Raw genomic sequence first — 102,054 nt, forward strand, 5'->3', positions numbered from 1 at the left:
TCCAAGCCCATCCCCATGGCCTTCAGGTCTTTCCATCTCTGTGCAGGTCCTCTTGCCCACAGACATCCCAGAGAACTTCCAGGCCCTCCACGGGGATCATTTCTTTAGGATGTGCTGCCGTTTTAGAGATGCACTGGAGGCAGGGTCGCACCTGGACTGGAAGGGGGACATTGGTCCAACATCTGCAACAACAAGAGGAAACAGGCGGGTCCTCATGCTGCCCCATGTGCTAACATGGCCCCTCCTGGGAAAGGTTAACCCGCTGCTAGTGTTGGAGAGGGTATTTTAGATCCAACTCATCAGGGATTAGCCAAACATTTATTTCTCCAGTCTCCTTTTTCTCATAATAAGTAGATCTACTTACCCAACACTAAGTCCAGATTGAATAAAAACTGGCTTTGGACTACAGAGGCCCATCTGAATATGGAAGAAGCCTTGAAAAGCAGTTTTTCCCCCCCATGTTTCCCACTCAAACTTCAACAGATGAAGAGCTAAATGGAGATTCTTATTAAACTTGGCTTTCCTGCACAAACGTGCCCCAGTGGAGAGGAAGATAAACTGGGTGCTGTAATCCAAATGACACATGCCATAAATACAGTATTCTGCATAGTTCACTCAGATTCTTTAATCCAACTTCACCTATGAAGCGGTTTGCAGCAGCTCCTCCTGTGGCTTCCGCAAAGGGGCCCCAGGTGAAATCCCACATCCCTGGCACAGGGAGGCTGTTCAGCCTTGAAACACAATTTAAAGTTTCTTCTTAATGGGCCACCCTTGAATTTCAGCATTAGTGCGGGACTCCCATCCCCGCGCGAGATGCTTCTCCCGCGTGGAGCTGGTGTCTCCAAGCAGCCAAGGCCCAGCCCTTCCCGCGGCTCCGAGGAAAGCAGCCCCAGCAAGCCCCGGCCCCGTCCTGCACAGAAAGCCAACCAGAGGAAAGGTGGCAATAAAAACTTGTGACTAACGATTCAGGAAGGATCCCATCCTTCCACAACATGCGATGCTTAGAAAACTTTCAGTTCTCCCTCCTTTTTTTTGGCTTTAAAACCAATTCAGACCTTTAATTGTGCCATCAGATGAGGCAGGAGTCATTTATAGAAAAAAGCCCTAAGTGGCCTTGACACACAAATGGAGTCAATTAACCTACAAGTCAGGGAAAGAGGTTGATGAAAAAGGAGCAGTTATATAATTTGTTCTGGGCTTGTTCTGCCTTTTCTCAAAGTCAAGGGCTTGTCCTACTAAGGGCGATGGGGAAGAGCTGCATCTGCAAAGCCTCCTTGCCGCACCACTCCTGGCGTCGAGCTGTGCTAGCGGACCTGCATCCCCTGAAATACTTCAATTTTAGAACTCCTAATTCCCCCCCCGGGGTCAGATTCTCAAACTCTTTTGGGCAAACATCCGATGATCCCTCTTGTGCTGTGCTCCTCTCCTGCGTGTGGGCATCAAACCCCTCGTTGCACCATCTGGGCTCACCCTTGGTGTCCCGTGTGGCAGCAGCCTGGGTGCTGAGGCCAGATCACCATGCAGATGTCGGCAGAGTTAAGTTACTCGCATCTTCAGGGGCTTCCCGACGTTGTGTTCTGCTGCCCGCGAGATGAGCGCCGCTGCAGCCCAGCATGGCCACACTGCCCGTCCTGCGAAAACCAGGCTCCCCATCTTGGTGCCTCCAGCCGGACCCAGCATGTGTGGAGACCAGCCAGCACAAGCTAAAGCTTTCAGGGAGCACGCGCTGATCTCAAGCCAGTTTAGGGGTAAAAGCCTCCTTTTACGGCAAAGCTGTTGGTGTGCAGGCAGTGACCAACGCGGCATCGCTACTGAGCAATTTTCTTACTTTTAGATCTATCCAACATTAAAGAAAGGACAAATAAGCTCAGCAAGAAGCAATTTTCTCTGGCAGAAGCCTAGACCAAGCTTAGCTGTGGTTGCTCTGGGCTGCGGTGAGAGGCGTCCCCAGCAAAGCAGCCCAGGGATGAGCTGGGCTTGGAGAGCTGGGGAATCCGGGCGCTGCCACAGGAGCTGACTGGTGTATTACTGCACCGGGAGCTTCAAAACAGTATCTGACACAAATGCTGAAAGAGAAAAATTAACACACACATCACTGTGCTACAAAAGCTGCAGGCCTTTGAACGATATTCAATTTATTCTTCATGGTTATCTGCAAATGCACAGCTCTGATCTCCTCTCTAATCACATCACAGACAGGGTCAGAAAGGAGGCATGGAAAAATACAAACCAAGCAAACCACATCACGTGTGTCTCCGAAGGTCTAAGGCACAAGAGAGACCAAAAGGCAGCATCTGGAAAGTTTTACTTTTTATTTTTCTAAAATACAAATGTCTTTCTTGTGTTAGTAACTTTAATATGATAGGCCAAATGCATCCAATAAAAAGGAAGCACTGGCTACAGAATTCAAAATACTGAAGGTACTTTCTGGAAAGAAATTTATTCTGTTGTTCTACACTTTAGATATAACACGGAATCAAATTCATTAGTTATTATTTTTTACATCAGAACCTTTAAAGATCAGGACTAATGAACTGGAACTTGAAAAGTTTTGAAAGTAAACTCCTATTAATGTGTAGATATGGATCCATAAAAAACATAACCAAGAATTTTATACACTTTATTAAAAGATCAAAAAATAAACAATAACAATATAGAAGTAACATACTAAAATGAGTCGCATTATGCACATTTCTAAAGCACGTACAAGCACTACAGCAATATAACGTGGCAAAAAGAAAAATAAATTCAAAGCGTACACCCTGTTGGTAGCAGTTGAGGGAATGAACTATCGTGTTATGGAACTGAAATATTGCATGAGCCTACGCCTGTCTGGATCCAATGGTATTTTAATTTCGTACAATTCCACAGGGCTAACAGTAATTGTTTGTATTTATTTTCTAAACTAAACCATTAAATCGATATCTAATGTTTCCCTTACTTTGTTTTACCAGAGATGCCTATGAAAAGAATGTGCTTCAAAAATCTACTTTACACAGTACAGTATATATGTTTTTAGATATTTAAATTAAAAATTAACAATTTAGGAGAACATTCTCTCTTTGATTTTAGTGATTGACTAAAATACAATTCTCTATTCATTTAAAAAAAATAGTGATCTGTTGTCAGGTGATATAATAAGGAGTGTGGGGAGTGTCGGTTTGTGTTCATGATTCAAAATAAAAATACAATTAAAACAAAGTTAATTGAAAAGAAAAAAAAAACCCAAACATAATCCGATCTAAGAATGGTCTTATCATCCCCTCATCTGCTAGGATACAAAAGCCATGGCAACAAAATCATTTGGCTTCCACCACTATCAAATAGCATCTGTGTACAGTAATAAAGAACTGGAACCTTGTAATTCGGTGTCAGGTAATTCTCTCTGTTGTGTGTTTGGAAAAAATAACTGAATTTTATTTAATAGTTGTGTTATTTTTGCATGTTTAAATATCTCATTTGAGAGCCATCTAGAGTTATTTTTCATGATAGAGGATGTCAGTAAAGATCACTAGCAAAGATTTTAGCAGTGTTGTCATGACCGTGCTCAGAACCCAACAAAAAGAAGTTTGACCGGCTACAATTCATTTCACATAGTGCAAAGTATTTTCTCCCATAATCCTATAAATGAGAAAGAGCTTGATTGCAAAAACTGATTAGGGCCCAGGGAAGCCTTAATAGCACGGTGGCTAGAATTAACTGATCATTTTGGATTAAAATCCAGGTTGTTGTCACAGAGACAGGGAGCATCTTATTTTTCCCAGTTTTTAAAGATACTGGGACCACATGATTCAGCAAAGCACCTGCTTAAACAAAGCCCGTGGTGCACCAAGGGCTGGCGGGGCACTTGGTGGCACCGCGAGGAGATGGAACCCTGCGAGGTGCCAGCAGCGCTTCAGCCACCAACCCCAGAGCGGGCAGGAGAGGGAGACGGTGACATCAGGTGCCACCACCCACCGCTTCTGCTCGGGGGTGCAGCTGGGACCGGCCTTGCAAAATCAGCGATCTTTCCAAACTAAATCCGGGTCTTAGGTTTTGAAAAACAAAACAAGCAGCAAAAAACCAAAACACCACCACAAAAACTTGTTCCAATCAAAAATAAATAGGCCAGCACAGGCACTTCAGCTTCTCCAAACTCGCTGGTACTGCTGAGCCCTGGCGGTGTCACCAGTGCTGTGGGGAGGGACGTGAGAGGCTGGGGGACCACGGCTGTGCTCTCCTTTGATGGCAGCTCCATGGGGCTTGTCAACCCCAACAACCCCACACCAACCCCATCCATCCACTGCTTGCCAGCCCCTTCCATTTTCCTGCCTTGCCCCAAAAGCGTAAACCAAAAATTTACAAAATCAGCAAGATGTGACATTTCAAATTCCCTCTGGGATTTCACACACTCGCTGCAGTGACAGTCACCTCCAACAGATAAACACTTCCAGCTAGAAATAGGATTAGGTGCTATGAAAAATGTGTGTACGTTGCCATGGACCTCTGGGTCCTAATAGGATTCACCGAGAACACAACCTATCAGAAACGTGACCTAGGGCATGTTTGAAAATGTAGGCCGATTAAAACAAGAAAAAAAAGCGATTCAAATCTTTGCTAGTGACCTTACTAATTAATTAAGCACTGTTTCCCATTTCTCCGTGCTGCAGGTTGGAGCTGACCTGTTCTCAGTCTGCTGTATAAGAAGCTATGGCAAACTACAAAGCTTTTACAACAGCAAAGCAACATCATGCTTTCAGATAAGTTTTATAGCAAAAAACTCCTCCTTTTCAAAGCCTTAGTAATACCTATCTCTTTTACAAACTTTTCCTGTATTATTACAGACTTTTTATATTCAAAATAAGTTCCAAGGATTTCTTTCGTGGACTATGTACATAAGTGCAAAAAAGGTGTGTCTCACACATTCGTACACTAACTGAATCAGTTTAACTGCAGCATATTTGTATCTTCAACACTGTTACAGGGTCATTCCACAATATTTTTTTTTCTTATGTACAGTTTTTGCTAATATAAATTAGTATTAAAATAGTTCTATGCTTAATTATTTAGCCCTGATCAAAATGTAACTGCGTGAGTGCTCGATTTCTGGAGAAAATTGCAGGCAGAGCTACAGTACTGAAACGGCTTAATTCTGGATTCCCACCGCGTGAATAAATGTGAAATGAAAGCAAGACCGGTCGCTATGTCGTAAATACAGGCTGTCGTGTTTTCGGAGTGAAAATACTGTGGAATAACCCTTGCCACACAACAATTTCTACAAGCTATAAAACCTGACTCTAAATCCATGTGTTGTAAACTTCTTGACTGAAAAAGTGACGTTAAAGACACAAATTCAGCGTTCACATGGGACTTTGGGATTTTAAAAATATTCAATCATATCTTTATCTGACAGTATCGAACTGTACCTTTAACAAGCTCATACTGTTACACATCACTTTTAATTTACATGTGAAAATTTCACAAATAATGTATACAAAGGTAGCCATGTTGTAGTTTTGTTGCCATAGCAACAACAACTTAATATAATTAGTTAACAATGAATCTATCATTGTAGGAGTTACAAAGTTAATTTGTTCTTAAACTGTAAACTATACAAACTAGTTATGGACTGTATTCTATACCTTACCATGCTTCAGTGTTGGCTGAGAATATAACTAAATGGGCTGAATACATGTATTAAAAACTTTAAACTTTCTCTAACTCTCCTTCAAAATTAAATTCATTAGTTACTAAAGATATCAAAAAAAGCAATAATGAAAACCTTAAAAACTAATGGTAGAGAAATGAAAATATATGACATGAATTAATGTGTTGTAGCCTAGGAACAATGCGTTGTAGCTATATTTACATTTGGATTAGGCTATCAACTTTTTTCTTTAAAAGTTATTACAGTCTTTAACATACAGTATATACTCTAAGGCCTTCAACAGGCACATGGTAAAATCAGGTCAATATCAAACTAAATCCATTCAACAGGAATGGGAAATTAAGATTTTCCTCATAAATTTCACCTTTTGTTTGTTTTTCCTCCTCAATTGTCACGTCTGTGAAATGTACAAGGGATAAACAAAACGAGGACTCCAGTTTCTCAATCCGTCTGTACCGCCCGTCCTAGAGCTCGTCCGCTCGTCCCCTCCTGTCCGGCCGCATCCACTGGCCGCGTCCCCGTCTCCATCGTCACCTCCAGCGCGGGTCCGGTCCAGCGCGGGCGGGATGCGGCAGGATCCCCGTGGGATGCCGGTGCGGTTGGGGACCAGCCCGGCGATGCCGGGTTCGGGGACACTCCAAGCGCAGCGCGAGATGGACGGGGGTGGCAGAGAGCAAAAAACAACCCAAAACAACCAAAACAAAAAAGCGCTTTGGGGTGTTGGGGAAGGGGCCGGCGTGGGCTGCCCAGGGAGGTAACGGTTTCCAGAACATCGCGATGCAAAAATACACAGTCAAAAAAAATTCATCGGCTAGAAATCTCCAACTAAAAAACACGGCTGATTGCGAAATCATGTTCCAAATTACTAAAACCACTGTATTTAACAAAAATAATCTTAATAGTTTTACGAATCCATTTTATTTTAAATCCCTCTTTTATTGTCTGCTTATGTTACAGTTTAGTAGTAGTACTTTTTATTGAAACTACTAGCAACCTTTTTTTTTGTGAAAATGATCAATCTCAGCTTTCATTTTCCCTCTGCATGACCCGTTTTATCCAAGTTTCAGCATTTCTTGCATATTGTTTGCATAAGGCTGAGAGAAATGGACAAAGAGAAATAACTTTGGATAAATAAAAAATATAGGTTCATGGAAAGTCGGAAGCTTATAAAAATGTCACTAAAATTATATTGATTTAAACAAACTTACATACATCTCTTGTCAAATAAAGGATGATATTCATGCTTTTATGACATTTGTTTAGAGTCACTAACTAGCTTGGTGACTTTGTAATATTCTATTTAGGAAATTTATAGTCTGGCGACTGTTTTTTTTTTTTCTTTCTTGAACAAAGAAAATTAGAGCAAGTCATTGCACAACTAGTTTAAATAGTGCTACCTCAAAATGGCATTTTTGCCAAGATTGTTTTGAATTTGGTGAAGTTTAGTGCTTCAAGCTTTTCTTTCCTTAAACGCATTTACAAATTAACTCTAAATTTGCCAGCAATATAAAAACTGTTGTGGCACCTAATATAACTACCCTGAACATCCCTCATTGGACCTCTTTAATAAAAAATAATCCTTAAATGCTTTGTATTTTTTCAGTGCTTTAAATGTGACATGAAAACAGCTGTATTCTAGGTTTACATTCTATGCACATCTATGCCAGATGTTTAAGTCGATAAATAAAATAGGAGGTTACATCAAAGTGTCAAGATATACAAAAATCCATTTAGCACTGAAAAAATTCCAACCTCCTTGAACTCATAAAGCCATACAAGCTTGAATGCATCCTTTCTGGCTTAAGAAGATCAGCTCTGTTCTTTGTTGAGGCACTGGCACAGGTTGTGCAAAACCCATTTTTTGATACACAAATAATTTCAAACAGGAAGTACTCAAATCCACTTTTTCCACTAACAACGTTATGGTTTTGGGAAACAGAAACTCAGTGGTGAAAAAAAAAACAGGTATGCGGTTGCCAATATAAATGAGAGACACTGATTACAGGCAACGCTGCTGCTTGTGAACACCGACGGCTGGGAAACATCTATGGATGCGACTGGGGGCTCACAAAGGAGGGTCTTTGGGTGGAGATGTTTTTTCCCCCTCTTTCAGGGTTTGGTTCAAAGCCTGCTGAAATGAATGGAGAGATTCCTTCGGGCTCAAGGTCTTTTTAAGCTGGGCTCTACAAAGGTTCTTGTTAGGAATGAGTCTCCACGGGCAGACGGTCAGAGCGTGCGCTGGGACACACCAGTTGTGCCCTAACATGCCCCTCCATCACTTTTGGTCCATGGAGAAACACATCTAGCAAACTATCTGTGCTCACACTACAGGAGTTGGGGCAAGGAGAGCCTTGAACCAAGATAAGGGACTTGGAAAAGAAAATACAATCTGGTTATCAAAATTTGGCACCCTACAGGAACACCGTGAGCTCGGGGCAGCCAGCCCTCCCGACACCGGGCGCTGGCCTCTTGCTCTCTTCCATAACGCCAGTGACATTGTAAAGCTATGACAGGGATGAATTTGGTTGTATCCTCAACCAAAATGCATTCTGCAGCCAGATTGTTCAGCAATGCAGCGTAACGACAGGCTGGGCTCTCCAGGGTGCACAGGCTGGAAATTGTTTTATTCGTGCGTATGAAAAGGAGGTATTGAGAACTAGCCCTTGTTGTGTGGCAAACATTACTCTTGATCAAGTAGAAGGTGCCAAAATATATCCACTGACCTACAGGAGCTCCGTTAAAATGAATGTTTATCTATGGTAGAAAGCTTATGCTGAGCTTTCTCCTGCTGTGTTACTGCTATGTTTGCTTTAAAGGGCCAGAGATCACAGGGGAAAAAAGATCATCCACTTCTGGAAAATGGTAATTAAATAATCAGTGCACACTGACAAAATCTCAAGAAGAGCCACATAACATTTCAAGCCGAAATGTTTCAGTGTGCTTAGTGGGGACAAGCCCCCAGACACGGTGTTACCCAACCTGGGCTAAGTCACACTATGGGCCCCCTCCGGCTAACGGTGCCATTTGCTCCTCTCCAACGCAGGGACTCTTTGCCCAGCTGAAGCTGTCTCACTTTACCACCTTTCTTCTCTCTGTTTGACCGCACCATGAGAACAGCCAGAGATTGTGCGCCGTTTGCAGCTGAAAATGCACTTCAATGGCCAACAGAACTGCAGAAATCCCTTGATGCTTACTGCTATCTGAGCAAAGCGTTCCTGCCCCTGACTGAGCGCGGGCTTTTGTGGTATTGTGGTGTTTTTTCCAAAAATTTCCAGAATTGAAAGAAATACCCTGAACTGGACTAAAATGACGGCTGTCCTTTCATAGCACACTATAGGAGATGCTATCTGAAGGCAAACTTTAAATGATAAAAGGAGCATTTAACACAAGCAACTTTAGCTGACATTAACAGCAAAATCCAGCAAAGGGCAGAACATTCCTGTGTCGTGTTTTTCAAGCACATAATTCCTGTTTCCCACAATAACATTTTTAGTAAAAAACAAACAAAACCCCATAAAACCTACAGTATATGAAAACTTAAGACATAACAATAATGAAAAAATGGTATTGAGTATACTTGATAATGATGTACACTTTAAAATCAATAGACTATGATGTAAACAAAACAGTAAGATAACACTTTAAAAACAAGACAAACATTTATCCATCGATAGTATACAGTAAACCAACAGTCCGCTGTGCAGATGCACTTATCAGGATGGTAGTCATAAAATGATTAAGTGTGTTAAAGTAAGGTGTTATAAAAGTCTATTATAATTTTCTACTTGTATATCTCATATAACAGAGCGCTGTTTGTTAATTGTTTCTATAGTGCTTTTTTTCTTTTTTTCCTTTTTTTTTTTCTTTTTTTTTTTTTTTTGACATTCCCATTGATCAGTTTTTGGTTAACATGTAGGCTGCAACAGGCTTACTGTAGAGGTGGTAGAGAACAATAGAGGGAAGAGGGGATATATACAGAAAGGCCATGCGCAGCTTCCCACCAAGAAGTCCTGGTGCTCCATGATTTTACTGTTCAGAATTTCAACATAGTCTGCTGCAGGCAAAAGAAAAAACAAACAAACAAAGTGAGACGTTCAAGAAATATCTATATCCCAATAAACGTCATTACAATAAGATAAATCTGCATCCTCACTGCGTTGGCCAAGAGGTTGACATTAGTATGTTGCAAAGAGAACACATTTTATTCCCTTAATTTTCTGATGTAGGGTAAAATTGCTAATAACACATGTGGCATCCTGTTTAATCTGCACTTAGGGCTTTCCACTTCCAATGTGCTTCACACACAATGACAAGACAACTAGTGAACGAGGGAGGTGGGCAAAAATCACTCATTTTTGAAACAGGACAGCAGGTGGAGTGACTAAGCAGAGGGTCAAAGAAATATCTGACCACGATGGTTAGCTCATGTTTCCTTTGGAGAGAGGCACACATAGTCACTTTAAAATCTGATCCTAAAGGAGCCACGAGCCAAAGACAAAGCAGGTGCAGAGACAGAGCACAGAGGCAGAAATCCTGCGCTCAGGCAACCCTCTCTTGGAGCAAACTGCCTCTCTTGGGATATACTTGTGAAAATCCTCCCCTGAAGGACCAAAGACTTGTCTCCTGCAGAGCCAGCCTGGCTACCAGGACCTCATCAACCGTGGAGGAAAAGAAAAACATCTGCCAGAGCAGCAAGGGTTTCAGTTACCCAGGTCCCACTCAGGGCATCTTTGGGAATCGTCCCTCAGGTCCCCCAAGGACCTTGTTGGGCAGAGCACCTGAGCACACGCACAATTTCATGTGCTTGAGCAGCAGCATGAAACGATGTGTCCTCAAGAGATTTGCTGGCCTTAAGTTCATGCGCGGCCACAGAGCGTAACAACCCAGGAATGGGATCAAAACACGTGCTGCTACATGGAAATGGTCACTGGTCTGTGAGCACTGGGGACGCTGGGGGACAACGTTGCCCTTTTCTGCCAGTCTCCAGAGGTGGTTTATGTCCTGCAGTTGTGAGGTGTTCAGAGGACAAGCGGCAGAGAGGTGGCTCGCACACGGGCTCAAGCTGCCCTCATGAAGAACAGGCTTTGTGTCTGACCCAGACCCCTTCCATGCCCAACAACCTGATCCCCAGGAAATCCCATCAAGTTCAACATGCTGACCTTCTTTCAAGCACAGTTTTTCATGGTCCTTAACAGCAAGGCCAGTGCTTTATTTGGACAGATTGTACTGTGCTCCCTACTTGCTAAATAAATATATTGCATGGAAGTTACCTGCTTAGTCTTAATCAATAGCTATATCAGTGTGAGTTTAAGTACGTGCACATTTAAGTAAAAATAATTCAGAAACAAAATAAGTTTCCTGAAAGAAATGCTGGAAACAATCGCAAAGAGGTCAAGATTGAGGCTCTTCCCATACAAATAATCTCCTTATCAGAAGGAACAGACTGTTCCAAAAGTGTTCTGAAAACGGGTTAACATGTCAGGTGTCACGTCTGTCTGTTGTTTGAGAGAGCAGTACGCTGTGTAACACACATTTTCACTAACAGGGAGAGCTCAGTGTTCACCCCTGGACTAACAGGGGCCCACAGCCACAGTCAGCAGGACATTTATATATACACTAGTTCATTTAGGTGAGCAGAGATAAGGGCCACCACCAATATGAACGGCTTCTGTTGGTTGCTAAAGATGTAATTAGAGAATTGCTTGCCAAATTAATTTCAAGCATTTAAGTACTTGCCTGTCATACATGACCAAAGGGAGAAACAGGTTGCATGTCTCTGTATGCTAAGTGGCCTGTACTGGGAAAATCTAGTGACCTCATGTTAAATTGGCTGAACAGCTCTTTGTTCTCTTGGGGTACATAATACACTAATGAACTGACACCCTCAAGGGATTTTCTCTCATGAACATCAGCTAACATTCACAAATAAAAGCAATAGGAAAATGACACTGCTGCTATAGCTGTGAAATAACACTCTAAGTCAAAGAAAAGGACAAACTCCTCCATCATTCCCACTGAGAGAAACCCAGCAGCCTAGGGAAGTCCAGGATCTGCAGGCAGGGTGAAGGATATGTTGTTTGTGGTGTTAATCCTGGTCCCAAACACATACAAGGACCTCTGAAGAAACCCACCATGAGCCAAGCCCCCGCTGCAGCTGAACAGCAGATCTCTGCTCAGACTGCAGCAGCCTTGCAGATGCACAGCAGCTGACAACAACCCAATCCTGCTTACTCCAGAAAGGAAATAATGCCACTAACAGCAAAAGAGAAGTTGCACCTTTCCAGCTGACTCGCTACCAGAGCGGTCTTTGCCATCGATAGCGCAAATCCCTGAGGCATCTGCAGGCAGCTGGGAACCGTGCAGAGCAAGAGTAACCTGTAAACAGACTCAGGGGAATGCAAGAAGGGAGGCTACGAACATTGTAAACCAGATTTTTTTAGACGCAAGGGAACATTTGTTATATGCCAGAGGGTTGGTCCATATCTGTGCTGAATTTCTTTTGAGCTGGCAGAGCATAAAGCCACTGGGGTGCTGCAGGCTTGGGCCCTCTGCCCAAGCCAGCCCCCCTTTTGAGGGACACAGTGCACTTGTACAAAGCAATCCGCTGTAAAGAGAAATACCGAAAATGAACTTACTGTTCTATCGGGAACTTCTACATCTGTGAAACAAACATGCTGCTACTCAGTTCATCTACTGATAACTGGGATATCTACAGAGAGAAAAAATAAAAATAAAAAAAAAAAAAGAACACAACACATTAAAACATTGTCTTGAGATCAGGCTGCTCATTCTGTCTTCAGTATCAGTGTCTTATAAAACAGGAGCCATTCCCAAGAGGTCTTATTTTGCCACACATGGAGTACAACATAGCTGCATCAATACTGATGCCTTGTGGAGTACATGGTGATAGTACTGGGATTTTAACTCCATAGACTACAAGTAAGACAGAAATGCCCTGACACTATCTGGCTGAAACAGGACTCATACAGCCACAGAGCAACGCTGCACAGGAATTGCTGCTTTTTTCTCCTGATCAATACGAGTATGAGTAAGACCTGCTCTACCTGAAAATAACAACAAAGCACAGAAAAAGACTAGCAATCCCTACTGGGAGCAGTAAAACTCTGCCTACGACTTATGCAGGCAAAACTTCTACTGAAAGCCTCATGACCTCATACTACATAAGACCAGAGGATGCCCCCCTGAGATACTACTGACATTTGGCATGGCTCGCAGCCTCCTAAAGAACAAAGTGACAACCCATTTTCTTCCCGATAGCTCTAAATCTGAGAGCATGACAAGTAAAAATGCTAAAATTAGTACTAGGGGAAAAAAAAAAAAAAAGTGTTTGAAATATCTCTGGTCTAACTGGGAAAAGTTGTGGCACACCAAATTATCAGGAAGCATCACTAGGACAGGTTGTGCATATACAGTTCAGGACTGGTGCGGAAGCAGCCATCACAACTCAGTATTTTCAGAGGAAAGTTTTGAAGAGAATTATGGCTCGGCAGACATGCATGAAATCCTGTACGCTTATGGCAGTGCTACAACGGCACGTACTGCACATCCAGAGTCATTTCTGTAGGGATGGGTGACATGCTACTCATGTAAATAAGCTTCAGACTTCATAATGTTGCCCCCCGATTTTCTGGGTTTCGATTGGTTTTTGGGGTTTTGTTTTTTAGAGTCCAATCTTGCAACGAGGGGAGGCTGCTGTTTTCACTTCCACTTTCCAGCCCAGAGAGGACATGCCAAAATACCACAGGGAAGGATGCTCAGGGTGGTATTTCTGCTTGAGACTGAAAGCAGAAGTGCTGCAGTCTTGCGCAACGGTGTGGTTGGGAGTTTTACAGCCCGGTTTTTCAGGATCTTGGGGGATGTAATTTTTGGAGAAGCACCTGCACCCCTGCTAATCGCCCATCCCTACGCTCCGGCCAGGCTCGCTGCCCATCCCGCACACGGCAGGACCAGCCGGTGCCCCCTCACCGATCCCCAGACACACACACACACACACACACACACGCTGCCTCCTGCACCGAGCCGAGCGGGTCAGGAAGGCGCTCGGCCCCGTGCAGGATCCGGCCCTTGCCCGGTCCTCGAGATCGGAACACGTGAAAGAAAGCCATTGAAAGGGCCAAACCTGATTGGCGGTAGCTGTTGCAGCGAAGGGGACGCTGGTGGCAGGAGTTGTTGCTGCAGACACAGTGGTGGGCGTAGCACCGTGCATCATGGGCACTTTCGGAAGGGAGCCATGGAAGCGACATACGGGAGGGTGGAGCGTATATATATATTTTGTTTGTTTGTTTGTTTGTATTTTTAATGTAACCATGGCAACATGTGGTGGATTTGGGGGCGTGGCAGGAATCACAGCAACAAGCCATGTGACATCATCATGAAGGACACATCGGGGCGCAGCATGCAATCACAGTGCAAAGCAAGACAGCGTTGGGAAAAAAATAAACAAGAGAGAAGGGGAAAAGCCAATTACAATTATAATTAAGGAAAAAACCAAAACATTCTCAACACTTAGTACATTTATAAGCAGAACAATGATGTATTAGACTCTGAGGGCCAAATTTCCAAAGGGGGGAGAGGGTGGGTGTGCTAGCAAAAGCCCACGTCAGCTCGCACCCATGGGGAGTTAGACACAGCCAGTGCACGTTCCTTTGGGTGGGGACATTTTGGCAAGCGCACCCTCCCACCCGCCTGGGAAAGCTTGTCCCCTTCCCTCCCCACCCCGTCCCCGCCAGCAACCAGAGGTACACAATGCACTTTGCAGTGGCCACTGTGGCCCTTTCACTGGGTTTTTTCGCCTCTCTCTAGAGGGGACGATGTTTTGGCATGGGACAGAGCTGGAGGCATGGCAAACAAGCGGCTGGCAGCCCGAGCTCTCTACGTACAAATTCAGCGTGCTTCCTTTCCACCCTAATTCTAGAGGATTTGGCAAAATTCCCCCACTGTGGGGTGGTGTGGGGATGGAGAGTGGAGGGGGCTGAGAGGGAAAAATACATGAATGCATCCAAACAGGTACAATTTGCAGGAAGAGCATCCGAAAGGACAACACGGCAGCAGGGAGCTCGGCAGCCTCCTGAAGCTGCGCGTTCCGCAGAGCACAGCGCTGGAGGGGATGCTCTGTGGCGCACATGGGCATCCCTCAAACCCAGGGGGTTTGCAGGACCAGGAAGCGATGGAAAGGCCTGGCTGTCCCTGCACACATGCGGTGGGGAAGCAGACTTGCCTTGCCCTCCACCGCAGCAAACAGGCAGCCCCAGCGGGGAGCACACGTCCCTGCAGGCTGAGCACGCTCCAGGACACTGGAGCATGTGGGTTGGGGTTTCCTACAGGCAGACGTGTGTTTGAAGGGCTAAGCTCCCTATCAAGCAAGCAGCGTGTCCTCCCTGCACTACAGGGATGGGGAGGTTCGAGAGCAGACTGCTTAGCCACTCCTGCCAAAGCTTTCAGATCCGCTCTCCAAAAGCCTTGCACCCTCCCCGGGGCTCCTGCCTCTCTCCCTCTGGTTGAAGCAGGCACCCACCTGAATGCTGGCAGTCTCGTCTAACCTTGGTTGGAGGATGAAAGCTCAGTTTTCAGCCACCCTGCTGTGCTCAAAGACCTGCACAGGTGCCCAGTAAGACCCAGACTCTGAGCCTGAACGTACTGGATGCCTGCAGCAGCAGTGAGCGGGTACTCAGCCCTGTCCCCTCACCGTACCCCAGGTACACCAGCAGCAGCATCTCCCTACAGTTCTGGTACCTGCACAGCTGACACTCCACTAAAGAGATCTTCAGCCTGCCCACAGTTTCAGCCCTGCTTCTCTCGCTGTACAAGAACCGGCCTGCTCTGGCAGAAGGGCTGACCCCACCTGCATCCCTCCTTAGTGTCTTTATTCAACCAGTCTCCTAAAAATATCCTCAGAAGAAAAACGAAAAATCCAAACTCTAATCCACCTGATGCCTGACACAAAAAAAAAAATCAATCAACAGGATCTTCCCCTTGGTATTTCCTTTTGTTGTATGACTTTAATGGCTTGTAAAAACATTTAAAGTGACAAATCTTTGTCTCTGCAGCGGAACTAAATAGGGGTGGGAACACATCACATTGGATTCTCTTATTAGTCACATGAAACACTGCACAGAAATTAAAAGGGATGCAACCATTTAAGCCTCAGAGAAGACAGCGAATAGACAGTCACAACACTCAGCCACCCAGGTTCTCACTGACACATACTAACTTGCTGTCTCTTTCAGATTTGGAAAAGTTGAGAAGTTGTGTAGAAAAACCTACCAACGCTTGCAGTGGGTGTCATGCACAGAACTGACCCTGCACACCATGCATTGAAGCGTGGAAAGATGAACAAAAGGGATATTTCATTAGTGAAGCTTCAGTGTTAGAAATCACTTTAACTAAAAAGCAGGTATTCTCTTTGCAGCATTTAGTATTTAAGCAGATGCAAACAGATTCTGAGTACTGGTGCATAAATTGTTTAAAATCAGTTTTAAGAGATCATAGCAAACCAAATTAATTCTTGAATTCTTGGGTAGTAGAGAATATATTTCTTCGCCCACCCTGGCATTGAATTATATGATCTATCCTTGAAATCAAGGTTGTTAGGGGTTTGTTTTTTTTTTTTTTTGGTATCAGTTGTGTTGATTTCTTTCTGATCATGTCAGCAGAAAACAAATTGCCCTTAGAGAAACATCAAACTCATGTTAAAACCGACTTTCCAAAAGCAATTTACTCCTGCAAGCAGGGACTGGGATTCAAAGTCTCTAGTTTAAGCTGAAAGAGGCAGGTTTTTTTCCTGGACTTTAAACAATTGCAGTGATGATGCTGTTTTCAGTAGCCACCCTGACTTTCCCCGCCACGGCAACCCACAATGCTGATCTCTCAATAACTGAACGGGAGAAACTAAGAACAGCAGCAGGTCGCTTTCCCTCCCCACGGTGAGAGCTGCTCTGTGCCACTTCTCCGCTTGGGCTGCCAGAGCGCTGCGAAGCCCCAGACCAGACCTGCAGTCTGGCGCATAAGGGAAAATGAGGATGCGTAAAGTAAATTAATCAGAGATCTGTCCTCTGACTGGAAGTTCGCTGCTCTGCCCAGCATTAATGTCCTCAGATGAGAGCAGCTGCCAGCAAATAGACCTGTTACGCATCATCTCTGCACGTAATTTCATTGCCACGAGACAGGGCACAGCAGCCCAGTGAGAGTGTTGGGTAAAAGCTAATTTATGGTGCTGACATCAGAAATGCGTGTCCTTATGTCAACTGTGGCAACCTCGACCTCGAGGAAGAAGAGCATGAAGCCAGCTCAGGGCCTTGGCATTGACAAAGGTGTCAGCGTTTCCTGCAGAAGCATTTCGCTTGGCACCGAACAGAGAGCCTAAGTTCTGCTCAGCCCGTCCCCTCCAGGAGCACTTTGCAGAGCACACAGGGGGAGGCTCCTACCCGAGTCCCTCCCTGCGTCTCTCCAAGCAAGACTCCACTTCCCTGGAAGAACATCTTGGCAGCTGCTGAGCTCCGAGTGTCTCCAAGTGCTCTCAGAGCAGGAAAGCCAAAGGAGCACAGGGTTTGGGCCTCAGCTCTCTGGAGCTCACACCTGAGAGTTTGGTTTCAGTATGGGACACTCCCTAAATCTTTTCCCCTGACCCCAAGGGATGGCGAGACCAAGGTGCACGTCCACTACGTGTTCACCTGGCAGCGCCAGCCCAGAGGAACACCGTCTATATTTTTGCAAATATCATCTGGCAAGTGAACACAGCATTAAACATTAAAAACATTGGGCATTCACTTTCTTTTAACGCTACGCAATGATAATAATGACACTAAAAAACAAGCTATCAACTTTGGAATATTTCTAATTCAGCCACTTGCAACACTAAGCAGGTTTTGTTTTTCATTTGGCTGCAGTGAATAGAAGTTAATTGGCTAGTCAGCAGCCACATCTGCCACGTCAATATTTTGAGTCCTATATGAATTACTGAACTGCATCTTTCAATTTTACTCTGAGACCTTAAAGGTACAATAAAAGCTGTGAGCTAAATTGCTTTTAAAAAGCTTAGGCTATCATCCTGCTCAAAAGACAAGCAAGAGGGAAATATATGCCTTTAAAGAGGATTATGTAATTTGTATTTACTAAATATGAACCATTCCCTCTATCAACATCATGGCTGCTGGAATATGTAGGTCACTGACCTAGAAGCTCAGAAAGATACCTGCAGCTTCAAGTGAGCACGCACAGAGGTCCGTAAGACATTTTAACATGAGTCCATAAGAGTGCTACGCAAGAGTCAAAGAATTAATTTGGGATTAACCAGTTGAAACATAAGGAGAAGAAAGTATGAATTCAAGAAACATGCAGACATTTTTCTTAGTTCAACCGCTTAAAAAAAAAAAAACCAAACCAAAAAGGCTAAGAAGGGATCTTTACAAGTGAAAACCTCTGAACTATAGTAGGTGAAGGAAAAAAAAAGTCAAATAACAAAATGTTAACTTTTCATCCATTTTTAACATGAAACTACACACTGATACTCTTTGCTAAGGACTTGTACAAATCTGCTCATTAGCTCAATGCCTAGGTCACAAAAACAGACAACTACGATGGTGGGAAAAGCAAGGAGACACTTACCTGTAGGGATGAATGTAGGCTGTTGCAACTGCATGTTGGCTAGAGCCTGTTGGTAGTGGAAAACGCTTGGGTTAAAGACTGTGGTGGCACCATTGTTTTTTTCAAGTGCTGGCCTCTTTGGTAAAGGTTGAAGTGCACCAGGCGGCAGGGCCTGTGGATAAGGGAGTCATTAAAGACAAGTGGAGTGAAAAAAAATAGGGGCCCAGATGTAGATCAAGCATGCAATAAATAATATGGGGTCTTGGCTGCAAATCACCTGCCACTGTGTCAACTGAGTGTGATAGGAAAGGGAGGAGCAGCTAAATCACAGTAGTAGATGAAACCACAACATCACCAGGTAAGCTGTTAGTAAATGCACCAGGAGAAGGGGCAGAGCAGAGCAGGAGGAGGGATGCTACGGGAGCTTTTCAGCAGGACTGACTTGGACACATAGGAAAAAAAAAGTATGAGAGGGAAGAAGGGGAGAAGCGATCACCTGGAGAGCAGATTATGAAGAGCAGCTGCAGGCAACACACATTTAAAAAAAATACAAGCTAAGAGAAACATAGTAGATGCCTATTTAAAAACAAGAAAATTAGCAGAAGCAACAAATGCCATGGGAAAAAAAGGAAAGGGATGCTTGCCTCTGGCTGTTTCAACACCTGCCTACATGTATGTGCGGAAGCGCGGACGCGTGCTGACCCATGTGTCTAGGTGCTAAAGCAGTAGCTGTTGCCAGTTACACGCGTAATGTTACGTTCACAGAAAAGCGCATTTCCATTTGATTGTAGAGAGGCTGAGAAACATGGTGAAAGACAGGCCTGATTCTCACAGCTCACCACCCGCAGATGTGGACCTGCTCCCAAGCTCTAGACGGCCTCCAACAGTTAAATATTGCTTGCTTATTATTAACAGTGGAAAAAGCCATTGACAAATCTGGTGTTCGAAGATTTGGGTGGGCCCTGCGATCAGGCAAATCCTCTCTTTTTGTTTTATCACACCACCGAGCTTTTTCCAGCCCGTCAAACCTGTTTCATGATCAGACTTGGTAAAAAGTATTAACCCAACTCAGGAACTTGTCTCAGTGAGTTACTCATCATTCACCCAAGCATGTCTCAACAGCAAAGTAGTATGTCAGGTTCTTAGGAGACAGGAATGTTTCCAATAATTTACAGCTCTTCATTGTACCCAAGTAGAAACCACATTTTTTTCTCCACATTGTGATAGAAAAGGGTCCTTTTTAATTATGCCCTGCAGTCCTTTTGCACGTAACACTCCCATTGACGTCAATGAGATTTACGCACGTGGAAGTCATGCAGAATCAGGTCATTTCTGCCTAGTTGTGTTAGTCTATATCGTGTAGCAAAGCAATAGCTGAAAAATAGGGTTATCACTCCTATTTTTTTTTTAATAGGTGACAGTGAAGTGTTGGTAATGGAGGAGATTTAGCTAGTGAAGGGTTACTGCTACAAACAGTGCTTGGGAGAAAGGAAACAAGTGATTTTTAAAGCATTATGAAGACCAACACACAACAGAATATAAGTGAAAGCTTGCAACAGTTTGTCACCATCTAGAAACAGGTTTCACTTTAATTTGCTATAGGAGACTGCTCATCTGAGAAATGTTAAGGAAGATAATTCCAGGCAAAACATTATTCCATCCTATCTCTATTCACATGGTGGCTTTTAGGTGGTTTTATTATTAAAAAAAAAAAAAAAAAGGAAAATTAGAAGAAGAAATTGCATTTGAAAAACTGCCCTGAGACATGCACACATCCTTTGCTAATGCTAGCAGGCATTCCGTGCCAGCACTAGGACTTCATCTTTCCAGACTTCTTCTGGCTAGAACCAAAAGACAGCAAACACTGGACAACATTCTCAGACACAGACACCAAAACCTTTTGCTCAAGGTCTGTATTTTAGGATGAGGTATATTAGGTAAAGATCTAAGACTTTCCATTTCTAGGAGAGCTCTCATTGCTATCTACATTAAATCTGGCTATATCTACATCTCCACTATTTAATGACAGCTACATGAATGTTCCTCCAGGCATGGGACAGATCTGCAGCTTGTAGAGACTGGAGTAGCTCCACTTACATTGGAGTTGTTATACAGATTTACAGCGACTGAAGCACTTGCTGCTTAAATTCACACTCCTTACTGTGCCTGATTGCAAAACATTCTTTTTCAGATGCTTCCAAAATCTGCCTCAGAAAAAAAAAAAAAATTACTAATTATAGTAAAGTAACTATGCCAGAGACATAATGGACTTTTGACTCCTTGCTTTGTGGCCAAAGGCTGTCACCACCCCTAAAAGCCCATTATCCCATAATGGCAGTGCCAAAAGCAGAACAGCTCAAGGCTTTGGGACCTTGCCATGATGTCCTGGCTCTTTACACGTGGGACAATTCCTGAGCCCAGCACTGCAGTCACAGGGAGCACACAAACATCAACAGGCCATGGGGACATCAAGGCGCAACAGACTAACCCATCAGCTCTCCAACATCACCCTTTGTCCTACCCTGCTACAGCCCCTTGGGAGAAAGGAGAGAAAGGAGCTGCGGCAGCCTTGCTACTGCTCCCTGAAAGCACCTTCAGGAAACGTCTGAGTGGAGAAGCCCAAACAAATGCAACGTCTCCAGAGTCTTCTAAAGAAACAAGCCCACTGTGGCAGCCGCTGCACAGCCTAAAGGTCAGTTCTGCCTCATGGGCTCTGTGGGCACCAGAGCCAGGAGCCCGTCCTGGTTTGTGTGTGGTTTGACACAGCCTCAGGGTCACCTCTCCCCTCCCAGCAGCTGGGGGAGCATCCATACAGGAGCAAGTCCTGAAGACTGTGCTCCTCCTCTTGCCAACCTAACTTATTCTCAATATTCTGGTGCAGGAAGGTCCTGTAGCACCTACAAAAGGCAATGGGAAACTCCTCACCGTATTTTCACCTTACCGAATTGTGTAGCTAGTGCCTCTCTGCTGCAGGACAGGAGCTAGACTAAACCCTTGAAGCAAAGAACTTGGTGAGTTTACCTCATCCTGCTGCTTGTGATTTCCCTCTGGACAAGCTCTGACTATCACAGATGTAGCTGTACCCTTTGACAGTACCTTCTTCCAAATTTCTTTCTTTGCCTGCGTGTTTTTGTGCACATGGGTATGCAACTTAATACAACACAATCAGACCATCTACGCTGGTGAAAGGGTCCATGTGACAGTCCACACTGATCCCAGTGAACAATTCCCACTAAAAAAATATCAGGCAGCTTCCCATTTTTGGGCTGGGAAAGTCACATTCCTGCTGGAACATGAGGTTTGTGGCACTTCTCTGCATGGCATGGAAAACAATCTTTCAGCATGACTGACAGATTAAAAAAACTGTACTACATGCCAAAGTCAAAATTTCCCACGTGCTGGTTAACAACCCTCTCGTTATATTTTGCAAGACAAGAACTGGATTAAATATTCACAACAAACAATTTAATTGCATCTCAAAGTTCCCCTCAGATCTCTGTCTCCTGGCAGCAGATCACACTTTCACCCCTTTGCACTTCGCAAAGAGGGGCCTTGGTCTGTATCTGGATTGCTACTTCAGTCCAAGGCACAACAAATACAAAATGATCTGAGCGAGGGCAGAGGTAGCGCCCGTTCCCTGGAAAGCAGCAGAAGCAATCTGAGCAGTTTCCTCTGAAGATTATACATGCGCTTATCACCACTGTGAATCCTTCTCTGGCGTAGCCCTCCCAAAGGGTTCAGAGGAGGTGACGTATTCCAGCAACGCGGTTGCGAACCTTCAGATGTTTCATAGCAGGAAGACCATTAAAAATAACTTCACCAATGGGGGTTTGTTCAGTGAGGGACATCAGGAGGGCAGGGGAGTTAAAGGGCTTTCCCATTCTCTGCCAGACCGAGTGTTGTAGAGGTGGTTCTTGCCGAGGGCAGCGAGGCACCGTGGGCTCGCTGCCTGCGCTGGCTTTGGGCTGCGCTTGTGCCGGCCGTGAGCAGCGGGGAGCAACAGGCTGTTATGTCATTTACAGCCTAATTCCACGACTGCTGCTGGAAGCTGGTCCCTAGCAAGGTCTCCCAGTGCTGCTGCCTAAACCTCTGATAAGGAAGCCTCTGGACTACTTAAAAAAAACCCCAAAAACAAGTCTTCGGACTTCTTTGCTCTGGGAATGAGGAACAATAACACCTTTAAGGTTTCACGACTCCTCTGTGTCCACTCTTCCCTTTTTCCCTATAGCTGGGCACCGGGAACTGCTCCTTTTTCAGGAGGTATTGCATCTCATGTTATTTGGGATGAGCAGGACAGAGCTGTCTTCTGCGGAGCCAGGACTGACAGCAGACTGGGAGGATGGCTTTTGCCTTGTTATGAGCGTCATGAAAACAGGTAAACATATTTGAGACTCAGAAAATAATCAAAGGTAGCTTTTATGAAGAGAGCTTGCAGGCAGAAGCCTGGGGAGCAGATCCTGTGCCTGGGACTGAAGGAAAAAGCACCCAGAGCGAGGTCCCTTTGCTGACACTGTCCCACTACGTATGGAGCAAGGAACCAGAGTTGGAGCTGCAGCCACCTCCCCAGCTTACTGAACACCCGACCAAAGTCCTGACCTGCATCTGCTTCAGTTCCGAGCACAGATCTCTGAGGGTGCTGTCAGTGCTCTCCCTCCTAAATCTGAGCTGTGCCCACTGCACACAACAGCCTTCTGCAGGTGAGTACCAGCCTGACACTGCCCGGGCAAGGCTGTGCTGTTGGGCACACCACAAAAAGTTGCTGGATCTGTCCTGCACCACCCAGTCCTCTGGCATATCCAGCACACTGCAGACCTAATGAGTTAAATTCTCACTGAAACATCATGTCTCATGACTCCAAAGTTACTACTGTTTGGCAAAACACTTCAAAACCCAGAGCTGTCTCCTCCCCAAGAATATTCACTGCCTCCAAAACACATCCAGGCTTCAGGAGGCAAAGCTCGGACGGTTAATGGATGGTGCACGAGGCACAGGATGAGCATGTCTGAACACACACTGCAACATTTCTGGCCAGGATGGGCAGTCTCCCCAGGCACTAACACAACAGACCAAGTGCGGAAGGCTTTCATGCAGACTAAGATGGTTACGTGCAAAAGCGAGAAGGTAAAAGGTCCAAGTACCAGGTCAAAGGTGGCCTCGAGCGGTCGCTTCAGCGATCTGACAGCTGTCTGAGTCTTAATTAGCAGGCAGCGAGCACATGATGGCAATGGGCCGGGAAGGGGGGGTCAAGCACGGTAACAAAAACAGCAAGCAGAAGTGTGTCAAGAGAAAGCAACACTTTGGGGAGGCGAAGAGGAAAAAAAAAAAAATGAATGCATTATACAATATATTAAAAAGACGAGGCATGCACAACATGGGGTGGCTGAGTAATTACCTGGCCTAGCGGCTAGTCAGCTATTTTGCCTCGGTAAGTTTTAAAAGTAAAGAAACGTCATTGTGGGACACGTGCGTTACAGCATCTTCACTGGGGCTGGCACAGCGGGTCAGGAGCGCCCAGGGATCAGCACCCGCAAGCAGCCTCGCCCGGGGCTTCAGCGCTCGTTCTGCAGCCACACGCCATGCAGAGCTCAGCGGGAGCGCTGGGGGCAGCAGCACCAGCACAGGAAAGAGGTTCAAGCACATGCTGAAGTGACACCCTGAACCGAGGACCGAGCCTGCCCCAGTTCATCGGACTGTGCTGCACCCACTTCAGCCAAGCAGGAGTAGAGCTGCTACTTGTGCATGTCAAGTAAGCGCGGGGTTGGGTCTCTCACAGAAATATCTTCTGAATTTCGATTTGAAGCCATTCCAAATCTAGTTTAGAAGGTGCGCCCATTTGTCTGGCAGATGTTTTTTTGATCTGAGAAAACTGGACACCATTCTTCCCTTTATTAAAGTCTTATTCCTCAACAGGTACAGTAAATGCACCAAACCTTGAAAACTCAATGAATAATGTAAGCTGTTTTGGTCACAGGGGTGATGCAACAAGCCATCAATAAATATTTTAAAGATTCTAGTTAACAGCATACAAATAAGGTTAATTACGTTTTTAAGAGAAGCCAGTAGCATGAATAAAACATGCACTGGCTTTGGTTAAATAGCAGTGTCCTAGATAATTAGTGATAAAGCAAAGAGTCAGTTGTAAAAAACAAAAGAATTTCACTTCAGAAGGTTCTTTTTCAACAGACCTGGGCTGTCATGTCAACAATAATAAAAATAGTAAGAAATCTAATAGACAAACTCTGCAAGCCAAATAAATACTGCAGTATAAATTGGTTCTTCAAATTACATTCAAGGGAATACTAATACTACAAGGATGCCAGGTGTTTAATTTCTAGAATCTTCCCAGTTTTGCATTACATTTAACCCAGAATGAAAGCAACTTACTTTACTGTCTAAAAATAAAAAAGAGGTACTTAGAAAAAATTTAGTAGTCTTACTTGTAAATCAAAAAGCAAGCAAGAACATTATTATTATTATTTATTAAAAAAAAAAAACCATATCACAGAATGGATGAGGTTGGAAGTGACCTCTGGAGATCACCCTGCTCACAGCAGGGTCAGCTGAAGCACCTTCTGAGTATCTCCAAGCAACCTGTTGCAGTGTTTGATCACCCTCATAGTAAATAAGTTTTTCTTATGTTTAAATGGAATTTCCCATATTTTACTTCGTGCCCACCACCTCTTGTTCTTTCACTGTGCACCACAGAGAAGAGTTTGCCTCCATCGTCTTTACTTCCCCCATCAGAAATTTATACACATGGGTAAGACTTCCCTGAGCCTTTTCTTCTGTCCCCAGGCTGGACATCCCAGCTCTCTCATCTCCGGAATAAACAGGTGCCATTAAATGAAATTCAACAGAACAGCAAACATTTACTCCAGCAAGGAATTTGATCCGGTAAGTCTTCCTTGACTCATTTATAGAATGAGAAGTCATAGTTCAAATTAAAATGCAGGTGGGACCATTTTCACCAGGCCCGAAGTATCAAACAGGTCAGGGTGTCATCCTCGGTTTGAGTCTTGTCATTTCACTAAGCCTTGACAAAAGGTATCAGGCACAAGGTTGCTAAGCCTGAACAACCAGTATCTTGTCTGCTTTTAAGTCAGTGGAAATTTTGCTACTGACTTCAACAGGGCAGCATCTCCTTGCAAAGGATGTATTATGGGATGGGCAGTCTTTGTTTTCGTTGTGTACTGAGGAAGATACACTGACACCTATGACTTAGCCAGGGAAGGTGCTGGTTCCAGGTGCTGCTGTACTTGCGTTCTTGTGACCTCATGATGCCATGTCAGAAAAATCACAGGGTTTGCCACCATGTCCCTAACGGGCAAGATGGACTGTCCCCCTCAGGGCTTCATGCTACAGCGAGCACACAAGACAGGATGGAGAGATGGGATTCGTATTGCACATGCTCTCAGCTCTCTAGTCAGCCATTTACAAAGCACTCTACTTTTCCACAAATGATGCATGTGACACAAATGAAATCTCTTAGCAATGGAAATACAGCTTGGTAAGAGCTCTACTTACCATCGCAGCTGCAGCTGTCTGGTTCACCTGGTGTTGAGCTGCCTTGATTTTGGCTTGCAGGTGTGCAGGGGGATGAAAGTACTTGCATTTCTCCCTAGAGCATCGACCTTTGATGTAATCCATGCAAACTGTAACAGTATTTTCATTTGTGTCTATCATTGCAATATCTATAGGGTGAGCATAGCGGCAATCATTCTCACCACGTGTGCAATTTCCACGCTGAAACTCTCGACAAACCTTAAAAGAAAGTCACATTATTAAGCAGAACATCAGGTTACTCTTCCTTCAGTACTTTCAACATAGAATTATCAGTTCAGTTGGCCACATCAAACTACGCGTACTCTAAATCCGTGCTCATCTTGGGTAGCGCATACAGTCACAGGGGCAAGTGGTGCTACTCACAACTGGTTCAGGGTATGAAAAACACACGTTACCAAGTCCAATTGCCAAATGCATAGGAAGTACATAATTTGTGCAGAATGGAATGCGACTCCAGGAAGTTAACATCGTTTACCAAAACTTTTGGAGCTCAGGATTCCTCCTCTGCCTCTAAAGCTTAAATGTTAATAACTCTGCCCTTTATGTCTCAGCTGGATACGGAATGTACTCTAGGGCAGGACATCTTAATTCTAAATGTTGCATGCTGCTGTTATTTTCAACAAGTACCTTGCCTTTAATATGAGGAGCCTCTTCCACATCAACAGTCTTAGTGCCCTCCACAATAAAACTCTGACCCTGGGGTTACATGACAGTGTGTTTGATTACACTGCAACGTGTTCATAAGGTGTTACCAAAATTGCCAGCTTTAAGAAGATCTTGCTGATCCTCGTAAGTTATGAACACTGAAGCATCAAAGGTAGGGAAAAAGGTTTCACAAAATGGTTCTGCAAGGTTTCCTTGTGTGAGGAACTCAGAGAAACTGTTGAGGACTATAGCTGGTAGTATAGATCACATACCAGTAGGGAAAGCTGAGACATCGTGCAAGAACAGAATCAATCAGCAAGGAAATATAACATACATAACACAAAACTATATGTTTTTAAATAACACCCTTCTCTACTATCTTCCTGTGCTATAATTTACAGCTGCAGGGGCCTCTGAATTCAGGTCCTCAGCCCTTATCTCCTGCAGAGCCTCTGCTTAGGGTTTGAAAGACATTTACGGCTCCTCCAACACTAAGCCCCAGCATGCCCGGCCAACAGGGGGAGAGGGACATGTCTTTCCAATGCCCCGTACCCCAGCATTTCCAAGAGTGTAATGCTTAAAACTTTCTGTAAAAGCTCAATAAACCTATCTCCAGACAAAGGAAGTGTCTGTTACTTCCAAAGCATGTCCCACTCAACTCAGAGAAATGGTAATCCATCCATTTGCATTTTTTTAAGTGTGGCAGATCACAGACATAAACCAACCATTCCAGCCCTGTTCTAACACACTGAAATCAGAAGAGCGACTGCTTCCAAATTTCCAGTGCCTTCCAAGGTTTTGGGATCAGGTCCTGCATGAGTCTGCTCAAGCAGAGAGCAGCAGCCCCGGGCAGAAAAGCTGCAAGTTAAATTTTGCGCTGTGCCGCATCAGGTCATTCTAGCAGAGAGCAACAGCTGGGCCCACATGCCCTGTTCTTTCCCATCAGCAGTATCGTATCAGACGTCCAAATACCTCCAGTTTATCCGTACGCATCAGTTTCTGCCCAGCAGAGCCTCCCGGTACTGTAACAGTAGGATTTCCAGAAACCAGGACAGGAGTATTTGGTAAAAGCTCTGCAGGAACCAAGCCCATCCCAGGAGAAACGTGACTCAGGTAAGGACTAAATGCCATTGTGGGGCTGGTTGCAAGCGATGGAGTCACAGGAAACGTCGTCTGTGTATAGAAAGAGAAAAAATAAATTATGAGTTAAAAACCCCTATCTTGGATTACCCACCAAAGCCTTGCAACACTTAAATCCTTTTAGATAATTTCATTAGCAACATCAAAATGCTGTGTTCTCCAGTCTCTTCATTTATCGCCATTTTCTCGTGATCCATTCCTTTCTCCTGACTCGCAGATTTGTGACTCATCCTGAACAGAAGGCACCTTTATTTGCCAGATCAAAGCATATTGATGATCTTTATAGTTTAATGACACAATTAAGGATTTCATGCCATCAATTAGGGCAGGCCCAAATTAAACAGATTTCTCATCCCCAAATAAATGTCTCAGTTTCTGTATATCTACATAGCAATGCTGTACAGATACCTCAAGGTAAACAGCAGCTTGAGGACCTTGCAGCCCACAGCCATTAGCTACATGGTTGAATGCACTTTCAGCATGCACTGAGCTCCACGTTACCACGGCCGGTATGACTCAGGTAGACAAATGGGATCATTCAGAGTTGGGTGAGGCATCTCCGCTACAGAACACGTGGAAGTTTAGCATTCTGCACATCTGGGGTTCATTTCAGACTGTCAACAGCCTCCAGGCAAAAGCAATTTTGCAGGAGTACCCTGAGCCTATGCTCTATGGCAAGGGCAGCAAGCGGACACCAAAGTCTCTAGCATCACAAAGTGCCAGAACTCATGACTTTGGCAAGAGCAGGTGGGTTGTGGGCTTGGAAGAGTCATGGACAGAGTGTGCCAGATGAGATGGACCAGGTGGACCCGCACAAGGTCCAGGACTCCAGTTATGCTGTGAGGAGCGATGTCCCTTTGAGGAGACAGGAAAATGAGCCATAAAGATCTCAACTGCTTCTAATCTCCAAAATGGTGTTCAGCAGGCCCTGCAAGCATGGCAGAGCTTCACTGCCGGTGGCCAGAGCAGCTCGAGCAGCTCTGGTCTGGGCAAGGAGCTGCTGCCCTGAGAGGTGGTAGAGATGGCACAAAGCTCCTAAGCAGGTGATCAGTTTAAAGTCTGTGAATAACCCCTACAGTCAGGGAGTCTGTACGTCTTTAAAGCACCACATCCGAGGTGTGTTTGGAACAAAATCAATTCCAGCTAATGAAAAGTCCCCCCTGCCCACCCCAAGGACCAGAGCCCGCAAGGCAGCACTCCTGCTCCTGTACAGGGGCTCGAGCAGTCCCCAGGGACAGGAGCCTGTGACTTGCAGCTATTTTTATTTTCCCCTCTGTCAACTGCTCCACTGTGAACTCTGGGTTACAGTTAAAGCTTCTCACATTCGCAGGTGTACGTGATGCCATCCTTGGTAGCTCGAGCCTCTACTCAGCAATAAATGCAAGTGTGCTTACCAAATGTCCTGTGGTGGCTTGCTGGCCACACACATTATTCCCTCCTTGCTTTTATTTTTGTACCTCTAGTCCTGTGGGTTTCTAAAAGAAATCACACATGGACAGTGTGTTTCTTGACAACATCTTCCTCCCAGTACTTTCATAAACTAAAAAACACTTTGCTTATTGGAATCAGGAAAAAGCTAGTGCACAGTAACACCAGCCAAGCTGTCCTAACCTATATTTAGTTTAATGATGACCCCTTCCTAAGGTCAGAGGGACAGCAAGCAGCTCCTGAGGTGATGGGAAAGGGGATGGCAGGTCACTGCCAGCGTACGTCCCACTTTCTCCTCCAGAAGGAGCCGTGGCCTCCTGAATCAGCCACGCTGGGTGCTTTAAGTGTAGTGGAACCCAATAATCCTCTCTGGGAAGGATTTCCAATTTTCTATCAAAGTCAAGCCCTGCTTCAGCTGATGGGAGACTTTAACCATTAAATCCAGAGATCCTGCAGTCTACAGCTCTTTATTAAATCATTTTCTTCTCTCTTTTAGTTCTCTGTGGCTCCCAGACACTTTATACCTTTTGCTGCTGGAAAAGCTCTTTAAGGATCTTCAAACACTGTGACTCCCTGAACACTTTAGTGAGGAGGCAGCATCCATTAGATGTTTTCTTTTGTGTGAATACTAGTAATTACAGTGGCACCTGCTGAACTCCTTGCCATCATTTGTACTGTCAATGCTATTTTAAGGAGTTTCTCCAGCCTGGCCAGTCTGCACAGAGTTATGTTGGGGCCCAACACACACTGTCAGCACTTGTTTTGTGTACCCATAGTAGCTCAAACCTTGCAGCACGTGCGGCTTGCACAAATGCGTGGGCAAATCTACAATACAGCAAGAGTCCCGGGTGTCTGGACAGAGCAGACATAGCACTGACATCGCTCCAAAATTTCAGGAGATCCTTTTAAAGCAGGCTTCCCCTGTCTGGGCTTGAATAAAACCAGCAGCCAGCATGAGGACACAGCTGGTTTCTGAGATGGGGGAGAGATGTTTCTCCCACTGCTCAGAGGATGCTGGGGCATTTGTGCAGCCAGGGAGAAGGGCTGGGGGTCTGCAATGCCTCACACTGAGTGAATTCACCAGAAACCGGTGGGAAGGGGCGTGAAACATTTGTGAAGAGGTGATATACCAGCCCCTACACCAAAGCCACTTACAAATGGAGAGGCAGGTCCCTCTCCCTGTAACACGCAGTCCCCATCTCCAAGGGTGTTCCCTCAAAAGCAGCCCCTCTCCTGCCTGGGAACAACTGGCAAAGGCTAAGGGATCTGAACCCAAGCTGAAGAGAGCAGAGGAAGAGCAACTGAAGATCTACCCATGATCCTGGAGACCTGCAGAACAGTGCATGACACAGCAGGACGGGTTGTTATCACTACCGCTTGTTGCTCACCCGTTTCCATGCCCTGTCATATCTGCTGCTGCGTTCTCGAGGTTTCACAGCCGCTTCTTCTGCCCAACCGAACTGCGTGCCCAGAGCCACTGACGGACAGCCAGAGCTCTGCTCCGCACCCTGCCCACGGGCAGGGACCTCACACCTGCAGGCGTTCTCATCGGATGCACAGCCGGAGAACAAGCAGACCTCGCTCAGCACGTTACACCCAGAAGCACTGGGGGTTTTAAGTCTGAAGCGTGCGAAGTGCACTGAAAACTGCTCCTTTGTAAGCTGGCATCAAGGAGCTCTGTATTTATTGTGGCTGATAAGAGGAAAAGATGGGCTGTGCTCATTGCCAGCCGCAACTGCCTGTCTTGGATTGGGAAATCCAATCTGGCTCATGCACCAGTACCAGTAATAAAGATGCTACAGCCAAATCCCTCCTCCCTTTACGTCTGTGCAGGTCCCCTGTGCCAGGCCTGGCCTGAGGGAATCTGAGTGAATTTCTTTCTTGCAGCCAGAACCCTACTGTAACTTCTACTCCAAACAGCACTGTTCTCCTCAACATGCCTCCCATCCACCTCTTGTGATTGAACCCAGCCAGGAGACCTGCCAGATCAATATTATGACTGTATACTCTCAGCCTAGTTGCTGGTGTGCTCTACGGCAAAAGAGCCAGACTGGAAGTATCAACACTTACCCCGCTGCCACCTGTAAAGCTCTTGCAAATTCAGGAAACACAGGGGCAGGTTTCCTTGCAAACTTTTATTAACCATAACACATGTAGCACTACCAGTAACTCCTGAGCAGGAACAGGTTACAGTGCAGTGGCAGATGGGCCCACACCAGTAACAGCTCACAAGACTGGTTTGCTCAGTATTAAAATGCTTGCAAGAATTAAGAAAAAAAGAAAAAGTTGCAATGGCTGTTGTGAACACACATCTTGAGGGGAGGGCTGCCAAGGACCCCAACAGCTCAGAGCTCCTCACAGACCCCATGCAGGGGAGCCATTGGGTTGAAAGTGTCAGCAGAGAGAAGGGACCGTCTCAGAGCGGGACATTTGACACCGCTGGTGGTGAACAGAACCCGGAACAGCTGATTTTGTTAACAAACTAGAAGTTGCATTCAATTTGCCCAGCAGAAATCATGCTAGAGCTAGAGAAGAAAGAGTGGGTGTGAAGAGGAAGGCAGAGGAGCGGCTGGTGTTTTGTGGAACAGAAGCGCTGTCTCAGCTGGGAAGTGTTGATTCTGAATTACCTCACACCCTAAAAGGGGAAAGCCTAAAAATGAGAGAGCCAGTATAAATGAAGAGGTGTTGATGGCCTGAATGGGGGTGGGGAGGCAGGTTGCTGCTAAGCAGCTACACGTGGAAAACACACAAAAAACGGCAGCAGCTTTTATTACAGCCTGGTGATATAAACACGGAAGATAAAGATCTCATACTGACAAGGCTGAAGACCCTGATATTGGAAACACAATTGATGCTGTTCAGAAAAAGCAAAAACCTGTGTTCCCCTCCAACGCAACTGCATGGGGCTGGTTGTAAAACCACCCCTCTAACACGAAGGCTGAACATGCTGGACTGAACCCAACTGGTCAAAAGATCTGGCTACCTACCACCACAGATGCTCATTTCCCCAGTCTGACCTCAAAGACATGCTCCTAGCTCAAAGGAGAGCTCACTTGTGGGCTGCTGTAATGTAAAAGTCAGGTGTTGACACCCCACAGCACTGTCCCTGAGCAGATACCAGCTCCCTGGTGGGCCAGGGTACATGTCTTTATTAATTCCTAGTGTGCCTTTGACTAGAAACTGAGATACAGATCAGATTTTTGCTGCAGAGAACAAATACATGCCCAAAACACCTGTTGAAATCTGTTCCAACACTTGTTCCAAGCTTCACTGGCCAAGAGAGTTGGCCACCTTGTGCATTAACCCCTCCCTCAGCACCATGGGGAGGCATGAGGGTCACACTGCCCCAGGAGGGAACACAGGGCTGCATTAAAAGTCTGGGTTGTCTTCAGAGGCATGGGTGACTCAGGGCTGTCAAGATAGTCCTGGCTACAGAGAGTTAGACAGGAAGAAAAGATGAAGAGCTTGAATATAGAGCTCAGAGAGGGGACACAACTCCCCAGGGCAGCAGCAGAGGCAGCGGCTCCGTGCGGCTGCCTGTGCAGACACAGCTAACAGGGCAGCACCACTCAAACCACCGCCCTGCTCCACCAGCTCAACTCGGAGCTGGCGCTAAAGCACCTCCATGGCCAGCTCCAGGAGCCTGTCTCGCACCGCAGCAAAGGGATAGAGCAGAATGGAGAGGGCAGGGATCGGGCCTGGGGTGCAGTGCTTTCTGGGGGGCCTTGCCTTGGCGCAAACACAGCTCAAAACAGCCGTATTTCAGAAACCAGACACAGCATAGAACAAAATGCTTCTCTGTATCGATGCCAGAACCCAGCTCTATCCACCTTCAATCTGACTTTTACACAGTCTAACAGAAACAGAGGCACAAAACCAGCCCAGAGAACTTCCAGCACAACTCAAACAGAGCCAGAAGTCAAGGTGAATTTGGACTTTGAAAAGTCAAAACTTTACTAGCTTTCCTACTTGGCACCTACATGGTCTCTCCAAGGTCTCTCCCAGACAAATACAGGATGCTGAGCAAATACTCTGCTTTGTGTCCTTGCCTGACTCATTTTAAAATGCTATACACAGCAGTCTGGTTAAAACTGCATCACAGGCACCAAACATTCACATGATTCTCAGCTCTGCATGGACAGTTAGCAGAACCATCAGAGACTTCAGAGAAGTAAGCTCACACTAGCAAGCATTAATTCACACCTAGGAGGCTTCCGTGAGCTGTGTGCAGCAGGCGGTCCACCTGGGACACGGTTCTTTTCCAAGCAGCGCCTCCATTAAACAGCCACCATCAGGGTCCTGGCTCTTGGTCCAGCATGAAGATCAGCTCTTGCTGGATGTCAGTGGTGGTACAAGAGGATCTGGCTGCGAATGTGTAGATGTAAGCTCATAGACACATTCAGTGTCATTTCAGGAAAAAATAAATGGTGAAAAGCTTTTATGTCAAGTGCTGTTTGGTGGTGTTTCATTTATTTATTTTTTTACACGGTAGCTTTTCTGGTGAAAATGCACTTTAATATGTCTAAAGCATTCAGCTATTGTTCGGAGCTATTAAGCACACTGTTCCAAATCTTGTCTCTGGCAAGCATCCCAATTAAGCAGGCATCCCGTTGATCAGCTTTCTGATCACATGGGATTTGTTCTGCTGCTGCATCTGATACAATACTTTCTGCTTTGAAGAATTTCATGTGTAGCCAGAAGGAGGCCCAACCCTTCTCATTTAGAGAGAAAAAACATTCTCAAAACCTGCTTCCACTGGCAGCATCTTCAGGAAATCAAAGGCAGGTGAAAGAGTAATCTCTTGTTTGTCCTGAAATTGGTGTGGAGCAAGTTGGGCAGCAGGAATTAGTCCCAGAGCTCGTTTACTACGAGCAAAGTGTGGGAAAGCTGGAAGGGAGCAGTCATTGCAGAAGAAATTTTTATTTTTCTTCTTTGCCCACGTCTCCTTCATGGCACCATTTAGAAACCAGGGACCTTCCTCATCAGATAAGGTTACCTCTGAAATGAGAGCACTAACCAGACAAACCAACAGATTCAGTCTCAGAGGCAATTTAAAAGGCAGGAGTCAAACTGCAGGAGTGAACTGGAGCTGCAAGATTGCAAAGTGGGAAGACGGGAACTTTCCAAAGAGGAAATCCCAAAGGTGTTTTGAATAGTCAGCCAAAGAGCATCCACTGTGAACTCCCCACAGAGGAAAACCCCAAACAGGAAAGGTTTGCTTTTGGTACAGGGCTAGGAAACCAGTGCTACCATTCAGTGGGAACTGAGGATTTCCTTCTGATGTGCACGTACTTTCAAACTCCACAAAAAGAGGTGTAAAGATTACAGCAGATTAGAGCTTAAGGCACAGAGCGACTAAAGGCTTTTTCTGTAGCCAATTTTTTCTTTTGCCTCATTTTTCCAACTTCAAAGTGGGAAGAATAAACAGCATTTCCTAGCTTAGACAGCCCAGTGAACATAAAGCTGCTGACACACACAGGATAACCAGAGCCAGGATGAATGTGGAAAAGCCTTCACGAGACAGGAGGAACACGCCAGACTGGGGAAATGCTCTGGTATGGTGACAGAGCACCATCATGAAAGAACACTGGCCAGCTTTCCCTGTGGAAACACAGCTCCATCACAAGCCCTTACACTAAACAGCACAAAGCTTCCACCAAGGAAAAGCCCTTCCCTGGTCTCTTGTGAGAATAAACCAGACACACTTCAGCTTTTCAAAGCCAGGGTGACAGATGCTGACTCTGAAGCCTCATCTGGGCAGAGAAGCCAGGTGCTGTAGGTGGGAGACCAGGAGGCCAAGTGCAGTCTGGTTCACAGACTCGTACATCTTCAGGCTGGAAGAGTCTGTCCTGGGGATCCAGCCAGACACAGCCCAGAGAACCTCACTCAACAACTGCATGCTGCCCCAGGAAAGACAGCCCCAACTTCAAATGGAGAATTCCTAATTAGGCTCTCAGTTAAAAATGTGCAGCTTGTTTATGTCAGCACTGAAGAGCTGCTTCAAGACCTCTGACATTTCTTAAAATACACATAGCAACAGAATCAAACCCAGCTGACAAATGTCACCCACTCACAGATAAACCAACCAACAGACACAAGCCATCTTCTCTCTGGTGTAAAAGGATTCTCCAGCTTGAAAACCTGTTTTAACTGACAGGCTACAGCAGGGACAGGCTTCTCTGAACCACCCCGTCTGCAAACACCCATTTCCCACAGGCTCCCCTCCCTACCTGAAAAGAAGCATTTCTTTCCTGCTGTTAGTATAAAACAGCATTACTGTGAAAAACAAGTGACAGGGCTGTGACATTAACACAACTCTCTGCTGCGACAGCGGCAATGAAAGCAGTCTTCACTCCCAGGTATAAAAGTTTTACAGTCTGGATAAGATTCATCTTCCCCAATTTGAGCCCACCAGTGCAATGCACCTAGTCCAAAGGGAGCCAGCTGTCCTCTTGCCACAGCATAGAAGAACTCCAGCATCCTCACCCCAGTGTAAACCAGCTATCCAAAATAATCAAGCCGCTTGGGACTTCTGGGAAGTGCATGAATCACCTGGTCAAAAGTCTACCTGGTGCTAGGACCCTTGCATTTGACACCCCGAATCTCACAGCTCCTTAGTTACCAGAGGAAAGGGGAGCCGCAGCTTGCGAGAAGATACAAAGGTAGCTTCAGACACCTCTATGAAGATGCTGCCCAACTCCATGCAGCACAAGCAACCACCTGAGCAAAAGCACAGGGCTGGTGCCTCTGTAAGCAAACACGAAAGAAACATGGAGCAGCATGAACCCGATTTATTGCTGCGACTTACAATGGGTTGTAGTTGCGCGCCTGGTAGCATGAACTGCATCTGCTGAGCAAACATGGCTGCGGCTGTCTTCTGCTGGATCAGGTTGTTGCGTCCATTTATTTCAAGTTGTGTTTTTAAGTGTGGGGGAGGGTGGAGATATTTGCAGTTCTCTCGGGTACACCGGCCCTAAAAAACATAATGAAACAGCTTTTCAGTGAATGTAACACTCAGGGCAGCCAGGGAAATTTAATTAAGGATTGTTTGGGTTACTGTAACAACACAACCATCTAGGCAGAGGCAGTCTGGTAGCTACTGTACCTCTTTTGTGATTTTTCCATAGCAGTGCAATACTTACATGAAGAGAAGAGCAACATGACTTCTCCTGCAGTAACACTAACCAAATACTATCAAGCTAAACCCAAAAGTTAGGCTTCCTGATGTTAAAATGATTGTTGTAAAAAATGATAAAATCATGTAATGCAAATACTAGTATTTTTCAGAAGCTAGTAGCAACGGTTCCAGAAACAACAACAACAATTTCCCATTTTCTCTTGTGGGTTGTTTTTCCCCTCCCTCCCCATACCACAGCACTTAATCGGCCTTGACAACCAGACAGTGAGAAACAAAACAGTCTCCATCACTTGCCCAGCTGTGCCGGGTAAAACACGAAGAGGGAGCTCTGCAAAGCAGGGCCTCTGATCTGCAACGTGCAGGTACCGAGATGCTGAGAACTGGTAGTCACGGGAGGATGAAAGAGTTTCCTCCTCTTGTTTTTATTTGTTAAAAGTCATGGTATGGCGCACCACTGACTACTTCTCCCAAATAAACATAAGCACTAGGGAAGTCAGTGGCTCCTAAAAAGCAAAGGATCACTAATGTTACAGATCACCTCAAATCAACCAAGACCATCGCTTTAAAAAGTATCTATAAACTATGCCGTGTTTTAATAGTGTTTGCAAGTAGACATGGGGACATATATACTAACAGTCCACTGAACACAGAAAATGAGTAACAAGTTTTGTCATTAAGATGAAATAATTCTTGCAAAATAGTTTTTTCTTCCTCCCTCTTTCTCTGCACACTCGTTCCTTGAGAAACAAAGGCATACACAATACAAAAAAAAACATTTTATGCATACATTTGATAAGTAACTTATGGTGTATTTTTTGAGGAAGTAATACTTTTGTAGCTATTCAGAGCCTAATAAAACAAGGCCAGGCCTGGGGACCATCAAGCTGTTGCATGACAGATAACTAATAATTGCTCCTCCAGGCAGCAAAGGAGCAGGACCACCCACTACCCAGCCTGGCCCTGGTGCTCTCATCAAGGGCTGGACACCGACTTCTCAGTCTCAATTTGCTTTCAAAATAAGGGGCACATGGGGTGACCCCACGTATCTGCTCCTGTCGGCAGGACCACAGGCAGCACAGCCATAACCCCGTAACCAGGTCCACAGATGTAACCCCATCACACTCCACCGCACCCAGGGCACAGACTGGGGGAAAACCCCCAGGATGGGACCTGCCTGCAATCCCAGATGCTCCCCTAGGGATTTTTAGGACCTGTCTCTGTCTGTATGAATGTATGGGTGGAATCACTGGACAGTCTGGGGACCATTGCACAAAAAAAGTCAACACGATGACCCGCTGCAGGGGCTGCTTTTGAAGCCCCAGCCAGGCTCCTTGGCAGGTGACTGGAGAGCAGAGATCTGCAAGCTGATCTGTGGTGTGAAATGGGCTGCATGATAGAGCATCATGAGAAACAGCCTTCTCTTTTATCTGCTTCAAGGGTATCAGAGTTACACAAAACTCCTGGCTTCCTGTTGTTATTTAGAGAAGAATAATTAAATGCAAGAAGCAATGGGCTAAACCCACTGGGACAGGAAAAAGCCACTCCCAAACTTCAGCAGCCTGCCTTTGCAGAGTGAGACTCTGCCCTGCTCCTAGAAGAGCCCAGTGGTTCTCAACAACACAACTGAAAAAGAAAGAGGCTTTTTAATGCTATTGTTTTGGCTTCTCAGCACTGCAACAGCCCCACATCCACAGCAGCAAGTTAATTGCTCACAAGCCCTGAGGACCTGAATCTTCAGCACCAGACACTTTCTTACATCTGTGTCAAATGAGGATAAAATGGCACCACACAGCTGGCTGGTGCTCAGTCGACCCAGCACTACCACAAGGTAAATAACTGCATTAATCTGGAAGGAGGAGGAGACTCATCAGCACTAGGTAGGTTTGGGTCATCTTTCCAGCTGCATGGGACCAGGTTCCTCCACAGCCCTTCCCATCACATGGGACCCAAAAAGAGTCCAGGTATTCAGGCTCAGAGCGTATCTGCAGCATCCCATCTCCACAACCTCTGTGGGGCTGGCCAGGTGGCTGCAGACCAGGAGAAGACCCCACAGAGCAGGAGGCTGTCAATGGCCAGGCAGCTGCTCTGTTCTAAGCTCCAGCCTTCAAGGGCTTTGAAACTCATCAGCCTTAGGAATTCCTCCTGGTTCATACTTGGCACAAGTGCTTCAGGTTGAGAAAACACTTAATTTCAACCAAATTTGGAATAAATCTGTGTAGATGTTTCTACACTGCAGGAATGGAGAAGATGAAAAAAAACCTACAATTTTTTGTAAACAATACATACAGGGCCTTCTTCAACTTGAAAAGGACTTTGCCATTCCAACTGAAACTTTGCATGTCATTGATACCAGCCACCCCAGCTTGGCGTGAAGCTTTGTTCTACTTTTCTCTCAAAACAGAGTTTGTTTAATTCCAACAGGGGGTTCTACAAACAGAATGTTTTTATTACCAACAACAAAAAACACCCATGCAGCACGAGGCCTTGATCCTGCAGACAGAGCTGCGAGCAGAAACCAGTGCCCACACAGAGCGCTACTGGTTTTGATGAGGACATGTATTTGCGAGGAGCTGAGAGCTGTGCAGATGCTGCTGCAGAGTGAGAGCTGCGAAGGGCAGCACGGCTGTCAGCCCAGCCTTTGAGGGCTTCGGGAAGACTAAATTAATCACGGCCACACTCAGATTCAAAACCACACCTTCTTTCTGGCTCCTCCTCGCCGTCACTTTCATCCTGAGCATCATCAGTCCCTGCATGTCACCAGTTTCAGAAGCTACAGCTGAGTCAAGTTGCCCTCTCCGACACCACACTAGGTTCTTCATCTCTCAGACAATGAATTTTAGGAACTGATGATGTGACTCGGAGTGACACAAAATGTTCCCACTTTAGATATCCAGCTATAGAACAACTTTAAAGATGTCTCACTCTAAAGTGATGGGCACCTCTAGTACCCTTTGAAATCCAACAGTGGTATGGGTGATCCCTTCTACATTTCCATCACAACACCCACAGTTCTCAGTACTTCCCAGCAACACATACACTCTTCAAGACCCATTTCAGCTCTCTGAAAGCTGCCAGAAGGACAAAGGGACTGCCATTATTCACTTCTCAGTACCAGCTGCAACACAGCAGGGAAAACAACGGGGAAGTGGTAGCAAATCTGCTGTATGGATACCAGGCTGGGGACAAATAAGGACAACTCCATTTTGTACCTGGGTGGCCTAAGAATACAATATAAAATACAACAGGAGTCAGGTCCTTAAGTTTTAGATGATCATCTTTAAGCTAAAAAAGCACAGTTTTGCTGCAGTGACTAGCTGTGGCTCCAGCACATCAAGTGCTCAGCACAAGGGACAGGACAGTCCCAGTGCCTGGCACAGAGACCTGCTGAGATGCTCTCCAAGCTGAGCATTGCTCCAAAAAGCACCATCCTAGCACCTGGAGTGGGTCGCTGCATGTTTTGGGAAGGGGCACAGTGCTCTGAGACTGACCCGTGTCAGCAAGCGGTGTGCAGCCATCCTGTTGTAAGGGGAAGAGTTTGTTGCTGTTAATTTAGCGTGAGTACTGACTCCACGGAAGGCACATTCCCACCCTGTCCCGGGTGGCACACAAGCCTGCAGCCAGGGAATCACCACCCAGCAACAGACTCTGCTGCTGGCCTTGGTAACATGCTAAATATAGCTGTATTTTCTGGCTCCTCATAAAATGGAAGGCATCTGAAGGACCGTATTTGCCAGCTTCTTTGCCAACTACAGCCAGGAGGGAAAAGCATATGGACTGCACTTCCCGAGGCTTGAAAAATAGATATTAAAAATAAATCATTAGAAGATTTTATAAGAGTATCTTTTCTCCCTTTCTTCCCACACACCCCCCACCCTTACAGTAGGCTGCTGGCATGTGATTGACTCTGTGTTGCCAACTTAAGTCATGCTGTGATGGCACATACTGTAAATGGCTGGCATCTGACACCAGCTAACGTGACAGCAGCTTGCAGTGCAACAAAGCCGTCCATTTCAAATGCAGCACTGATGGCAGCACACTTAAATCCAGTAGAAAAACCTGCATTACACCTGGCTGTTTGGAGCCTGCTGGGCTGCACCTTGTCACCTGCATCCTAGCTCGAAGGGATGCAAGTAAGAGCACACTGGGTACTGCACCAGGCTGGATGAACCTACCTTAAGCATTCTGCACAAATTCTCTTCTTGCTGGCTGCTGAAGGGAGCTGAACTGTGCTGCAGCAGCAAGGCTTCCAGCATAAACCCAAGGCTTGCTCATGTTTACATCAGTAATGCAGTTTGTTATGGTCCTTTTAATCCTGGACAGCAGCAAGAGGTTCTAGAGCAGACACATGCTTCTGGTTTTAATGACTGCACTGTATGTCACATCAATCACCAGTAGTTCTCATGTGAAAATATTTAAGCTAATGTTGCTTTTCATGCACAGGAGGCCGCAGTAGGCTTGTGCCCTGACTGTGCTGTCTCTTCCAGAGACACTGATGACATATGCAATGACTGACAGCAAAAAGAATGAAAAGAGACCAGGCAAGAAAGGATTTCCATGTTTTGCACAAATACAGGCACCAAAACACAGCTTGTCTGCATAACTTTTCCCTGCATGAAGCAGCAGATTTCCACCCCCCTAGAAGAACTCAGCGGGGAGGCACATTCAGAGATGTGCTGGCTCTGCTTACTCAGCGCCTGCCGCTCCAGTGTGGAGGCACAAAACACACTCTGCTTTCCATCCCACTCTGCACAACACACAAACAGGCCTTCTCCTGGCCAGGGATCCTCACTCCTGCCAAAGCCTTGCATGGCTTCACACATGCAATACAACCTCAGGCAGCATGGGGTCTGCCCCTGCATCCAGAGGGCAGGCAGAGACCAGGCTGCAGAACTGCCCACGGAGCACGAATTGTCATGCAAGAGGGGGAGGCAGAAAAGGGGGAGCTGTGGGCTTCATCCCGGCAGCACAGCTGAGAACACATATCAAGCAGCACATGCTGCTCCAGGTCTAGCCCTACTGCTACCTGTTCTCTAAGAGAGGTACTAGGAAACAGACTTGATACCTGGTAAATAAAGCCCAAGCTCTAAGTTCTTCACCCACCCTACAGGGACTTGCAGCTTCACAGTTACCTTCCCAGGAAAGCAAACCACCAAGGTCTTGGGAACACCATCGATCCACCATCCTAACAAATGCTTCATGCTTGTCATGGTTTGTCCCTAAGCAATTTGCTCCAGGGCTGAGCAACTGGCATGTTGGCTGCATTGCATGGCTCATCCTGCCATCACCTCCAATGCATCGCGTGGCTCATCTGCCATCTCCAATGCATTGCACCACATTCCTCTTCCCGCACTGGTAGAGAGCTGTGCTGGAGGGAGGGAGAGGACTGCACATCTCAGTGCTGGAGCAAACACCTTCTGCTCAGCAAAAAACATCAAGTGGCATGGCAATAGCATGTTTTCACCTGGAAAACAAAGGAGGCTGGAGCAGACAAGTTGCCTGATCATTAGCAAGAGTGATGTCTCATGGATAAGTGTTCATGCAGCCAAGCTGTCACTCGCTGCAGTTCAAAGCCTAGCTTTGTACAAACCTTATCTGCAATTCCTTTCTACATGCTAATGAAATGTTAGAAGTTATGCTGCCAACCAAGTCAGTGAAAAGTACAATGTTACAACCTCCCTTGAACATTGACCCTGGCACAGTACACCAGATAACTTCTGCTTAATAGCAATGCTTTTCTCCTGGCAGTGTTGGAGCAGCTTGGTTTTACAGTAATTATGCACAAGCACTCCTTGATCGTGTTCTCATGGAGGGCTGTTAGCCCACCTACAAGAATCCTAAAAAGCAGGTCTAGAAGGATGTAGAGAAACGACACATCAACTCCACCTATTTTCTTTGTACCTATTTCTTGTGTATATCCCAGAGAACAGACTCCAGCACTGCCCCCTGCAGCTGTAAAGCTCCTCCTGATTCTCAATTGCAGCTCTGCTCCTCCTGCAACTGAAGCCTAAAATTTTACTTACCCCAGAGGGCCAGAACAGGAATTATTCCCTTCTACTTTGAGGAAGGGCACATACTTAGAGGCTGCAGTCACATCTATCCCCCTTCCTCAAACCTCTCTGCTCTGGACTATGCAAACCATCCTCTTTCAACTTGGTGAGCATGTTCTCCAAGCCTTTTATCAGGCTGCTCCCCCAGCCAACATTTGTACGTGCACAGGGCCCCATGTTCCAACTGAACCCTCAGTGGTGCTGTGCAGGTATGAAGATATTTTTCACATGTCCTGCAGACTACACTGCCTCTTACAGATCCCTGCATGATGTTTTCTTGCCTTCTAACAGTGTAACATTCTTGATTCACTCTCAACAAGCCTTTTCCAGAACTAATGCCTCCCCTGCCATGTTGCATCCTGTATCATGCAGCTGACTTCCTTAAATGCAATATTTCATACTGCTTTTATAGAACTTGCACCCTTTTCCTACAGACTCTACTTCTGACCTGTCAAGACTATCTGTAACTCCAGAGCTGGTTCTCCGTAGTTCCTCCCAGCTCAGAGAACCCTACAAGTTTAACAAACAGTCTCTATTACCATCATTCAAGTCATCAGAACAAAACAAAACTGAAGCCTCACCAAGCACATCCTTCGAGATTGACACTGAACTCAGCTTTCTAAGCAGTTGCAGGCTGTCACATAAAAGCTTTTCCTATGCTTTGTTCCCTGTCTTGCTTGGAAACAGATGCATGCCACGTGAAAGACTCCCAAATCTATGCTCCATCATCCACATCTCTCTGAAATAACCCATCTCAAAGGCCTTCCAGTTCTACTGCTTTGTCTGCTCCTCTCTGTACATCTGTAGGGATGCTGGAGAATTAGTGCTCTGCACCTCTCCCGTGCCAGCACTCCTATTGCCATCAAGCACACATTTGCACACAATGTTCGGTACAAAGGAGCTGGTGGTCTGAAGTTACTTGTAACAGCAATAAAAAATGAAGTATAGCACAGCTAGTTGCTGGTGTTTTTCAAACGCAAGTGTAACGCTCATTTACAGAGAGCCCAAAGACTGCTGTTATGGTATGGATCCTGCTGTGAAGAGATTGTAGCTGGAAAGAAAAAAGCAAAATGTGTCTTCTAGTGAGCATCACCAGATGGCAATGAGCCTTGAAGGGAAGGGAAGCAATGCATGCTTCCTATCATACAGAAGTTTCAAAGTGTCTGGATAAATGCTAGAGTTAAGGTTAATCTGGTAGCTTCCAGGTACAGATGATACAGACCCTGTGAAATGCATGTTCTAGCTAGAAACGAGCATGGTTCATGAATACATAATTTGCTTGAAATAGGATTCAAGCAGGCCATAAACAGCACAAATCACAGTTTTGCTACATCTCTAGGATGAGCTTTGCCTGACTTCTTCGAACATCACAACTCCAGGGTTCAGAGTCACCTCCCTGAGCCTGTGCAGACAGATGAGAAAACAGCTAAAAATACGCCACCTGTTAATTTGGCCTAACTCGGCGTCCCTGCAGTCACTGGAGAAACCTCCTCAGATTTTATGCTGTTCTGAACGATGCTCTAAGCTGTGGCAGCAGCGTGTCACCTCCGACCAGGGCTGCTCAGGTGAAGAGGGACATGTCTTTTGTCAGGGAACAGAGGACAAGAGTCAGACCTGCCTTTCCGCACAGCTTCAGTGGAAAAACCTGAATATCTATCGCAAGCTCCCAGGGCTCCCGACGCTCCCAGCACTCTCAAGGCAGCTCCAGCTTGCCACTGAAACAGCGACTGAAATTTCATGGCTTCAATGAATGTCAGGTCAAGCCCTTTCTGAGCAAGTCTAGACTTGATTTTGACTGAAATGAGTGAACCCTGATGTTTTGCATGATTTCAAATGAAAGCAGGTGACATTCAGCAGTCATGACAAGAGTTTTGGCTTCTTTTGAACTGAAAGCTCAAAGCAAAGCTCAGTGGCTTGTGCAAGTGCAAGGCAGCTCTAAAGCCCTTAGAGCAAACCAAGCAAACACGCTGTTTGCCCCACTGAAGCAAGGCTGGTGCATTTTGCACAGTCCCAGTCTGCCCAGTTCTCTTTACTGCTGTGGGGCAGAGCCCCGGGAGGCTAACCAGGATGTAAAATATAACTGTAGGGGTTTAGGCTTCAAAAGAATTATATTCCTCTGCAGCCTTAAAAACACCAGGTTGGACTAATGCAGCTACTTCAGTCCAGGTGGGGTCTTCACATCCAGCAAGTTAGACAAATGCAAAAGGAATGGGAAGCAGAGACAAAAACCCCTGGCACACTGGTGCCCCTCTTCAGCATCCCCATCTCACCCCTGTGACTGCCCAGCTAGGATATTTTTGCTTTGCAGGGAGATGGAATGAAGGACAGGAGGAAGAAAAACATCATCATTTTTTGCAAATGTATTTGAGTCCAGACAAAAGCTGCCAACAGCCAGCTGAGGGCATGGCTGAACAAACACTGCTAGGGACCTGTAACACCTCCATCTCCCTGTTATCCCAGCCTTTGCCTGTGAAAGCCAACCTCTATCACAGACACACAGCAGGGCAGCTCCTCCACCACAGCACGGGAAAGCAAACTGTCCCTTGCCACCAGGCACGCACCCGCTATGACACACATCCAAGCTGATGGGGCTTTGGGCATCTACCTACCCTACAACAGGACAGGTGTCCATCAATGGGCATTACGTGAGGAAGAGCAGCACTTTGCCTAAGCAGGGGACGTGCTTCCCATCGTGTAGCAGAAACAGTTTAGCAGCTGAACCATTTCACCAATGTAAAGAAAGAAAAGTAATATACTGTGCACATAACATTACTTCACTTGCACAAAGGTAAGAGACAGTCATAAGATGCACAAATGCTGAGAGCAAAGAGATGCACAGTATGGACAAATCCTACTGCAGACATCAATCCTTTCAAATAGTGTGTATGAAACTGCAAAGCACTTGGACAGGGGGTTTCTCAAGATCAGATGCACTCTGCTGGGATTCAAACATGTTTATCTAGGACTCTTTTACCAAGTCTGCAGCCTCAAAATGTTTGTCAAGCTTGGTTTTGTTACACAGCTCAAACCAGAGCAGGAGAAAAAAACAAAAGCAGAGACAGCAGCATTTTTACATCCTTGTTTCCCTTTTTGGTATCACCTTAACCAGTGACAGGTACTCACAGCTATTGCCAAGAACTTCAAACCCCTGAACTCAGCAGGCAAATCCAGCTCCATACAGAAAGGATGGCTCGTTAGCATGGAGCTCAAGCATTTAAACAAGTACCATCACCCCACCATTTTTTAAAAATTTTAATTAGAAACAGGGGGGTAGATGAAACTACTGTATTCCAGTAAGCTCTAAGCAGCCACAGGCACAAGCCTAAACACCCAAGTCCTCATTCACCTGGCAATTAGGGAAGCCGAGAGCTGCTGTGAGTGAAGTTTTACTTTTGCACATTGCTGAATACAGCAATGTTCTACTGAATTTCCCCAGGACAGCACAAAGAGGTCATGGCTGTCCTCCTGCTTTCAAGCAGGATTTTAATTCCAAGCTGTTTGTTATACTTGAAGGTTCTTACAATCTTGAAGCAGTTATTTTGTTGGGGAAAAGCCCTGTAGCTCCTTCATTATATTTTTACATCTTGACAACTCTTTCCAGCTCTGTTCTCCTGCCAAGCTCTCTTCATTCAGCCCAATGGTATGCTCTGTTATGCTCAATGAAAAACGTGTATTGATTTTAACTTTTTTTGTTTGCGGAACATTTTTGCTTGCTCCAAGCAATGGACGGTGTTTACCAAGTCTAAGAAATATATATTAAAAGAGTACAGCACTGTCCAAGTATATTTTTTATAAGCTGTAGAGCCACAAAGCAAAAAAACATGTTTATCTGAGAGACTACTACTTGCAATGAACAGCAATCTCATTCCACAAAAGAGAGAAATAAAGACTTCATCGAGTTCTTTTGTATCTGCCAATACATTTTGATTAGGCTATGTTTTGTGAACCGTATCAGCCTGTTACCACCACATATCTGAAATGAGGTTAAAACAGAAGTATCATCAATTTAGAGCTCTGAACTGATCATTTTTAATGTCTCCCAAGTATTATTCCACTGCTCTCCCAGGCTCAGGAACATTAAAAGCACAATAAAATAGGTTTCTGTAATACAGTATCAAATACATGCTCTCTGCAAGCAAAATAAGCTTTTACAGACATCCCTGGCCACAGACCTGCTCGAGCAACTGATCGATAACAATTACCAAGAAAGGCATTTAGCGCCCGGTAAAGAGAGCATCTTTAGAAGCGCTTGTATTTAGCCCTGGGACCACTGCTTGTATTTAGAGTAGGAGACGAAGCAGGTGACATCCTGCAACGTTAATATTCCTGTGGGTGAGCGCTTCAGTGTGGGACTATTTTATAAGTGAAGAAATCAATTCTACCTGGAAGATATAAACACTGGCATGTCATTGATTTTTTTCTTCTCTAATAAATTACAAAAAAAAACATACCAGTCTCTGGAACAATATTGCACAAGTACTGTATTAAAAACAAACAAAAAAACCCCAACACAAAACCTGACAGAAAAACAAAATAAAACTTCTAATATGTCTTCCATCTCCCTCAGTTCTGTCCCTCCCTATTGCTATTACACCAGGACAGCTTTTGAAAATGCCAAGTGTAGTTTCTCTTGTCCCTTAAACCACTTTTTCTTTGCAAATCCCATAATCCAATTCTACAACTTTCACCGGCTGATTGAATCTGTCAAGGTCATATGGAAAGCTGATGCTTCTGACCTTCCTCTACCTACGGTGTCTGTTGAATATTACAATTGCAGCAGGCAAACCACACGTAGACAGAACCAAGCAAAGTACATTAAAGCCCAGGAGAATAAATGTTAAAGCACTGTGTTCATGAATACAAATATCGGACGCGTGACCACCTCCAGCGGCCTCGCTCCTTGAGTTTACACAAGGGAGAAGACAAACAGTGAAGTGCAGAGATTGATAACTAAGTGTCCGACCCCAGCCCTCTCTCCTGTCCTTCAGAGGGCAAAACCATGCTCAGAAAACCTCATTCTCACTGTGTTTCAGAGAGCAGAATGAAAATGCATTTTTTCAGGTGGCTGGGCAGTTTTCTGTGTATGTTGGTTTTTTTATTTCTTTGTGTTTGTTTTTTTTTTTTTTTTTTTTTTGAGGGGTGTGTTTGTTTGTTTTGGGTTTTTTGTTTTTTTTTTTTTTTTAGATCTTGGCAGAATATAACAATTTACCAACTGAGGATTAGCCCAATTTTTGTTTGTGTTGTTGCTTTGCTCAGAAAGCAACAGCTTAATGGGCATAAACAGATTCCTGGTTTTCAAAGAATAATGAAAAACTTCAAAAAAAATATTAATTCCATCTGGACTGACAATTCCCAGGGAGAATCTTCAGCCTGGAAAAAAATAACTCTACAGGATGTGCTTCAGCGTCAGCTACTCAGGGGCTGCTGGGGGGTAACGCAGCAGCACCCTGAGCTAGGAAAAGATGGTGGCTAGGCTCTGCTAAGCATGATGATGACTTCTGCTGGGGCACACAACAGCACTGCCACCCCAGCTTTCTGCCCTTCGGTTGGAAACACCAAGAGACGTCACAAGAGGACATGACAGTCCCTCTGTGTGTTAGCTTAAGTCACTGAAGGAGGTAACTACAGGGGAGTAGGCAGATCCAGCAGAAGATGATGCCCTTGGTTGCCACTGCAAGCCAAGATTTGCTCCCAGATGTCCATCAGAGCCCAAAGGTCTGATGTGCCATGGCAGAGGACACCTTCCTGCTCTTGGCTGAGACCTGTCCAGCAGCAGAGGCAGAGAGCAAAGCCAGCTCCCCCTGCCCCTCACCCTGATGGCTGCCCACCCATGTCCCCAGCTCCTCTCCTGCTCTCATTCCTCTCTGTCCCGTTGCTTGTCTCCCTTTATTGCCTCCCACTCATCTCTTCCCTGCTGCACATCCAAACCCACCACTCCAGCCGCATTCTCCCACAGCAGTGCCTCTCTGGCTACAGGGAGGTCCACCAGAAACCAAGCTGTGGCCTCATCCTCCTGTTTCAGCCAGACATGCTGGGCAGGTTTGTGCACAGCACCCAACCTCCCCTTTGCTCCAGCTTAGAGAAGAAGCCACCAGACCACCAGGAAAAGGGCTGACCACATGCCACCAATTCCATGTGCTCTCAGCTCATCTCCAAGCACGGACCCCAAATCTTTCCAGTCTATGCCAGGCCTCAGATTTCACATCCATGGTGTAATGAACTTGCTGCTGGTCAGAGGATTAAGGGTGCAGATACAAAAATCACCATCAAGACAGTTCTTGCAGCCTGCTAAGCACAGCAGACCATGACCACACACCTCACACAGATCCTTGCTTCCAAAAAGGGCATCCAGGCCAAGCAACATTGAATCACAGACCTCCTTCATCTAGGAGGCAGCAAGGCTTGAAGAGAAAGGAAGAAAAAGAAGAAGGAAAAAAAAGCAAGCCTGCCTTGCCCTAGGCAAATATTCCACCTCGGTTAGCTTCTTCAGACTGATCTATTTTGGCGTGCTGTTTATTACAACCAGTAACATATGCACATTTAAGTCACAGAGGGGATTTTTCTTTGAAGAAAACACCTTCAGAAGTGCTCTTTAAGAAGTGCCTGGCACTAGAAAGCAGATCTGTGACCAGTCTTTGCTACCATCTCAAGTGAAAGGGAGGTCTAAGGCAGTGTAAATGTCTGTTAGGACTTGAGCCCATGGAACAGTGCAGTAAGTCGCAGTGGCAACAGGACAGGCCTTTTTCCGTGGAGGTAAACATGATGGGCTTGCAACGTCAAAGATAACGCACTGCTGTCTCTGTGGGCAAAAGGAGAATTTTGCAGTAACACAGTTCTGGGCTAAACTGCAAGCAGTGGGACCCATTCAACTGCAGTTCACCTGTGCCAGTCACAGGTACCACACAGGCAGCCAGCCTTAAGGGACAGGATACCAAATTCTGTGCCAATATCTGAAAATCTGTTCATTTATTATGGATTTATTAAAACAGCCTCAACTAGAGCAAACCTTCTACCTGCCCTAGTAACACTCCTTGCAGACCCCTGTTCCCCCAGTCTGTTAGAGTCTCGTGAGGGTCTGCAGATTCACGTTCCCTACCTCACTCAGCCAAAGGGTGATCTTGTTCCTAACCATGCATGCTCAAGTAGTAAACCCTTTCTTAGGACTTAAGTCAACATGGAAGCTGCAAGGCAGCCTGCTCAAGATTTTCTGTTCACCCTGTACTACACACTGACCTATGGGCCCAGAATTCAGAGTCACTATGTGATATAGAGCCCAAAGACTCCAAAAATCCAGAAAGAGAGTTCTGTTTTCTCCACACCATGCCAGGAACGGGGATTAACATATAATTCATTTTGTAGAAACCACGATTTCAGACAATGAAAGGTTAATTCCATGTAGCCACTGATTAGATCTGTTCCCTCTCCTGTAACAAGAGCTGTAGTATAGGACACTAAAAAGGTTGTACGGCCTTACTGGGTGGATGTATCCACTTTCTCCTGAAGGATGCAACTTTCACTCTGCCAGAAATCCTGACCTAAATTCTCCTTTGAGTGGCACTGGTGTAAGTGCCAGAACAGCTCAGAAAGGAATGTATCGCCTGTGTCCATGCATTTATGTCCATTCGTCCGTCTGTCCCAGCAGACCAACAGGAATGGTACTGATCAGGGCTTTTGTTTCATTTGCTTGGGTTTTTGGAGCTTGTGTTTTTAATAACTGCCAGATTCACTTACTTATGTTTGAGAGTACAAGAGAAAAGCTGGGGGAGAAAGAAGCAACTAAAGCATGTCCATGCAGACACGCTTGCTTATTTGGGCTTCAGTCACAAAAGGCAAACCGATCAAATTACTGTGGGGTTTTTCTGCCCTTTCCACGTCACTGCTCTGCTTTCCAAACTCCTGCCCTCAACTTCTGCTCTGAGCTGCTTAACTTTGTCCTGGTCACTGGTGCAGTACAGGCTGCCTGATGCTCAACCGTTTGTAGATGACGAGGAATGCAAGGATTAGCTTTTAAAGGCTGTTTTCTATTAGAAAGCAATCTCAACAACATGACTTCCTCAGGCAGGCACCTGACCTCATGTATTCTGCTTCTGCCACTGACAAGAGAGACCTTCAAACACAGCACAATCCTAAAAGGGCAACAAGAAAAAGACCTTTCACTACCCTGATCATGCACAGCAGGATGAGTCAGCTGCCATGCAAATGTTCAGTTACTTTTAGGTGTGATGGGCCCATACTGAATCGTGCTGAGGGTTTTTCTTCTGCAAGGAAGAGTGACCTTTCCTGAGGACATCTGCAGCCTCTCGGGCCACGTGAGAGGAGTAGCTGCAAAGAAGCTCCAGTGTCATTAGCGAGTCTGGAATGCAGCACGACGGGTGCAGACGTCAGTGAACACCCGTCAGTGAACACCCAGCTGGAAAAAATGCTCTCACTTGCTTAAACCGAGATAGATGGATTTCTGATAGGGCCCCAGTGGAAATCCCTGCACAAACTTTTGTGCAAGTACTTCTGATACAGAGAAAGAAGGAATATTAAGAAAAGCACTAGCGCTTTTCATCTGGCTGGGCTAAGCTTTGAAAGCTTAAAATCATGCTCTGAGAATTAGCACAATCAAAACAATAACAACATTTCAGTGGTGCTTCTGTCCTAGCTAATGCGAACTCCATTCTGAGTAAATACTTCTAAAGATTTTACATTACTATGGACTCTTCAAAAAACCCATGCAGAGAAACACAAAACAAAACAATGAAAACCCTCTTAATTCAATCTCCCAAGGCCACAGCAGGGGATTTTTGGCTGTGGGAATACAAATACTCATCAATGCTACAGCTCAGGGTTCTGCTCCGATTACTACCCAAACACAGAATGAGACAGTCCCAGCCTGAAGAGTTTTTAGTGTAAATACACCAGGACTTGGTGTAAAAACCCCAGGTGGCTACAGGAAGCCGCATCAACACCGAGACCGCAGGATGCCAGCAGCTCAGTGCTGGGCTGCTGCGGCTGCGATGCCCTTGATGCTTTCTGAGCTCCTGCCTCCGGCAGCAGCCAGCCTGCCCTTCCCACCTCCGCATCGCTAGCTAAAAGCCATCCAACCCATTTGCCTCTCGGCCCCTAAGGGACTTTTCCCCCCCTAAACTCTCCCAGCTGTGGCACAGGAGCAGTTTGAGCAGGCTCTGGTGACAAGCATGATGCAGAGCTGGGAAGGAGGCTGTGCTGGTGCTGCAGGATAATCCACCAGCAGATGCTGATAGAGCCGACAGTGATGGGTGGTAGAGGTCCTTGCTGCATCCCCGAGCTCACCTGTCCCACAGGAGAGTGTTCCGGGGAGCCGCTCTGCTCCTCCTCAGAGTCAATCCCACCTCCCTCCCTCATGGTCCATCTCTCACACTTGGTGAAGCTTTCACGCATCCCTGTCCTGCTTTTATCCACCCTGATGGCTCTCCTGCTCTGAATGCCTCTGAGTCACTCAGCCTGCTTGCCTTGCTCCAGCTCCCACCCTGCAGCACACCACGGAGGCTTTACAGGCAACACAACTGACACAGCAGGGAGCCAAAGTCTGCGAGGAGATAACCATGATGATTACTACTTCATCTGCAAGTGCACCAGATGCACCGAGATATAAAAATGACTGCTGAAGCAACAGGAGAGGCGGAGGGCAAGAGACTTCCCAGGCTGTCTTGTTCAGTCCCTGCAGACACTGCACCTAACAACAGCAAAGGAAAGGACTGCAGAGCTGCGGGAGGGCTCAGGGACAAATAAACTCAGAGGTGAGGAGGAAACTGAGCAGAAACAAGAAATGGGACGCTAGAATAAGGCCGCAAGTTTTGCACCATGGGAGTAAGATTAGGGCAGGCTCCTGCAGAAAGCAGCAGGAATGTCTTTAACACCTTCCCCTATAGCATTTGGGAAGGAGCGACATCCCCTCCAAAGACAACTCTGTCTTGGAAATCTGCTGTTCTATGAAACAAGATCCCTTCACAGGGAGTAAAGCACTCTCCTTCCTACCACTGACCTCAAACACCTGGATGGCCATCCAAGCCTTCTCTATCTGGCTTTCAACTCCCCACTGCCCCGGCTACAGCATGGGCTGAAATACCCAACCCTGCGAGGCTCTTGCGTCCTCCTGCCAAACTCACCCAGTGCTTGGTGTCTGCAGCACCACGTAGAAGGGACACTGCATGAAATGACCACACAGGCCCAGGCATCACTGAGTGGCAAGACAGCAAGCTTTACTCACGCTCTGATCCTTCAGGAGTTGACAGCAAGAGGAAGAAACACTGGTCAGCGGGATCGAGCAGCGCGGTTGGGATTACCCGCTGAGGTTTTGTTTTCAAACTTTGCTCAGTTGTGGCTTTAAAGACCTAATCTCCGTGTGACTGTTCCCAGCACCAGCCATGCCCCTGTGGATAATAAGGACTTAGGGAAGCACCATTTAATGATGGCTGAGCTTTCAGGCAGGCTGGCTGCAGCTCCACTGTGTCTGTGCTGCCCCTGGCCACCTCCTCCACCCCAGCTGGATACTCCATGCTTTTCCAACTGCCCCCTATTTGAGAGCTCTTTTCTCTCAATAAGCACCCAGAGCTGCTCACAGCACCCCAGAGCAAAGAGACAAACAGAGTTAAAGCAGCACAGTTCGGGCTAACAGCTTAAATCTCATCAGAACCTGGTGTGGGTACTGCTGGGCAGCGATGTGGGCATCACTAATGCAACTCAGCTGATGCCAACACTCCTGTCTGCAGCAGCTGTTTTAGGGCTCTTTTTCATACGTGCATAGGAGACCAGCTAAAAGCAAGTGCTCTGTTAATGCAGAGTATGCTGAGGGGCATGACAAAACTCAGTGCACATCACTCAGTCATCTGACCGGGCAACACCTTGTGATACCATACTCAGTCTGCAGGACTAGTTAAACTGCTGCTGCTTCCCATTCACAGGACTGTTAAAGCACATTTTCTCTGCACTTTTTAATAGTGCTCCGCACACCTACCTCAGTGAGAGGTGGGGGCCAGCAGAGTCTCCAGCATCCCTGCAGCAGGCGCGCTGGGCTGGGCAGTGGGTCTTTCTCTCTACTGGGCAGCCAGATTAGTTTTAAACACTGACATTCCAGTACAGTGAGAGAAAACTCATCCCCCAGAGCACAGCCTGTCACCTTTCAAACAAGGTCAGACGCCAGCCTCCTCCCCCACCACCAATGACCTTATTAGCACCGATCATGGTTCTAATAATATCCCACACTGTAAGCAGGCCATCTGCTGTAACATTTCACTATAAACTTGGGGAATTGCTTGGTTTGAGTATGCTCATGCCTCAGCAAGCCAGTTGTCCCCTCTCAGGAATACACACCTTCCTCACAGCTCTAAGCTACATGTTGAAGGAAGGCACCTCCAGCTTGGAGCTCAATCGCAGAGAACAGCACAGAGCCATGCCCAGGTGCTGGCTTCACACAGCGGAGGTAAAACAGCAGAGTTAGAGGTTAAAAATCCATCACTCCAGTATCAACAGCCTCCAGCTCCTCTGACGGTGGGGACAGTGAGTAACTACGTCACTGAAGCCCAAAACCAAGGCCAAACATTAACCAGATGTTCAGAGAGTCAGAAGTAAAGCGCCAAGGCTGCCAAGAGCAGAAGCCAGTGTTACTTTTGTGCCACGTACTTTCTACTGTGTGGACAGCAGAAGGATTTTATTATCCTAACACGTTAGCTATAGTTAAGCGGAATATTTTCATTCTGTTAGAGGAGAGAGGACTTTCATAACAGACAGGTAAACATGGTAAACTAACCATGATAACTATTCATTTAGAAGGAGCCAGGATTTGAAATGCTCACTCAGTTAGGACATCTGTCTAAAACACCCAGAGCCTTGTTACTATAGTAGCTCAGCTCTACTCAGTCTTCAAAGGCATTTTCTTTATACAGCTCCTGTGAGGTCAAAAAGTGCAATTAGGCAGAGAGAGTGACATTACAACACTTTAAAGCAGCCTGCATCATGACAAGCCTTTGAAAGCCAGCTTTCCAAATCCTTGGCCCTTCCTCTAATCAAAAGGCCATCATGAGACATGGCACGAGAGGCTACATGGGGCAAAGAAGGGGGTGAGTGCCTGGTTCTCTGCTGTTTTACGAACAGCAATTAAAAAAAATAAATTAATAAGCCATAGGTAAAACTGTGCCTGTTTGGGGCAACATTCACCCAAGTGCCTCAAAGCATTTGTTTTAATACCAGCATAACAATATTTATAGGGGCAGATTTTCAGAGAGCTCAGCTCCTCACTTGGTAATCTAACCACTTATTTAAATGCTCTGTGGGAGATGTCAGCTGATGGACTCTCCGGAAAGCCTGGCACATCTTGTTTACATTTGTTTTAAAGCTTCCAAACAGCTCAATTACATAAATGCATGTTACTGCACCCTCCTTCAGATGGGTGAACTGAGTGGCAGAAAGCTATTGTCAGCAGAGGGATTACATCAAACCAATGCTACGCTGCTGAAGAAATCCACCAACCCCACATGCTCGTTCAGAGTCATTCTCCTCAAAGGCATCTTCCACTGCCTTTCCCTCAGCTGGCTTCGCTGGGCTAATGCAAGTGAAGTAGCTTGGCAGCATCACTGACACAGCAACAAGACAGGACACCGTGGCCAAGTGTGGCTCCATGTTCACAAGGATCCTCTTTGCCCAAACTCTTCTCCAGGGTCAGGGACTTGCAGGTTTGGGGCATCTATTTGAATCCCAGTGTTAGCTACTGCTACAGACGAGGGCTGGGAGATGTAAAGATTGAACATCCTTCCCCCACGCAGATCTGGCAGTGACACGGCTTGTAGCACAGCGCCCGTCGAGGTGCCAGAGCTTAATGTACAACACAGAACGCTCTGTGCTCCCTTGGCCAACTCCTGACTCACAGCCACGCAAGAGTAAACGCAAGAGCTGCCGCAGCTTGTTCGCTGGGCTTCGGCACGCCATCGCCCTCCTTGCAGCGCAGAGGAAACCCCTGGGGCTTGCAGAGCACCGCATTGCATTTGTGCTGGGTCACAGGCACAGAGCTTGTGCTCGCACATCCAAGCAGACTTGGCAGGGCTGCAAGCCCCAGGTGCGCGTGCTGAGCATGTGCAAAGAAACTCTCCCAAGCTGGAAAGCCAAAGGTGGCAGGGGAGATGACCACAGGCAGTTCTCCCGCTTCGGAGAATGGCTGAGGGCCGTTTTCCTCTCTCAAAACCTGATGCAACAGCTCACTTCGGCGCAAGGAGCTCTTTGCTGCCCACAGGAATTCTACTGTGCTTAAAATCAGGCTTAAGTATTTCACAGAACTGGAACCTCAGTCTGGAGGGCTCTGGCATTTAAAAAAAAAAAAAAAAAAAAAGGCAAGTAAGCCTCAGGAGCAGGAGCTGGCATGCCATAGCCCGTGCAACGCTGCAATATGCCCATAAAAGGTTTCAAAATGTATCTGCCTAAGCACACGCAGCAGCTCAGAAGGGTTTAGAGTCACATCCCAAAAGAATTTCTCTTCTGCTTTTTTAGGCAAGTGTGGGCAGCAGTCAGCACTTTACCACCATCTTCCCAACCAAAAAACCAAGGTTACTCTTGGCTGATATTAATAATGTAAATGCTACTGGCTTTGTCCTTTGGGGATGGTGGTTTGCTTACGCCACAGGGAGAAGACGGGGTCAGTGTGAGCTGCAGACAGGAGTGGAGGCCAGGGCTGGCTGGTGGAGAGGAGAGGCTGGCAGGAAAACACCACCGCTGAATTTCCTTGGCCTGCCTCCCTGAAGAGGCTGGCCTCCAAAGTGTGGTCTCGGGACAAATTTGTGGCCACCGCTCTGCTTTCCAACACCTTCAAGGAAAATGCACACAAGTCTGAGGCCCAAGGAAAAGCTGTAATAAATTAATTCGTATCTGCAGGAAGAAAGAAAAGAAGGACAGTGGTCCAGAGCCTGCCCCTTAAGCCAAGAACACCTCCTAATTATCCAACCTACACCCACACCTCTGCCAGCCTTTCTGAACCTGACCCAAGGACACCCCACATGCAAATGGTACCACTGCTCTTCCAGTAATGAGCTAATAAGGGAGCATTCCTCCAGGGTGGCACCGAAACTAGACCATGCACCAGGAAACCTATGGACATCCCATCTTTCTTGCTATGTCACCCCTGTACAACACCAGAAAGACCTAATGGACGTACAGACATGGCCAATCTCTTCTGCCTCCACAGCACGCCTCAAAAATCACCTCTTGCTTTAAAGCATAGACAAGGAGCTCCTGCCATGGATTCTGCCTCACATCTTTGCAAACAGCTGCAACGAATAGCTGCCCCTTGCTGGCTATTGCTGTCCCCTGCGGCAGAGTCACCAGGTAACACCAGCCTGTTGCCAGTTACATGTATTCCTCACCCAGGACCTCCACACAGAGCCAGGACCAAGAGTATTTCAGCTCAGCTGGACTTCATGTTCAACATCTAAGGCACTCCATCCTCCCGCCAACCCTGCCACAGAGGCAGGAACCTGCCACAGAGAAGCAAAAGGCCAGCTCAGGGCAGCAACCTTTTCAAGCACGATGGCAAGATTTAACAGTGCTCATCTGTCATGGTTCAGCTGTCAAAAAGTCACAGATACATGAAATGAGACTGCTGGGACATCAGAGAAACCTATGGATAATGCTAAATAAATCAAACATGCTCCGCCCAGAGCTACATCCTACATAAAGAACAGGTAGGCAGAACAAGGTGTATCTGTCCCTGGAAATTTGGGGTCACACCCCATCCAAGTAGCCAGCCTGAGCCCCACAGAGAGCACCTGCTCAGCCACAGGTGAGCTCCTCCATCAGTGGTCTCCATCACACAGCTGTGCCAAAAACCTTCTGGAGACACCGCTGAGTATACACAGCATGTGTGCCAATTAAATTACGCTGTGAAAACATGGAGCTTGTCGTAACCCATACACAAGAAGAGATCGGATCTAAATATTGTTTTTCCATTTAAGCTCTCTTATTCTCCTCAAAGTACCACTCTACTTTAAGAGAAACACAATAGCAACAGTTCTTATAAATAAGTCTAAATACATTTTCCCCTGCTTTTAGAGGTTTGATTCAGTAGTTATAAAAAGCACTTAGGATGTGCCGCAAAACACCCGAGCATCCAGACAAGACAAAGCTGCCGCAAATCTACTTCTCATCACCAAATGCTGTCGCTAGGCAGGTAAGTGCCTTAATGACAGATGGAAAGTGAAGGTTTCTCACAAAGGCGACTTGGCTCAATTACTGTTCATCTGGTTTATTTGCATCTCCATTACACTGAGCTGAGACATGCAGTCAGAGTGTCTCCAAAAATATCTCTATAGCTTTGTTTGCTTTCTTCTTCCTCTGTAAAAGCATAACCATATGCTAAGTTAAGTGGGTGTTTTTAATTGTTTCCCAGTTTGGAGTTTATTTAAATTAAAAAAAAAAATTGATTGCAAACCAGTAACAGTCAGAAATCATTCTAGTGAAGTCAGCATAAAACAGGTACATATTAGCATGAAAACTATAAGGAACAGCCTCAGGTACACTGGTTTCAAGATCATATGGTACGTTTATTGCCCAAGCTCAGTGAACTTTTTAGATTGCCATGGGATTTTGAATACTATTACCAGATAATAACAGTTCTTTTAGAAAACAGACAACTTAGACAAAACTGTGCTTACAACTCCTGATTTTATGCCTGTTCACAGACAACTCACCTTTTTTTATACATAGAAGAAAACTGCTTTGAAACACGCAAGAGCTTCATGTTTTTTAAATTGGACATCCCAAAGTAAAAATTCATACCCCTGAAATTTTCACTACGCCGTTTTCTGTCTTTCAAAATTCTCTTCAAAACTTTGATTTGCATATGGAAACATCTACATTCATAAAGAAAATTTTTTAGAAAAGCAAACAAAAAAACCACCACACATCCCCCACAAAGCTGGGCTTGTCATTTTTCCTTTTTAAACCAGGAGTCCATAGTGCAGATACCCAAACTGTGAGCATTATAAATCAAAGCCTCCGTGAACACCTGGTGTGCATTACCTGCATATTTTTATATAATACGTCACTATCTCCCAATACCCACCTCTCAGCTTACTGCTCAATTAGGGTCTCCAGTGACCAATAAAGGTGTTGGTTTTTTTTTTCCTTCCTGACATCTTTACAAACCAAAGAACACAACAATTTGCTGGCCAGGGAATTAAGAGGCTCATACCATGTCCGCCTGATCCAGCCTGAATAGAAAGGTTAATGACTTGATGAGTACTTGCAGACAGCCCACCTAAGAGCCACCATAAGCCTTTGTACAAATTGCCACCAGCCAGCAAACCATGTCCTGACCCTTGCAAAAAGCACCAGCCATGCGGGGGGCGGTGAAGAGCAAGCCTGGGAGAGAAGCCGATGAATGAGCCCAAAGCTCTGTAGGTTTCCAGCGATGACAGTGCACTTCTCTCCTTTGCTCAGAAGGTCTCAGAGGTACCACGGGACCTGCCCAGCAGGTACTGCAGAGCTCTGGCCACCACCCAGCAGCCCTTGTGGTCACTTCTGGAAGGAGGGTGGCCCAGTGGTGGCCGGCTCTGATGCCTCTGGGCTGCCCTCCACCAACCACTGCAGCTTGCCCTTCCATTCACACAAATTAATTCAGACAACACTGTTCTTCTAGAATAACGAGGGGGGAAGAAAGAGTAGAGAGCATGAGCTCTCTTGGCATCCAATTCAAATCTGCGAACAGCTTCTCACAAGGAACTATTTTTAAGTTTCGTATCTATCTGCTTGAGAAAGGTTCCTTCTGCTGCGTACAAATGTGCAAACTCCCCCTTCGAAGAACCACAGCTCAGGACAGCAAGATCCAGCCCTGCACTTCCAACCTAATCAAGACCCAATATTTCATCACCAAAGCGCTGCACAACCACACAACGTGTGCCCTAGTGAATCCGCCCTGAGCATCAGTGAAGCCTCCCCGTTACCTTCAGGAGTCCTGTGTGTTCTTACAAGCTTACACGTAGAACACTCGGCCATGAAACAACCCACACTGAAGCAGCCTGACTACTTCTGGAAGCATTACTGCTCTTACCACTCCAAGAGAGGCAGAACCGCTATGAGATTAAGGAAAAAGAAAGGCAGCGGGGGGAGGGTTGCAGTAAGCGTATAAGTGCTGTGTGTGACCTGACCAGCGAGGTGAATCTATTGTATGCTGGGTTATCAGAAGTTCCTGTATGAAGGCATTGTTCAGCCTTAAAAGGTCTGTGAGAAAAAAAACAAGCAAGAGCACTACACAATGGATGCAGACAAGCAACCTCTGAACAAAGCCCTGGGCAACTGCAAGACAACGGGAAAACTTATTAGCTGCAAGCATCCTATATCCTGTCTCCAATAAAGCAACACAGATGTTCTGCTTATGCAGGGTGTGAAAAGATGAAAAGAACACTAAGCATCTATCCAGCCTTCTGCAGGAGACTGGGTCGGTGTTCAACAGCTGTCGGAGGGGAGCTGCAGCTGAGCACAAAGATGTCCACAGGACGGGCATGAAAAGCCGCTTCTTAACAGGTCTGAGAATGTACCATCTCTTGTCACCAGTAAAGGAGGCCGCTGTTATGACCAGGAGTCCCTCGATACCATTGCAAACAGGGCTTTGCAAGCCCAGCTCCAGCCCAAGAACAGAAAGACCATTGTTGGCGGGTTTAGTCATCAGGGCTGTTATCTCTGCCGGGAGATGCATGGTGTGCACACACAGAGGTTGTGGTCGCAGGGACTGCACCTCTCCGTGGCACTGCAGAGCTGGGGCTCTGCCAGAGGCAGCTACCGGAGTCACAGGGCTGGAGAACAAAGTACTCTGAGACCCACTTCTTGCTTGAGAAGTGGGGTGCAGAAACAGCCCCATCATCAGGCCTTGGCCAAGTGCTCTGCTCAGTCCGACCTCTCCTCCAGGTGTAATTCCCAATGGCAGAGCTGTCCACCCTCCATGAGGCCTTTTCCAGAAAACGTGTTCCCTGGAAAACTCAGGCCACATAACTAGCACATACTGGGCAGCTGCTACTGTGTCAAGAGGAAATTGCAAGAAGAACATTGTTCAACATCCATGGGAAACACGCAAAGCTGTAGAAGCTCATAGTCTACCCCTTTGGCTTTCTTTTGCTTTCTCAACATGATGTTCCCCATCCCATCCCCCACTGCTGAAGCAGGAGAAGCCCAACCAGCACCCACGGGAAGGCATAACCCACTAGGTGACACAGGAAGACAGCACAGTTCATTGCCAAGCCAAGCTGGGTGGCTGCACAAGGGACATCTCCCTGGGACACTGCAAACATCAGGGAAGTTCTGCAAGGGGCACAGTACTACCCTGCACAGCACAACAGCACTGCTTTCAGTTCACAAGTAAATGCTGTAAAATGTAAACATATTAACCTCTTCATCCATTTGTAGCCGCTGGCTACAGATCAGAAGTTTCAAGGGCACAAAGAACATGACTTTTTTTCTCCTCTGATAAAAACATTTTTGTCTCTCACTGTCAGCAAACCAGCAATGTAAATGAACATTTGAAAGTCACTGTGTAACTAAGAATCGTTGCATATAATCAGATTAAGAACAGCAAAACCAAATGCAAATAGGAAGCTTGAGCTTCTTGGTAAAAGCAATAGAAGTAAAAATATGAAGAAGCCACAAACAGTGAATAAATTGCATAAACCCATGTTAGACCAGATCCAGTCCTGGTCTAAACCTGTGCATACACAATTCCACCAGATCTGTTACTCGTCATGTTCATAAAAATAAACCCAAATCTGTTCAAGCAACAGCTGGAAGTTCAAGGAAAAACTTTTAAGCTTGTAAAATGTATCGATTCCTTCTACAACCATATAAACAAGTTAATGACTCTGATCAAAACATTAAACACAATATCAAGAGTTCTCAAAAAGCAATCAGTTATCCATACTGCCTCAGGGTTTTTACCATCATATTCAGAACACTTCTGAGGAGCCACACTTTTGGGAAAACAAAGAAAAAGAACATGATGTTCCATTCCTGAGAATCACAGTGAAGAGCCTGCAGGGATGCCCACCTCCCCTGCTGTGAGCCCCCACCACCCAGCTCCGCTCAGATCCTGGTATCTGGTAAACTGTCAAAGTCCCTCCTGGAACTCCAGCAGTGACAAGTAACCAAGAGCCATTTACTGCCTGCAAAATCAACTCTGCAAAGATGAGCACTGGCAAAACAGCTCAGCTGTAACTCGGACAGGCCTAGCAGAGCCATCGTGTTTGCGTGTCCCTTGCAGAAAGCATTTCCCCAACACCCATTTTTCTGGGAGTGCTGCTCTCCAAATATTTTGGCTGCTCCTCATCTACAGGACAGCATTAGAGTGCATTTGTAACTCTTGTCTGCAGGAAACACACAGAAAGCTGATTCATTATCTTAAAATGCTGCTTTCATTTCTGCTCATTAAAAGCACATTTCGGATCCCTGGGCCGAACATGCAGCCAATGTGCTCTGGATACAAATTAAAGCACTGGGTTTCAATTCTCTGCTTTTTGCATTTCAGTTTCATTTGCTGCCCACAATGTGGGCTCTCCATTTCGAGGACAGCTATATCAGACCTGAGCTACCATCAGAAAACACTCTGGATGAAATCCCCTCTCTCCCTGTGATGCCTGGCACTCCAGGCAATTGCACTTGATGTCAGACTCAACTTAGATTTCAGGAGCTACGTCCTGCACCAGCAGCATCCTCCCTGCAGAAACAGAGCAGTAAACAGTCGTTCCGCACATCCCACACCCCAGCACACCGAGGAGAAGGAAAAGCAAGTGAGCTTAGGTAATGAATGCGTTAAGACAGTCCTCACCTTTAGGGAGTCAAAGCAGGCAATAACTCGACCATTTTCCACATGGCAACTCCGTGATGGATGGGCGAACTTGCACTCTGCATCAGACCGAGAACAAGTACCTCTCTGAAACTCTCGACACACTTCTAACGTCAGCCATTTTGTATCACGAACCAGGGAAACGTTTACAGCCATATTAAAAACAAAAATTAAAATGCAAGCAATCGCACCCTTCTTCAGGGCAATGTTTACTGATTTTTTTTTCTTCTTTTTTTTTAAAAAAAGGATAAAAAAGTGAATTCAAGTTAAATGTGAAGAAATAACTAACTCGTTGCTTTGGTAGAACTCCTATTCATCAGCACTTAGGTTTTCATTTAAGTCAAATTGTGTTTGTTTAAAACAAGAATTAAACATAAAGCCAATCATAAAATAGAAATCTTATCAGAACAACTGAAAATCAAATTAGAGGCCAGCTCCTAAAAGTGCAATTGTAGAAGTTAAAATATAAGTGTTATATTTTGTGCCACTGCCGAAGTTACTTGCAAATAACTGGCAGACTTTCAAAAGAATTCTGTGCTCTCCAGTTAATGGTTTCAATTATTCTTGCAAAAAGCATATGCTGCTGGCAGCACTTCAGCTTGTGGAATGGTCTCGGTCCTTGGGGAGAAAACTTCGGGTTGTTTTGTCTTTTTTTTTTTCTATTTCTTGCTTCTAAAAATTACGGTTCACGAGCATCAAAATGAGCAAAAGGACGTTTCAATTTTTCTTTCTTTCTTTCTTTTAAATATTTGCTACATACTCGGGCAAGGGAAAAAAATAAAATGGCTGAGCAAATTGCGTGTAAATGAGGAGCGAAAAAAAAAAAAATGGGCAAGGCTGGAGGAGTTGCCGTCAGGGCACGAACCGCAAGCAACGCCGAATTAAAAAGAGAGGAGGGCGAGGGGCAGAGAGAGGCAGCCCTAGACAGAAATCCAAGCAGCGGTGGCTTCAGGAAAGGCACTTTTCAGCAACCTGCAGGAAAAAGAGAAATAGAATCAGCCAGGAGCCGAGGCCGCCCCCGCTCAGGCGGGCGCGGGGCTGCCCGGCCCCCGGCGGCGCGGCGCGGCCCCGGCAGCCATTGTCGGTACCGGGGGCATTTCCCGCACCAAGCTGCGCATGGGAGGAGGAAGCGACCAATGGCGTTTACCGTTGCAGCAGCAGACCCTGGCAGCCGACCAATAAAAGAGAGCGTATCATAGCTGCCCAGGCTGGTAGGCGCTGGGGTTTGTGCCCGCTGCACGAAAAAGCGCCTCAGCCCCACGGCCCGGCCTGCGGGGCGGCACAAGGCCCGGGGGCCCGCGCCGAGCCCGGCAGCGCCCGGGCGGGCACGGGCCCAGCAAAGCCTCCGCCCGGCCTCGGAGCGGCAATGCCCCGGCCACCCCGGCAAGGCGTCCCTCAGGGCCGGCAGCGCGGGGTGGGCTGCATCCACCAAGCAGCCCTCCCAGGCCAGGGAAGGATATTTTACTCTTTCGTGGTGTTTGTTTGTTTTTTTCCCTCCTCTCATTAACACGCCCTCCCCCTTTTCTGTAGGAAACGTTCAGGCAGGAAGAGCAGCCAGTGGCTTTCTTGTATCCCAAGCAGAAAGGGTGGCTACAGCTCAGCCCTACAACCACATTTTTAAGGTGTTTTTATTTAACCCATCACTGGCTGCAAAGCTGTTCAGCAGCAACCTGGGGTGGCACATGAAGACAAATGACTGGTTCACAGTTGCTCCTCTATGGATTCAGAGCCTACAAATCTAAAAGCAAACTCAACAGGGAAACCTAAGCCACACACACAAGGAAAATATTAACTCATTGCTCCCAGCTGTAGTTTTCCACCAGACTAAAGGCAACTCAAATTACTCCAACTCCAGCAACTCGTGTTATACAACAAGCAACTTTCAATGCATTCCTATTCAAGGCTTCCTTGGCATCCACTAAAATGTTAAGCCGTCCCTAGAGTTTCCCATTCTAATATTAGCTGCGCCAATGCCGCCTGATAGGATTGGGCTGTATCCAAGTTCCCAAAATCCAGCCTTTTATCTTCCTAAAGTATGGCCACCCAGTTCTGCAAACACTTGACAGGCGCAGGATGTTGCTCGTGTGACTGTTATTAAGACTTCAAGCTTTCGCAGGAGAGGAGCCTTCAACTACAAGAAAAGGAAGCTTGAATTCCTCTTTTATTATTGGTGTGTTATTGCAATTACACTGATCAGTAACTGAAACCTACTGGAGCTGGAACACTCAAACAATGCTACCAAGGAAAAAGTGTGGGAAGAAGCTGTCAGCAGCAGCAGGGGGTGGGGACACAGCGCCTGTTTGATTCACAGATCAAATTATTTCACATTAAAAAAACAACATTCGTTAAACCTACTTGCAAGTATTTTCTAGGCTACTTAGAGTCAAGTTCATAACAAAAACTCTCCAGATCCTTGCAACCCAGCTCGCAGTATCAGCACAAAGGTTAGTCTGACCCACGCTTCTGGAAGGACCTTCGCATTTTTTGCACATCAGGTGGGGAGCAGAGACTGCAAACATCAGGTTTGCTAAGCATGTTTTAAACTTCAGGTTTGGTAAGCATGTTTTAAACTTCAAAGGGAAGGGAAAAAAGCACATCTAGCCATGCTCATGTCTTCTGGGTCTCATAAGAAACAGAGATACTCTAAATCAATTACAATTTTGCAAACAGGGCACATTTATACAGGAATCCCATTCACTGATGTGCGGGCTTCGTGTCCAAATGAGCTCAGCAAGCAGGAAAAGATGTGCAGAAACCTTCTGCAGGGAGCTAGGGAATGGCTGGGCGCAGCGCTTAAAAACGAGCTAGAACAGGTCAGATACGGGTGGGGATTAGAAAGAATGCTCTCTCAGAAGCTGCTCTGAGCAGACTGGAATACAACCATCTTGTGGATTAAGTGCGTATTCCACAGCTTCAGACTCTCAGGGAAGCAAGAGTCTGTTAACGCTGGGGCCTGAATATGACGGGTCTGAACTTAATACACAGTTACGCCAAGAGGTATAAACAGCGTACTAACATCTAACACTTCCCAGCCCTTCTACTTTGCAAAATCCCAAAGACTGTAACAAACCAAATGTTCATCTTGCTCTTGCCCATGTAGCTCAGGAGCACACACAGACACTCCCGTATGTGCCTGCACTAAGCTGCTTGGTCCTCGAAGGGAATCATGTTAATGGAAGGTAAGTCAAATGAATCTTACAAAACATTAAACATTAAGACATTCAGATACATGTAACATGGTTGATATTTTTTTTTCTTTTAAAACTCTCGATGAGGCAAAAAACCAACAGAAAACTCTGAAGAAATACTAATACTTGCCAGTGTCCTGCTGACGGTAACTGAGCCCCCTTGCCCCGCACCCTGCACACTCATCTGTTCAACATGCAAGAGTGAGACACGAGGAATATTCTGTGCTACAGAAACAACCCACCATCCTGCAGAAGGACAGACTATCATCTCAGATCCTGCAACTAGGGCTCCTGTACTGCAGGGAGCCAAATAAACAAATAAAATTTTAATACCGGGGGCCTCAATTCTGCAGCCTCCATGCTAAATGGCAGACCATGGCAACAGCACACACTGCTCCCATCGCGTGTTTGCTTTGCACTCAGGAGAGCACTTAAGCACACGCTTAACTTTGAGCATGCCGACAATCTTACTGGAAAGAAGAAAACGCGAAGCAGGTACTTAAGTGCTTTGCTGAATCAGGGCCTAAATAAATGAATCTGCTTCACAGGTTTATCAGGGCTGGGAGGCCAGTACGTACAGGCAGCAGTCAGCGCTATTTGGCTTACATGATCCCAGCCCAGAGGAGCAGGAGTTCAGCTTTTCTTCAAGTCAACAAATACTGTTCTGTCGGTGTTTGGATTGCTGCAAATTCCCTCATTACGTGGCCACAGGAAAAGCCGACAACGCGTGCACACAGGGCTGACACGGCGCTGAGCGCGGCTCCAGCACACACCGCCACAGGGTAACACACATTGGACAGGAACACGCCGCTGACACTATAAACCTTCAGTTTTCTGTGTCAGTTCCTAGCAGCAAACAACTGTAACTGTTCTCAACATGATGCATCCTTACAATTCCTTTGTATTATTCATTTTTGGGGGGTGGGGGAAACTGGAGTTTTATTCACTTTATTCTCTCACTTACTTCAAATGGAATAAAAGCATCCATGCCAAAACAAACATACAAGAAGGATAAAAAGTAGCTCCATAAAACACAGACTTAGTTAGCATGCAGAAAACAAAACAAAGGGTAGGTGCTGCCTTTTGAACCCTTCCCAGCAAGCCAGATCTGTCTGGCAGAGCTCATCTCCTCTGCTACCAGATGGGCCAACCTTGTTTCAACAGCAGCAGCATCAAACCTGGAGAAAGCAGCGGAGCAGAGAGAAAAGCCTGTGGCCTTTATCTCTCTGAGGAAACTGTATCCCTGAAGCCCCTGCTCCAGGGCCACTTGCTGGGCCAGGCTCTAATTGCCTGAGATGCAGGAGGACGGGGCTTGCTCCAGATGTCAGACCCAGCCTTGCAGCTACCGAAGGGAAAGCGAATGAGGGCAGTCTGAGGAGCAAAGGTCACACCAGGGCTCACCTCTGGCGGGACTGAGATGCCCTTGCCGCTTGAGGTAACATGAGGACAAGCGTATTCACTTGACACTTGAATTCCTCCTGCTTCCCACGAAACTGATCCCCTTCCACTGACACCCCCCATGGATGTCAACTCGTGAGGATGCTTCCTGACAGCCAAGTTTGGAGATGGTAATTTATGTGACAGCATGGATTCAAGCAGCTCCCAAGTGTAAATTATGGCTATTGAAAAGAGATTTTTTTTTTTTTAAAGAAAAAAAGTGACTCAGTAAAAGTGGCAAGGTGGGTTCCTTATTTATTCTTCCTCAAGGATTTTTGGGTCACGACTACACAGGTAAGCAAGAACAGCAGCTATTCTCCTTCACCTCAAGTGGAACAGGCACAGTGCAGACAGTGAGGGGACACCGGAGCTTTCCCAAAGCCAAGTTTCAAGCCATGCCCTTTCTTCAGTATTTGCGATGCTGTCCATGCTCCTCTCCTCAGCACGAACCACCAGCACATGACAGAGGAACGAAGGACCTGCTCTCCTGAGTCCAAGCTCAGCCCTACACTGCCAGGCTGCAGCATGCTTCACCCAATTTTGCAAGTTATGGTCAATGAAAGCTCAGATCCAGCCAGCCTGGATGGATGGAACTAAGAGAAACGGCTCTTAATTTTGCAAAATTCAGACCTCAAATCTTTCACCAATTCCACTTTGAGTTACATCCCACTCCTGAACTATTAATGTTCTGAGTGTCTAGATATTATCAGAGCCAAAGATGACTACTTTTTTTTTAATGGCCTTTCCTCAAAGCACTAAATTCAGCTGGCAAGACAAATGACACTCACTCATCAGTCCTTGCACCTTCGAGGTGACTCTGTAGCCTCAGCTTTTCATTGCATCCTAATGGGTACGGAAGACCTTGGTGCACCCAGCACCTCCCTCCTCAATTAGCCAGAATAGAGGAACTCCTGACTCTAACAGCAGTGAGATGTTTCCGCTGTCGAAAAACCTTCCAAATAAAAGCTGTGTTCCTGGAAACACTGTGTGGCAAAGAGGAATGGGAACAATGAAAATAGCACATTGAACTGTTTTGTTCTGAAAGAGAAAAATATTTAGGAGAATACCATCACCCATCCAACTGCATTTTCACATCCCCATGGAAAACCAAGCCTGAACATCTTCCCCAGTCCTTTCTTTCTCCTCCACTTTCATAGCAGTAATAAAGAACACCACATGAAGCTGCATCCTTGCTCTTCAAAGGAATGAAAAAGTCAAGGGCAAGATTTTACTAGGTAGTGTTACACTGGTATATTTATTGGCAGCAATGCATAACAACAGACAACGTACATTTGTGGGGACTTTTCAGTCAAGGGTAGGGGGAAGAAGGAAATCAACTCGGACCCACCGAGCCAAGAACATGATGACATTAGTTCAGTTGGCTGACAATAGAGAAGCTCATTTTGGGCCTCACAAAAGCTAATGGCAAGTTAGGTGCTGCCATGATGGGATGACAGGGCAGCTCTGCTTCCCTTGCAACTAGTTCAAAAGTGGAACTGAGCAAGACTGTCCAACGGCAAAAGAAACCACCAAAATAACACCCGTAAGGGTCAAGGTGTGCATCCTCCACTGAAGGCCTGATGAGCAAGGCTCTTACCCTGTGTCACGTAAAACCCAGCTTCACGTAAAACTCAGATTCCTATAGACTCCAATTCCTCTGCTGTCACGATGCTGACAGTTTGCACACAGCGGGGCTGCCTCCAACGTGGGCTGGATCCCACGGGCTGTGCACTTGGGCCTGGAGCCATCTCTGCAAACGGCAGCTTCTCCACAGCTTCTCATCACCTGTGCACTTAATGGGCTGCAGTATCAAGCCCAAAGGAGGACAATTTATTTTCTGCTACCTGCAAGAGGTATTTTTTTCTTTCAAATTAGAAAAGAATACTCTATTTTTCCACTCTGGCCCTCATACTTTAAAGCAAACACTTCAGGGACGCAGCAGACACTTTGAATATTTCCTCTGTGAACATTCTGTACCTGGACGCTTTCTCCCTCAGGGAACAGTTTACTTAATTTAAGGTAAACCTTTACAGCTAGAATAAAATAAACCTTTTGTTCTTCTACCAGTTACTCAGAAAAGGAGCAGATTTCCTCTACCATGGCCACGCATGAGAAGTTTCTGTTCAAGGTCTAGTTGCAGATGTTGGGGGCCAGGAATCACCAGGGATCACACCACACGCCAAAGCGTCAACTCAGCCCCGAGTGTTGTCTGTTCAGAAGAGGACAGCAGAGCCTAAATAAAACCACCCCCTGATGCTGCTGCAATGGAAAAGTCTTGCTGGCAGGACACAAACCCATTACAGAAGTGACTGTGAGCACAAGGCGGATGTTTGGGCATGCAAATACCACACAGCTTTGTGCCGAAGGAGCCGCTAATGTTCGTCCTTCTTCCCCCACACTCGCTCATGCTGATGGCTTAGGGCGACTTTGCAGAGTGTGCATTACTGGTTGTGACCTCTACGGAAAGAACAACAAGAAAATTCCTCCCATTCCTCACTGGGAAAGCTGGAGTTGCACATATTGCGTGTCCCATCTCTGAGGAACCTCATCAGCCTTGCTAAAACTCCTGGATTTCTGGCACCCCAGAAGGCAGCTGTGGTGCCATATCCATACATGGAGGATATAGGTGTTCCTTGGGGATGCTCTGCTGATGGGGCAGCCAAGCGGGAGTTGTACTTGAGCCAGGCTCCAGCACAGTGCCCATCGCTGCCCAGCCACAGATACATGGAAAAGGATGGTCCCTTCGTTAGGACCTGCTTAGCTAATCCCTTCTAACCTCCCAAGGGAGGCAGCTTCCCACTGCTGCATTAGAGGAGGGTGGTTAACGCGAAAGAAGCATTTCCTCGGTGGTACAGAAGCAGCTACTGCGCTGCTGTGAAGCAGTGTTAAAATCCCCTCCAGTGCCAGCACCACTTGGAAGGGGTTAGGACCACAATTACACCAGCTGCAAACACAAAAGAAAAGGGAAAAAAACCCAAAGTTGGCAGGGATCTCTGGAGGTCAGCTAATCCAAACCCCAGCTCAAAGCACAGCCAGCTTCAGAGGTGGATGCTTCCACCTCCAAGCACAAAGAGAGCTGTCTCACACAAAGAGAGCTCAATTGAGTCAAACAAATTTACAGGGGAGACAGGAAAGGCCAAGGCTCATTAAGGCTTGTTCCCCACCACGTAATCATAAGAAATAGGATCAAGCAGATGTATCCCACAATATATCTGATTATCCTGCTCACTGCTCAAGAAACCCCCACGGTCCTTGCCAATCAGATAAGTATCCACGCGTGTTGGGGCAGGCTGATGGGGACAGCTGAGGGGTGGAATGCCTTTATCCAACCGCCCTTTGTGGGATTCTGCTGGCAAGAACGATCTACGGGCTTCTCCTAAGCTCCAAGCACGGCCCTGGCCCTCGAGCCAGGCAACGTGCTCTGTTAAGCAGGAGAAATACTGAAGAAGGAGCCCAGCTCAGACATTTACCATGCTGCAGAGGAGGCTTTTGGGAGGTATCATATGCAGAAGAGACCTGCCTGGGTCTGGTGCTTCGCAGGTTCCTCTGCCACGTGCATGTATTTGTGCCTGGAAAATTCACACTCCAGACTTCTCAATCACACCGTGACTGCTGCTCAAGGGCGGATATTTTCTCTGAGAGGAAGGCATTTTCCATTCAGGCCCTGTACTGCATCTCCTCAACGCACAGATGTGCTCCTACACACACATACTATGGTTTCACATGGTTTTAGCTGTCCTACCTGGTGACCACAGCCTGCAGAAAGAGGAGAGACAGCCATTTGGACAGTGGTTTGAATTCTTTCTCGGCTGGAATAATACACAGAAAACAAAAATAGTTCTTCTTTTAACACTCTTTGTACTGAGCACTTGGATAAGTAACTTGGCAGCAAACCAGTTTGGTACAAACACACAACACCAGAACACAATGCAGTCATCACAAAGCCATTGCTCTGGGCCAGACAGTAATTTTCCCCTTTGCACAGGGCAGGCCTCCAAAGTCTTTACGCTACTATACTCAAGTCCATCTGAATTACATGATGTGTTAAAAGTGAGGACTCATGCACACAAACGAAAACACCTATCATTTCTGGGCTAGGCGGAAGGGCATACCGTGCACAAAAGCACTAAAGAAACATTTGTGAAATGATTCAAGACTTGGGAAAAGGGAAGCCTTGACTTATTCCTCAACTCAAACCTCTAACAGCATCCTCAGGTTGCAAGTCAAATATGTGAGGACAGAAGGAGACAAAAGACCAGGAAGAAAAGGATCCAGTATATTTAGGATAACTTCTTCCAGGATAAAAAAAAAAAAAAAATAAAGTAAAAAAGAAAGTAGTTAGAATGCACAGGAAATCAGGAAAAGCAAACATAGCAAACTGAGAGCATATTTTCCACTTCCATACAACAGTGAAAATCCAGAGCAGCCTAGTCCCAAACCCCAAAGGCATTATCTTCACCCAAGTCACCACTCTGACAGGAAAGATAGATGCTCTTGTCCATAACTTCCAGGCTGGGACCCTGGACACAGGGGCTCAAACCCTGCTGCAGCCACAGATGCCACAGGTGGTAAACCACCTAATCCCTCTGCAAACAAGGGCCGTTACTTTCTTTTCAGTGATATTTGGCAGATAAAACCCAGGAACAGCCATCAGGTATTAAGAAACTACTACAGTAAAGGCTGTACAAGCACTACATGAATAGATCTGTCTCAGATCCTGCAGTCATTACAGTACAAAATAGGATGCAGGAGGGGGAGCAGAGAGCACACACACACACACATACATCTGCCCCATTAATCCAGAAGGCTCTAACAGGATGAAAGGCACGTCCAACAACTCCAATCTTGCTTGCGCAGCAACAAGCAGCCTCCCAGCGTGGCCGGGAGGCACGGCTGCAGTACGTGCCGGGGAGCAACCAAGAGGCACCTGGAAGGTCTAAGTGCCAGCTTTGGCAGTGTATCTTGGCACTAAGTGCCACTCACTCATCTAGTGGCCAGGAACTGTCTGCCCGGTGCCCCTGTGGGACACAGAGGGGTTGGGGATGCAGCGGAGAGGAGCCCTGCACAAGGCAAGGGGAAGTCAAAGCCCTCAAGGCACTTCCCAAGCCATTCCGATTTAGTGTGTTGGCTTCTCCTGCCATCCACACACCCCAAAAATCTGTTACTCATTGCTCTTCATTTCACTGCCAGGTAGATGAGTCAACTTTTCAGTGACTGAACATCCTCTGTTCTCTCTGAGACACCCAAGTCACAGACACCAACTGAAGTCCTCAGATCTTCAATTCACTCCATACATTCCGGCATCTGTAACATAACAGCAGTCTTCAGCTTCCCTCCCCTGTGGAAGTCCTAGTGACCTGAATGATTTCCAATTTCTCAATGCCCATGGCAAGCTCTTCTTCTGGATAGCATCTGGCTCAGGATGAAATTATCGAGTCAAAACCAGGAGCCCAAGAAGGTGGACTCCAGCTCGCCAGGGCAGATGTACAGATGCACAGTGTGTTCCACGTGCCCTGTCCTTCCTGCCACCACCCCACAGCTCCCAGCCACTCATGGCCAGCAACATGCAAACACACAAGCACCCACCCCTGCCTGGCTGGGTGTCTGTCCAAGCCAACTTTTCAAGCAGCAGTTAAAAAAAATAAGTAGGGATATATTCCCCCAAATCTGGAGCATGCACTCTGAACCACCATCCATCAATGCACTTATTTCCCCACATGGCCCCCCTGCCAAGGGAAAGAGCTTGGGTGATGGCAGAGGGAGGAGGGGATAGATGGCAAGTGGAGTCTTTGTTTTAATTGGCTGCCGTTAAGAACATTAGAAGGATGTTTGAAGGAGAATGATTATGGGCAGAGTGCAGAGGAGGTAATCAAAGGTGTCCGACAAACTGAATTTATGATGTGGCTCAGCAATCCATCACCTGGCTATCATTCCTACGTACATGCACATACATAAGCCTCAAAATATATTTAGCTTGAGGGGGGTGTCTGGAAAAAAGCAGCTGTTCTTGCAGCCCTTTGCTCCTTATTACAGAAGCAATTTTTCAAATTGGGGAAGGAAATTACTTCAGATATAAAAGATAAATTGTTTTAAATTCTTGTAAGTGTGAAGACAACTTTGTTTACTAAATGCATACGAGGCAACATATGTGTACAGCACAAACCCAGCAGTGGAAATTTGGCTCCCTGCAATTCCCTGTGATATAGATGCATTTTTTCCAGAGGAAGTCCAATGGTCTTGTTTTCAGCGCTAATAGAGGAGTTCAATGAAATTTTCTATTGGGAAAGTCTAATGAGGTCAGAATAACAGAACAGAGTAACTAGGAAGGAATGTCCTTGCATTTTATTTTTAGAATAAGGATAAAGGTGGGGCTTGCAAGAGGAAGGCGATGGGCCTGCTTTGGCTGGAATGTTTGGTCCTGTGAGCTTCAGAGTGTTTCAAGTTTACTTTTTCAACAGCGAACCCCTTGCTTAAATCAGCAACAAGCAAGTGGAAGGGTCTGGCTGGGAGAAGAGCAGAGCAATGCCTGGGGACACACCAGCAGCAGGGCAGCAGCCCTGGGGACCCATCGCAGCTGGGGGTTCTCAGCCACGCTCCCCTTCTCAACCTGTTTCCCCTTCCTGGCTGGGAAGATGAGCACCTTCAGCAGCACCACTGAGCTGGAGATCTCTCCACTCCTGCACGTTAAAGGGAATCCAAGTTACAACAGGGTAAGCGTTGTGGAGGGAATCAAGAGCAAGAACAGCCCGACACACCAGCACGGGGGGAGCAGATGGTGCTGCAAAAGGAGCAGCCAGCAGTATGACAGGGAACAGGATTTACCCCGCGTTAAGGCTGGATGTCAAAATCCAGCGAGAGACAGCCTCAGGGAGAGAAGAGATGGGCCAGAGTAAGGCTGTGAAAATGAAAAGGCAGGAACAAAGCTAAATAAAAGAATCGAGGCGGAGCGGGAAGTGGCTTGACTGGGATAAACAGGTAAGGAGGAAAAAGAGTGCATTCAAGAGCAAGCAGGCCTTGGTCTGTTTCCTGGCACCAGCTAATCTGATTGGCACAGAGATACAAGAAACAGAGGCTTAAATAGCTCATGGGAGCAGATCTTCAGCTGCAGAGAGCCATCGTCACTCAGCAATTAACTCCCTCGCAGGCTCTGCCCCTAAACCCAAAGCACAGAGCTGACTCCGCCGAGCACAGCGAACGCAGAAAAACAGAGAACAAGACGAAGCGTCTTTGTAAGGGTTAACAGACAGCAGAGAACAAGCTGTTCCATGCATTCAGGTCAGGAAAAACAGGACTGGGACTTGACACAGGCACCATGCACATGTTGCTTTACCAAGATCGCCACAGCTCAAGCAAAGGAGCAGCCAACTCTGCCTGCTGGGAATGAGACTGCAAGGAGCTTCACCTTAAAAATCTGTGAGGACAGAGTTAACACAGGGGACCATCAGATGAGGGTATAGTTAGGGAGCATCAAGGCATACAACAAGACCAGTGGCTAGCATCTCCGCTCTGCTCCTTCATAATCTCTCTAGCAACAGAGTAAGGAAAGGCTAAGTAGGGGTAAAGTGTGCAGGACAAGGTGCAAAGCACCCTTTAACCCCTCCCGTGGTGCCCAGAGCTGCAGGTCTCCTATCTGTGCTGAAGACAAGGTGCAAACAACCCGGCAGACTGCAACGAGAACCACAGATGCCCAAGAGTAACAGCAAGGCAGACATGCACCATCTCCCACCCCGATGCTCTCCAGCATCCCTCTATTTCCAGCTCTGAGGACTCCCTGAGCCTGCTCTGGTTCCCTGCTCACTAATCCCCAACCAACTCCTCACTTAGTACTTGTGCAAGCCACAAGTGTGCCCACAACACCTTTTGGCAAGGAGCTCCACAGCTCCACCATGCCTCATGTGAAGAAGAAAGATCTCCTTTGGAGTCCTCGGCCACAATCATGCCCTTACCTTGCTGTCTTCCCCCTGGATGGTTTCATAATATGCCGTAGACTGAACATCAGTCTCTACCCAGAGACACATCCTTTTAGGGACTTCTAGTATCAGTGATGGAGTTAAAATCTACGTACAACAGTTTACAAAGTGTATTTTCGTCTTACATAAAGGGGAGGGTCAGGGTGACAGAGTAATCATGAGATAAAATGCCCCAATTTCCAACCGTTTCTGGGAGCCTGACGCAGCAAGTCTCATTTGCAACCCCAGACTTGGGAGAAAACTTGCAATTAAAAAAAATTAACAGTGACCTTGACTTCAAGGGCTACAATTTAACTAACCTGCATTCAGGCTTTGTTAATAACGAAGCTCTTCCCTAGGCTACAGCACAAAGGCACTTTTCCAAAGATCAAGTTACCTCTGCCCAGCTATGCCACAATGGAAATTTTAGAGACCTTTGTATAAAAGCTCCAAGAGATTGTTCCTCTGCAGACACCTCCCTGCCAGCTCTTCACCCTCCGCTCTGCAAGGAGCAAGGTGAGCTCCAGCCTGGCTCAATCCAAGGGTAAGACAGGGCTTGCAATTAAGCAATAATGATCACAATCACAAGGCATTTTAAAGGGACTGATGACCAACTGGGTGGGGTTACGTTACAATCCATTAACCTAATCAGCATTGAAACCTCAGGAACTACAGGCAGAGGCTGCCACCGGGATTATAAAACTAAATGAGAACATACTCTTAAAACATGTGTCTTTCAAGGCTCTGGAGAGCCTTACAGCTACATCTTCACAGCTAATCACATCACAGGTACAGAACAAGGTTAGAAAATAAGTGCCCAGAGCTAATGAGACAGTTTATTTGTTTTTCCCCTCCATCCCATAGTAATGTTACCTTGACAGGTGCAGTGCCTGCAGTAAATACTATATCTGTCCCATATTCTGAATTATCCTTTTAGGGATGAGAGCAAAGATACATATTTGGGGCACAGATACTTCCTCCAGCCTCCTGCACAGCTCGCAGCATCAGAAGATAAAGCTGACTGGAAGAGCAAAGGCTGATGCTGCCCCTGAAGCAGAACTTGTTTGGTATCATTACTCAAAGGCCAGTTAAACTAGGGAGTTGCTATTCTGGAGCCTTTTCTGCTTACTTCTGATTATAGGGCAAGGGAAAAACACAAACTCCAAAGAAATGTCTTGGAAATGCCATGTGCCCTAGGACACCCCATATATCCCAGTGGCAGTGGCGCTGAGCCTAACTTTACCCCTCTCCTTAATTGCTACCCTACTTCCGAACAAAACATCAACTGCATGCCTTTGCTGTTATTGACTAGCTGGGATATCACTGAAACATGGTGGCAATTGGTAATCAGTATTTTTAACTCTTGGGAAGTCTTCTGTATGGCAGTACTTCTTGCTGGGGTGGGTTTTAACATGCTGTCCTCACTCCTCTGGAAGGCTGACTCACCAAGAGGACCTCGTTCTAGATTTCTGTGCACATGGATGGACCAAGGATCTTAGATGTGCTATCAGACTTCAAGGGAGCTATCAGGTCCAAATGGTCTCATCTCCATCCAGGCAGATGTTCAGCACTGCAGCATGGATTTTTCCAGTTTTCCCATCATTCTCCTCTTTTTATGGTTTTAGTCACTAGCTCAGTACATCCCCCAAGCTCCACACCGTTTCGGCCCAGCCAGGGGCTCTGCCTGCAGACAGGAGGGTTCCTTTTGTCTGGTTCCTTGTTCCTTCAACATCATCTAAATATCACTCCCTTAACACCTGATTTAGTATTTCAACCCCTTTAATTACACGCAGTGAAGATTTTATCGGAAATCTGATTATTCTTTGAAAGTCTAAGCATTTCATCCCAGCCTCGGAATTGATCTAGCGACTGCTTTTAAATCTCCCATTTTAATTTAACATTTAACACTTTATGCCCCCATTAATTACACTTCTCATGATCAATATCAACAAACACCATCTCTGGCCTTCTCTTGATAGAGAGACCTTGTTCTATCAAAACACCCACGATAGCCTTGCTCTTGAACACAGGCATTTATGGGGCTGATCTCTGCAGTGGGAGAGGAAGAGAAAAAAACCCACAAAAACCAGCAGTACTGAGTAAGCAGCAAGGTTTAGTAACCACCTGGTGGTGGCGGGGACTGGCCTGGCCCCAGGACATGGGGAGCAGAGACTCCAGCCAGCTCGCCATCCATCTGTCCCACCCCCGTCTCAGATGGAGGGGACCGGGCTCTGATGCAGGGACCCACCGTGTACGGGCTCCATCGTATCTCCTGCCCACGCCAAGCAGCATGTGAGCTGGGCTTGGCCTGTCCAAGAGCTGCACGTAAGCACTGGGGCATGGGAAATGCTGACGGGTCTACCAGGGAAAGCAAAGCTTTACCAGCTCAGTATCTCCCAGCATTTAAGCAGCCTGAAGGTCTACATCCCTTTGCTTGCCTCACTGCAGCATAACATTGAGAGCAAAGCGCTTCTCTGATCCCCGAGTCTAGCAGATCTCTTATTAGCAGACACTGCATGAACTAATTAAGGAAGCTACCCATCACACTGCCTTTATATCCAGCCACTGCCAGCTCTCAAAGGTGGCTGCATGGGAAGGGTCCATCTTCTCCAGGAGCACAGCACCAGATTTCCTTCTCCAGGCCATGGGAGGCAGAACTGGAACTTCTTGAAGGGGGTCGGTTGCTCCTCTTATCCCGTCTGCAATACACTTGTGTTTCTGTGTTGCAACTGGAGATGGAAGAAAATAGCATCCCCAGCACCACAGAAAACAGGAATAATTTCTCTAGTATATTAAGCACGAGTCATTCTTATGCAAAGGCTGCCCTGTACAGCTGCCAAGGTCAGTAAGACCTTGCTTTATTTGCTGCATAAGGGCTGGTTGTGCAAGTTTTACCTTGTACATATTTTTTCCTTGCATTCTCATCTTGGATTTCCCTTCTGCTATTGCCTCTGCATCTCACTGTCTGCCCAGTAGGTCATGCTGCCGTCTCTGGCTCTTGATAATGACTACCCAATATTCAGTCCTTCAGAACAGTCAAAATTCCAGCAAACCGACTCTTACAGTATGTTTAATTCAAAAGACACCAAGGACAATATTGAATAACAATTTTCAAGGAAAACATGCTCCACAGCTTTTGCTAACAACATCAATATGTTTTTATTTTCAGGGGGTCTTGACCTGCCATCCACTCACACAGCCATCACTGTTCACATTCCAGTATCTACACACAGATGATTTTTAGTGCAAGGATCGCATCCAACCAAATGGCACTGCCTGCACACACAAGCTCTGGATTACAATACCAGTAAGTGTAGATTTCAGGAAGCAGCCAAGTACTGAATGGCCTGGATCTAAATAGATGACAAGGTCTGAAAATAAGGCCCTATGCTTTTTAAACTTCAGACACATTCTTACAGACTAGAGTCAATGGCTACACCCAGACTAAAAACTGTTCCTCTCCCTTGTTTACTACATCCTATGAAATTATGGGTGCAGTCAAATTTAGGTATTTACACAAGGAAGAAAAACAGGATTTTGAAACTACACAACATCATGCTGCAAAGGACTCAAATTTGAAGAAACTTTAACCCAAGCAGTCCGTTTGCAGAAGAACAGAGTTAAGTGACCTACCTGAGGCCAGTGGCCAGGTAGGAAAGCTTCACAACAGCCTAGCCTGCTGAGGAATGATGCTGACTTGCCCCAGCCTCTAAACCCAAATCAATGGAGAGATGGCAAGGAAAAATGTCCAACCCCTGCCCTGATCTGCCAGCAGCAGCAGAGTCCCCCAGTGACAGCAGGTCTTTCTTGCAGGTTTATTTCAAGCTGCACCTCACCACATCTGATCCACCATAGCAGCACTCAGTTCCAAGCTCCTGCTTATCAGTGTCTGATGCCACCAAGCTTCCAGCCAGCAAGGAGATCTGGTGTGGTAGGAACAGCAAGCCAGGACTCCAGACAAGGGCTCACACATCCTCCTTCCATCCCAGAAATCAAGTGGTTTTGGCCACCTCACTTTACCCCTCTGACATTGCTTTGAACCTCATTCACAAGTTACAATTAATAACAGTAATGTCACCTCACCCTAAGTATTTGCCCTCAAGGGTAGAAACCCTCTCCCCCTTTATTCTGCAGACTCTGACCTTGGCAGGACCCCACAGCTACTGCCATAACACAAACCATCATTCAAGCTTAAAACACATACTGGTGCCAGAAGTCTCTCAACTGGGGACAGGCAGCATTACAATGGGGCTGCGCAGGGGGATCAAGAAGCACCGCTGCAAAGGGACGCAAACAAGGGCTTCAGGCTCTGAGCTGGCACGCTTGGCCATACAGGCAGCTCAAAAGGTTAGCAGCACTTGTGAGCAAGAACCGTCTGGCTGAACGTACTGCCTTTGTTAACTGAGAACAGCAACATGATGGAGTGGGCTAATTAACTGCATTTTACTTTTGGGGACCCGGGCTTAAATCCTGGCTCTTGTCACAGCTGAAAATGAACATAGGGACTACAATGAGAGCCAAGATAATTTATTTTCTACAAAATCATCAAATAATTGCCAGTCTCCTGACAGAGAGGCCCAGAATTCTATGCAAGGGCACTAGTGCTTATGCTGTTATTTCCCTGATTATAAAAGTTATTAATGGATTGATGTGAGTGGTCATCACAGTCACCAGTGCTACTTAGCTGGACTGAGCATCTGAATGCAAAGAACCTCACCATGCAAGATGATGCAGCACCGTGCAGGTTGCAGGTCCTACAGGGAGGGAGCCTGTGCCTCGCAGGATTTAAAATTAAGTTTTCATATGGATTCATATATCCCTTAAACTCAGAGGGCCGAAGCGCAGCCCTTCTGTAACTCTAATTCTTCACTGGAAAACCACCAGGGCTGGCCATGGTCCAAAGGAACTGAGGGTAATTTCCCCACTTCCTCGCAGCTGAAACCACCCAGCAGAGACAGTAGGGAAGTGAGTACTTTCCCCATAAAGTAATTCTGTATTTTTATCTTGCTAAAAAGTTTTTCATTTAGAAACTAAAACTCCTGCTTCAGGGAGAAGCCAAGCACCCTTTTCCTTTCAGATTTTTACCACAGTTTTAATCTAATCAAATTAGCCATTTTTCCACTGAAAGGAATCATCGTGGAAAAATCAGAACAGCAGACCAGCCCTTCAAGGTCTCCATGCAAGAAGTACAAATAAATTGCATTCTTGACTCTGACAGCAGCATGCTCCTTCATACTACTGTTTGCAGTGTCACCTCACACCTCTGGGCCTCAGGTTACCCATCCCAAACGACAGGGATCCTTGGTGTCAAAACAATTCTGAGAGCAATGTGCTCAACGGGTAAGTCACGCAGCAGCTAGTGATCATGAACCACAGTTTTGGACACAATATGCTGTTCTACTAAAGCACAGTGCCATCGATCCTCCTCTTTCCTCCTGTCTCAGTAAAGATCCTCCAGAATCCTCAGCCGCCCACACAACTGAAGGTGGGCAGGCAGACGCAAGAGAGGTCAAAAGGAACACAGAAATGTTTTCTGAAGTAGCCTCCAGCACAGCTCAGCAATACAGCACCTGTCATCTGTACCAAGCAGGAGACCCAGACACATAACCCTGTAACACAAAGCGAGCAGTGGGTGTTGTCTTCATGGTAAGGTTTTACAGCAAGCCAAAGGCTTGTGTGGCTTTCCTTGAACAGCAGAAGAGGAACGCTTAAGTCAGACTTCTACCCAAAAAGTCAGACTTAGGTGGAAGAGATCAGACAGGAGACATCCATGAACTGGGGAAGAAGGGAGCAGCAGCCACAGTGCTCTGGGGCTAATGAAGAACACAGGGACCAGGTTCTCCCTGCTCCCAGGCAGGGCAATATTGCCAAAGCCAAACCAAATTCTGCAAGGAAGGGCCACACATCTCCCCCCACTGTTATCTTTAAATACTCTTTACCCCATGGAGCTATTCTCCACCCTCCTTCCGTTTTAATCAGGCCTGACCTACAGATGTCAGCCCCATTTCAGCAAAGTCAACACAACTGCCACATCTAGGATGCTGTCACAGGAAAAAGCTTACTTACACTCTTGGCTGGATTCCAGAGTCTACTTCTTGGTCTAGACCTGACCTTGTTCCTCTCTGCAAGCTTAATCCTTAACCTTAAGAACACAGCAAACACAAAGGGACTCCCAATGGGGGCCTGTCTATGCTCAGTCTCCCTTTCAGCCTGCAGACTCTTGATCACGCTGCACAAACACGAACAATTACTGACAGGAGGCTCTCTCAGAACCGCATGTTCTTCAGAAACACACATATGCTCAAGAGCCAAAAAGCAAACGCAAAATGCACCTTTATGTTCTGCAAGGTAAACCCCAACTCTAGAGTTCACCCAACAGGACACAAACCTTCAACCAACAGTTCCCAAAGTTTTCTCAGGTGCAGCTCTGGCCTTGCACCAAAACCATAGCCACATCTGATACATCCAGCTTCATCTAAAGGCTAGAACAGAATAGTTTGGGTGAGAAGAGACCTTAAAAATCATTTAGGTCTAACCCCCCTGCCATGGGTAGGAATGTCTTCCACTAGTTCAGGTTGCTCAAAGCCTCATCCAGCCTGACCTTGAGCACTTATGCATCCTTCAGCAGAAACACAAAATATCAATGTAAGATGCTAATTGAAGATGAGGGTCTCCAATCAGCTGCCATGCCACCCTCCAACAGTACCTTACCAGGCAGAGCCCAGCAACTTGCTGCAATGGTACAGTCACAGTAAGAACTCTTCCAGTATGTCACACTTGGGACGTTCCTTGATGTCCCTGCCCCGTGTGGTCAACACGCAAGAAGTCACAGGCTGGAGGTGGACGGACAACAGCTTCTCCTGTCTTGACCAAACACATCATATAAACAGGGTCTCCAGACTGAGCAGGATCTGGCTCATGTACTCTACCTTGTGACCCAAAAACATTGACCCCAGTCACATATCAAGAGCAGTAGTGAAAATATCAACCTGCAAATGAGATATTAGCAACTAATCTGTTATCAGCTTATTTCAAGAAAGCAGCTAGCTGTGGATTCAACCTTCAGGCAACACCACAGTGTTTCTTGGCTCTCAAAGACATTTGCACAGTGTTTTCTTTAAGTGTTTGTGGGAGATGTTCAAAACCTCAATTATCTGTATCTGACACTATGCTGAACCAACACTCTCCTGGTTCACAGGAGCTGTAAAAACAAAACCCCACTGAGGCCAAGAGGAGCCTTCAGATCAAATTCTCAGAGCTCGGTCCTTGAATGTGTGCTGCAAGAAATCCTGCATACCGATACACCTTTCATATCACAGGAGGCAGAGGGGTGGGAGAATAAAAGAGATTAAAAACAAGATAAAAGCCAGATCCTCAGGTAACAGAAAAATCAGAGATGCTCCCTCAGTTTACACTACCACACATTTGAGCCAAAGGTGCTTTCAAAGTCCTTTTATGAAATATTTTAATCTGCCTTTCTCTCTGCTATGAGTGCAAGCTAGGCAGTGCTTTCCAGAGAAATTATTTATTCAGTTTTACAGTGGCCAACCTGAATTTCCAGACTGCTTCAAAAGAAAAACTGAAACACCTCTTTACAAAAGGCAAGGAGCATTAGGCTTCTTCCCACTTGTTTCTCCTTTTCTTTTTCCTCCACCCCTCATCTTTACCTCTTATCTAATAAATAAAGAAACTACGTATCTTTCCACTGAGAAAAATGCTCTTCCCTTCACCTCCACACCAAAAAATGTGCTGACAATTTTAAGGGGTTTTTTTGCTGAAGCCACCCAAAGTGGAATAAATTCCTCTTCTTTTTTAAAAAATTGATTTTTCAGTTAAGCCATCTACTTGAAAAAAACAGCCTGCCTTACATTGCTGGCTGCACTCTTACAACCCAGAACAAACCCAAAGAAAGCTATAAGTGTGGCATTACCACTGGCTCGTCATTAGTGGGGCACCCTACAAAAAAACACCCATGCTCAAAAACAAATTACAGCTCAGTGAAAGTAGCCACACTGTTGCATGGACCGCCTCAATGTTACTTCCTAGATTAAAGAACAGAAAGTAGCAGCACAAAGCTTAAACTAAATACAACTGAAGCTCTAATCCAAATCCATCAAAATAAGGCCCAGTTCCAGAAGATGTGGACTCACCGGGATGTGCTTCCAGGGCAGGTGTCCTGGGGACAGGGAGCTCTGGTAGCACACACCAACCCGCACCAAGATGCCTCCTGTGTGCCCGCTGCACATACGTCATATACAGCAGGTCCAGTTTAAGGCAAGGTTTAAGGCCCTTACAACTACATTTCATCACAAGTAAGCTCTAATTCTGGAACGCAGAGGGCAGACGTACATTTTCTTATGTGGAGATGCCCTCTACTCAACCCAGCCTAAGACCTTCACTTACGCGAGGCTGTGATTAGGGGATTCAGGTCATGAGCAAGCAGATCTCACGCTTTAATTCTCTCTCTCTCGGCTGCCTGAATCTCCAGGATGAGCAACATCACATTCTTCCAGAAACGTAAGCAAACTTGCGTGCGGCAGGTCTCTCCCTCAGCACAGGGAGATGCATGAAGTCGATCGTGACAGCCTCCCACCCGACAGAGCTGGATGCTGCTGCTGTGCCTTGCCACTCTCTTTCCATGTTAAAGGCTCAAACAACAATCCTAAAGCCAGTCTTACCTCTTTGTCTCCACAAACCAGCTAAAATTACTACATCAAGTGTACCAAAACTGTTGCATTTGTATCTCCTCTCCAGTACCCCCGGCTGAAGATGTACATTCAAAAATACAGCGGCCTGCACGCCCTCTCGTTCTCCCAGCTGGCCGGCTTTTCCCCAAGCTCACCCTGCTGAGAACTGCTTTGGCAACATACAGGTTTAAGACCATCCTAAATACACCCACCTACCCAGCACCAGGCTGTAGCCCCAGTTTCATCCTCCCGTAAGCATCACACAGGGTCAGGTCCCTGCTAAGCGATCTGGGACTGCAGTAAGACGACTCTCGCACTGCTATTTATTTGTGGCAGCTTTCACTACATGCAGATGCTGTCCAAAACGATAAAAAAAAAAAAAATTTAAAAAAAAAATGTGCTCTTAGAAGCTTACAGTCTAAAAGCAGAGGTCAGGAGAAACTCTGTTCTTATTAATACAGTTATATCAGAAGCAGATTATGGCTAATAATACAAAGATTACTGACATTAAATGAATTTTTTACCTTCTTCCCAGTATCACTTCCATTTGTAGCTTTACTTTCTGCCTATCACAAAGATTGTTATATTTGGACTATAATCACCATCATGGACTTTTCCCCCCTCCAGTTTTGTTGTACTGTGTGCCTTAAAAAACAAAGGCATTTGTAGTGTTATTTTAACAACCATCCTAGCTTTTTTTTTTTTTTTAAGGTAATTGCTGCATAACTCTGTGAACAAGTTTTGCAAATGCTGCTCAGCCCAGGGCTCTGCTGGGCAGAGGGGACACAACAGTGCTCCCCAACCTGGGCACGTTGCAGCATCACTGATCACTGCACATCACAGGCAAAACGGACCAGCAAAACATCTGTCACTAGTGACCAAGATTCAATTTTAAACTTGGGTTGCTCCTCGCAGACATTCAGACTCAAACTGAAGAAAGAGCTCTGCACTACCTCTCTAGGAATTACATGTTTTTAAAGCAGCCCTAGCAAACTGAAGGTGGAGCACAGTAACAGGAGCAAAGTCAGCCACTCTCAGGAAGAAAAACTCCTTTTGAAACTCAAAAGTTCCAGTTCAGCTGTAGGATCCCTCTCTCCAAACATCCTAAGGACAAACAAGTATCTAAGGATGCTTTAAAAAAAAAAAAGCCATCAGTCAAGCAAATCACCAGCCACAGTTTGCTACTGAACATCATGAATGTTCCCCCTAAAAGCTTCTCACACATTTGCATCTACGTTTTACTGAAAGAAAGAGAACTCCACCACAAACAAACTGCAAATTCCTGCCTGTCAGCCCTAAATCTGGAGTGCTTGGCTGGGCTGCATCTCCAAGCTCCAGCCTTCCCAGTTTGTTCTCTTGGTCCTTATATCGGTAAGGCAAGCCAACATATCCCCAAGCCTACAGAGAAGGAATCAGCAGGTAGTTATTTGAAATGAAGTTTGGGGTGAATTACCATAGCACAGGATCAGTCCATCTCAACTGTCCAGTCCTTTTGTTTCAAAAATGGAGTTACTGCTGGTGAAAGGCACCTGCCTTAGCTCACAGCCTTATGCAATAGCTGTATTAAGCATTACTGTTATTAATCAGTACATAACTATAATAGTTAGCATTTTATTGAATTAAAAAACCTCAGCGCCTTGGCAAACGGCCTTCAGTGATGGGCTGAGCCCCACCCATGCAGAAGCTCTCCTGCAGGCCTGGGCATCCTCCAGCTCCGATTTCACCATTTCCAGCTGACCCAAGCAGAGGCTGGAGCGGGCAGGGCAGCTCTGCCCTCTGCCTCGGCCAGGACAAGCATTCACAAGATCAAGCACAAGGCAGAGGAATGAGGACAGCAGCAGGGAGGGAAGAGAGTGTACCTTTCAGTGCCAAAACCCATGTGAAGGGCATGAAACCGCAGGCTTAGCTCCTAATGGCACCCGTGGAGGTCAAGGGCACTTGGCACAGCCCAGGAGCTTGAGCAGCCAAGGGCTCTGCCTCAGCAATGCCCCTCTCTCAAGAGGCTTCCACAATTCTCCAAAATACACAGGTTCCCCACCAGTCTGCATTAAAAGTTATATATATTAGAAACACACAGGAGGAACTGGGTGCAGACCCTACGATAGGGATGAATCCCACAGCATTGTGCAACCAAACACTCTTCCCATTCGGAAGTCACCAGGTTCTCTATCCCCTAGGTTGGCTGAGCACGTGGAGATGCTCCTAGACCTGGGGGACAAAGTGCTTCTCACGTAATCTGGCATTCAACATGATGTAATCACTAAGGACATCTAGGACACACTCTACAGCTGGGCTGAATTTACAAATCCCGATATCGCTAGGGGAACAAGATGGTGGCACCGTACAGAAAATAGATCTGTTGTTAGATGCACCAGAAACTTCCCTGCACTTTATGAATGGATCTCAGGGGCTTGTCAGAAGGACAACTTTCCACCTAACACAGGACACAGAAATAAATTGCCTTTCAGCAGCAGCATCCTCATTCCAACCTTGGTATCTGAGCATCAACTACTGAATGAGTCATATTACAACACAGTCACCAGAACTGGAAAGTCCCCAACCCAGCAGGTCTCCCGCTTCAGCAAGGCTGATATAACCTCATGCAGAATCCGCCCCATATGCCCTACTCATCTCCTCAGCCTCAGAAGAAACGTGAATCATAACTACTCAACTGACTTCCTCGGTCAGATACAACACCAGCATCTGGAGAATTCAGAGAAAGAAGAATAGGCCACCTGTAACCCTATCGATGGCTCCATGCTACTGTTTCTTTTTTGTACCTCAAAAATAACTTCACTGAAATGTATCTGAAGATGCAACAAAAGCCCCCTGAGCCAGCACTGCTCATTACCATTTATTTAAAAACAATCCCACTGATACCTGCTATGGCTATAAAAAGATCTATCCATCCTGACTTGCTGACCGCAGACAGGGTAGAAGATCCTACAGCTGCGCGATTTGATGAAGAAGAACGAACAGCACCAATGAATTCTAACCAGGTTTTGGGGAGAGAAAACTGACGCCCTTTTCCCACTCAGCCCAGCCAGGGAAGAGCCCAACCCTCTCTTCTCCATTGGTTTTGCATCTTATGGCCCACGGTAACACTTTTGCATGCTGTGGACTAACCCAGCGCTCTGGAGACCAACTCCTAGCAGCCAGCCGTGGCTCAGAGCAGGTGATGCTCTTTTGCAGGAGCCAGTTTTCCTTTACGGGGCAGGTTTTCCCATCAGTGAGCCTGGGGCATTTGGCAGCTTGCCACTCCAGCCTTCAGGACTACTTTTAAGGACCAGTCCATCACCCACACAACATCCCCTCCTGGCATCACAGCCCTGCGCAGCACAACCACCACCACCTCTCCATGCAGGCTCAGCACCTTCCACCAAAAGATCACCAAACTCTTAAACATTAATGAATCAAGTCTCAGCATCCCAATTAATTCTGGCAGCATCATCCCCTGGTGACCTAGGACTGCAGAAGCAGGCGGAGGTGTCCCCATCTCCCTGTGAGCCTGCAGAGGAACCAGCCAAGGCAGCCAGGCCTGCCGGCTCCCTCCCCCTGCTCAGCCACAGACCTGCCACCTATTTCAAGGGCTCATTCCAAACAGAAAGAAAAACAAACAAATAAAAAATAAATAAATAAAGGTGCCACACCAAAAACCAGGACAACTTTCTGTTTTCCCTGAAAAGCAGGTCTGTGCAACAAAAAGGTAACTAATAAAGGTTTCACCCATCTAAATTAAAAGTCAAAGGCAGCAACAAAGAGTCTCTGAAATATAAGAAAGATGTTGTGCACAGAGTGAAATTTATTGCTGCCTTGCAGAATGTAGCCAAACATCTTAATATGGAAAAACACCGCTACTTTTGACCCAAATAGATTGGGAACAGGAAGTAAAAGCAAATTACCCAGCTGCGGCCTCCCCATGCTACGAGCAGCAGCAGCAAAACCAGCGTTTCCTGCCCACGCTTGCCCCGTCTGCGGCCACCTGGGTCCGCACGCTGTTTGCCCAGGGTCAGCCGCACCTAAACCAGTCGAAGTTTGTTATTAGAGCTCTCGCAGGCAAGATCAAACCTTTATCAAAGGGGAATCAGCTGGGGAGAGCCAGGGAAACAGACTGTAGGAACCACCCCAAAATGCTGCAGCCATTTGCAAACCATACAGGGCCAAGCTCCCCTGCAAGGGGATTCCCCGTGTCTGTGGCTCTCTTGATCCTCACCAGCCAAATTCCTGACTCAGGACAGGCATATTTCAGGAGTTAATTCTGGGCTTACTCCATCATCACTAGCAAACCCTGAGAAATTAAGTCAAGCCTCAATTGCCTTAAAACATAATTGCATTTCTTTAAATAATAGTTTTGCATTATTTCATTTTTTTGTTTATGTTTTGAGCTTCTGCATATTATAGCCTAATTATATTTTCAAGCTTTCATTCGCAGCTACAGGTATAACCCAAAAGACATACAGATGAGCTAATTTTCAAATCATCACTTGGGTAAGGAGCTGGAGATTTTTAAAAAGTGACGGATAGACCAAGGGACCAGCAAGACCAAAAAAAGCCAAACAAATCAAAACACACAAAAAACTGACACCCCAGCATCTCTTTTGTTAAAACTGGTAACTCAGTGCCACAGACAACGGCTTTAAGACCTTAGCAGAGCAAACACTGAATATCATACATGTGACACAAAAGGTTTTTTACATAAACACTATACACTAAACAGCAGCTCAGAAATAGGTATTTTCATTAAAACTTTCAGAAAATCCTATAAGCATCATTTTTACTAGCTTGAGCAGATTTTTCCTACAAGATTTTAAAAGTTTCCATGCCAGGTACAGAATATTTCATAAAGCAGAATAAGATTTTTGACTTACATTAATTCTTGAGGAAAAAAAAGGCAAATTACAGCCATTAGTACAACATTGCCTTCACAGCAGATTAATGCCAGCATTACCGAAAGCAAAATAGCAACATTTCACTCAACAACACTTCTGGGTAATACAGACATCTGCAGAACCGAGGGGGGAAAAAAAAAGCACATAAACATGCACAGCCACACATTTTGTGCATTACCACCCAAGACTTTTACAAGGACGGGTGTTTTGTGCCACTGTTCTGCAAGAAAATGCCGTGAGCGAGCTCACAAGTTCACTCTTCTGCATGCGGCAAGCTCCAGTCCTACCTCATGTTCTTTTAAATCCATCACCTTCATGGTCCTAAATGCTGCTTTGGCAGAGGGGTTGCACTGTGAGGAAGGAAACCCCACCCTGCACCCCCATTATCATGCTGCATGAAAACCTCCCTCTGCCCCTGAAGAAAAAAATTCAAGTTTATCACGCCGAGGAAAAAACAGTAAGTGGGAGTCCAAAAAGGCAGTCAGAAGTGCCGCCAAAAAATCGGAGCTCTTTCCCAAAAAAAGGCCCTCCCTTAGGAACCCTGCCAGTCAAACCCGATCACGAGGCTGTTTTCCGAGGGTGAATAGAGTTCTTATTGACACAGCTTATGTCTGCAGCATGCAGCCCTCCGCGAGGCTTTCAAGAGCCGATCGGATTACACAGACACATTCTCTCGGATTTTATGCATTCAGAAGCCCTCAGACATAAAAAAACCCGTCTCCAAAGGCCCCTGGTTTTTCAGCTTACTATTGGCCTACGTGGTTTTATGAAAAAAAATATATATATAAACATATAAACATATATATACACACATAAAAAGGGCAGGGAAAGTGATCCTGGCACCTTTACTTGCGCTTCAGAGGACCTCACCCTCGCTGAGCAGGGCCATATAATTTGGAGGCCAAGCCACAGATTTGCTCCATGTGAGTAATAGGAGACAACGCATTCCCATGGTGGGTACTTAGCATCAGGATGGGAAAAGGGAAAAAATAAATATCTGCTGACACCACTTAAAATGGGGGAAGATAACATTGCTCTAGGAAGACAATCCTTCCTGGAAGATGGCACAGAAAAAGGGGAGGATACACACCTTTTAAAAGAACACGCACTGCCATAGCTTAGCAGGAAAGAGGTGCCCAACTGCAAAAGCATTGCAAGCACAGATTCAGGCAAATCGTACACAGGAACCTACAGAAAAAAAGCTAAAAGGATCCATTTATACCATTTCTATATTTAGCAAGCACAAGGAGGAACTCTATTCCAGAAGCAGACACGTACAAAAAGTCAGGGGTATCTGTGATGCTGCATTAAACGTGAAGAGAGAATTACAAAATGTTTTGTTATTATAAACGCTCCAGCTTAAAGACTGCACTTCAGCGAGAGAAACAAGTCTGTGCTTCCACTGTAGGACAAATGAGGACCTGAACGTTGCCCTAGAGAAGGATGTGTGCACTGCCCAGAGGTCTGGAATACACTGATTAAAGAGAAACTCACAGAACAGTCTAACAAGCAAACCAGTGCATTATGCATGAGTAACTGGTTCCCCGTCACCTCAAAGGAAACAACTCCTGCATCAACTCATCCACACTGAATTGAAACTTCTCACTGAAATATTACATACGGCAAATAGCAAATCGAGCAAGCTTGAGCTTCAGAGCTTTTAAGGGATTTTAAGAGCAAACACACACTGTTCAATACAGACATCCTCTCCCTGCTGCTTCCAGGCTCAGATCACTCCCCATTTAAGTGTTTCTATCACGTTGCAAAAGGGGTTTTTTTTCACATTTGCTTGGAGGATAGACCTGGGTAACCCAAATGTGGGGTGCCACGTCTGTCTGCAGAGACAGTTCTCCTTTGGTTGGACATTTACACTTTGTTTTTAGAGCACAGTTCCTATGATTGCCTTTAGAAACTGAGATCTAAGCAAACTCTGCTTTTTAACGCACAGCCTCCCTCTCAGTGCGCAGCCTCATGTTTCTAGTACTCATTTGAGTTTCCACACGTGATTTCTAGTATGTTCATGGTCAGAAAAGCCTGCTCCTATGAAGGGTGCGCACTCTTTCCCAACACGTCTGAGTCACACCATGGTTTGCTCCGCTGCCAAAGCCAAGCTCTCACCACCAGCACAGCAGGGTGTCCTGCTGCAGGCATCAGTCACCAAATCCTGACGGCAGATTCATTATCATCATCACCTGTGTCTGCACTAGCCACAAAGAAAAATCATCCTTTGCTTTCAGGCTCCTGACTAAGCTGCAGGCACTGGTGACTAGGAAAGCCACAGTTTGACTTGGGCATGAAGAAAGATACATTTGCAAGACATTAGCAATGCAGTTTTGCTGTCAGTTTAACTCAGCATAACCCAGTGCTGCTAATAAAATCAGCAACCCAGCCTCATCCTGCCCTGCCTGTGCACCCCAGGTCCTTGTGCCAACACAACTGTCCCTGTGGCCACATAGAGAAGCAAACCAAGGAAGCAGCGGTGGCTAAAATGAGCATTGCTTTATTTCTTGTTATTCTACAAGTTTACTCTTAATCCAAAAAGACTGTGCAGAGACTGGATCAAAGGACTAAAAACAGTACCACTTTTTCCACCATAGCACGAGTTTCAACACTGATTTGCAAGCTATACTGCCAAAGGTAAGAAAGCCAACCCTCCCCACTTCGCAGTCACTAGTTTTTAAGTCCCACTTTGAGATTCCCTTAAACACACAGAACAGCCTCTCAAAACACCACTTCTAGTGGCAACACAAGTGCAAAACTCTAAGGTCCACATATTCATCTCGCCAAGGTGAGCCAAGCCCAGGAGAAAACTTCTAGGTCTGTAAAAATCCAAGAATAACATTTAAGCCTCGTGCTAACCATTCCCCAACACAGAAAGAGGCAGCAGAGGAGGCCACTGCTGCTCAGAAACTGGAATTGGGCACAAAAACAATTTGAAAATCCTATACATGGATGCAACACCCCACCTAGACCACTGCCCAGCATCCCTTCTCATCAGTGACCTCCCTGCAGCACGTGGACCAGCACCAGGAGGAATGGCAGCCCAGGTCCACTCCCTCAGTCTCTGTGGGGATCCCTCACTGCCCCATGGCAGTGGAAAGGATGCGGCACCCCAACTTTTCCTGACCTGGCCTGATGCTGCAGCAGGCTGAGCAGCACAGAGGTTACAGCACTGAGGGGCTAACTGCCTCACTGACCACCAGGTCTGCTTTGCACCCTTGTTAGTATAACCCAAACCGCCCCGAAGATTGCACCAGACCCACTACAGACATACAGCTGTATACAGGCTGAACCAGGTGCATATGTAAAAATCAACTGCTTCTGGCTGACTGCGCCCAAGAGCAGACTGCACCTTCTCCTGCTGTAAGTGCATCCCATAATACCTAGAAGCTTCTGCACAGTCCATTGTCTTTCAAAGAGAAACACTCAAATGCTGAAATAGCTCTCAAACTTTTCTGGGCCATCACTACTTTAAAATGACTTCATTTAAATATGTACCATGTCTATATATATGCACATGCATACGCCAAGGGAAATTAGCATCCGTGAGGAGGGTGGGTGCCCACACACCCGTACCTCGGCACAGCCTCCCCGCTCTGCCTGGGCACGACGGAACCACCACAGCCCTGCACCAAACAACCCTACGGCAAACCAGAGCTGCTCCAGGATCCTGCCCCACTGGCAGGAGCACTGGAAAGACCACAGCCTGCGGGCTTTCCACCAGACCACTTGCTAACACACATCTTTTTTGGGGTATAGAAAGCAGTGGGGGCAGGGAAGTTTTAAGACCAAATTATAGAGTCCTTTTAAATCCTTCAGTTCTGCACAAAACTGAACCTCTAAGTCCTCCTTTCAGGAGTTTGCCCCCAGCCCCAGGGCTGAGATGCACATTTTGGACCTTCATTAGCAAATAACGCTCCAAGGAGCAGGACTGTGCCATGTAAGGCATTTCTCCAACCTGGAGAGCAGCACCATTGCAGCCTCCACGTACTACCTTAAAAGCAAAATACCCGCAAGGAGGACCCATAGGGGGAAAAACGTCTCTGCAGCCCCATGGAAGCTGCTGTATGGAAATTTTAACTGCATTACTTCTGCTTCTGCATAATCCCAGAAGAACTACCTTAATTGAGACTGCTCCAACTCAGACACTCGATAGTTTCAACATGGTATAGACTATTACCTCGCTCTAATTACAGGATCACGTTACATGTCCAACAACTGCTGCAATTTAGTCTTGCCTGATACACCCCAGCTCAAAATTGCTCACCCCATCTCTCCCATACTTTTTGGCATCCTTTGAATAAAGGCAGGGATACCTAGCAACATTTCAGTATCTGACACATATGCAACCCAAACCCCCAAAAAAGTAGTCATTATTTCCTGGCGATAACAAAAGCAATTACTTTCAAAATGCAAACAAACTAGTTTTAGGCAAATAGCACAGACACAACACTACTGCTCACACACTTGTCTGTGCAAACGCATTACAGGGTTACTGCTAACAACCACCACTGCACAATACCACGGATTCGCACGATGCTCCCCGAGCTAGGTGTTGATCTTGCACAGAGCCCATGCATGCAGGAAAGGGCTTTTCAGAGAATCAGAAGCTGCAGGATTAGGCCCTCGGAGTTTCACTGCCTCAAAGGCAGGGGACATTCCTTACAGCAGTGCACATCTTGCCTTTGAGCTCAAAACGGCATTCGCAGCTCCCGCTGCCATGAAAGGGAAAGGTTTTCTCCCTGCAACCGTTTCCCTGCGCCTGAGCCGAATGCTAACAGGTCTCTTACTTGCATCTCGCCTCACCACCACCGCCTCATGCTCTACAGGGGAATATTTTGTTCCCGGAGCGGACAAGCTGTCCGGTCATCACTCCACGATGATTCAGCAAGGGGGTGGCTCCCCGTTGGAAGGCACACCTACTGCAAACTGTCATACCACGGGGCTGCCTGAAAATGGGAGAAGTTGCTCTATCTATCATGGCTGCACTTTCCCAAATGCATAGACCTGGCCTGGTAGGGTCGAGGGGAGCAAGGGTGGAAGGGGGGTGTTCCATCTGCAGGCATAATTCAAGGAATATCTCGAGGCTTTTAACTACAGCATAAATACATAAGGAAAAAAAAAAAGCCAGACAGTTTCAGAGCCAGCATCAACTTCGCCAGGCTGTGTTCTTTGTTTCTAGGCAGACTCCAGTGCGGTGGCAAGAACGAACAAATGCGCATGTCTTCATAAGAGTCCAAAAAAAAAAAAAGGAAGAAGAAAAATGCCCCCTCCCCTGTGACCGCGGTAGCGTTCGGGGAGTCCTGCAGACACTTCGTGCCGCTTTTTCACAAGTCAAGTCCGCTTCCACCCTGTCCTGAGCAGGCGTTTCGCTACGCTACGGGGCGTTCGCGGGTAAGACAGCGCCTGCAACACTTTGGGCTGCAAACATTAGTTTTGGTGCGGGTTTGGTTTCTTCTAAAGAACGAAATGCGCCGCGACGCGCCGGGCCCCTCCGCAGACGCTCCCTCGGCCGGCGGAGCGGAGCGGGGCCGCGGCCAGCCCGCCGCCGGCAGACAAAGGAGCCGCGCCGGCACCCCGGCCGGCCCGCCGCCGCTCCCGGGACACCCGCCAGCGGCCGCCGAGCTCCCGGCCCCGGGATGTGCCCCCGCCGCCGCCGCCACACACACGCCCCCGTCCCCCCTCCCCGGGGCGCGCCGGACCCGTCCCCGCTCACCCCGCGGCTCGGCGGGGGCAGCCGGGCCCGGCCTTACCTCAGCAGCAGCGGCGCTCGCAGCAGCGGGCGGCCGCACCGTGCCACGCGCGGCACGGGGCGAGCCACGGGGGCCGGTTTAGCGCGGGGGCCGGCTGCGCGCCGCCATTTTAACGCCTCCCGCCCGCCCTCCGCCCCCTACGCGCCCTCCTCCCCCCCCCGCTTCCCCGCGGCTGGCCGCCACGCGCGGCGTGGAAATGCCACTCAGTGTGTGTGTCCCCCCCCCCCCTTCCTCCGCCCCGCCGCCGCCGTTACATTGACGCAGCAGCTCCCGGTCGCCGGGCCCGCCGTGGCGGAGCTAGCAGGGCAGCAGCAGCCGCCGCTGTCGTGGCCCCTCCGCCGCCGCCTCCCGCCGCCGGGCGCACATGGTACGCTCCGGGGCCGCGCCGCGCCCCGCCGGCCGCGCGCGCCGCCGCGCCGCCTGGCTGCTGCCATGGCAACCGGCCGGCCGCGCCGAGCGGGCCCGACCCGGCGCCCGCCCGCCCGCTCCGCCGGGCCCGGCGCACCCGCCGCCGGTGCGGGGCGAGCGGCGGCCCACCCGTGCAGCGGCGCTCCCGGGCCCCGCGGGAGGGTCTCCTGATGGATGTCGCCTCTCCGGGCTCCCGGACAGCTTCTCCCGCAGCTGCGGGGTTGACGCCGCCGCCCGCGCCGGCGTGACACGGGCACCGGCCGGCGCACCGGAGGGGAAACCGGGCCCAGCAGCCGCACCTCTTCCCGGCCGCAGGACCCCAAAGCCACCGCTGCGCCTTCCCCGCTCCCCCCGTGTCCACCCTGTCCACAGAGCCCCCACCGCAGCCACGTGCTGAGGGACTGTATCCCCACTGTCCCCAAAGACACCATCACGCCTCCTCGCTGTGTCCCCACAACGACCGTCACATCCCCCCAGCTGTGCCCACCCTAATCTCCAAAGCCATCGTCGCATCCCCTCACTGAAGGGCTGTGTCCCCTCTGTCCCCCCAGAGCAGCCATCACATCCCCCCAACCACATCTCATCTGTCCTCAAAGCCACCATCATACCCCCCCGCTGTGTCCCTGCTGTCCCCAAAGCTGTTGTCGCTCCCCCCCACAGAGGGACAGTGTCCCTGTCAGGCTTGGCCACCCTTACCTGGGCAGAGGCACAGCTCTTCCATGCTGCAGTGCTCATTTTCACCCCTGTTTTGCAACAGAAAAATTGCGTACGCCGGGACAGTCATCAGGGAAAAAAAGCGCGACGTGAAGCAGATGAGAGAGTAAATCATAAAGCCGTCGTACATGTTCTGCATACTGCAAACAGGGAGCTAATTTCCTGGCAGCCGTCTTCAGGATGCTTCAAGTCAGTCTGCTCCAATGTGGCCCTTAAAAACCTCACAGCGTCCAGCTGCAAGCAACCCCACTCATTTCTGACTTTAGCATCTAATTCCCACAAATACAGATATTTTAATTACGCATTTTGTCAGGGTGAGCTGAAAACAACCAGCAGCTACCAGATCACTGAAGAAAACAAAGTCGATCATATATTTCTTCTAAAAAATCAGCTTTTTATGGAGTTCGGTGATGTTTGCTATGTTTTGTCAAGCATGAGTTCAACCAGAAGCAGAAAGAAGCAGCCGAGGGTTGTTTATGGCACACAGAGTGGCCCTCCCTGACAGCAGCACTAATGGAAATGACTATAATAAAACCACCAGTGTTTGTGGTCTGAGCAGCAAAGCGGGAGCCCTGATTTCTGCCCCCTGTTCTGACAACCACTTCCCAGTGACGAGGAGCATATCACTTCTCCCCTCTTCCTAGTTACAGCCACTGTTTTGTAGTTGAGATCAATTAGTTAATGTTTGAAAAGTCAGTTGAAGATGAAAAAGCATTTACATACTGCTAATAAAACCATAATGATCCCACTGTTAAACATTAAACACACAATGACGTGTAAAAAAAAAAAAAATCACTTTAATGGAAAATTCCTCTTGCTGCAAAGTCAAAGGATTAGCTCCTAAAAAAAGGAAGGACGAGCTCAAGATTGCATCATAGGACTGTGTCTCAGGGGTCTGGCTTCTGTTTGGGTCTCTGCCACTGATTATTTGTGCGGCCATGGACACATCACTTGGGCAGTTGCTGAAGCGGCTGGTGGGCCGACCCACCTGAAAGTGGCCAGTTAATCCAGAGCTAGCCAAAAATCATCAGACGTGTCTGGAAAATGCTGGTCTCTGTCATTTTGTGTGTCTGCTAAACACGATGAGGATTGCAGCTGCGTAGCCTGATTTTTCTAGGCAAGATAACCCAGCAGCAGGCAAACCCTGGCACTGGGGTCCTTAAAATCCAGGAGAGCTGTGCTGCTCACAAGACACTTGTATCACACTGTGGCGTGTGGAATAAAAGCAGGTGTGTGGAACTTTCTAGAGATTTTTCTTGGTGATGAGTCTCTCTTTAGATGTAAAACCGGTAGCTGTGCCACTGGTAGGGCTCTGGGTCGCATGTCTGATGCTCTGACCTACAGGCAAGAAAGAGGAGAGGAACCAGGGAAACCACATTTGTACCTTTGGGCCTGCACAGCGCCATGTTCATGGTGATGAGCCACCGGTGTTTCTGGCAGGGCAGAAGCCGTGAGTGGGATTTGCACAATAGGAGCTCCAGGCAGTTCAGGGTTTGGCACAGAGGAGAACTCCTCTCCAAAAAGAGCAGCCCCTTGACAAGGTAACCCTCATTTCCTCAGTCCAACTGCCCTTCGCAAGGAGCATCCCAGAGCTGCAACAGCCTTTTCCATCTTCCTCCTGAAATCTGACGCTACCCTGCTTTGATGGTGATCAGTTGTTGACTGCAGAAAAGCTGAATCATGAAACAGAGGTTATAAACAAGGTTATTTTTAATGAAGGAAAGAAATTCCACATCATGCAGAAGTCAGAGCAAGGAACTGGCAGATAGGGCTCGCAGGTCTCACTCCTGCCCTGATACTCTCCATGTCCTGAAGCAAATTACGATGTCTCTAACCTTTAATTTACCTGCTTGTAACATGGACAAAGCAGCAGACTCCAGTTGTGCTTTCTTTGTACAAGCAAAGCTCCTGGTGTGACAGTAAAGCGGTGCTGGGAGCTGCGCAATGCCTGGGGCTGGCTTTCACTGTCGCTCAGCACCTTGCAGAGCTATTTTCGCCCATGCAAAATGATCATGCACAGTATTTCAGCAATGTTCATAGATGTTTTGAAGGCAGAGAGAGACTACCCAGTCTGATTCCACGATCCCATATTTCACAGTCTTACATTTCAATTCCCACATGCTGGAATTCCCACATGCCTGGTTACTTCTGCTTCATTTTGCACACTGAAAACTCAGACAAATTTTGTAGCCCAGAGTCTCCTATTACATCCTTCAGGCACTGGCGTGCTGCAGGGTGTGTGTTGTAGATACCCAGCTCAGAAGGAGGGAAGACGAGTCTGGTACACCTACAGCTAACTGAGAAATTTCCTGCTTATGCCACTTCTTATCTCTCACACTTAAATTATTTCCAGAAAAGCATATTTCATTTTCCTTAGGAAAGACGCCTCAACTCAGGGAAGCAGGAGACTGGGGCTGGGGCTGGCCAGGCTTCCATGCGCTGCCCGAGGAATATGAACAACCTCACGTACAGATCCTTGCAAACCTGTCTTCTGTGCTCCATGCTCATTAACGAGCATTTTGGGTGCATCTCTAACTTTACATACATAACTACTAAGCTTAAAGAACTCTAGCTTTTTTGAAAATATTTTATAAGTGTATGTATTTATTTTTATATATATAGATATAGATATATAAACACACATACATAAACTTACAAAAACTTCAGGAGACTGGAAGCTTTCCTGCCATACTTTATTTACAACCCTGCTAGCGCTCTTTGCTGCTAGAGGGGCTTACCTTTCTTGCTCAAGTTTTCTCCAACCTAACTATTGATTTCCACATAGAAAATATCAAACAAAAACCACGGCATTGATGGACCTGATCCAGAGTGGGCTCCACTCCTGCTGTTCATTCACTGGTGCAAAGCCCCAGCCCATCTTCACCTGTCTGCTGTGGGAACAGACACCAAACCAGCACACTCTGGGAACAAACTCCAGTACCTTGGCACAGGTGCCCGGGCACCTCCAGTGCGGCTGTGAGAAATGGAATAGGACCAGCCTTGCAAGCCAGTTCTCTCTTGCGGGTGCCTGCAAGGACACGTGGCCATGTGCCAGTGGATGGAATAACCATCACCCTGCGCTAGTTATGGGGCAGGGATGCTGCAAGGCTGTGTTAATTAGTGCTTGAGATGCCTGTGATCTGTAGATGAAAGGTGATTTACAGCTGCAAATTATTGCTCTTCGTCATGTGAAGTCATTATTTTCTGGTGTCCCTCATTTTGACTGATGCCACATCCCATATTTGGTGTGGGCCAGGCTCTTCTCTGTGGGCAGATATATAGGTGCTTTACATCTCCAGACAGCTTCATGCTGTAGAAGTGTGTGATGTGCTCACATCACCCATTCGAGGGAGCCTGGCTGTGCCCATGCTTGGGTAACTTGGGCTGGGATTTGCACAAAACTGCAGCATTTAGCAGATTGCTCAGCTGGTGGGTTTGGAGGGCTTGTCTTTGAGGCTGGATACTCAGCTGGGTTGTGCACTCAGATTCGTGAACAGGCAGAGAACGAGTTGGGTGAACCTTAAATCCTGCTGCAGAAAGAAGAAACAGGAATATCCTGAGCCTCTGTGCTTGGGGCTGCCCCAGGGAAGGGGAAGAATCCAGAGAGGACCAGACTGGGGCCCTTCAGTTTACAGCTTCTCATCTGCATCCCAAACCTCCTGGGCAGGAATTACAGAGCAGGAGGGGTTCGTGTCTTTGTCTGGCATCTGGAGAGAAGGGATATTTGGGTGGTTTTTTGAACAGCCCATGGATAACAGAAGGAAGAGGTAGATTCAGTGTCCTTCCAGCGTTAAGCATCATGGCATGCACTCCCCATCAGGCTGCAGAGAGCAAGTGGCCTTTTGCTCTTTACTACTAAATAAACCAGCAGATAGTAGCACATGGTGTAAGGTAGTTGAAATGATGGAGGAAGAAATATCCCTCATATCCACACTGCACAGGGCTGCCAAGCATGCACATGCAGGAGGGCAGGACTGGCAACACCGGCCAGGCACGGCTTTCCAGGCATGGGATAAATTAGCGTCTGCAAACACTATGACCCAGAGCAATTACAGCATGGAGCAGGATTTCCTTCCAGTGCACTCACTGTGCAGCTTTCCACGCGGGAAGTAAATGACCACTCACACAAGACAGCACAAGGCAATCAGGGACTTTTACAACTGGAAGACATCTCCTAGTTCCTGCCTAGCCCACACCAGTTTCCCCCTTCTTTCCCCAAGGTCCATGAGATTTTAAACCCCTCCAAGTGATGACATTCCCAAGTAGCCTCACATATCAGTGAACAAAGAGGACTGGACAGAGCCTACAGTCTCATTAGAGCTCTCTCTCCATCACCCTGTCCCCCTGGCTCCACCAAACCCTCCTGGAAGCTGTTTGCCTACGCAGTGAGTTGGTCTGGGGCTGCTGTTGCCCTCCCCACAGACACAACAGTCAAGCTCTAATTCCAGCTTTGGCTTGCTCCCAACAAACCCATTTGGGTCCCATTTTCACAAGCAGCGGCTGCAGCACAGAAGGGCACCCGCCGCATCCCCCGCACAGGCAGCTGGGCTCCCGCGCTTCCTGCAATGCAGACTGCTGCTGGCTCTCACCTGTCCCTGCTGTCTCCTTGGGGACCAGCCATGGCAATGGCCCTGCTCGTTCCCTGGAAAATCCCTGCTAACCTGCACATGGGCTGCCTGCGGGTGTGTAAGGTGAACAAATCCATGTGCTGAGCAGAAACAAGGCTGCAGAGCTGCACCCCAGAGGTGATGTTTATACAGACAGAAAGATTATTTCAGAAGTGCTTATGCCAAGAGGGCTAAGGAAGGCTGCAGTTGTTCTCTGGGGCAGCGTCACCTTCACACCTGCTTGCAGATCCCTTTGCAGGTAGCCACGAGACCCGTGGCCTTTGCATCCCACACTGGAGGGACCTGGTGCTTTGGGCTGATACTGTGACCCCTTCCCCGTCTCATGTTCTCATGGTACTGTGAATCCCCTGAGGTACTAAGAAAGCTACAAACACACCTGTGGGGAGCACCAGGAAGGTAAATCATTAGAGCTCCCATCCCTTCTGAGACCGGCCCCAAAGAAAACACAGAAAGACAGACCCCCACCATAAAGCCTTGCCCCGGTCTCTGACCTGCTGTTGTGTCACATTTTCTCACTGCCAAGTTTTCTTCAGAAGGTTTTATCCTGAATTCCTCAATGTGCTGGGCCGGGGGGGCTCCAGATCTGCTGATGTTCTGCACATTGCTCACCCTCACTCACAGCAGAGAAACCCAGCGTTTGCTGTGAGAGGGTCCTGCACGGTATTCCTGCACTTCTCTGCTAAAAATAAGTCTTCAAAACCTAACTCCACTCAATCAGAAGCTACTTTTAATGGCCACTGCTGAATATTAACCTCACCTGTGTTACCAAGAGGTAAGCAGGCCACGAGCACCACTTGGAAAACTACGTCTTACACAAAAGGCCAACAAGCCAGGCTCAGTTTGACACCCTCAAGGAGAGAAATCCTGGTAGAGTATTAGAAATATTTTATTTTTAGGACCTGAATGCTTACAAATAACAGTTTTTAATAACCATGAATGACAATATCAAACTGCCACACCCCAAACTGAAATCATCGCTCACTTCTGGCAGGTGGGGAGGGATTTCTAAGCTTTTCTCCTCTTTTTAAACAACTGCTGCAGCAAGGAAACACTAAAAGGTGGAAAAAACACACAACCTCATGTGGTGGTGACATTGACAGATGTGATGGTGCGGGCTGTACATGATGTTGTGATTTTTTATTAATAACGCTGCACTGCAGAGCTCAGTTAGGAAAAGGAGGAGAGCCTGAGCGTGTGGGGAGGATGGCTTTGTTCTTTGGATTTGCAAAAGAAGGAACGTAACATGGAAGGTAAAAACACTGGAGGAGAACAAGGACTCACAAGGGAGGTGATGTGCTGTGGGTGGTTATGAGCAACAGGTACATGCACAAGGAAGACTTCAGCTATCAGGTAGTCAGGCTTTTAAATGAGATTATTTGGACCAGCAAAGAGAGGGTAGGAAAAGATCGCAGAATAATAGAATAGTTTGGGTTGGAAGGGACCTTCAAAGCTCATCTATTCCAATGGCCCTGTGATGAGCTGGGACATCTTCAGCTTTGCCCTGACCCAGGAGCAGGACCTTGCACTTGGCCTTCTTGAACCTCATGCGGTTTGCATGGGCCCCAAAATATGGAACGCTTCATGAAAGATGCTTTCAGTTAATTTGTGGGAGCAGATAAGGAAGGCCCAGGTGTATTAAACTTAAGGGTTTGGGAGTTTTTCTTTGCCAAGCAATGCGGTGGGATACCCAGAGGACAATGCCTGGTCCCTTCCCCTGGCCAAAGAGTGCTCCTGCCCCGCTGTCCCACACAGGTCACCCACGCAGCGATGTCCAGAGCCAGGCAAGAAGGCAAAGGAGGACGCGCTCTTTCTCTGCAGCCTGCAGTGGGACACAGCTGCCCCGTGCACCCCTCTCCAAACCAGGCACAGAGGAGCCACTTTGCAGGGCAGGACACGGGCGGCTGCAGAAGCAGCCAGACGCAGCCCTGCAGAGAGAGGAGCTCGCCGTCCCCAGGCACGTCCCCGCACCGCCGAGGGGAAGGAAACGCAGCTTCAAAGGGAGGGGAGGCCCGAGTTTCCGAGGGCAGCTGCTCTGCAGCGTTCGTCATCATCTGAGGGAAGAGTGAAAGTTTTTGCTCATGGGATAATTTTTAAAGACATTTGGGTTTTGCTTTCACATGCCCTCTCCTTTTTCTTTTTTTTTTTTTTTTAAGTAACTGTAAACCCCATCGTGACTGTCAAACAGGGATCCGCAGAACTGAAGCTTGTATAAACATTGTGATTTATGTTTCTCTGGAAGTGAACTGGTATTTCTGAGGAGCCCCACCCAAGCCTAGCAAATACCGAGGGAGCGCGATGACTCACTGGCCACTGGCATCCGCTCCTCTCCCTCGATGGCCAATTTGAGCACAGGCAA

At 46.8% G+C, this 102,054-nt stretch overlaps 1 protein-coding gene and 1 long non-coding RNA gene across 11 annotated transcripts; one reads left to right on the plus strand and one right to left on the minus strand.

The window, feature by feature from the left end:
• Positions 1-2,288: 2,288 nt before the first annotated feature.
• On the minus strand, positions 2,289-94,335 carry MBNL3 (muscleblind like splicing regulator 3). 10 transcript variants are annotated; one of them, XM_082061721.1, is made up of 9 exons: positions 94,203-94,335; positions 62,028-63,017; positions 35,835-35,999; positions 27,431-27,631; positions 25,775-26,011; positions 18,272-18,317; positions 13,788-13,882; positions 12,283-12,356; positions 2,289-9,701 (listed from the first exon to the last, which is right to left on the minus strand). In XM_082061721.1, exons 2-8 carry the CDS (start codon positions 62,199-62,201, stop codon positions 12,300-12,302), a joined length of 975 nt encoding a protein of 324 aa, XP_081917847.1. In that variant the 5' UTR covers positions 62,202-63,017; positions 94,203-94,335; the 3' UTR covers positions 2,289-9,701; positions 12,283-12,299. The 10 variants fall into 10 exon arrangements, 7 of the variants coding, with proteins under 7 accessions (XP_081917847.1, XP_081917846.1, XP_081917843.1 ...); XM_082061720.1 differs by having other exon boundaries at positions 2,289-9,698; positions 18,272-18,422; XM_082061717.1 differs by having other exon boundaries at positions 18,272-18,422.
• Positions 93,165-96,318, plus strand: LOC309444136. Its single transcript, XR_014184958.1, has 2 exons — positions 93,165-93,589; positions 95,114-96,318. It is a non-coding gene; the product is annotated as an uncharacterized lncRNA (long non-coding RNA).
• Positions 96,319-102,054: the final 5,736 nt, after the last annotated feature.

The sequence above is a fragment of the Streptopelia decaocto genome, assembly GCF_964273445.1.
Source record: "Streptopelia decaocto genome assembly, chromosome: 10".
In the NCBI taxonomy this organism is placed as follows: Eukaryota; Metazoa; Chordata; class Aves; order Columbiformes; family Columbidae; genus Streptopelia; species Streptopelia decaocto.

Bases quoted from the DNA above. Each gene is read 5' to 3' on its own strand.
- MBNL3 (XM_082061720.1), bottom strand. From the start codon at position 62,201: ATGGCTGTAAACGTTTCCCTGGTTCGTGATACAAAATGGCTGACGTTA. The intron at 36,000-62,027 runs GTGAGGACTGTC...TATGTTTTTTAG, and splicing joins CCTGCTTTGACTCCCTAAAG to GGCCGGTGTACCCGAGAGAA. The intron at 26,012-27,430 runs GTATTTGGACGT...CTTTCTTTTAAG, and splicing joins TGCGTACGGATAAACTGGAG to GTTTGTCGAGAGTTTCAGCG.